Source organism: Myotis myotis, unplaced genomic scaffold (genome assembly GCF_014108235.1).
Source record: "Myotis myotis isolate mMyoMyo1 unplaced genomic scaffold, mMyoMyo1.p scaffold_m19_p_4, whole genome shotgun sequence".
In the NCBI taxonomy this organism is placed as follows: Eukaryota; Metazoa; Chordata; class Mammalia; order Chiroptera; family Vespertilionidae; genus Myotis; species Myotis myotis.
Window position 1 is genome coordinate 2,043,247 of NW_023416346.1, and position 143,356 is coordinate 2,186,602.

The window sequence follows — 143,356 nt, forward strand, 5'->3', positions numbered from 1 at the left end:
CGCCGAGACCTAGCCCGTGGGTCAGAAGCATGGGGGTTCGGGACTGGGGCGGTCTAGTGGGATTGAACCAGAATCTGTGGGGTCTCCTGCGACATCCAGGTGGACAGTGTGAGTATTGAGCTGGGTCCCTCGACATCCTGCTGGTGTCTGCGTGTTCTTGGGGGTGGGGGTGGCCTGCGTGTACTTAGGAGCTGGGGCCTGGAATCCCAGAGTTTGTGTCGGTGAGATGGAGTTGCTACATGCCCCCGATTCATCGAAACATACAGTTTGGGAAGAGAAAGTGTGAAAAGATGGCAGGGTTTAGCAAGAGTTGTTCATCTTGTAGACCAGTGGTTCTCAACCTGTGGGTTGCGCCCCCTTTGGGGTTCGATCGACCCTTTCACAGGGGTCGCCTAAGACCATGGGAAAATACATATATCATTACATATTGTCTTTGTGATGAATCACTAGGCTTTCATTATGTCCAATGTGTAACAATGAAATTGGGGGTCACCACGCCATGAGGACCTGTGTTAAAGGGGCGCGGCATGAGGAAGGCTGAGAACCGCCGCTGTAGACAGTGTCACCCAATGGGCTGGAGGGTGATGATCCGGCTGTGTCTTCGGTGTTGAGTGCCACCGAGCGTGTCGGGTGGATCCAGGGCCCACAGCTCACTCCCTCGCAGTGACAGGGGCTTTGTTCTATGGCGTCCGGACAGCGCGGAGGGCATTCCCTGGGCTACACAGCCGGGTGGTGAGCTGGGGGAAAGCCTCTGGGAGGAGTTTTTGCCCAGAGAAGGGGGACTGCCCGGCTCCCCCTCGAAACACCGAGTGGAACAGCCCAGATGGAGCAGCTGATAGTGCTGCGTCTGCGGCGGGCGGCACTGGCTGTACAGAACCGACATGGCCACCGGCCCAAAGTGCCTCTTGCTCTGGGGAAGGGGGCCTTGCCCGCGGGCACTCACGCACCTTCTGCTGCAAAACCCGCCAGCAGCTCTGGAAGCCTGGCGTTTCCTGTCTCAGTCCCTCTGGCCTGGCCTTACAGATGCTGATAGAAACATCAGGTTCATTAACAAGAGAATGGGAATAGGCAGGGGGGAGGGGAGGGGCTCTGCCCAATGAGGTGGAACCTTGTGAAAGGTTAGGAGGAAATAAAAGGGAATAGATCGAATGTTGGGAGAGGCGAAGAGGAGACAGAAAAGAGAGGGTGACAGGACGTGTCCCGACAGGGCGGCCATCTGTAGATGGTTGTTAAGAAATGGGCTAAATATGCCAAAACCGGTTTGGCTCAGTGGATGGAGCGTCGGCCTGCGGACTGAAGGGTCCCAGGTTCGATTCCGGTCGGGGGCATGTACCTGGGTTGCGGGCATATCCCCAGTAGGAGATGTGCAGGAGGCAGCTGATCGATGTTTCTCTCTCATCGATGTTTCTGACTATCTCTCTCCCTTCCTCTCTGTAAAAAATCAATAAAATATATTTAAAAAAAAAAAAAAAAAAAAGAAATGGGCTAAATAAAATGGACGCTAATGTTAAAACAAAGGTTTCAGCACGACCTGAGGCCGGGCGGGCCCAAGGGATTCCCTGTTGTTCCCCCAATATTAAAGGGCCCCAATTATGTCTGCTCTGCTTATCCCAATGTGGACAGATTTTAAAAGTTGGAAGGAAAAAAATTGCAGCGATCCCTTGGGCCAGCAGCAGGTGTATTAGTCAAGCAAAAGATTGACAGGAGGGCCAGGGTCCTTCGGCTCCACCCCTCACTGGGGACCTGACGCAATTGCACACGCGTGGGTCAAGTGATCAGGGCTCCCTGACATGACACCCCACTGAGCTGTGGCACCAAAACCCATCGGTGAAGCCTTTGCTTGGGCTACAACTGGATTGAGAGAAAGTAAAACAATGAAACGGCCGATAGGCTTATGAAAGTCTAGGCCAGCATGGTGTAAAGTTTCTGAATTTAAAAAACATATTTATGTTTTTATTGATTTCCGAGAGGGAGAGAGAGAATCACTGATCGGCTGCCTCCTGCACACACCACACACGATGGAGCCCGCAACCTGGGCATGTGCCCTGACCAGGAATTGAACCGTGACCTCCTGGTTCCTAGGTCAATGCTCAACCACTGAGCCATGCCAGCCGGGTAACTTTCTGCATTTTTTATGGGAATGGATATTACATCTGGTTTAGGAGCCTCGGCCTGTGAAATCACAGCTTACTGTGCCGGGGTCCAGCCCCGGGGGCCCAGGGGTTCCCAAAGGTGTGGACGGAGTGGGCGAAGAAGGTTTTACACGGAGACAGCGCTCATAGCTCTCTAGCTCTCTTTAGTCTCCGTGGATCTTCCTGTGCCTGGCTGGGGCCACAGAGAGAGATCCAGAGGCAAGCTGAGCCTTTATTTTATAGTCAGAGGTAAACAAGGTAGTGGTTTCCATAGTTACACGGTTCTTGTGAGTTTCACTTGTTTTTGTTCTTGCTGCACTTCCCTCAGCCCATTAGCTTCCCAGGTAAGATCTAGGGAGCGTCATAAGGTCAAGCCTAAATATGCTAAGAGGACTGTGCCCTCTAAGCTGGGACTTGTTTGTGACTTTGCCAACAGGTCAGTCTGAGGCTTAACCCTATAGCGGCTCCCCACATTACTGATGAAGCCCGAGGAGGCTACACTTAGGAAGGTGGGTTGGTGGAAATCGGGTAAAAAGTGTGCGGGAGAATCGGGATGCTTGAACAGCGTTATGTGAAGTGGTTGCATCTTTTTTTTTTTTTAAATTGAGGAATGATTGACATACAACATTATATTAATGCCGGGTGTGCAGCATAAGGATCCAGCATTTGCATGTGTTGGGAAACGCATCTTTATCTGACTGAGGAATGTTCCCTTACCTTCTATCGTAACACAGGCATGCAAACCTGCCCTGCAAGCCGGCTTAATGGGGGTGCTGATGGGAACCAGGAGGATTGCTGGGCCCACACAGTGTGGGTAGAAGCGGCGGGAAGGGGGGAACAGGTGCCCTGCGCAGTGGCCCTTTGTGGAGCTTGCACTGGGGTTTATGCCAAGAGCCCATGAGCCTCCCAGTCATGACCGCTGGTCTTCGGACGAGAGAAGTTCCATGGGAGGGATATTTACTACCTTGTTATTGGACATTATTAATGGGAGGACACGAAGTGCTCTCAAAACCTGAAATAGCCACAATGTCTGGGCTGAGGTTGGAGAAGTGCCCTGGTGGGGATTCCGGGGCCCAGAAGATGCCACGATCACGTGGAAATGGTTTTATAGGGGACCGTGCTGCCCGGGAACGTGAGGCACGCGAGGCAGGGATGCCCACGAGCAGGGATGCTCGTGCCACGTGGACAGTGCCGTGTAAATGGCTTTCTACTGGTTTATGGACAGGGTGCCAAGGTGAATGGACAGCGTCCTGTTTGGATCGCCACCACGCCGAGGAAGATAAAACAGGTCGGCCTGGTCCTAGCCGGTGTGGGTCAGTGGCTAGAGCATCAGCCCGCAGACTGAAGGGTCCTGGGTTTAATTCCAGTCCAGGGCATGTACCTGAGTTGCAGGCTCGATCCCTGGCCCTGGCCAGGGCATATGCAAGGGGCAACCAATTGATGTGTCTCTCTCACATCCATGTGTCTCTCCCCCTCCCTTCCACTCTCTCTCAAAATCAATGGAAAAATATCCTCGGGTGAGGATTCACAACAACAAAACAACAACAAAACTGGTGGGCTGAGTGGCATGCCTTTTCCCTGCCGTCCGGGCGGGGGGGGGGGGGGGGGGGGGGGCGGGCCTGAGCCGCAGTCAGCCCGTGTTTGGCTTGTCACTCACTCTCGGGCAGGAGGGCCATGGAGACCTGGCCTGTTGCAGGGGCGCCCGTGCGGGGCACAGCCCTATGGGAATGTGAGGGGTGCCTTGCAGTAGGACATGTCGATGCCCATCAGAACTTCCCAGGTTCGCCCTGGCCGGTGTGGCTCAGTGGATAGAGTGTCAGCCTATGGACTGAAGGGTCCCGGGTTCGGTTCTGGTCAAGGGCACATGCCCAGGTTGTGGCCTCGATCCCCGGTGTGGGGTGTGCAGGAGGCAGCTAGTCAGTGGTTCTCTCTCATCATTGATGTTTCTATCTCTCTCCCTTTCTGAAATCAATAAAAATATATTTAAAAAAAAAAAAAAAACTTCCCAGGTGTGGGAGGTGACTGGGATTGACAAGCAGGTACCCATGTACTCGCTTAGGGTGGCCCCTGAGTCCATGAGCTGTGTTGGCCCGGGGTCTGCAGCAACGCAGAGAGGGGCTGATTCCAGGCGTCTTCCCCTTGCGCCTTCTGAGGCACAAAATGTTTAGTGAGAACTGTTCTGTCCGCGAGAGAGAGTGCGAATGGCTATGTGGGGCGGGGGAGAGGGGGCTGAACATAGCTGGCAAGTGACACTGGTTGATGCTGGTGGCTACTCATGGGTCCTGACAGGAAGGGACAGGACTCTAGACCAGGCTCTGAGAGGCCATAAAAGACGGAACGGGAGCCACTGCACCCAGCGTGGGCAGAGGTGCCCTCCTCCGAGGGAGCCTGCTGGGCACTGCGTGGGCACGTAGGGCAATGCTGGCCCACAGCTGCTCCCACGCTTGCTGAGTGCGCTCACACCACGGGAACAGGACTGGGGCTAAAGAAGTGTTCCTACTGCATAGACTTTTATTTTTTTTAATTTAAATGTTGTTGGTTTTTTAATTGATTTTTTTAGAGAGAGAGGAATGGTGCACTGAGGCACACTGGCCGGGCTCTTTCTAATTTAATCCTCACCCAAGGAATTCTGTTTTGTTTTTCTGAGAGAGAGAGAGAGAGAGAGAGAGAGAGAGAGAGAGAGAGAGAGAGAGAAACATCATTGGTTGCCTCCCGTCCTCACCCCGACTGGGGATCGAACCTACTACCTTTTGCTGCACAAGATGACATTCCAACCAACCGGGCCACTGGCCAGGCCAGATTTTTCTTTCTTTCTTTTTTTTTTTTTTTTTGTGGATCTGGGGAAGAGAGGGGGTGGAGAAGGTGATGGTGTTCTTCCTTCCCCACATCACATCCACCTTTTCCTTCTGTGAGACGCAATCGGAGGAGGACCAGGTGTCTAAGAATGTGGAAGTGCGGGTCCCATTTGGCACTGCTAGTAGGGCTGGCAACAGGAATGCTTTCTAAGCAAGACCGTGTAACTGAGTTCTTCACCTTTATGTCAGAATTCCTGAGGGCCTGACACAGGGATGTGCCCTCACCCCATTGGCTGAGTCGGGCCGCAGAGACAGCCCACTCACTGCATCCGCACCTGGGTCACCCTCACCCTCCTCCCGGGAATGGGAATGTGTGCGAGGAGGAGGGCGGCACTTGCCAGACTAGTATTGCCGCCTGCAATCTAGGCCAGCAGAGTGGCCAAACCTAGGTGCCTTCCAGAGGTGGGAAAGCTCGGGTATAAATGCAGAGAAGGAAAAGTGGTAGCCGAGGGTAAGACAGGGATCGATGGGGTATGTAATGGGAGAAATCCAATCTGAACGCCTCAAAAGGGGTCAGAGCTGGAGACGATACTATCTCTTACCTCCATTGTCTGATTATACCAGATGCCTGAGAAGGTTCAAGGTTGTATCGTACTGAGACCTTGCGCTTTTGGAACTTGGCAAGGTCAGACGGAAACCCACAGACCTGAGTGGCCTGGCCCTGGGGGACATTTTCAGATGAGCTGAGGTGGGACTGGGTAATTAGTAATGACTGAGCGAGATTCTAGCAACGCACCAGCGCCTTGACTTCTGTGATGGCTTTGCTATTGGGGGTCGGTGCTGCGAGCCCAGGGGGTGGAGTGTGATGCTGTGATTTATAGGAAATATGTATTTGGTCTTCATCCCTCTTTTTGGCTGAGCTCCTAAACCCTTGGCATGTCCTAAAGGAAGCAAGGGTGTCTTTTGTCATGTTAATGAGGTGACTGGGGGGGCGGGGCTTACCAGGGGTTGGAACTTTTAGTCCCATCCCACCCACCACACCACCACCACCACCCAGGGCAGGGGGCTAGAGGGTGACTCGGTCACTAATGGCCAATGACTTATTCACTCACGACTGTCCTGAGGCCTCCATGAAGCCCCCACAGGCAGGGCTCCCGGAGAGCTTCTGGGTTGGTGACCGTGAGCCGTGCGGGCAGTGGCCCTCCTGGGTGGCATGGAAGTCTGTGCCCCTTCCCACACCTCGCCCTGGGCCTCTCTTCATCTGGCTGTTCCCGAGGCATGGCCTTGTCGAGTAAACCGGTGAGCTCGTGAGTAAATGCTGAGTTCCCTGAGCTGCTCTAGAAAATGAATGGACCCCCAGGGAGGGGGCCCAGGAACCTAGCCGGGCGGGGAGAAGTATAGGTGACCGCCTGGACTTGTGCCTGGAGTTGGAATCTGGAGCCTGGTCAGAAGCACAGGTCACAGCCTGGAATGGGGAGAGGGCAGTCATAGGGCTACACCCTGAACCCGTGGACTCTGATGCCACCTGGGGAGGTAGTGTCCTAACCGAGTGGGCTGGAGTTGAATTCTTAGACACCTGGTGCTGAGGATACCTGTTGGCGTGGGGAAGCCTCCCCTGCACGCCTGGGCAGCTGGGTCTCAGGACACCCAGAGGGCACGCCTCGCTGGCGCCGCCTTGGCCTGCGGGTCCCATTTGGCACTGCTCACCCCATAGCGCAGGGGAGGGAGCTGTTCACCCCGACCCCCACACGATCCCCTGGGGACTATTGGAGTGGACTTGTGGCTGAACATAGGTGACAACCCCCTAGCAAGCCCTGGAAACAGTTCGGCGCGTTTCCTGGGGCTTTGAGCCCTCGCCAGCTGGGCAGGTGGGCAGTTAGGCTACACCGGCTGGGGTTTGATGTCGCCAGCAGGCGACCTGGTGTCTAGGTGCGGCGGGGACACTGCCTTCCAGTTACCCCTGAGTACCCTTGGGGCAGGGATCCAGCATGTTCTTTGCCGTGGAAATAGCTGAAAAACACTTTTTTTTTCAGGCGCGGAAACAGCAAGGGCCAAGGGGCTGGGTGACAGTGTATTCACTGCGAGGAAGGCCTGGGTAGGAAGGAGGTTGGGACAGAGTGAGGGGCAGTAGGCAGACAAGGTCAGAAAGATAAGGATGGGGACTGGCAGCGAAGTCAGCTGTCTCAGATCACCTCCTGCCCAGGGGTGGCTGTTTTCAATTCTCACCCAAGGATGTGTTTGTTTTTTAAATTAATTTTTAGAAAGAGAGAGAGAGAAACATCTATCAGTTGCCTCTCATATGCACCCCGACCCGGGATTGAACCCGAACCCTTTTGGTGTACAGCATGATGTTCCCACCCACCGAACCACCCGGCCAGGGCACCCCCAAAGGTTGTTTTAAACCTGGCAGCTTTTCCTGATCAGACTCTTGGTTTCTTTGGCAACTCGGTTCCCTCTAAACCAGTGGTTCTCAACCTTCCTGATGCCGCGACCCTTTAATACAGTTCCTCATGGTGTGGTGACCCCCAATTTCATTGTTACAAATGGAACATAATTAAAGCCTAGTGATTAATCACAAAAACAATATGTAATGATATATGTGTTTTCCGATGGTCTTAGGCGACCCCTGTGAAAGGGTCGTTCGACCCCCAAAGGGGTCGCTACCCACAGGTTGAGAACCGCTGAAAACCTTCGTGGGACTCTGATCTGTTTGCTTCCAGGCAGTTCCGTGCACTGGAATCACATCCGAAGTGCTTTCCTAGACACAGCTGTGAAGTCTGCTTGATGTGTTGGCCTACTTGTTCCTGTGCCGCTCCCTTTTCTAATTGATGGTGGCTGACAGGAGGACACCACCCTCAATCTGAATTTTGCTTCAGGGAGGAGCCCCTCTGTAACTGAGTAGTTTTTTAAAAACATACAGGTTAGGCGTAGCCGGTTTGGCTCAGTGGATAGAGCATCGGCCTGCAGACGGAAGGGTCCCAGGTTCGATTCTGGTCAAGGGCACGTACCTGGGTTGCAGGCTCGGTCCCCAGCCCTGGTCAGGGTGTGTGCTGGAGGCAACCAATTGATGGGTCTCTCTCACATGGATGTTTCTCTCTCTCTGTTTTTCCCTCCCTTCTACTCTCTCTAAAAACCAATGGAAAAATATCCTTGGGTGAGGATTAACAAAAAAGAAAAATATATATACAGGTTATATTCAGAATTATCTTGTATTAATTTCAGGTCAATTTGTACTTCTTAATCCCTTCATCTTTTTCATCCACTCCCACCCCTCCTCCCATCTGAAAACCATCAGCTTGTTCTGTGTAATCATGAGTTTGTTTCTGTTCTATTTGTTTATTTTGGCGTGTTTTTTTTAGATTCCACATATAAGTGAAATCATATGGTATTTGCCTTTCTCTCTCTGACTTAATTCACTTAGTGTCATACCCTCTAGGTCCATCCATGTTGTTGTTGCAAATGGCAAGATTTCACTCTTTTTTATGGCTGAGTAATATTTCATTGTGTATATGTACCACAGTTTATATACATAATTAATTTCAGAGAGGAAGGGAGAGGTGGAGAGAGAGAGAGAGACATCAATGATGAGAGAGAATCATTGATCGGCTGCCTCCTGCACGCCCCCTACTGGGGATCAAGCCTGCAACCCCAGCATCTGCCCTTGACTGGAATCAAACCCAGGACCCTTCAGTCTGCAGGCTGGCGCTCTATCCACTGAGCCACACCAGTTAGGGCATGTATCACATTTTTATCCATTCATAGAACCATAGGTTGCTTCCATATCTTGGCTATTGTAAATAATGCTGCTAATGAACATAGGGGTATGTGTATCTTTTTGAATTAGTGTTGGATTTCTTTGGATAAATACCCAGAAGTAGAATTGCTAAGTCACATGGTCATTCTGTTGTTAATTTTTTGAGGAACCTCCATACTGTCTTCCACAGTGGCTGCCCCAGTCTGCATTCCCACCAGCAGTGCACGAGGGTTCCTTTTTCTCCACATCCTCAGCAGCACTTGTCGTTTGTTGATTCATTACTGATAGCCATTCTGACAGGTGTGCGATGCTATCTCACTGTGGCTTGAATTGGTATTTCTCTGATGATTAGTGAGGTTGGACATATTTTCATGTCTGTTGGCCATCTGGAGGTCCTCTTTGGAGAAATGTCTGTGCGGTCCTCAAACCCATTTTTTCATCAGGTTGTTTGTTTGTTTGGTGTTTTTTTTTACAGTTATAAATGTTCCATATTTTTATTTTTAAGGGGAATCAAGTGAAATAGACATCCCAATCCTACAGCTATTACAATAAATCATGAACATGGTTCTATCAGCTCATATATGAAAAACTTAATTTTCTCAAATTTGAAGATTCTAAAATGTTCTAATACAAATGATAAATAACAACTTGTGAAGCCAAAAGAAACTTTTTAACACTCTTGATAAAAAAAAAATTTGATCAACCATACCATAAGAAAAATTGAAATATGCTTCTATTCTCTCTTTAGAAAATATTACAAAAATTTGGTCTTTGTAATAGGTCATTAATGAGTCTACAGCCAAAAAAGGTGGGCCCTAACCAGTTTGGCTCAGTGGATAGAGCATCAGCCTGTGGATTGAAAGGTCCCAGGTTCGATTCCGGTCAAGGTCATGCACCCTGGTTGCGGGAACATCCCCAGTAGGAAGCGTGCAGGAGGCAGCTGATCGAATGTTTCTCTCTCATCGATGTTTCCAACTCTCTAACCCTCTCCCTTTCTCTCTCTGTAGACTTTTGAAGGTTATCGTGGCACGGAGCAAGAAGGGACATCTCCCATTTCTGTGCAACTTGATTGGCTTCTTCTATCTTCTGCTCATAACTTTTTTGAGAATTCAGCAAGGTCACCTCATAAAATTCTTGAATATTTGTCTGAAGCCCCATCTTTTGCAACTGGCACAGAGGGTACACCCCTTGATCACTTGGCTCTGGTGCCCAGTGGATCTTGCACTTGCACGGTTGTTTGTTTTTATTGGTGTTAAATTATGTGAGTTTTTGATACAGTTTGGCTAGTAACCCCTTACTGGGTGTCTTCTCCCATTCTGTAGTTACCTCTTCATTTTGTTGATGGTTTAACACAAGCAAGAGCAGCACGGTGTCAGTTCCCAGAGCCCTAGGCCCGTGGTCGGCAAACTGCGGCTCGCGAGCCACATGCGGCTCTTTGACCCCTCGAGTGTGGCTCTTCCTAAGCCTTAGGAGTACCCTAATGAAGTTAATAACAATGTACCTACCTATATAGTTTAAGTTTAAAAAATGTGGCTCTCCAAAGAAATTTCAATCGTACTGTTGGTATTTGGCTCTGTTGACTGATGAGTTCGCCGACCACAGCCCTAGGCCAACAGGGTGACACCGCACGGGAGGCAAATGACGGACCACCAGGGTGAGTCCCTCTGCCACAGAGAAGCCATAGCCAAGCAGTGGCATGGACAGCCCCAGAAGCCAGCAGCCAACCCCAGCCGTGAAGCAGAGGCAGTGGAAAGGGTCGCCCTCCCCCAACCGGGGAGGGGAGTGAGAAAGGGCCTTGCGGAGTTTCCCACAAGATAGGAGGGGAATGTCCTTGCAGCACTCCCTGTCCTGACTCCCTTTGTCCTGGGAGGAATCCCAGAGCCTCCTTCCTGCCAAGAGCCGGGGCAGACTACAGACGAGCCTTTCTTATGTGGCCTCCGCGGAGAGGGCCAAGGTCACCCGCATATCATAATGGAGTCTTTCCCCTCCGCATTGTTACCCGAAGCCTTTTTCGGCCTTCTATTATTTGGGGTAGAGAAGCAATCTGCTTTTCTAACCCCGTATTCCCAAATTTCCTTTCTGCCTTTCAACCAGCCAGTGATTACCTGAGCCTTTTCCTTTATTTGCAATACCTGCTAGTGTCCCTCTCCACCCTTTTCCGAAACCTAGAGGCTCGGGCGGCACTTGGCTTTGACTTCTTTTTATTACAGGGAATATCTTCATCCAGCATTTTGCTGCTGTTTAACAAGATTGTCCATCTCCAATATGTTTCCTCATTGCCCACTGGCTGAAACGCAACAATTTTTAAAAAATATATGTAAATGTATTTTTATTGATTTCAGAGAGGGAGAGGGAGAGATAGAAACATCAATGATGAAAGAGAATCATGGACCAGCTGCCTCCTGCACACCCCCAACTGGGGATCGAGCCTGCAACCCGGGCATGCGCCCTTCCTCTCTGAAATCAATAAAAATATATTTTAAAAAAGAGTTCAGCTTTAGGCATGTGTTTTTGAGACATTCCATAAGCAATAGGATATGCATGTTTCCAGGTCCAAGACTGGTCAGGACTGAAAATACAAGTGCTGGGGTCTTCATTGCAGAACTCCACACACAACAGTGCTGGATTCAACCTGTCACATCCTCATGTCCTGGAAATGGAGAGGAATCTTAGAGCCCTCAACACAGTCTTCATTACTATGATGGACAGCGTTTTCTTGCAGCATTTAAAATAATGGTGTATCTTACAATGGATGGCACCTCCAATTCAATTGAACAGTAATAATCGTAGTAATAACGATGATGATAATACGGAGCACTGAATACTGTGTTTCGGATGCTGTGCTATCCCTTTCCATGGTGATCTTCATATGTGGGTATCGCATAGGGATGTTAAGATCACAGACCCTGGCGTCTGAATTCTGGCTCTGAACTTACTCAACACATGATCCGTCTGTGCCACGGTTTCCTCAGCTCTAAAATGGAATGCTAATAGTACCTAACGGAAGGGTTTATTATTAGGATGAGAGGGACTTGTCCATGTAAAGTCTTAGAGCAGCGCTGAGGCACCTCACTGCCAGATCACTTGATAACGCTACTGTTAGAGCTATGTGGGGAATGTCTGTGTGTAAGACCCATCCCGCTATGCTGGTTAGTGCATTCTATTCACATTATTCATTTTCAACCTCAATAAAAAAGGAAAATAAAGCAAAACAGAGAAGTTTAGAGAAAAAGAGGTCATCTGTCTTCTAAATAAGAAAACAACGAAGTGTACAATGGAAATCACGGAAGCAGTTCTGTCCAGCTTGCTTTTGAGTAGTTAGCGTGGCAAATCTTCCTCCATCCCTTTCTTTTTAATTTATCTGTGTGTTTATACGTAAAGTGGGTTTCTTATAGACAAAATAATAGTTGGGCCTTTTGTTGTTGTTGTTAATCCTCACCCGAGGATATTTTTCCATTGATTTTCAGAGAGAGTGGAAGGGAGAGGGTGAAGGAGAGAGAAACATCGATGTGAGAGAGACATATCAATGGGTTGCCTCCTGCACGCGCCCCAACCACGGCCAGGGAATCTGCAACCGAGGTACGTGTCCTTGACTGGAATCGAACCCAGGGCCCTTCAGTCTGCAGGGCCAACGCTCTATCCACTGAGCCCCACCGGCTAGGGCTGGGTCTTTTTTTTAATCCACTTTGACAGTTTTTGTCTTTTATTTGTTGTTCTTTAGGTCATTGAGGTTGAGAGTGATTATTGATATAGTTGTATTCATATTTTCCGTATGTGTTAGTGTTTTGTCTTGTTCTTTGGTTAATTTGTTTGTTTTTGTCTCCTGCAGTTTTTCTGCCTTCTCTGGTTTTAACTGAGTATTTTATATGATCTTGTTTTCTCTCCTCTCTTAGCTTATCACTTATACTTTTTTTAGTGGTTGCCCTAGAGTTTGCAATATATAGTCACAAATAGTCCAAGTCCACTTTCAAATAGCACTAGACAACTTCATGGGGCTGCAAGTACTTATGACAGAGTGTTCCCAATTCCTCCTCCCTTCTGTTTCTTATACCATTGTTGTTATTCATGTCGCTTATCCATAAACTATCACACTTAGTAAGTGTTGTTATAATTAAAAAAAAAAAAACCAACACATTTTTATTGATTTTACAGAGAGAGGAAAGGAGAGGGAGAGGGAGAGAGAAACATCAGTGTGAGAGAAAGAAACATTGATTGGTTGTAGCCAGGGCAAGTATTGCTATGATTTTTTACTTTTTTGAACAAACTTATCTGTTAGATTAATGAAGAAAGAGAAAATATTTTATTTTGCCTTCATGTATTCCTTCTGGTGCTCTTCCTTTCTTTATGTAGGTAAGTTTCTGGCCTGTGTCATTTTCTTCTCTTTCTGCAGCACTTTAAACTTCTTGCAAGGCATGTCTTCTGGCAACAAGTCCCCTCGATTTCTGTTTGCTTGAGAAAGTGTTTATGTCCCCTTCACTTTATGAAAATAATTTGTCTGGAGATAGAATCCCAGGTGGTATCAACACTTTAAATATTGACTCCGCTCATCTCTCTCTTGCTTGGTTTCTGAAGAGAAATCAATGTCACTCTTATTTTTGCTCCTCTTTAGTCAGCTGTTTCTTCCCCCTGGCTTCTTTCAAGATTTTCCTCTTTGTTCTGATTTTCTACCGTTTGAATGATAGGCCTGGGTGTCGCTTTTTTGGCATTTATGCCCCTTGCAATTCCCTGAGCTTCCTGGTATCTGTCATTAATATTGGAAAATCCTCAGCCATTATTACTTCAAATATTTCTTCTCTTTTTTCTCTTTCTTCTCCTAGTATTCCCGTTATGTGTGCGTTAATACCTTTTGTAATTGCCCCACACTTCTTAGATACTCCGTTCTGTGGTTTTCATTCTTTTTTGTTCCTCTGCATTTCGGTTCTGGAAGTGACTGTTAACATCTGTTCACATATATTCACGCTCACTTACCCTCTGGGCCTGTCCAACCTGCTAATGCGCCCAGCAGCGTGGTCCTCCGGTTCCCTTACAGTGTTTTGAGTCTGGCCTTTCCCTTTCACTCATATTGTTTCCAACTCTTTGCTTACATTAGTCATCTGTTCCTACCTGTTGTCCACTTTTCCCACTAGTCTCATTGGCATATTCCTCCTGGATTTTGGAAATGCCCAGTTGCTCATTCTAACACCTCTGCTGAATTTGCGCTTGGTTCTGAATGCTGGTGCTGTCTCTTCGAAATCTGCGTTTTGTCGTTTAGTGTGCCTGGCAATTTGGGCTTGAAGGGCAGCCCTGATGTACTGGGGAAAAGGTACTGGGGTAAATGGCCCTGGGGGGAGGTGGTACTGGGGGGGAAGGGGTTTCTAGTCTTGTGAGTTAGGTCTCAGTGTTTTACTGAGCCTGGGCCCCTCAGAGGTGACCTTCCCAAGCGCTTCTTTCTAGTCCCTTCTCCATCCTCCCTGTAGGGCAGACAGGATGGCCAGAGGGGGCTGGAATCCAGCATTTCCCTTCCCCCCTTGTAGGTTAGAGGGATCACCTCCCTCCCCCCCTCTCTTGTAACATACAAGGTGCTGAGGCCCTGGAAGGAGAAAAAAAAGTCTCCCTAGAGGGCAACTATTTGTTAAGGAGAACAGAATGTTCTGGTCAATTTCAAAAAGTTACTTTCCCTCTCCCGCTGAGATAAAACTTACAATATTAGGGAGGCCCCGCTCAGGCGGCCTCCCACCCACCTCTGGGAGGCTCACTCCGCGGGCTTGTCTGCACTGAGCCTCGAGCCATTCATCAGCTCGGGTTTGTTTTTCCACCCGGGTCTTGGCTCCGGCCACCGGCTCCTGTTCCCAGGCTTCTGGTAAGCTGTGATTCTTTCTCTTTGCCCGTCTTTCCAGTTTGGGGGGCAGCCCTTAGCCCCGTGACCTCCATTTTCGGAGGGACCTCAGCGGAGTTGTTGCTATTCCGTCTGTGGGACTTTTTTCTGGTGAGGATGGGAGTGATGGCTTCCAAGTTCCTATAACATGTGGGCCCGGAAACTGGAAGTCAGCATTTTCTTATAATAGCAGAATTTTGTCAGACTTGCCAAATGCGCATCAGGCAGGGCCTGGCTCTCCGAGTTCAGCTGCTCGCACTCAGGCCCCCACAGGGAAAGAGCTGCAAAGTATTTGAAGTGAGAAATGCAAGGTGGAGAAAGGGAACCGCATGCTCACCTTTGCTGGCTGTTCTTTGAAGCGAGTGAATGTTGTCAAAAAGAATAGGTACCCATCCCTCCTATTGTTCAGCGTACAGAAAAGCCATTTGCAAAGATGAGAACGCAGTCCAAAATTACGATTGCATTTTAGCATGCTGGGGATCGTTTCCCCCTTTTCTCGATTGTTGCAAACTTCCTTCATTTGGTTAAAGGACTATTCGTACCCCCCAAAAAATCTGGAAGGAAATACACAAAAGTGATAGCGGTCATTGGTTTTGGGTGATGGGAGAAAGGAAGCTGCCTCTCGTTTGCCAGACGTTTTGTCACTTTACATTTACAGTCGTGTTTCTTGTTGGTGACAAAAATGCAGGTTTTAAGCTTCTGGGGCCCATGTGAGGCGCACTACGCCGAAAGCCCTTTTACAAAAGGGTGCAGACCTGCTTCTGCTGTTCTACCGCCTGTGCTAGGAACATTCCAGCACATTCGAAGGCCATTGTAAATCGCCATTTTGGTCTGCAACCCCATGTTAAAGCTTGACCAAGCGAACAAGACGCTGGTTTGGAAACTGTGTATTTTTCTCCAGCCCTGGCCAGACAGGTTGCCAGGCAGCTGTACGCAGTTGCAATTTTTGCAAACAGCCACCTGGGTCTGCAAACCCAGGAGGCGAGCTGAGGGCCTCTGCAACTCCCCCACCCCCACCCCGCAACCCCCCAAAGTCCCGAAATGAGTCAAAACTCTAAAGAAGGGAGACAACTGGCGCGGTGTAGTTGACAAATCATTTGCATTTTTTTCTAAAAAGAATAAATCTTACCCCAAAAGAACCAGACCAAAAATATGCCTCAGAGCCAGGAAAGAAGGAAAAAAATGCAATGTTTGGAATAAGAAAATAAACCCCAAACCTCACCGATTTGGGCTGAAAGAAAGCCTCGTTGTACTAGTGAAAAGTTTGAACTGCAGAATATACTTAGAGACGTAGCACTGTGTTACATACGTTAATATAGAATTATTTGGTATTCATATATGATGTATATTACCTGTAATGTAAGTCACTATATATTATGTATTTCTAGCACATGAGTCCTGAAGAAAGTGAATTTCAAACTTGAGTAGCTTGCAGTGGAGGCGCAGGGAAGGGGGGGGGCGCCTCTTCCACTGGGACCCGCAGCCCTTCCACTCTTGCTTCTAAAAAGCTCTGTGTGGCAGACAGCCCTCGGGTCATTCCTTGCTGGTTTTTGATGCTGTAGAGATGCTACTTTCATTACTGAGAATGATTACGAGATTCTGGGAGCCTTGGATTTATAGCTATTTGCTCAGAAGCACAGGTGACATCCTGGATTTTTAATTGGTGTGTGTTGGGGGGGCGGGGGAGGCAGTATTGTAGGCCTGAGCCCTTAACCCAGGGGTCCTCAAACTTTTTAAACAGGGGGCCAGTTCACTGTCCCTCAGACCGTTGGAGGGCCGGACTATAGTTTAAAAAAAACTATGAACAAATTCCTATGCACACTGCACATATCTTATTTTGAAGTAAAACAACAAAACGGGAACAAATACAATATTTGTATTTGCATGTGGCCCGCGGGCTGTAGTTTGAGGACCCCTGCCTTAACCTATAACCCAAGGAGATGGGGTCGTTGAAACCTCCAATCTATAGAAATTTTACCCAATTATTTTGGGTAAAATTTGTTCTTGCAATTGGCATCTCAGGTGGAGGGCTGGGGGGACAGTGTCAACATGGAGTTGAATGGTGGGAGGACACCCGGCTGCTGTTGGAGATGCTGAGAGAGACCCCCCCCACAAGTTGAAATTGGCGATCAGAATCTTAGAGCTTCGTTGTTTACTTTTTTGTGGGATAAGCAATAATGTCTTCAAATTAGAGTTAGACTTTGAAGAAATTCTGGCAGAAGAAGACTTGGTGGAAATGTTGCCTTTTCCACAATTCCCAGGCTGCCCGGGAGGAATGGGCGGGTGTGCTAAGGCAGAAAGCAAGATGGAGCTGAAGCGGCACCGGCTGCGCTCACGCTCACGGAGAGAGGATGCAGCGGGGACTTCACTGTCTCAATGGACTGACCGAGTGGTCGCTCCGGGTGAGCGCAGCGCGGCCTTGCTTCTGAAATGGTTATGGAAAGCAGGTCCACATTGAAATCACGAGGCTTCCGTTGTAGCTGGGGAAGACCTGGAAAATGTGGAATCTTTTGGACCGACACGGAGAGCTGGGCTGCGCTGCTATTCAGGAGCTCTGAGTTGATTAGAACCAGCCTGGGGTCGGGCTGAGGCATAATGAGTAGCCCCCAGTCCTACTGAGGCAATGCACCTGGGCCCCACGCTGGGGAGGGGAAGGTGCTGGGGGGGGGGGAAGGTGCTGGGGGAGGGAGGGAAGGTGCTGGGGAGGGGAAGGTGCTGGGGGAGAGAGGGAAGGCGCTGGGGAGGGAAGGTGCTGAGGGGGGGGAGGGAAGGTGCTGGGGGAGAGAGGGGAAGGTGCTGGGGGAGGGAGGGAAGGTGCTGGGGAGGAAAAGGTGCGGGCTTCTCTGGAAGCGGTTGTTACTCTCCAACTAGGAAAACGTGTATTTCTTGGATCAGACGGAACAAGCAAGGCTGTGCTAGTAGTAAAAACAAGTGAAAGGGCTCAGCTTACTTCGCACTGTGGCGGTTTATATAAAACAGATAAAGTAGAACCCTTCAAATTTTACATAAAAGGCTAGGGATCCAAAAAAGTCTGGAGTGAAAGGAGGGAACTAGCGCCAGGGACTCTGCGCCCAAGTCCTTGCCTGGGAGCAGGTCAGGTTCAGGGGCTTTCACAGGCCGGTGGGCTGTTGTCCGAAGCCTCTCTGTTCCAGGCCCTGGTGGCCAATATTCTATTGAACATCCGTGAGCGATCGCATAGTATCAGCTGTGAGCTTTCTTATTGCCCTTCGTCCTCCCTGTGTTTCCTCTCTAGCCATGTCCTCTGCCCGCTGCCACGAAGGAAGATGAAATGGGGCCATTTACTTAGATTCTTAGTTAACATATATTTATAGGCAAAATACCAAGTCCTTGCGGACTCTCCTCATTCCATTCAAATCACATAGTCTTCTCCAGGAGACGTATTATTAAAGCTCCCTCCTCTTTTACATGAGCTTAGCCTTGAACCCAGAACACACTTCCACAGGTATGAAGCCTTGCCCCTCCTTGCCGCATTTACTGTCTTGTTTAAAGTACATTGCCATTCAGAGCCCTGATCGTTTTCAATGATGTCAACCTCCCCAGGAAATTCTGTGTATTCTTTAAGATAAGTGTCCCAGTAAACAATGAACATACTTAGCAAGTATTTCGGGGGCGAGGAATGAGTGCAAAGGGAAATTTTATGAGGAAATGTAATATAATAAGGCTTTCCCCTACCAAGGCAGGACCAGGAAGTGAAAAAAAAAATTTTGTTTTAAAGCTAAAGCACAGGTGTTACGAAAGAGAAACCAAAACAGGCAATAAAAAGGCAGGCTTGGACTCCAGGGACTTGAACCGAAGGAGCTGCACTGTGGCATTGAACCTATTCTTTGAACTCAGCTGTTCACTTCCCATCCCATTAACTGGGAGAAAGGTGTCGAAAGTGGGCAGTCCTGGAGGGCACCCAGTGGTCAGCTCGAACACATAGAGAGGACGCTTGCTGGTGAGCTTGACCTGATAAACTAAGGTCCCTCCAGAACTGCCGGTGGGAGTGTAATTTATGGACTAAACCATATGAAATTGAATTTTCCCCACTTTTGAAAAATCGTGGTAAAATATATATAACAAAATTGACCATTTTAACCTTTTTTTAAGTCCTCACCTGAGGCTGTTTCTTTTAAGATTTGATTTTAGAGAGAAAGGAAGAGAGAAACACTGATATGGGAAACATCAATTGGTTGCCCCACATATGTGTCCGGACCAGGGATCGAACCTGAAACCTAGGAACGTGCTCTGACTGTTGAACCTGCAACCCTTTGGTGTGCGGAACAACGCTCCGACCAACTGAGCCGTCCAGCCAGGACCCACTTGTCATTCATTAGCTTTAAGTACATTCACAATGTCAGGCAACCATCCCCACTTTCCATTTCCGGAACTTTTTCATTGTCCCAAACAGAAACAATGGAATTGAGAGCAGACATCCTTTGTTAAACGTGCATTTTCGTGTGGGGTGAAAAGGCTTGTGTTCAACACTTGCCAATCCTGCCTGGTGGCTATGGGCAAATCACTTACCCTTAATGCTTCCTTACTTAAAACCAATAATAGCAGTGTATGTACTGGCCACCTCACAGGGTTCTGAGGGTTAAATAGAATAACCATGGGTTTAGCAAACCTGCAGTGTACATGGATGGGAGTGTCTGCTTTTTAGGAACTCATAAGCTAGTGGACAAGCCATTCATGGAAAGAAGTTTAAAGACAAGATAAAATATGCTATGAAGTCTGTGTCTTGGACACCTTATTAAATTTTGTGGTGAAAACTATAGTCTAATACTGTATAAACAAATGTGCATGTGTGTTTTTAGCATGTTTTTAAAATATATTTGTATTGATTTCAGAGAAGAACGGAGGAGAGAGAGAGATAAACATTCATGATGAGAGAGAATCGTGGATCAGCCGCCTCCTGCATGCCCCACACGGGGGATGGAGCCTGCAACCCAGGCACATTCCCTGACGGGAAATGAACCCGGTTCATAGGTGGATGCTCAACCACCGAGCCACACTGGCTGGGCTAAACAGATGGTTTTAAAATTTAGGATGCTAGTATTGTTGTATTGGGAAGTGTTGAACACAAAACTAATTCAAATTAGTTTGGATTTTGACCCTTTATTACAAATTAACATAAGGTATAACATAAGTAAGTCCAACTCAGTCCCATACAAATATAATGATTTGTTTTATGGGGTTTTGCGACGATTTTTGCATACAATTTGGTGTGTACAGCATTCTTAAGTCAAAAAGGCAAGCTGTGGTAAACTAGGAACTGCATTCGGGCATCAGGGGTACTCTGTGTAGACTTGTTCCAAGCAGTCCATGCATCTGAAATTAAGCTGATAACCTCCACTTTGGAATGTCAACATAGCAGTCTTTTTTTTTTTAATTGATTTTTTTTAGAGAGAGAGGGTGAGGAAGAGAGATGGACTTGTTGTTCCATGTATTTATGTATTCATTGGTTGATTCTTGTATGTGCCCTGACGGGGGTCAAACCACAACCTGGGCTGTGGGGCCCAGGCTCCCATCAACCGAGCTACCCTCTCAGGGCCTGGAATATCAACATAGACGGTAGTCGATGTGACATCGTGTATATCGTGGGCTCAGAAGCCCCTGCCGGGTTCCAACAGGGAACGGTGCGGAGGATTTGGCCAGAGGCTCATCGCGCTCCTTAGTGGTTCCTAGCGCTTTGTTTGTCGTCCGCCGCACTTCACCGTGTTTCCCTTGGCTGTTCTGAGGGCGTCTGTGGTCACCGGGCGGTGGGTCAGCGAGGCTGGAGGAAGCCTCAGTGCTTTCAGGTACTGAGGTTGCAAGAGCGAGCGATCGAGCCCCTCGGGGCACCTGCCTCATGGGGGGTGGGAGGGCGCCCCCTGGCACGTCGCCCCCCGCAGCCCTGGGAGATGGCCACACCTTCCTCCTATCGGTGTGGAGCAGGTGGCCGGGGACTTCGCACCCGTGCCGCCTGGCAGCGTCCCCGCCTCGGGGGCCTGGCCGCCTCCCGGACCCCGTGACGCGGGTCAGCTGCGCCTCTGGGACAACCCCCCCCAACCCCCCAGGCCCCGCGGCTGCGAGCGCCCGGCGCGTGGTCTCCGGCCCGAGCCTTTCCGCCACCCCTCCCCCCACCATCCCGGAACTGGGGGGCGGTGACGTCATCATCCGGGCACTCGGCGGCGGAGCCACGGTTCACAATGGAACAAAAACAAGCGGCCCCACTCAAACTCTGAGGGACGCGGCTGCGGCTCGCGCGGTTAACTCTGTCCTGTCCGGCCCCGCGCCGCCAGCTCCTGCCGCGTGGTACGCCGGGTCCCCGCGGGCCTCCCCGCCCCCACCCCGCCTCAGGCCACCTCAGCCCCCGCTCGGCGGGGAGCCCGGGGCTGGGGAACCGTGTCCCGGGGGGGCGGGGCGGCCGAGGCGCCTCTGAGCGAACAATCTTCCCCGCCTCGGCGCCCCTCCCCCCGCTTTCCGGGTTCTCCGCGTCTGGCGGCCGGGCTCCCGGGGCGGCGCGCCAGTCTCCCAGGCTGCGGGGCGGCGGGTGGAGGAGGAGCGGAGGGAGGGGCTCGAGGCCAGGGAGTGGGAGGAACAGCTGATCGCCGGGGTAGGTGGGGGCGGCGGGGCGGGGCCTCGAGGGGCGGGGCCTGCGGGGGGCGGGCTCGCGGGGGGCGGGGCCGGGGGCTTTGGGCGGCTCTGGAGCGGGTGGGAGTCTGCGCCGCCGCCGCCTGCGCTGCCGCCGCTGCTCCTGCCGCCGCCGCCGCTGGCCGAGCGGTTTTTTTTTGTGTGGCTTTTTTTTTTTTTTTTTGCTTTGGTGGAGCCGCCATATTGACGAGGACGGGCAGCCGCGGCTGCGGAAGGTAGTGGCCGCCGCCAGAGCCGCAGCCCCCGTGCAGCCGGCGCGCCGGGGCCTCCCCGCTCAGCCCCTCCCGCTCTCAGTTCGCAGGCCTCGCGGGAGCCCGTGCGCCGCCCCTCGCGGGAGGCGGCGGCTCAGCGCCCGGCTCGGTCGGCGCCGGGAGCGAGCGGCGAGCCGCAGCGCAGCGAGCAGGCCCGGAGCGCGGACGCGGACGGCGAGCGGGGCCCAGCGAAGCGGCCGCTGAGGGAGGAGGAGCGGGAGGAGGTGACGCAGGACAGACGCACCGCCCGGAGCCCGTCGGGGCGCAGAGCCCGGCCTGAGAGGAAGGGAAGAGGGTCGGCGGCGGCGGAGGAGGAGCGGCCGCCGCTGCGGGGCGGGCGCTGCGAGCGCGGAGTCCCGGCTCCCGAGCTGTCGCCTCAGCCTCTCCTCGGACTTCGACGCCCGTCCCCTCACCGGGCGCCCGGGACGCCCCGGGGCCGTCTTGCCCCGGGACCGAGTGGTGCTGCCGGTTCCGCGTGTCCTGCTGCCGGAGACCAGACGCCCGTGTTGTGCGGTGAGTGGCCGCCTCGCCCGGGGCGGGGAGCGGGGGGTGGCGCGCTTTCCCGGGGCAACAGCTGGACTTGGCGGCGGGGAGGAGGGCGAGGGGTGTGTGTGCGCGCCGGGCACCCCGCCGCCCCGGGGGCTTCCCCGCCGCCCCCACCCCGGGCCCCGGCGGGGCGGGCGCGCGCGGCGGGGGCGCGGGGCCGGGCTCCCCGCGGACCGGCGTCCCGGGAGCGTGTGTGTGAGTGTGTGTGTGTGTGTTTGGGGCTGGAAGGGAAAATGGCTGACGGCTCCGTCCCTCCCCCTCCTCCCCCTTCCCGTCCTGTCTGGGGCCGAGTGGGAGGATGGAGTCTCCGGGCCCTGCGGGCAGCCTCCGCATCCGCACCCCGGGGGCCGGCGCGGCGTCGGGGGGCTCCCGGCTCCCGGGCCCGGGGCTGCCGCTCGGGCGCACGGGCGGCCGCCCTCCTCCCCATTCTCGTTCCACTTGACACCGAACGCCATTACTGAGGTGGAGTGATTTGGAGCCGGAGCGCTAGGCCTCGGCTCCGTCTGGCGATCGAACCCCGCGGCTCGGCCGCCTGCCCCCGCCCGAGCCCGCAGCTTCCCCGCGACCCCGGCCGCCGCCGGGTCATCGCCGCCCCGGCCCCGGGGCCCCAGCGGACGGTGTCGGGATGCAGACATCGCTCCCAGGCTCCCTCGGACCCACCGCCTTGGCTATTTTTAACCGTTTCTGCCCAAAAGAGTAGCTGGTGCGAGTTCGGGAACGAGGAAACCTCCCGGTTGTGGGGACGCGAGGCTTCGGCGTCGGGCAACGGTTCCCTTTTCATTCATTGTGGGAGCAGGTGCCGACGGGTTTGGGGGGGATTTGTGTGCCTTTATGCAGCGGCTGGGACCCGCCCGGGGGTTTCCTCGCTTTTCCCAGGCAAGTTGGTTAAGATTGCGCAGGTTCTTTTTGAAAAGCTCCGCAGTGGCAACGTGAAAGTGGATTTTCCGCTGTTCCGTTGGCACAGGTGTGTGGCCTGTCTTCACACGGGCTTTGAATGTAAACCCCCCGAGCGAGGTCCATGTTCGTTAAAGGTTCTTGCTTTATTTCGGGGGCGGGGGGGCGGGGAGGGAATATTCGATGGCCTTCCTTCACCTGAAAACCCTTGAGTCCCTGAAGTCGACATAACGCTGGTATATCTTCACTTCGGAGGAAAAATTTGGAGTGCCTCCATTAGGCAACTTTTCTGCAGGCACGTCACCCTCTCTCGGAGCTCATTATCTGTTCGGTGATGATATGGTAAGGACTGGTTAACCATGACTAGCTGGGTTTTGTTAACCTGTACACTTGAACTTTGTAAAAATAGAGCCTGCAAACTCTCCTTCAGCTCTGCCTGCTCGGCTGATTTCAGTGGGCTGCCATTTTGCTTTCAGCAAATGCCTTCCAAGAGCTACAAGATTCGTGTATTAAATATACAAAATGTATTGATATTTGGCCTCTCGGTTTTAAAGCTGGGACGTTGTCTTAGAACTTGAACTCTTTAAGCTTTATTGTCCCAGTGTTTAGATAACAGTGAAAACCAGAAGTATTTCAAATTGGTGTACCAAGGGGGAACTCAAAATGTTCCTCATATATTTTGCTTTCTCTAATTAAAAAAATAACACATTTGAACTTACACAAATTTTTGCTCCCTGTTCCTTTTAAAATGTATTTTTTGCGTGAACCTTTAACTTGTAATTCTCCACATATTATCTTGACGTTCTTTTGTTTGCTGACCTTGGTAGTTTCTGAGGGAAAATTTCTGGAGGGATTAGATAACAGCAAGAACATTCAGATGTGGAAATCTAAATTCTTCAGAAAGTAACTTGGAAGGCACATTTTACCTTTCATCAAATTATTGGAATCTCTTGGTGTTCCGTAGTTCTCCTGTTTTATCACTGGAATGCTCGAGTGGGATTTACTTTGGATCTTTTTTCTTTCAGGATTTTGAAATACATTTTCTAACATCTCAAGAAGATAAGAGGTTGCATGGCTACCTCCAGAGATCATTTTTCTTTGATGTGGTATTAATAATGCTCTTGCAGTTTTTGAAGGTGGATGTTTTCCATGAATTTACTTATCCTGGATTTGTTAGTTCTTGAGTAGTTGGACACAAGGAAGCATTCTTTCAGGCCATTTATTATTTCGGAAGGACAATTTAAAAAATAATAAAGTTTTCACACTTCAGATTCAGAATTTTAATATTGAAACCAGTCTTTGTTTAAATCAGGTTGACGAGTTGTGGTAAAAGGGTTAGTTTTTTGGACAGTTACCTGGTGGGGGCGAGGGGTGTCTAATGCTGTGGTTATTGAGCTAGTTGTTGATTTTTAATTCTAAAAGAATGTAATGCTTTATAATAGCCTGCATTATATTCCCTCTTTTACTGTTATGTTTTTTGAATCTTTATTTTGTTTTTTCTCAAAAATTGAAAACCACTTGGTTCTTTTAGGAGCTATAAAAGCTATTGTATTTATGGCTAAGTTGTCTTATTTTATTGTTGTTAATGTTCACGCAAGGATATTTTCCCCGTTGATTTTGTTTTGGAAGGGATAGAGAGAGACAGAAACATCAATGTGAGATGATTGGTTGCCTCCAGCATGAGCCTGCAATCAAGACCGGACTCGAACCCGGGACCCTTATATCTGAGGGTGGACCCTCCATCCACTGAGCCAAACTGGCTAGGGCTAAGTTGTCTTGTTGTAACATTCAGAGTCTAATGTTAGTAATTGGGAAAGGTTTCATGCATCAGACCCCACCCCTGGCTGCACATTAGAGTCACTTGGGGGAGTTAAAAAATAAATAAATACAGATGCTTGGGTCCCACTCCCAGAGACTGATGAATTGTTCTGATATGGGGTCGGGGCAAAAGCTCTTTTTTGAAAGCACTGGAGGGTGACTTCTCAGATGCAGCTGGGCTTGCAGACCACCGCGTTACTGCTGTGAGTATGTTCTTACTGAACTTTCAAGTGGATAAATCAGATTGATTTGGTTTTTTCTCAACTGTTCTCAGTTATCAGCATAATTGTCATTTATTAAGCATTGAAAAGTGCCAGCACTACGTAAACCATTTCCCACTTCCTACCTTCCAGAGAGAGTATTCTCTCCATTATACAGATGAGGGACTGAGGCGCAACCGGTGGTGCTTCCACTACTGCGTCACATTAGTGAAACAACGCTGATTACTGTGGGGTTTTTAAAAGAAAAAAAAACCACTTAGAACTTTTGGGTTGTTTTCTATACTGGAGTAACTTTAGATTAAAAATTTTAAATATGACAGTAATCTGCAATTTGGGAAATACCTTGGTTGGTCCAGGGATATGCTAAAGCTCTGAGGCAAGTATGTTCTTTCCCTTCCACGTGTCTCCCAACACAACACGTTCAGGTTGATAGTTTAGTTGATGGGTGTGTTTACTATTAAAATGATGTTAGGCAACTTTTAACTTTTTTATTTAATTCTTCATTGTTTAAAGCATTATATATAGTAGTACATATGTCTCCTTTTCCCCCATTGACCTCTCCCCGGCCACCCCCACCCCCCAGCACAGGCCCTCGCCCCCCCCAGTGTCTGTGTCCATACAAGTCCTTTGCTTGATCTCTTACCCCACCCCCTTTCTTAAAAGATGCAAAATGGAGGCATTGTCTCCCAGTAATTTATTTAAATCATCTCACAAGTGAACATTTAGTATCATGTGAGCATCTGTGTTCAATTTGAGAATTCTAAGTTTTATTTAGCCTTGTTTACTCTCTACATTTTACAAAAGCTTTTTTAAACTAAGGGCTTTATTTTGTATTTTTATAGTTTTGGCTGATAATTTTATGGAATGAATGAAATAGTGATAGCACTTTATTGTTTCTTTTAATTCCTTTGGTCTCGCCATTGTGCTAAATTCTGTATGGAGAGAAGAGAGGAAAGCCTGCTAACATAGAATCTCTGAGCATTCTTAATGTGGCACGTGATTCGTCCGATCTTTCTGTTAAAGTAACGATTACTATAGTCTTATTTTCTATGCTATAAAGTCTATCATAAGGAGAATAGACTTAATGAGTCTTCTGTTCTGTATATATTGGAGTTTGGATTATCACTCAGTTATTGCTATTCAGTAACAGTGGCCGATGTAATATACTTTTAAGGAATAAGGTGTGAAAAGATATACCGTTAAGATGAGCTATCTTATGTTTATTCTTTAAATGTGCTGTGCTTGTCTCGTGAGCTTCAGTGAACACCCATCTACTGTACACGTATTCCACAGCAAATGAGTTTCTAATCTTTTCTCACAATCTTATTTTCACAACGATTTTCCCACCTCACTGTGTATCAGAATCACCTGTGGAGTTTAAAAAAATGTATTGGCCCAGCCGGTGTGGCTCGGCTCAGTTGGCTGGAATGGCATCCCTTGCACCAGAAGGTCAGGGCACCTACCCAGGTTTCCGGTTCCATCCTGGGTTGGGCACGTGCGGGAGGCAACCAATAGATGTTACTCCCCTCTCCCTCCCTCCCCCTCTTAAGAAAAACCCAATAAAAATGTATTACAAATACAAAACCTCAAAAGATGACTCTGATACGCGGTTAGGGGTTTCTGGTTCTTTTTGCAATTCATTTTGGGGAAAGGGGAGATCTGAGGCTGAGATTGTGCCCTACCATTAGACAGTAATATTCTTGCTTGAGTTAGTTTTGTCAGTCACACTGCTAACAGTTCCAGGCGCAGACACTGTGAGAGCTTCAGACCCGGGTGAGTCATGGGAAGAGACCCGGATAGCACTTAGGATTTTATGCACATACACACACAAAATGTATTTGTTAATCACCTCTTACTGAGCACCTTCTTAGAGTTATGGTTCCAGCTCTGATACTGACATATCTGTTAAGGCATTAGTTTCCTTTTTATCTATTCAACACATTAATTGGGCTAGAAATTACTATTGTCTAGAATCTTATTTTGTATGAAATTGGGAGGGGGGGACATTGGACTAGCTGATCTCAAAAGTTGTCCTAACTAATTTTGTCATTCATTATTGTGCCTCCTAGGAGACTGAATTAAGTTACTGTATTCGACGTCTATCTAGTTGGGATATAAGCCAATGGAATTTTCCTTTTACCTTTCAGTTTCTTTAAATAAGTTAAATAGAATTTCATTCTGAGCCCCAGTCTTCTCCACTGAGCCCAGATGCCATGCACAGCAGAAGTGGATTCTCTCCAAATGCTTGCATGCTGGCTTTAGGAGTCTGGAATGACATGCTCTGGTGTCACCCCTTCCTCCTGCCATTTCTTTCCCGTATTGATGCTCTGTAAGTTACCTTCATACTGTGTCTTTCTTTTTGTTTGATTTTTCTTAGATGATTAATTTTGCCCTCCAAATTCTTTTAGGTTGGTGGCACCCAGTTGGTCAGACTCAAGATCCTAAGTCTGCCAATACATCCCTAGCACCTAGAAAGTTCCTGGCACATAAGGCAGTCGATAATATTTTGTTAGATAAATAGTCCACCATATTCTTGGTCTGATTTCTCTCCTCACCCCCCCCCCCTCCCCAATTCTCTTTATTGCTTGGAGTTAAACTTGACCTAATAATCCTTTTATGATGAGCAGCTCTGAAAGGAGTCTTAGCTCTAGTCAAACTCTGGTTTTCAGATAAGGAACGTGGCTCAAAGAGGTAAAGGAACTCGACTGAGGTACATGGAGCTGTTTCCAGATGTAACGAGTCACATTAATTAGTGGATTCTTTAAATCCCATTACCTTTGTAGTCACTCTCATAAAATTTACACTGAAGTCTCTCCCTAGTTGATAATGAATCATAAAGTCAGGGAGTCTGTCCTTTATCTTTGTGTGTTATAGAGAGCACGTAGTATTACATTGTTTACAATAACTGTTTGCCCGAATGGCAAAATCTGGAGGAATATTTGACCTCCAGTAACTTGAACTGCTCCTACGAAATGGATGTGTCGTCACATCATGGCCCCCTTTCAGTTCTCCTTCCTGTAACTGATCAATCATGTAAGCATGGGTCGCTTTAGACTCATATGGACCAACCATCATCAAAGGAATTTTTTTTCCTGGGATGATTTTGAGTTGGTAGTTTTGTGTCCCATCCTCAGCCACGAAGCCTGTGGAGTGGGAAGAGAGAAAAAATTAGGAAGAATTAAGGAGTCTTTGACTTCTTTCCCGTTTTTCCCATTTCCCTCCTATTGACTGTGGTGGTTATTGGGGGGTGTGAGTTTAGGTTGCTGGTTACTTAGAATTTCTTGTAAGTGCTCTCAATCCACTTGGACCCTAGAGAGCATGGAAATGACTGTGTGGCGTTAGACCCATGTTCTTTTACCTGATGGTGTTCTTTTTTCTGATTAAGGTAGTGGAGAAAGGGTTGGTTGCTCTCCTTGATAACACCTCAGCAAACTTCCTCTAAAGGGCCGGATTATAAATATTTAGGGCTTTGCACTTAGAGTCTAAGAGAGCATCGTGGTGTTTGATACTCATGTTAAAGGAAGGCTCAATTGGAACGATGCGTTATCAGAATAGCTTATTATTTTCATGTCTTCAGGGATAGTGTTCTGTATAAATAAAGTTTTCAGAGCACACTAAAGCTTACTTTTAAGTACTTAAACCAGTTTATTTGCTGGAAAGCTGCCTAAAGTTCTATACTTTATAACTTTTATCTGATTATGAAGTCAGTATATTCTGTTAAAAAGCTGAGCCGGTTTCGAGCTCTCTGCACCTTGTAGCCTCACAAAATTGAGGAAATCAAGGGCCCTGCACACGGCCAGGTGAAACGATGCCACATCTGTCAAGATGGAGAAAAATATGGACAATGTGAAGTTTACCGTCCAGTGCAGCAGATGCCTGAATACCTTGGTCATCACAGACACTGGCAGTGAAGGAGCTGAAATGAACCAGACACTGATCTGTAATGTTAACACACACACACACACACACACACACACACACACCCCGCCCCAAGAAAAAGTTTGGGGAACGTAAGGGGGGGGAGCAAAAACACAAACCCTACCTCTGATAATTCCATTGTGTTGAAACAACCATATTACAGATATGTGTTGAATAAAAGGTTCTCAGCAGTTACATGATGAATTTACTAAGTCATGTCCTGCCTCCACTTCCACCTCGGGACCTGAGTGTGTGCATTTGTTCACCTGCCTGGGGAGCGGTTTTCATGTCCCTCCTTCCCAGCTCCTTTTTTAAAAAAACATACATATTGTTGTTGATTTCAGAGAGGAAGGGAGCGGGAGAGAGACATCAATGAGGAGAGAGAATCATGGATCAGCTGCCTCCTGCACGCCCCACACTGCGGATTGAGCCCACAATCCGGGCCTGTGCCCTTGACCGGAATCGAACCCAGGACCCTTCAGTCCGCAGGCTGACACTCTATCCACTGAGCCACACCGGCTAGGACCCCAGCTCCTTTTTAAGATAGTGCTTTTGTAAATACTGCTCAAAACTGTCGTCATGAGGTTGACTTTAATATAATTTTCCAACGAAATTTCCTATTTTGGTCCCGTCTCCCTATCCTCCATTTACTTGCCTCCCAATTCTCCATGCACTCCCCATGCTTTCCCATTTCTGCGACTCTCCTAATAGTCCTTTTAGAGTGGCCTGGTTGTTTGCCTGTGCCAGTAACATCTTGAACATAATTTAATTGCTCTTCGGCCTGGTCCATTTTATGTATCTGTTGCTTTTCCTCTTCAGTGGCTACTGAGCTTTACAGGATTATGCACATAAACTAACGGCCCCAGGCTTCTTTGAATAAATGTGGGGTTTTGGGGGGGGGCGGTTGTGTGTTTTTAAGCTATCTCTGTTTTCTAATAATGCTTATTTTCGTGGTTCAGGTCTTGGTCACCTCCCTTTGTGTGTGCTGGCCTGGGACATGAGATTACAGTGCATGCTACAGTCATGCATGTGGAGAGTGAGGGCCTCTTACAAGAACTGGGTAATGGGCTCTGCTTCCTGTTTCTCTGCCTTTTCCCATTTTAAAACGTTACCTAGTTGTCACCTTAAGTAAGGTCCCAGCTTCTGCCTATTGGCTGATAGAGATGTTTCTTTGTCTTGCAAGCGGTACTGCCTGCTTGAGAACAGCTCTGTGCCAGCAGCTTTGTGGTGTCTTGTGTGTGCATTTGCAGGTTAGATGCATTTTGCTCTTTTATAAAAATAATTGGAAAACAAAAGGGCCTGTCTGGAGGTCTCAGCAGTGTCCTTGTGACAGGGAATGATCAGGATATGAACCTGTAACCTTGCGGGGTTAGGTTGTGCTCACTGCTCGTGTTGGTTGACTTTGTTCAGTGCTCAATGAAATAATTAGAATGAAACGGAATTAAGTATGGCAAATGTGTAATAAACCTTATAGATATATATAAAAGGTGAGGTATAAGTAGAGGGTTTATAATACTTTCCTGTGCTCTGACTTGAGAATTGGGAAAAAACCTAAAAACTCATGTTTAATTAGTATGTATATAGCTGTTTACTGTGTCCTTTAGAGATATTAATCAATTATTCAAAATTCTTGAGTTCTTCTTGACTCGGAGCTGGAGGGGGGTTGTGGGTCCAGACTGAGGGTTGGGGGAGGAACCTAGTGTAGCACCTGCAGGTGTGTTCCTTGCCTGATGGTGGAGGTCATTGTCTGACCAATATAAACGTTCGCCTCTGCTTGAGGATTGTCTCGGTGCATCATGAGAAGGAGAATCATGGAAAAATGCTCTGCCTTCCGTTTTTGGTGTGTTTTTTTTTTAAAAACAACATTCATCTTTTAAGTGGAAGAGCTTTTGTTTGTGTGGGGTTCTAGCCCATGATATTTACTACATTAGAACTTAAAGCAGACATTTAAAACATTTATGTATGCACTCAAAACAAAGATCATTGCATGTTAATGTAAATAATGCTTTTATGGAAAAGAACTTTCCCCAAACAGGAATTAGTGAGAAGAGCGTTGCTGTTTTACATGTTTGCAAATTTGCATATCTGGCTTAATCGAAGACAGCTGGATTCTCTCTCTGCTTCTGCCTTCAATCTGTTGTCACATAATTACATGCTGCCTCGGGAAGAACTCCGCTGTACACCTGAGGGAGAATGGCCGGGAAATTGGCAAATCTCGCCTTATTATCATGAAAACCGTTTTCATCTCTACTATGAATTTTTACTTTTTAATTGAGATATAACTTGCATACAGCAAGTCTGCAAATTTTAAATGTGTAGTTTGATAACTTTTTACAAATATCTGCAGAACTACCATTCAGATCAACATAGACAATCTCTAGCACCCCGGAAGGCTCCCTCATACCTCCTCCCCCCACCCCCAAAAAGAAAACCACCCCCCAGTATTCTGACCTCCATCTTTCAGTGAGTTAGTTATGCCCATTTAAGAACTTTATATAAAAGGAATAACAGTATGCACCTTTGAGTCTCACTTCTTTTACCTGACATATGCTTGATTATTTTTTTTCTTTTGCATTACTGTGTAGTCATTGAATGAAATATGCCATGGCTTACGTCTCCATTTTATTGTTACAGACATTTGGATTGTTGGTGTTTTTACCAATTTTAAAAAGTGTGACCATGATTATTTTAGTCCATGTCTGTCGATGGTGGTCTTTGCTATACACACAGAAGTGGAATTGCTGGGTTATAGGGTATATGAGTATTTAGCTTTAATAGATACCAGATTTCCCAAGTCACTGGTTGTACCAATTTAGAATCCCACCAGCAGTGTCACTCAGGTTACTCTTCCTCATCATCACTTCCCATTGTTAGTCCTTTTAACTTTAGCCATTTTGATGGAGATTTAAGAATTTCTAATTGTGGCTTAAATATTCATTTGCCTGTAGAAGTTTATAATCTTTTAATATGTTTATTGGTCTTACTGATACTTAACTCTTGCTTACCTATAAAATTTTAAGTTTGACCAGCAGACAGCTTTAAGCCTTGTAGCACAAAATCACTAGTTGAGTGAATTTTTTGAAAGAAGGTATTTTTAAAAATGAACTTAATCACCCAGCCGGTATGGCTCAGTGGATTGTCATCCCATGTTCGATTCCCAGTCAGGGCACACGCCAGGGTTGTGGGCTCCATCCCCAGTAGGGGCAGTGCAGGAGGCAGCCAATCGATGTTTCCATCTTTCTCCCTCTCCCTTCCTCTCTCAAAATCAGTAAAAAATAGTTGTCTTCCTTATGATGATCAATTTCTTCCCACATCAGGTTTTTTTTTTAAAAAAAACATTAATCTATTTAGTAACAAGGGAGATTAAACATCCTGTTAATTAAAAAACTTTGGCTTTAGAATATGTCTGGAAAGATCTTTTCTCTTGAGAGATTCAATACTTAAGACTGAAAAACAGCCTTCAGATGTAAACCAGGAAGACAACAAGGATTTGGAGAAAAAGGATCCCTTGTTGGCGGAAATGTAAATTGGTGCAGCCACTATGGAAAACACTATGGAGGTTTCTCAACAAATTAAAAGTAGAGCTACCATATGATTCAGTAATTCCACTTCTGGGTATTTATTTGAAGAAAACGAAAACACTAACTCACAAAGATCTATGCAAATGTCCAACTAATGAATGCATAAAAATGTGTACCATACAACGGAATACTTTATGACAATAAAAAGAAATGCTGCAACTTGCATGGACCTCACAAATAATGATGCTAGGTGAAAGAAACCAGTCACAAAAGATTCCATATTATATGACGCCATTTATAGGAAATGTCCAGAATAGACAAGTCTCTAAAGAGAAAAACGAGGTTAAATTAGGACTGGAGTGAGGGAGGAGGGACTGGGGCGTGATTGATGCTAATGGATATGGGGTTGCTTTTTGGGCTGATGAAAATGTTCTAAAATGGATTGTGCTAATTGTACAACTCTGAATAAAGTACAATCAAGTGAATTGTACACATTATGGGTGATTCATATGGTAAGTGAATTGTATCTCAAGGCTGTTATTTTTAAATTATTATATGTAACATTTAATATCCTGAAGATAATCTCATTGACTAAAAGGAATTTCCAATTCTTTGGGTTCAAACCTCTTCAAAGTCTTTACATTTGTGACTTAATCTAACTGGAGAATTGGGTAAAAAGAGGACCCCCTTGGAAGCACATTGGAAATGGTGATTATTGATCATCTGTCTTGCATAAATGTTGACTCTAAATGAAATGAGGTCTTTGTTTTCAGTGTATTGGATCAGCATTTCATGATTGGATTGGTGACGTCTATAAGTGAACTAATTGTGATAAAGATTGGTAAGAACTATTAATGGATAACTTCGTTGTTCTGTCATTTTACAAGGAGGAAACTGATGAGTAAGCGTATCTTCTGTGGCATTTGGTATGTGATTGTGTCAAATGTTTTAAGTCACCATTGCTCACTTATTAGGTTGATTTGTTTTAGGGACTGAAACTTGCTGGGACCTCACCGTTCAGAAGGATTTGATGAATGAATGTTTAAGTAAAAGGTATAGCTTCCTCTTGAAAAGCAATCCAGGTGTATATACACTAGGTGCTTTAAAGGATTATAGTGTAGAAAGTTGTGAATATTAACTTTCTGTTCAGGGGCAGAACTATAACAATAATAGGTGGGTATTAGTGACAAGGGAAGTAAACTTTGATTCCCAGGAGGGAAGATCTCCCTGCTGACTTCGTGGGCTTCACAATGCTGTGGCCGAAAATGTTCAGGGGGAGATGGCATGTCGAAATTCCTACATTTGGAGCATTTAATTTCCAAATTTTAATAGTCTCTGTGCACCCGTCTCCTTTTCCTTGCAAGGTTTTATCTTTCACAGTATCTCTTCGTTGTTGTTTTTGTGCTCAAGTGTTTTCTTTTAAAAACTAGTGTTTTGTTTTCATTTTTATATTAAACATTAGTACACGTGATTTGTCCTTGTGCACTCGGAATGTATATGTTCTCTTTAGTAGAGTGTTCTAAGTGTTAAAATCTCTTGTTTTTAGTTTGTAATTGAGGTGTAATTGACATAGCATTATTAGTTTCAGGTGTACAATGTAATCATTTGATATTCATATATATTGCAGAATGATCAGCACCATGAGTACAGTTAAAATCCATTATTATATACTGTTAAAAATTATTTTTCTTGTAATGAGAACTTTCAAGGTCCATTTTCCTAACTACTTTCTTCCCCCATGTTTTTATTGATTTGAGAGAGAGAGAGAGAAACATTGATGGGTTGCCTCCTGTGTGCACTGCGACCAGGGATCGAACCCACAACCTGGGTATGTGCCCTGACCTGGAATTGAACCAGTGACCTTTTGGTGCACGGGACGACGCTCAACCAACTGAGCCACATGGGCCAGGGCTTCCTAGCTACTTTGAAATATGTCAGACAATACTATTAACTACTAGAGGCTCGGTGCACGAAATTGATGCTGGGTAAGGTCCCTAGGCCTGGCCGGTGATCAGGGCTGATGGGGGCCTTCCACCAGCCAGCCAGGGCCTTCCTTCATTCCCTGCCGCCCCCTGGTGGTCAGCACATGTCATAGTGAGTGATCGAACTCCTGCGGGGACACTTTGCATATTAGCCATATATATATAGTAACCAGGCTGTACATTACATCCTATGACTGACTTATTTTATAACTGGAAATTTGTACCTTTTGACCACCTTTGCCCATTTTGTCCATGAGGCAATCACCAATCTTTTCTCTCTATACCATGAGCTTGGGGTTTTATGTTTTCATTTTAGATTCCATATATAAGTGAGATCTTACAGTATTTCTTTTTCTGGTGGACTTATTTCACTTAATGCCTTCATGGTCCATCCATGTTGTTGCAAATTTAAGATTTCTCTTTTATTTTTAACTGTTAAGTTGTATGAGTTCATTAACCCCTTATCAGATATATGATCTGTAAATATTTTCTCCAGTTAAGTTGCCTTTTCATTTTGTTGCCGTTGCTGTGCAGAAACATTTTAGTTTGATGTAGTCCCATTTCTTGTTAATCTTTTGCTTAGTTCTATCCATTAGAAAAGTGGGACATTGTAGTCTTTAGTTATTGTTGAATTGTCTATTTCTTTTCATATATTTTAAGGCTCTGTTATGTTGCGCCTATATACTTATAATTGTTCTATCTCCTGATAAATGGGCCCTTTTATCGTAGACTGTTCCTCTTTATCTTGAGCAGTCCTTTTGTCTACAGTCAGTTTTACTTTTCTAAATGAGTAGCCACTCTGGCTTTCTTATGGTTGCTGTTTTGCATGATGCTTATTTTTCAACCAATTTGTATCCTTGGCTCCAAAATCTGTCTCCTGTTGACATTATGTGATTGGATCTTCCTTCTTCAATTCCAGCCTGTCTCTTCATTGTGATTGGACCCACTCACATTTCATGTCATTACTGACATACAGTATCCCCCCCTTATCCACAGGGGATACACCCAGACACCTGAAACCACCAATTATATCCCAAACCCTCTATGCACTACGGATCTCATTGTAGCTGTTGGATTTGCGTTTCCCGAAGGCTAATTAATGATTGTGAGCATCTTTTCGTGTGCTTTTGGCCCATTTCTGTATCTTTGGAGAAATGCCTCTTCGGATTCTTTGCCTATTTTTAAATTGGATTGTCTTTTTATTAGAGTTGTAAGAATTCTTTTATGTTATGTTTCAGATACAAGTCCCTTATTAGATTCATGACTTAGAATTTGTTTCTCCCATTCTGTGGGTTGTTTTTTCATTGCCTTGACTTGCATTTGTGTATAGTTTATCATAATAATGTGGTAAGAATGATGAGTCCTGTGCTGATGATAATGTTATTGGGGTGGGAAAACGTGCTGGTGGAGATGGAAAATCAGGCCTTTTCTCCAGCAAAGGCTACGTTTGAACATTGCTGTGGACTCCGCTGTTGGAAGTAATTTGCTGCAGTTCAAAGTCCGGTGTGTGAAAGCTGCCCTCTCTGTTGAACAGTAGTTCTTGAGCATTTTCTGTATATGCCCCATCTCTTAGGAATACAGCTGTTGTGTTCTAGAAGAAAAGTCTGTGGCTACATAGCCATTAACAATGACTTAGAATACTTACAATGCGAAAATCATAAGTGAAAAGTCCAGTTTTAGAAAAAGTGCTTCTGCATTAAAAGCATTTTGCTAGAGTTCCTCTTCAAGGTGGGGGTGTGAGGAGAGAAATGGAAGCTTCTTCCTGATTTTTCAGCATCATCAGTGCATGGCCTGGGAGTTCACGGTGGACACCCTGGAGCTTGTGCTGTCGGGTTGGAGCCCTAGCTCTTCCCCTGTGACCGCCTAGTTATCTGCCCAGTTTCTTTACTCCTGAAATGGGGCTCATTATAGGCTATTCTGAGGGTTAAATAAACTTGTGCATGTAACTCGCTTGGAATAGAGCCTCACACGAAGTAAGCACTCACGTTAGCGGTTATAATTGCCCTTAATAAGAAAAACTGTATTGAAAAGTATTGGAATTGGGGACTGAGTGAGTGTTGGGAAAAGAAGTTATGGCTGAGTGTGAATGCCCTTGAATCCTAGTGCTTACATAACAGGTGGAGAGGAGGGAGCGGGCGGGCGCTGTTTCAGAGGTTGACAGTGTTGGGAGTGGAGACCAGCTGGGCTGCTGTTCACATTGGAGTCCGTCCTGGAGGGGTGGGCATGGGAGTGGAAAAGATAACACTGATGCCCACTGGAGCCAATGGGAAGGGGTTTGACCCACGCCAGCCCCCCATTTTAGTGTGAGCACCTGCTTGTGTGCCAGTGAGGCCTGGCATTCAGTGAGGAGCAGAGTTCAGGGAGAGATTCTAGCCTATAAGGACCATTTGAGCAGAGAGAGAATAATAACCGGGGAGGGGAAGAGTCTTCCTTGTCCTGGGGGCGGGGGGGGTGGGTCTCTGGTATTAAGGACTTGCCATTGAAAGCTGCTGGAGAAAGCCAGTTCAGCAAAGTGTAAAATAACTAGTAAGTGTCTCGCTTATTTCAAAGAAAGAATGCCAGCCTGGTGGCTCAGTCAGTTGGAACATCGTCCCCTACACCAGAAGGTTGTGAGTTCGAGTCCTGATCAGGAGGCAGATGGTTGATGTTTCTCAGACCTCTCCCTCCCTTCCCCCCTCTCTCCCCCTCCTCCCTTAAGAAAACAAACATAATGGCAATCTTGATCCAGGTAGAAGGTGATGTTTTTCCCATCTTGGAGATGTTGAGATGCTAAGTTTGAATATGAAAAGATGCTGTGTTCTCCAGGCAGCCTGATCTTGCCGTTTGGATTAAATGGCATTTATTAAGATATGTAGCAGTAGTAGTCTTGCATAACTTAGTTATATTATATCTTTGATAATTTTTTTCAGATACTCAAAATCGTACACAGTACTTATAAAAAGGGAAAAGAAAATTACATTTTAAAAATTTATTGTGTGCTTGGTGTTTGCAAAATGCCTTTATTAAAATAATTCTCCCGGCATTTTTGCGGATAACGTTATCTCAGTTGGAAAGACCTGGAAAAATTGTGAGAGTTTCTTACTGGCCTTTAAAATAGGCAGCTTGTGAGGGGCAGAGGTAGGGTTTTGAACAAGAGTTGTGTTTGCGTCCAGAAATTAGTTTTAATGGATTCAGTGTTTTTAAAGCTCCTCAGATGATTTTACAGAATTGACAAATTTCTTATTCTTTTTTTTTTTTTTTAATATATTTTATTGACTTTTTACAGAGAGGAAGGGAGAGGGATAGAGAGCTAGAAACATCGATGAGAGAGAAACATTGATCAGCTGCCTCCTGCACACTTCCTACTTACTGGGGATGTGCCCGCAACCAAGGCACATGCCCTGGCCGGAATAGAACCCGGGACCCTTCAGTCCGCAGGCCGACGCTCTATCCACTGAGCCAAACCGGTCAGGGCCAAATTTCTTATTCTTAAGTCCCCCTCCAAGCTAGCCTAGGGAGGGAAAAGACCGGGTGGGGCTGGTGGCAGTCAGTGTGATCGGTCAGAGCATTGATGATCCGGGGGTCAGACCTTACTCTCCCTCCACCAGATGTTCATGTCCACGAAGCTTTGCATGGGATCTTATGGGAGTGAATCTTCAAACCATCCACAGCCTTCAGTTAAGACCAACGGGCAGAACACAGTGTTGGTAGCTTAGACACAGCAGTTGATGAGAGGGATGGCGGAAGTGAAAGGGGAGACAGTCTTTTTAAGGTTTTTGGAGAGAGGGGAGGGCAGAGCTTGATTTTTTTCAGGAAGGACTCCAGCATATGTGTGGGCTAAGGACAAGGCCTGCGGGAGAAGATGAGGGGGTGCTGGGCACTGCCCACTGGGGGGAGTGTACAGGGCCATTTTGAGGCCAGGTTGGGGAACAAAAGGAAGAGATGGGAGCAGATTGCAGTAGAGAAGGATGGAGTTCCGCTGGTTAGCTGATGTTTGGAGTGGCAAGAAAAATGTTCAAATAAATTGACCGCGGACCAGAATAGCTAAAGATAGGCGAGTTTCTTCAGGCTTTTCAGATCGTCTATGTCACATAACTTCTTGTAATGCAGGGTGTATCAAAATGGGAAACAAAAGCGAGAGGTTGCTCAATCATGTCATCTTTTGTTTTTCCACTTCACATATGACAGCTTTTTCTGTCTGCCCTTAACCTCATCAGCACTTAAAATTTTTTTCTTTTGACAAGTGAAACAAAATCTTGTTAGAACCCCATCTCTGGGTTGAGTAATTACATTTAATTTTGAGGCGTAAATGTTAGGCTGTTCTGGGGTAAGTGGGGAGTGTTGGCCGCTTTACTTATAGCAATATATACCTATAACCAATCAGCTGCAGTTCTCAATCTATTGGCACATTAGAATCAATTACTGGGGTCGGTTTTTTGTTAGTTAACCCTCGCCTGAGGATATCTCTCCTATGGATTTCTAGAGGGGGGCGGGGGGGAGAAGAAAGAGCAAGAGAAACATCTATGTGCTATTATAATCCATTCCATCTGGAGAGGGGCTTGAACGTCAGTGCTTCTTAAAGCCCCGCAGATGATTTTCCTGTGCAGCCAAGGATGAGACCTTTGGCCTAGAATTGCGGAGCTGGTGGGGGTCCATGGCCCTATAGTTTGGTCATGCTGCGGGAGTTCCTGAGGGCAGGACCTGGCCCACCGTGGAGTGTCGTGGCCACTTGGCAGTCGGCCACTTCACAGATGCAGTTGCATTGGAGTAATAGTATAGAGCAGTGATGGCGAACCTATGACACGCATGTCAGAGGTGACACGCGAACTCATTTTTTTGGTTGATTTTTCTTTGTGAAATGGCATTTAAATATATAAAATAAATATAAGTCTTTGTTTTACTATGGTTGCAAATATCAAAAAATTTCTATATGTGACACGGCACCAGAGTTAAGTGAGGGTTTTTCAAAATGCTGACACGCCGAGCTCAAAAGGTTCGCCATCACTGGTCTAGAGGTTGAACCTTGAAAGAAAAGGTCCCCAAAAGTTTTGAAGTTTGTGTTAAAACCATGGGTAAGCTTGTTTAAAAACCACTTGGTGCCATTGATGATGCTAGCTGTGCAGTGCTTCCTGAAAAGTTTTTAAAAATGAGGTTTTATCACCCTTGTTTGTCTTGAGTGTACACATTTTTGCAGGCATTTAAGGCATTAGTAAATGGAGGACATTTACGTTTCCTTGATATGACAGCTGATGTCCTGTCACCGGTTTGTTAAGTTGGATATAGTATTCATGAAACTGGAGCTTTTCACTTTGCCCTCTCATTTCTGTAACTACCTTCTCCTGGCTGATGTCACTGGTCATATTAAGTGTGAACAGTTCCTTAGTGCATGTATTTTCTATCTAAAACAAATGTTCCTTTTTTCTCTTCTGCTTGTAGGTTATGCAATGGTCTGTGCAGGATGGTTTATTCTTGAATTGGAGCTTCCGAAGACTGACAGATGCTGGTACTTCTTCTATAAGTGGACTCTAATTTCTTTTCTCAAGACAACTACATAAGCAGACAAAATTGCAAAGATCTGCCCTGTGTCGAGTATGACAGCCACGACTCGTGGCTCTCCGGTAGGAGGGAATGACAACCAGGGCCAGGCTCCTGATGGCCAGTCTCAGCCGCCCCTCCAGCAGAATCAGGTAGGACTTTGAGGAGGCTCATCAAAGTTACATTGGTATGCCTACTGGTACCGTGGGATACTTAACGAATGGACCATGTTCTGAAGAATTTGTAAAACAACCATAAACCATTTTTAGAAAAGTCAATGTTTGCTGTCTCTCACAGGAACAAGAAAGCTCGGGTGTTGTAGATGGTGACACTTGAGTATGTAGTCCTTTTTCTGTGAGTCGTTAAAATTAAGTATTTAAAGCCATGTGTCAATTCTGGAGGAAAGCAAGAAGTCATCCAGCCCTATGACCCTGGGTAACTGATATAATAGATTAGGCATTCTCTAGTCAAGTGTAATCAAACAGAGCTGCGCAAGCCCTAGCCGGTATGGCTCAGTGGATAGAGCGTCAGCCTGCGGACTGAAGAGTCCCAGGTTCAATTCCGGTCAAGGGCACATACCTCGGTTGTGGGCTCCATCCCCAGTAGGGGGCATGTGGGAGGCAGCTGATTGATGATTCCCTCTCATCATTGATGTTTCTCTCTCTGAAATCAATAAAAATATATTTTAAAAAGAAGGAAGGAAAAGAGCTGTACCTCCACCTTCCTCTCTCCCTGCCATTTTAAAGAAGTGAGCAGGTCATGTTTTAATATTTTTCCAAATAAATGTATCAACTTTATTTCTCTTTCTCTCCAGTCCCCACTTTTAAGACATAAAAGCACTGAAGGCCGTGGTCACAGGTCTTGGACAGAGTTAAGTCTTTCCTGTGTCATGAATTTGTTAGCCAGTATTCAGGTTTCTTTAAACATAGTCTAAGGTTGGGTGCCAAAGATTGCTATTTTTAAACCAGGAGCTAGTAGTGAAGTTTGAGTATCTTTTGCTCCCTTTTGTTCCAAGCTTCATACCTGTGTTGTGCATGGATTCCTAATGTCTTTTGCAATGTTTATGGCTTTCGTGGCTTTAAACAAAATTAAATCTCTATTCTAGCTTTATTTTTATTTAAGGTGTTATTTTTAAAAAATTTTTTTTTATTGATTTCAGAGAGAAAGGGAGAGGGAGAGAGAGATAGAAACATCAATGATGAGAGAGAATCATGGATTGGCTGCCTCCTGCACGCCCCCTACTGGGAATCGAGCCCACAACCTAGGTATGTGCCCTTGAACGGAGTTGAACCCGGGACTCTTCAGTCTGCAGACCGACGCTCTATCCACTGAGCCAAACCAGCTAGGGCTAAGGTGTTCTTGATAATTCTTAGAGCTCTTGGGTTTCAATTTATTATTATGTGGTATTCTATTTAATATTATGCATCTACATTATGTTCTCTTCTAATCTTTGCATTTCGGAAAGTGATGATTTAAACAACAAAGGAACAAAATAAATTACATTCTTATCTATCGAGTCCCTCTTTCATTTTCTTATTCTCTACTTTTTAATGTTAGAATTTTAGTTTCGGTATTTCACAAGATTTGACACTGTTGGACCCAGAAGAAGGAACTATAGCATTAATCACTTCCCAGCTTAAAGCTTTCTTTTGGGATATGCTTTTACATATTGGCGTTGAAGGACTTGCTAAAATCCATCAGGTTCTTTTCACTTCACATGTAATATTTTTTTAAAGGGTGTTCCCTCCGGGGGAATTTTAGGCCCCGGTGTGTAGGAACGCTTGGTGGCACATGAAATAGCCCTGGCAAAGGCACTGGCTGAGCAAGCTTGGGTGCTGCTGGTGGTGGGCTTTTCCAGGATGGAATCGGGCAATGCACATGCATATCAGTAGCACTAGGAGATCGTTTCTACTGTTGTAGTAGTTCTATGTCCAGGATCCTATCCTAAGGAATGATTGAAGTTCAACACAAAGATGGATGTATAAGAAGATTCATTGCAGCTCTGTTTATCTTAGCAAATAAAAGTTGCAAAATACTAACTATCCTTTCATTTGTTTAATTCATTTAATATGATATGGCATTAAACTTTTTATAAAAGATTCTTAATGATGTGTAGGAAAATGCCCAAATGTCAAATGGAAAGACACAGGCTTAATTAAGCAGGTATCATCCTAATTTTATTCAAACTATATACATATGTAGGCGGGGGTGTTTTTTGCTCATAGAACAAAGATTGGAAGGAAATAATTTTAAATGTTATTGGTGCTTATCTGTTGTTCCATTACAGGTATTTTGTTATTTTTGTCTTTATAATTTCTGTGAGCATGTATATAGGGATGTGTAAAAGTAGGTTTACAGTTGTGAGTACCTGAAAGTTTATTATTTATAATATATATACCAGGGGGAAGGGGCTTTTAAAAAATAATAAGCCAGCGTTCCTAAGAATGAAGGTCCTAAAACTTTATTAGGTTGTGAAAGTATGCACAGCTGAAATAGGGTGAAGAGAAAGATGAAATAGAAAGGAAGAATGAAAGAATAAAATTAGCCACATCAGGTGAAAATGATGTGATTTATTTAGAAACCACAATCATGAAGTTTTCATAGTTTCTGGAGAATGATCTGAGACTAGGGAAAGTATAGAATAAAGTTGTTTTTTTCCTCCAAATTAAAAAATAAGTTATAAGTCAAAACTTTTAAATCTGTAAAATGGGACGTTTTCTGTGTATGTAATAAAGTCTGTCGTGGTGGGAAGTGTAAGCAGAACAGCAGTCTACATTGTGATTAAGAACACAAACTGCAGAATGAGATCTGGGTTCAAATCCTGACCACAGAGTTGGAGCTTTGTAACCTTGGGCTAATTCATGATGGTCTGAGTGTGTCTTTCCATCTGTTAAATGGCAGACTACTTCCTTAGGCTGTTGAGAATTAAATGAAATTCTTTTAAAGCATAGCCTGAAACCTAATATGTATGTCATTTCCCCCTAATCAGTATTGGTGTTTGAATTCTTAGATGTACATATGTTATAGAAAGCTAAATCTGGAATTGTTGATTTTTAAGACGCCATCGCCTGATTCCTCCAATGAAAATTCCCCGGCAACTCCCCCAGATGAGCAAGGTCAGGGTGATGCTCCCCCACAGCTGGAAGAGGAGGAGCCTGCGTTCCCGCATACGGACCTCGCCAAGTTGGATGACATGATCAATAGGTGAGTTGCTTTGGTTTGGCTTTGAGTGTGTGATACTCTCAGCATAGTGAGGGGTAGTGGATAGAAAAAGAGAAAGCGTGGACAGGCTACCATAGTCACCACACTGCCTCCTTAATAGCCTGGCATTGTCAAGTCATTGTCAAGTACTTAGAACCTGTGGTTCTTAATGGATTTTAAAAATGAAAGGGCGCTGTGCCAATAGTTTTCAGATTGCTCGCAACCAGAGCTGGTATGCTTCTGCAGGAGAGCTGTGTGTGTGATTCCCTTTGAGATTTTATGAAGTTTTTTTCCTTACTGGCATGGTGGTTGCACGGCTGCTGGATGACTTAAATGATTTTTGCATGGCTTTGAGGTAAACCAGGTGATAGAGAGATCCTAGCTGGTCGGGCCTCCGCTGGCACCAGAGACAGCGCCGCCAGGATGCTGCCTACATCCTTTGCTGCGCCTACATCCTTTGCTGCGTCCTGGTTTGAGGGAGGCAGCGGGTTGGGTACCTGTGGAAGCGGATGAGTGAATTTGGAGTTGGAGATTCCCCTCCCACTTAGCCTTCAGGAAAAGTTGACAAAGTGATGAATTAAAGCAGAAATCAATCATTGCCTCCGAATTTTGTTCTTCTTTGTGAGGAAATTGAAAACAACTAAGCAGTGACTCATCATAATGTCTTCTAATCTGAATCCTGAAAGAGGACTTTCCCACGAACTCTAACAATAGCTTATCCACTTAATTGACATTTGATTATGACAGTAGGTTTATATTCTATTAAAATAATTTTATTTCTCCCTCTCATAGCTGTATCTTCTGTTTGACAGTTCCTTAAAAGCGTTCAAAAACAAGTCTCACAGCGCAGATACCCTGCCAACCTTGTTTCAGTATTTTACTGTTATTTGAATATTAGTATTTTCATGATGACGTATTATAACTAGTAGCTCATTTATAGTGCACTAATCAACATCTTTTTATATTTTTCAAACTCGTAGGCCTCGGTGGGTGGTCCCAGTGTTGCCGAAAGGGGAATTAGAAATGCTTTTGGAAGCTGCTATTGATCTTAGTAAAAAAGGTGAGTTCCGGTATTGGTACGCTCTGCATAGTGTGCGCTGCTACATAGCCTTTCACTCCATCGCGGAGCACTTGACTTTTCCTCTTTCACATCTAACAGTGTTTTCTTGACATGGCTTGTGATATATGCCTAGAGCAGCGGTTCTCAACCTGTGGGTCGCGACCCCTTTGGCGGTTGAACGACCCTTTCACCGGGGTCCCCTAAGACCATCCTGTATATCAGATATTTACATGACGATTCATAACAGTAACAACATTACAGTTATGAAGTAGCAACGAAAATAATTTTATGGTTGGGTCACAACATGAGGAACTGTATTTAAAGGGCCAGAAGGTTGAGAACCACTGGCCTAGAGCAAGGGTTCATGTCCTTTGGACAGCCTTAAGGGTGTTTGTAAACTTTCTGAAGTTATACATAAAATCTGTGTACATGCATATTTAAAGCAAACTGCCTAGCTTACATGGTTTTTTATTTAATACATAGGAAAAGTTTGATTTTTCTCTAAAAAACTTGAAAGATGGGGTCAGTTTTTTTATTTTTTTCAATAAGCCAAGAAAAAGGCATCTGGTCTCTTTATTCTATCATCTAGAAGTAAATACTTAATGTTGGAATTAATCTTTATCCCCAATGACTTTGGTCTACTTCAGGTGCAGTTGAATTCTCCTTAGCAAAGGACTACTATTGTAGCATTCTCTATTCACTTTTTTAGGGATTGGAAATTAAAGGGCAGTTAGAGTTTTTGAAATAAATATGTTTTTATTGATTTCAGAGAGAAGGAAGAGGGAGAGAGAAAAGCATCAATAATGAGAGAGAATCATGGATCAGCTGCCTCCTGCACGCCCCACACTGGGGCTCTCGCCTGCCACTTGGGCATGTGCCCTGACTGGGCATCAAACTGTGACCTCCTGGTTCATAGGTTGATGATCAACCACTGAGCCACACTGTCCAGTCGGACAGTTACATTTCAGTTCCTGAAATAGGGTAGCCATGGATATGTTCTAGTTGTGAGTAGGTATAAATAATGTAAAAAGCAATGAAAACGCATGATCAGATTTCAATTATTTTCCACTGCCTCAAGTATTTTATGTTCATTTGCACATTTATGTATCAATTCAAATTTTTAGAGACTTCTGTCCTTGACATGATCTAGGCACTGGACATGTATCTTCCCCACCTCTATATTTCTTTTCTGGGACTATCTTTTGTCATTTCTTTTATATAATTAAAATCCTAAAGCTGTAATTGGCCTTTGCTAGCTGTCAGTGAATAGTTTATAATTACTTACTACCTTTTATTGTATAATTAGACATCATAAAACAACCAGAGAAATATTTTGTTTACATTAATTGTTTTCCCCTTTTCCTTAGGCCTTGATGTTAAAAGTGAAGCATGTCAGCGATTCTTTCGAGATGGGCTCACAATATCCTTCACTAAAATCCTTACAGATGAGGCAGTGAGTGGCTGGAAGTTTGAAATTCACGTGAGTCTTGCATTTTGACTTTAAAAAATTCAGATTTATGAAGTGATACTTCTATTTTTCATTCATACACACACACACGTATTTGGATATATATATATATTTGATCCTTTGGTTGAATTAAAAAGGTTTGAAAATGCAGAAGTTTGAGAATGCTTTTTATAAATTACAATTTCTATTGACGGAAGCGTGGTCATTTAGAATGAGTATGAGCTTTAGATTTAGGAAACTTGGGTTTAATCTGCGACCTTAGGCAAATCACCGCATTTCATTGACATGATGATGCTCTTAGTTGTGAGGTGCACTGCTCATTTCTTATGTGCCACTAAGGGAGAAACATACCCAAGATAGGGATCTAATACCTGGGACACTAGGTTAGTGCAGAGAAATCAACCCATCATACAGAGACAGCAAAGAAACCTACATGCCTCAACCTTGGCATGTGACAGAGGTGAAAACGGAAAATTTAAACCACAAGCCGCTATTCAAACATATTTGTAGTCTTGAATTCAAATCGTAGTTGTGGCACAAAAAACCTCTCCAGTGGAGAATTGAAAGCATTCTCAGGTGTCACCAAGTGACTGGCGAAAGCACACAAGCCCTCTATGGACACCTTCAGTCTAGCAAAATGCACTGTAACTATAGACCTGGAAACTTGGCAAGTGCTGGCACATTTTCGCCTTGAGGCTTAGCAAATCTCCACCTTGGATAATTGCTGTATTGTTTCCATTTTAGAATTGCTGCCTCTAGTATATAAATTCCAAAGAGAAAAACAGTGGTAATTTGCATCTTGTCTGTGGACATACAGCATTGCCTTCTTCGTTTTCTAAGCCGTTCCAAATGGCTTTTGAAACTAGGTACTATGTAAATTATAAAGTAGATGCAAATTTGTCTTTTGATATGTCTGTTTGATCCCAATATTAGTGAAATGTCCAAATGATCAATATAGAAGAATGGAAAGAGCATTACAACATAATTAATGAAGATCAGAAAGTATTTGTTTGGAATTGCAATGTTTTGATGTTGTGAATCACCTTTCCCCCATATCTATAACAGAGGTGTATTATCAATAACACTCATCGCCTGGTGGAACTATGTGTGGCCAAGTTGTCCCAAGACTGGTTTCCACTTCTAGAACTTCTCTCCATGGCCTTAAATCCTCATTGCAAGTTCCATATCTACAATGGTACCCGTCCGTGTGAATCCATGTCCTCAAGTGTTCAGTTGGCTGAAGATGAACTCTTCGCTCGTTCCCCAGACCCTCGCTCACCAAAAGTGTGTGGTTTGTTATTTTCACAATTCCCTGTTACAGTTGCTTTGCTGTGCCACAGAACTTTAAGCGATTGAACCTCCTAGCAGCATAGGGAAGAAGAATGTAATATTGCTCTTAAAGAGGTCTGCATTATTTTGTGTTTGGGGATTTCTTTTTCTGCTTTATTGAGGTATAGTTGACAAAATAGCTTTGGACTGGATTTTTTTAAGCTTTCACTATGTAGTTAGTCCCCATTGTTCTGCCCAGCCTCTTGGGAAATCGTGCTGATTTGGGTTAGTATAAAGCAAACCGTATTTTTCCTTTTAAATATACTCTGACCAAGGCTACAATTATGTCCAAGATTTCGACTCCAAGATCAAGTATATCCTATAAGTGTCTAATGTGTCATAAAAGTAAAGTTACAGAAATGATAAATGAAAGCAAAAAGAGTAAAACATCAATATCAATGAAATAGTATACATAAATGCAATTACGTAAAAGTTCTGATGTAAATTTTTTATATCGGCATAAACGGTGTATACTTTAAAATATATCCCCTAACTGTATAATTCTTATGTAAATATTATATAATTAACAATATATTTTTAATTTTTAGACATTAGGGAGACATTTTTAATATTGTGGGCCCTATAAATAGAAAAAAACAGCCAGGAAAATTTCAATTTATGCATGTGATGGTGGGTTTATTCTGTTAGAAGTGAAAGTGGTCACAAGGTGTTGAATTTAGAGCTGAGGTTTTCTGATACTTCCCAAGGCTCATATTATTGCCACTTCCGGCTTATTTGTGCTTGAGCAAATCAAATTAATTTTGAAATGGTGGCAATCTCCAAAATATACCTGTATTCCTGTCTTTATTTTAGTTTGTTTTCCTGTGTAGGCCAGCAATAATCTGTAAGAGACTCACAGGGAACAGCTTAATTTAAGATGGATTCTAGTTGAAGATATTTTCTTTCTTTCAAGCCTAGCTCTTGAGTATTAATAATTACTGAGTATTCCTAATTGTTTAAACATACACTGCAGCTGAAAGCTTGGGGAGCTTATGTCAGCCTAATGGTTTCATCCCGATTACTGAGGTAAAAGTACATCACATCGGTGTGTGTGCTTAGGGTTGCTGGATGCCAAGAGGCACCTGGTGAATTGTTTTGAATTAGCTTGTAAGACCAAATAAAAAGGTAGGAAATAATGAATTTATAGAAATACGACAGTTGATTTATTAGAGATTTTCGTTAATTTAGATTCTCATAAAACCACATCAGAACTACCCTGAACTCCAGCCTATTGTCTCTTTAAATTAGTTCCTTTTACTTAGCATTTTTCATTTTTGCTAGACATGGCTTTTGGTTTTTCGATTGTGGCAGAAATTATTTTGCTTAAGGCTTAGTGGAGAAACTGGCTCTTATCCTCCCCTCAACGGCTTCTAAAATGTGGCCTCTTTTAGAAGAAGGCACGGTATCAGGTCATCATGTGTACATAAATGTTTAAACACATTTGATTCTTAGATCTCTAACATTTTAATTCACTTAAGTTTCCACATGTAAGCATGCCTTTAGCTACTTAGTACATCCCCGTTGGCATTTTGAGTCGCTGTTATTTCTTTGGGAAGCAGTTGAAAGACAACCTATACTATTACATCGTGGTGCCTCTAAGATGAGAACTGAGTGCATTCCCATGAGTCAGCAAAAGCATTAACCTGCATGTTCTAGTTAGAATCAGATCATACCAGGGATTGGTTACCTGTAACAAAAAATGAATTCAAACATCTTAGTTACTGAATATATCCTTCGAGTGTGTGTGTGTGTGTTTAAAGAATCTTTTATCCTCTTAGATTTTTAAAAATATGTTTTTAGATGATAAAAAGGTATTTTCATATGATGGGATTTATGAAATCAAAGTCTGGCTTCTAATTCCTGTGCACCAGCTATATTGGTCTGAGCAGACAGCTGTGCCTTAGTCATGAACTCTGTCCGGCTACTTAGGCTTCTGTGTCTCAGCGTTACTGTGAGCATGTGCAGTATTTTGTGCTGTTGGGTTTTTTAAAGATGGTTTTACATAATAATTTTCTTTTATTGAATTTCTTGCTTCTAGTATGTTTCAGTCAAGAAATGACTTCAGATAGTACTTTTGCCCCTAAAGGCAGAAAGTTAACTTTCTTCATTAACTGTATTGCAGGGTTGGCTAGTGGATCTCCTCAACAAATTCGGCACTTTAAATGGGTTCCAGATTTTGCATGATCGTTTTATTAGTGGATCAGCATTAAATGTTCAAATAATTGCAGCTCTTATTAAGTAAGTTGTGTTTTAAAATAAATCTTCAGTGCATTCTAGAAATTGCTCGATAAATTGAGTTTCTCTTTTCAAGTATGGTTTCTTCTTTAACTGATAACTTGGATTTTTTAAGTTAATATAAATAGTCGAGTTCAGTCCTAGTTGCTTGTAAGAAATCATGTATTACAAGAGTAATCCTTATTGCCTTTCTTATTTCAGACCATTTGGACAAAGCTACGAATTTCTCACTCTTCACACGGTGAAAAAGTACTTTCTTCCAATCATAGAAATGGTTCCACAGTTTTTAGAAAACTTAACTGATGAAGAGCTGAAAAAAGAAGCAAAGAATGAAGCCAAAAATGATGCCCTCTCAATGATTATTAAATCTTTGAAGAATTTAGCGTCAAGGGTTCCAGGACAAGAAGAAACTGTAAAAAACCTAGAAATATTTAGGTTAAAAATGATACTTAGGTAAGATATTTACCTCTTGAAACAATTATTTATTGGACACTTAGAATCATACTTACTGAGTTTCTTTTACAGATTATTGCAAATTTCTTCCTTCAATGGAAAGATGAATGCACTGAATGAGGTTAATAAGGTGATTTCTAGTGTCTCGTACTACACTCACCGGCATGGGAACCCCGAGGAGGAAGAGTGGCTCACAGCTGAACGAATGGCAGTAAGTCCTTGATTTTCCTCATGAATATACCCAAGGCAAAAGATAGAATAGCTCTACTCAAAGTCAGTGTTTGCATTTCAGAGAAAACTGTGAAATTGACAGGTGTTTGGACTGATTTATGACTCTGCTAATCCTGATAATTTTTTGCAATAGCATAGTTTATTATTTGGTAACTAGAGGCCGGTGCACGAAATTTGTGCAAGGGGCTCCACCCTCGCAGCCCAGGCTTCATCTGGAAGGTCGCCTGGACAGTCGTTCTGCTGTCCGGGCTAATTAGCGTGTTAGCTCTTTATTATATAGGATGATATGAGCATCTTAGCACACCTGTGGTCAACTTACTGCTGAAATAATTATTAGCTTGTTGGGTGGGGTTGGTTGAAAAGGAGCATATAAAGATCATCTTGGAAATAGATTGGTCAGTATTTGGTACTTAAAGATTTTCAAATAGGAAATACAGTTGCTAGAATAAGATCTACATGATTTACTGTTTGTTCTTTTTAAGAACTTAAGCACTTAACATTTATATCATTTTGACATTGAAAGTTTAGGAAACCTTATTTACCATGCATGTTTGTATATATGGCATTTTTCTTAACTATTGCTAAATAATACTGCTTGTAATTTTTTAAAAATTTTATTCAGTTTATTTAAACTTAAAGTGGGTGGGGGAGTCAAAACAGTTCACCCATTTCTCTTATCCCCTGCCTCTTGCAACCACCCATCTGTTCTCTATGCGCTTTCTTTGGTGTGTTTATTTGTCTGGCTTATTGTACTTAACGTAAGCCCCCGGTTGTCACAAACGGCAAGGTTTCATTCTTTTTGTGTGTGTGTGTGTGGCTGAATAATATTCCAGTGTGTGCACCAGTTTCTTTACCCACTCCTCTATCAATGGGCACTTGGGTTGCTCCCTTATCTTGGCTATTGTACAGAATGTTGCAATGAGAGTGCAGATATCTCTATGAGAGAAGCTCATTTCTTTGGGAAATGTGCCCTCTAGTGGGATTCCTGGATCATACGCCAGTTCTGTTTTTAACAAACCTCTGTCCTTTTTCCAAGCTGGTTGCACAAATTTACATTCCCAACCACAGTGTACAAGGGTTCCTTTTTTTTCATCTCTTCACCAACACTTACTTGTTGTCTTTTCGATGATGCCACTTTTTTAAAAAATATATTTCATTGATTTTTTACAAAGAGGAAGGGAGAGGGATAGAGAGTTAGAAACATTGATCAGCTGCCTCCTGCACGCCTCCCACAGGGGCTGTGCCCGCAACCAAGGTACATGCCCTTGACCAGAATCGAACCCGGGACCCTTCAGTCCGCAGGCCGACGCTCTGTCCACTGAGCCAAACCTGCCAGGGCTCGATGATGCCACTTTCACAGGTGTGAGGTACTAGCTCATTGTGGTTTTGAGTCGCATTTTCCCTGGTGACTGATGTTGAGCATCTTTTCATGGACCTGTTGGCCATCTCGATGTCATCTTTGGGAAAACGTCTATTCAGATCTTCTGCCCATTTTTAAATTGGATTGCTTTTTTGCTATTGAGTTGTATAAGTTCTATACATATTTTGGATATTAGCTCCTTAATAGATACACGATTTGCAGTTATTTTCTCCCATCCAGTAGGTTGCCTTTTAGTTTTGTTGATGGTTTCCTTTTCTGTGTAGAAGCTTTTGTTTGATGGAGGCTTGCCTGTTTATCTTTGCTTTGGTTATAATGTAGTTTTTAAAGGAAGTATGCTGCTTTAAAAAGATGGGTCAGATCACCTTAGTGCATACTCTCTGACAGTACTGGCGAGACCTCTGTGTAAGAACTGCCCTTGTTCTCAAGGTCCCTTCTGTTTAACTGGGGAGAATGATTCGAATGTGATACAAGGTATGGAGAGGTGCCTAGTCATCGGCCCTGAGCTAGGCGTTTAGGTGGGAGACGAGAGGTTTTGTGTGTGTTGTCTGTCCATTCAGGCAGATCCCTTTAAAAGCTTCTGTGTTTAGTTCCTGCTTTAAGACGATTTCCGAATTGTATTTAGGAATGGATACAGCAGAACAACATCTTATCCATCGTCTTGCGAGACAGCCTGCACCAGCCACAGTACGTGGAGAAGCTGGAGAAGATTCTTCGTTTCGTCATCAAAGAAAAGGCTCTGACCTTACAAGACCTTGATAATATCTGGGCAGCACAGGTATGGAATGTAGAATAGTGGCTATTTGAATTTTAAAAGAAAGAAAGACGTTAATACTAAGGAAATAGAGTAGTTGGTAATATTAATATATTTAAATGCTTGTTTACAGCGATCCTGTCAGGAATCTTTTTGAAATAGCCAATAATATTTTTTAATAAAAATATATAACATTATCACGGGATGTATTTGGTCATTGTGGGTGGTTTTAAATAAGAGGCAAACTGTGAAATAATAAGGAATGTCTATTAAAAGAGTGAAGGACATCTCTAATTGGTTTCTTCAAAAACAATACAAAGAAAAAGGTCACTGTGAGGAGTGAGATCACTAGATTGTTTATAAAAATCTATAATTAAAGGATTTCTAGTTTCTCAGAAAGAAGAGAAAACGCTTTTATTTCAGGGCTGGAAACTGATTGTTTTTCTCCTACGTGCAGTGTTAAAATTGGCACATTAAATTCAATAACGAAGGTTCACGTGAATTCCCATGCATATCAAAAAATTAAATTGTCAGGTTTTAGATGGCAGTTTTAAAGCATTTAAAATGTCACACATTTTTTATGTTCGTGTTTACACAGATGGAGCTGGGAATACTTTATTAATTAACTAGAGGGCGGGGAGGGGAGCACAGGAGGGCTCCAGGGCGTGTGGGCGTGTCAGGCCCATCTCGCCCAGTGCCAATCAGCTGGACCCCAGCAGCAAGCTAACCTACCAGTCGGAGCGTCTGCCCCCTGGTGGTCCGTGCGTGTAATAGCGACTGGTGGAATGAACGTTCAGACACTTGGCATATTAGGCTTGTATTATACAGGATGGTTGTCAGCAGGCCCTATACACTCCTTCCCTGCTGTTCAAAGTCTCTGGTTTTCTTTGGGTTTTCACTAGGCGGGGAAGCACGAGGCCATTGTGAAGAATGTACATGATTTACTGGCAAAGTTGGCCTGGGATTTTTCTCCTGAACAACTCGATCATCTCTTTGATTGCTTTAAGGTAAGAGTTAACATAAAGGAGCACCATTTTATTTTTAATAAATTTCATTCGTTAGATCTGTGAGTTCTTCTAGATCAGTGGTTTTCTACCTTCTGGCCCTTTAAATACAGTTCCTCATGTTGTGACCCAACCATAAAATTATTTTCGTTGCTACTTCATAACTGTCATGTTGCTACTGTTATGAATCATCATGTAAATACCTGATATGCAGGATGGTCTTAGGTGACCCCCGTGAAAGGGTCGTTCGACCGCCAAAGGGGTCGTGACCCATGGGTTGAGAACTGCTGTTCTAGATAATCACTATGAAGAATTCTGTGCTCAGCCATGTTTCTGTGATGAATATATAGCTAATCTGGGGACTGTAAGCAGTGAGAAAAAAATACGTTGTTTCATGTCATTTAAATGTCTTTTCTAGGCGAGTTGGACAAATGCAAGTAAAAAGCAGCGGGAGAAGCTGCTGGAGCTGATTCGTCGTCTTGCGGAGGATGACAAGGACGGTGTGATGGCGCACAAGGTGCTGAACCTCCTGTGGAACCTGGCCCACAGCGACGACGTGCCCGTGGACATCATGGACCTGGCCCTCAGTGCCCACATCAAAATACTCGATTACAGCTGCTCCCAGGTGAGCGGGTGCCGCTCGGCGCCTTTCTCTCTCTCTCTCTCTCTCTCTCTCTCTCTCTCTCTCTCTCTCTCTCTCTCTCTCTGGCTCTTCTTCACAATTAGGGTGGCTTAGCTAAAGAATAGTCTCAGGTTATTCCAATATTATTTTTGAAGCAATTTTCAAGGATTGATTTACTTTGTTCGTATAAGTTTACGTCCTCTTCTTAGGTGTTTGGGGTATCATCTGAAAAGCGTTTTAGTCTCCTTGGGAGAAAGGCAGTACAGCCCACACAGGCCGTATGGTGGTGGTGGTTTGTTACATGTATGGTGCTGAAATGCCACTTTCAACCACATCATGAGATAGAAGATATTAAAGCTGGGTAGAGACTTCAGATGGTGAGGGAAGTTACGTTTTCTTTGCTTATAGAGAAGTTAGAAAAAATAAATAAAATTTCCTAAACAGCAAAGCATTCAGTGCCTTTTCCTGCAAACAAATGACACAACAGCTTCCCTGCATTCTAACTTGTGGTATATGTATCCTTTTAATTCATGCATGGACATTGCTGAACAACCAGTTTCTCACTTAATTAGAGCTATTTGCTACACCGATGAACTGAAATTTCAGTAAGAGCTGAAATAAGCTCAAGTAGGTGTGTGTGACAGATGCTACTGTTTTTGACTCTGCTTGTTTGTGACCGTTCGTTAAGTATTTATTTAATATAGCAACCAGTAACTGGAGACACACAAAACAATTCGAACTTAAAATTAAGTGCGCAGACCTGCATTTCTGATTATTATTGACTGGGGAAGGAGTAAAGTACATGAGGTATGAGAAGTAAACATGGTACATGAAATAACGTTGGCTCTAACTGTGCTTATACTTGTTTCTGGCCCTTTCTCTCCTTGTGTGTATGTGGACATGTCCTTGTTTTTATTTGTGGTGAAACTTAGTTGCCATACCATCATTGGCAAAAATATCCTCAATGTTCCTCGGTGTACTAAAAGCAAAGCTGTGTAGTGTAACCATCAGGGTTCTCTGTTATTGCTAAATTTTATTATTTGGTAGAATCTCTAAAACCATTGATATAGTTCAATGCCCACTTCCTGGCAAATGTTTCAAATCCCAGTTTCTGTCAGTGTGCCTAATGCTTCGTCTCTAGACCTTTGTGTAGCTAGCTATAGCTGTATCCGAGTCTCTGTCATAGCGAACTTTTCTAATGTCTTACTTCTTAGAGTTTTGATAGTAAATGTGAAATAAACATGTACTTAAAGCAACTTTTCAAATTATCATTGACCTCTTTACTGCAGTTACGGCATAATGTTTGTGTTGCTAATCGTACAAGAGAAGCTCTGTTTTATAATTGTGAAAGCTATATTGACCTGTATAAAACATTGAAATCGTTTAAGGACCGTGACACACAGAAGATCCAGTGGATAGATCGCTTTATAGAAGAACTTCGTACAAATGACAAATGGGTCATCCCCGCTCTGAAACAAATTAGAGAAATTTGTAGTTTGTTTGGGGAGGCACCTCAGAATTTGAGGTAAGGCTTTTAACAGAACATTTCAGCATTTTCATTGATGGCTTTTGAAAAGAAACAGCAGCATTATCAGCTGGTAGAAGCAAACAAGAAAATTAGACTGGGCCAATCGGCTGAGAGAAGAGTTTATTTGGAAGAAAAGATTATCATAACCACCTGATAGGTGATTATGATGAGGAAGTAAGCTACAGTTAAGTGATACGTATCACAAGCAAGACAGTAATACTGCCTTCAGGTTCTGGGTTCAGAATTCCCTCTTCCTTCCAGCAAGTGAGCCGGGCAGTTTCATGGCTTGTGCTGCGTCAGTTTCATCTCTCATTTCCGTTTTTCCTTCCTGCCCGTGTCCCTTTCTGCCCAGTGTCTGCCCCTTATAAATATATTATCTCACTTGCTAAATTGTGGTTCCTGGAATAATTTGTCCTTGTATTGTTTGGTTATAGAGTTGGAACTGATAACATGAAAAAGAAAAGGGTGGGAAAAAGAGAGCTGGGTGTAATGCAGAGCGTATTCACAGTGGAATCAGGATTCCTAGGTTATGACCCTTGTAGCCAAACAGTCATATCATTTTGTCAAGATTCTCTAAACGAAAGAAATGTATTTTCTTATACGTATAAAATTAAATGATTGCCAAGATCTTTTACAACTCTCGATTATTACGATTATGCCTAATACAGAAAAGGCCACGTGTTTTGGTTTTAACACTTGAACTTTGTCTTCTGCTGTGTGTGTGTGTGTTTTTTAAGGCTAGAAAAATACTATGAAATTACAAAAACTGTAGGAGTAAACAGTGGAGAAAATTTAAATTCTTTACTGTAATTACAGCATAATTTTTGTGGTGCTAATCTGGCAAGGAGTGTTTCTATTTTATAATTCTACAAATAGTTATGCAAACTTAAGTCCTTTGGCACTAGTATAACATGGAAATAGAAATCGGTTATTAAATTAAACGCCCATTGGTGTGGTAGTGGAGAATATTAATGTATTTTGTGTGTGTGTAAAATAATAATGGTATGTTTTATTTTTGGAGGCATTGGTTTTCTTTTAAATTGCTTGCCACTGAAGTTAAATGGCCAAAAGTACGCTTCTGTTATGAAAGAACCCATTTGAAGTTTTTCAATTAGTAGCTAAGAATTTAGAGTATATAAGCTCTTTTGATTCCAACAGAATTAATTGCCTAATTATATTGTTAAGTTCTTCTCGTTTCAGTCAAACTCAGCGAAGTCCCCATGTATTTTATCGCCATGACTTAATCAATCAACTTCAGCACAATCATGCCCTAGTTACTTTGGTAGCAGAAAATCTTGCAACTTACATGGAAAGCATGAGACTGTATGCTAGAGGTATGTACTACAAGCTAACGGGAATTATGGGAAATGACAGCAACTTCCCTTCCCAGCTGGGGGCGGGGTCAGCATTAATTACCTTCAAAATGACAACAGATATATATATATATTTTTTATTGCTTAAAGTATTACAAAGGGTATTACATATGTATCCTTCCCCCCACGCCCCCCCCCCCCCCCCGCCCTTGACAGTCCCCTAGCCTCCCCTATCCCCCAGTGTCTTATGTCCATTGGTTATGCTTATATGCATGCATACAAGTCCTTTGGTTGATCTCTTACCCCCCTCCCTCCTGACCCCCAACCCTCCCCGGCCTTCCCACTGCAGTTTGACAATCTGTTTGAGGCAGCTCTGCCTCTGTATCTATTATTGTTCAAAAGTTTATAATGGTCTCTATTACCCATGAATGAGTGAGATCATGTGATATTTTTCCTTCATTGACTGGCTTATTTCACTTAGCATAATGCTCTCCAGTTCCATCCATGCCGTTTCAAATGGTAAGAGTTCCTTCCTTTTTAGAGCAGCATAGTATTCCATCGTGTAGATGTACCACAGTTTTCTAATCCATTCATCTACTGATGGGCACTTAGGCTGTTTCCAGATCTTAGCTATGGTGAATTGTGCTGCTATGAACATAGGGGTGCATATATCCTTTCTGATTGGTGTTTCTGGTTTCTTGGGATATATTCCTAGAAGTGGAATCACAGGGTCAAATGGGAGTTCCATTTTCAATTTTTTGAGGAAACTCCATACTGTCTTCCATAGTGGCTGCACCAGTCTGCATTCCCACCAGCAGTGCACAAGTGTTCCTTTTTCTCCACATCCTCTCCAGCACTTGTCGTTTGTTGATTTGTTGATGATAGCCATTCTGACAGGTCTGAGATGGTACCTCATTGTTGTTTTGATTTGCATCTCTCGGATGATTAGTGACTTTGAGCATGTTTTCATATGTCTCTTGGCTTTCTGAATGTCCTCTTTTGACAGGTGTCTATTTAGGTCCTTTGCCCATTTTTTGATTGGATTGTTTATCTTCCTTTTGTTAAGTTGTATGAGTTCCCTATAAATTTTGGAGATTAGGCCCTTATCAGATATGACATTGGCAAATATGTTTTCCCACACAGTGGGTTTTCTCGTTGTTTTGTTGATGGTTTCTTTTGCTGTGCAGAAGCTTTTTATTTTGATGTAGTCCCATTTGTTCATTTTCTCTTTAGTTTCAAGTGCCCTAGGAGCTGTATCAGTGAAGAAATTGCTTCGGCATATGTCTGAGATTTTGTTGCCTTTGGATTCTTCTAGAATTTTTATGGTTTCCTGTCGTACATTTAAGTCCTTTATCCATTTTGAGTTTATTTTTGTGTATGGTGTAAGTTGGTGGTCTAGTTTCATTTTCTTGCGTATATCTGTCCAATTTTCCCAACACCATTTATTGAAGAGACTATCTTGGCTCCATTGTATGTTCTTGCCTCCTTTGTCAAATATTAATTGAGCATATTGGTTCGGGCCAATTTCTGGGCTCTCTATTCTATTCCATTGATCTATATGCCTGTTCTTGTGCCAGTACCAGGCAGTTTTGAGAACAGTGGCTTTGTAATACATCTTGATATCTGGTATTGAGATCCCACCTACTTTGTTCTTTTTCAGGATTGCTACTATTTGGGGTCTTTTTTTATTCCAGATGAATTTTTGGAGAGTTCGTTCTAGATCTGTGAAGTATGCCATTGGTATTTTAATGGGAAGTGCATTGAATTTATAGATTGCTTTGGGTAGTATGGACATTTTACTGATGTTGATTCTACCAATCCATGAACACGGTATGTTCTTCCATCTGTTTATGTCTTCCTCTATATCTTTTTTCAACGTCCTGTAGTTTTCTGAGTAGAGGTCTTTTACCTCTTTAGTTAAGTTTATTTCTAGGTAGCTTAATTTAAGTCTAGTAGCTTTTTGATGGAGTCTCTAGGGTTTTATATGTATAATACCATGTCGTCTGCAAATAAGGACAGTTTTACTTCCTCTTTTCCAATTTGGATGCCTTTTATATCTTCTTCTTGCCTAATTGCAATGGCTAACACTTCCAGTACTATGCTGAACAGGAGTGGTGAGAGTGGGCATCCCTGTCTTGTTCCTGTTCTTAGGACAAATGGTGTTAGTTTTTGTCCATTGAGTATGATGTTGGCTGTGGGTTTGTCATATATGGCTTTTATTATGTTGAGGTATGATCCTTCAATTCCCACCTTGCTGAGAGTTTTTATCAAAAATGGGTGTTGGATTTTGTCAAATGCTTTTTCTGCATCAATTGATATGACTATGTGGTTTTTTTCTTTCAATTTGTTTATGTGATGTATCACTTTTATTGATTTGCGGATATTGTACCATTCTTGCATCCCTGGGATAAATCCTACTTGGTCGTGGTGTATGATCTTTCTGATGTACTGCTGGATCCGATTTGCTAAGATTTTGTTGAGGATTTTGGCATCTATGTTCATGAGGGATATTGGCCTGTAATTCTCTTTCATTGTGTTGTCTTTACCTGGTTTTGGTATTAGGGTGATGCTGGCTTCATAGAATGAGCTTGGAAGTGTTCCTTCCTCTTGAATTTTTTGTAGTAGTCTGAGGAGGATAGGTTTTAGTTCTTCCTTGAATGTTTGGTAACACTCCCCGACAACAGATATATTTTGTGTTCCTTTCTTAGCTTATGACCCACTTTCACTTTCCTCTTAACTCTTACACACTCTTAACCTCCAGCCAGCATTTCAAGACTCTTTAGTCTTTGCCTGCCCCACTCTCCTTGTTAAACTTTTTTCCTTCCCTGTCTGGAGGCTGTGACCGCCTGTCCTACAATTGTTTATTGCCTTCTTAGGTACGTACTTGACTCATTTTCATCCTTTGTGTCCTTAATACCACCACCATTATCTTTCCAGGAAAACTTTTTTGTCTAAGTCTGTTCCATTAAGTGCCTCGATTTATGAATTAAAAATTCTCAAGTAGGGAGATGCAAGGCTACAAGAATCCACATGTTTACATGGGTTTCAAAGTGTGAAGTTGTTTAAACATGTCACTGTCGAGTTTCCTGTTTTTGTAACAGCCAGTCTGTAAGTGCCGTCATTGGTGGAGATCCGTTTCAGTGCCCGTTTGCCCTCTGACAGTTGTAGTGGAGTCTGTGTGCTGGAGTTCAGAGGCATTCTTAGTACATACTCCTCTCTCTCATGCCAAATTCATAGCGCACACCCCAAAAACCCCCACAAAAACTGTCCTATAGGCTCAAGTTTATTCCCATAGCCATGGAAAGGAAACCGTGTATAACCAATGTTAGAGGTAGAATTGAACATAATGATTACTGAACATACCATTTCTTGACATTTTATAGTAGACTTTGCAGAAGCCAATAATACATATTTTTAAAATATATTTTACTGATTTTTACAGAGAGGAAGGGAGAGGGATAGAGAGTTAGAAACATCAATGAGAGAGAAACATTGATCATCTGCCTCCTGCACGCCCCATACTGGGGATGTGCCCGCAACCAAGGTACATGCCCTTGACCAGATTCAAACCTGGGACTCTTCAGTCCGCAGGCCGACGCCCTATCCACTGAGCCAAACCGGTTAGGGCCGATAATATATTTTTAACCATTTGTACACTTAGTCTATAGACGCAAGCGGCGGGCCTTTTTTAATTAAATTCAAAATATCGTGGCAGTTAACTGGTTAAAATTAGGATGTTTCTAATGCTGATTATTTGAAAAGTATATTGGATAGACTCTTTGTATTGTGTAAAATCCCAATATGCCTATGAAACATGAGAGCTTTGCTTAACATCTGTATACATTCCTATATAAAATTCAGATAAACATAAGTGAAATTGAGGGCTAACATCAGCTTCCACGGTTCGCTGATATTCTCAGTTTCTTATAACTATCTCACCAATATTACTATCCTGCCCATATTTCACCACTAGCATCTTCATCTTTGGAAGAAAACATTTCTCAGTGGTATAGTCAGCTGATTCTACTTCCTCTTTTAACATTATTTAGCTAAAGTAATAAACTTACTAAAATCCTTAACATTTATTCACGTGTTCTTAGTACTAGTGCCTTCAGGCACTGGTGCTTACCAAGTTGTTCTTTTAAAGTCTTTTTATGTGAATACAACACAAGATAAAACCACCTGTTTTCACTCAAATTTTAACTCATTGGTAGGATTGCCATAGACCTTAAAACTTTAAAACTCTTAGGAAAAAACATAGGAATAAATCTTTGTGGCCTTGGGTTAGGCAAAGCAACATTTTTAGGGGAGAAAACGTGATATATTGAACTACATCGAAATTTAAAACTTCTGCAAATGATACAATCAAAGTAAAATGATAACCCAAGAATGGGAGAAAATATCTATAGATTATGTATCTGGTAAGGGACTTGTATCCAGAATATATAAGAACTCTTACAGTTCAACAGTTAAAAAACAACCCAATTAAGAAACAGCAGAGGATCTGTGTAGACATTTCTCCAAAGATAAGCACATGGCCATTTGGTGCATAAAAAGATGCTGGATTTCATTAGTTATTGGGGAAATGCAAATTACAACCACAGTGAGAAACTGTACACCTACGAGGATGACAAATGAAACAACAGCAGGCGTTGGCAAGAATGAGGAGAAGTTGGAGCTTTTGTATGTTGTTTGCGGGATTGTAAAGTGGTGCAGCCACCTTGGTATACAGGTTGGCAATTCCTCCAAGTGGTAAACAGAATTGATCATACAGTGTACTCCCAGGTAATTTATATACCCAGGTGAAATGAAAACATAGTTCCATGCAAAACCTTGAACGTGAATGTTAGCCAGAAAAGTGGAAATAACCTAAGTGTCCATCATTTGATGGATGAACAATATGTTGTAGATGCATACAGTGGAAGGCTATTTAGCAGTAGTAAAAGAATGTCACAACATGGATGAACCCTGAAAAACGTTAGCCTAAGTAGAAGAAAGCCAGTCACATCTTTGTTTTCACAGCCGGGAAGCTTTTTTATAACGAAGTATAGGGCCTCTCCATTCCCGTTTAGCATAGAGGGATCTTTCTTCTTGACTTTTCTTGATCATTTGGGTCCCAGGTCTTGAAAAGTGCTGCCACCTGAATAAAAGGGGGATGGGGGGGTGATGCTAAAACTAGTGGGCAGAGAAACAAGACAAATTACATAGTCGCAAAGTAGCTCCCCACAGATTACAGTGGAGAAACCTGGTCAGTAATTTCTTTTATAGCACATTTACCGGATCCTTTCTTTTGGTTATGTATAAGGAAAATTTATTTTTGTGGGGGAAATAGGAGCTGACTCGAAATCACCAATAATTAGTAAACTTCACGATGCCTTTTTATGTCAAGTTAATGACTTTGTAAGTGACGTCATTTTCTTTGATTAAAGTCTCAGTGATGTGGGTGCCCGAATACGTCATACATGATTTTCTTTTAATTTGCAGACCATGAGGACTACGATCCACAAACTGTAAGGCTGGGAAGTAGATACAGCCACGTTCAAGAAGTCCAAGAGCGACTGAACTTCCTGAGGTTTGTGTCAATCAATCACTGCGGCTCTATGTAAGACACAGATGAGAAAGCCAGCTTCGTACGAGGTGTTGCTGGGGTCTTTTTTAGGTTGCCTTTTCCCACGCGGAAATCATTGCCTGAAAGTCACAGGACATCTCCCCATTGTTCATTCATTAAACATTTAGAATTGTTGTCTGAGTTTTAACTCTTCTTCTTTGCAGTGCTTGAAGAGAACACATTTTAAACTTTTATACAGAATTCTGTTCTTAAGCGCAAGTTGCCATCTTTTGAGACAAACCGCTAGAGACCCAAACTGACCGTAATGGCGTCAGAGACACTCAGGAAGTGGGGGCAAAGGGCTGCTGGACCAGCACCCGAAAGAATGCTGGGGTCCTCCGGTGCCTTGTGCACCCCAGCAGTGCTAATGTTACTCAGATTGGGTTCATTAAGCCAAAGCTAAACTTAGTAGCAGGCTGAGTTTGCTCAGTGGTGTTTGGTTTTCAATGACTTTATGTATAGATTGCCTATATGTATAGATATCTATAGATTGCATCTTGGGGTAAATACGATGTAGCTCTGATGGCTTGTTTTTTCCCGTTTTTCCAAGATTCTTGCTGAAGGACGGCCAGCTGTGGCTGTGTGCCCCGCAGGCGAAGCAGATCTGGAAGTGCCTGGCCGAGAACGCTGTGTACCTGTGCGACCGCGAGGCCTGCTTCAAGTGGTACTCCAAGCTGATGGGGGATGAGCCAGACTTGGACCCTGACATCAACAAGGACTTCTTCGAAAGCAACGTGCTCCAGCTCGACCCTTCCCTCCTAACGGAAAACGGCATGAAATGTTTTGAGCGATTCTTCAAAGCTGTGAATTGTCGAGAAGGAAAACTGGTAGCAAAGAGGAGAGCGTACATGATGGATGACCTGGAGTTAATAGGGTTAGACTACCTTTGGCGGGTAAGTGAAGCATTGTATGTGATGGAGCTTTCCCAATTCTGCATATAGGTGACATGTCTGCGTCTTCCCTGGCGCTTGTCCCAGGAGGTAGTGATAGCTCATCTTAATCATAAAAGAAAAAAAAAGATTTACTCTCTTAGCAACTTTCAAATATGCACTCGGTATTACTAACTTGTCAGCATGCCGTACATTACATCCCGAGACTTGGCTAATTTATAGCTGGGAGTTTGTACCTTTTGACCAACTTCACCCATTTTACCCACCTGGCACCTCTGGCAGCCACCAATCTGATCTCTGGATCTATGAGTTCAGGTTCTTAATTTGTTGTTTGTTTTAGATTCCCCATGCAAGTGAGATCACGTGGTATCCGTCTTTGTCCAGCTGACTTACTGCACTGAGCGTGATACCCCCCAGGTTCCTGCATGTTGTCACAGTGTGCTGTTAAGTTATCATTCCTGCCTTTAAAACCTGACCTGGTCACAGCAGTGTGTATATATAATTTTTACATCGAATCTTTTTCTGCAAACTAGCTAGCCTAAGCTCTTCATTGTGGTATTTGATTATTAAGATTTTTGGATTAAGTAAGGGGTTTGCAACATTTTTAAATAGTTGTTAAATTTTTCAGTTATGGTTGACATGTTTTCAGCATTTTTTTAAACAGCAGAAACCCTTTTTTTAAATAAAAATGTACACACTACTCCACAACGTAAAACTAGTTGAAGCACAGAAGGAAAGCCTGTGTACTTTTTCTCCTCGGTCTCCTTGTGCTCCTCCACTTCCCTTCCCCAAGCCTGTTACATGGCTCAGCCCTAAGTCACCTCCTCAGAGTCCCAGACTTCTGCATGTAATTTCAATGCCACTGGCATAATGAGGGGAATGATAAAGATCTGAAGAAGTTACTTGGGGCAGGTGAAATAGGTAAAGGGGACTAAGAGGTACAACCTTCCAGGTAGAAGTCCTGGGGGTTTCATGTACAGCACAGGGAATACAGTCAGTGTTGTAATAACTTTGTTTGGGGACAAATGGTAACTAGACTTAACCGTGGCGGTCATTTCGTAATCTATACAAATAGTCACTAATGTACACCTGAAACTAATATATATTGTATGTCAATAAAAACAGTGGTCTTTATTAAAACGTATGATGTCCTTAGGAAAATGAGTCTTCCCTTCAACAAATTTCTTTATTCGAAGACTTGCCTTTATCATCTTTATTTTGGTCTGTTTTCTCACTTAATTGTACTTGGTTTTCTTGATTATCGAAGTCGGTGTATCCTGAAATTATTGAATACTATATGAAAAATAGCTGAGGGGATGGTTTGAATTGAAATGGCCAACTAAGATATCTTTTTGATCCTAGGTTGTGATTCAGAGCAATGACGATATTGCCAGCAGAGCTATAGATCTCCTTAAAGAGATATACACAAACCTGGGGCCAAGGCTACAGGTCAATCAGGTGAGGACTGACATGCATTCAAACATACACAAATTGAAACTGGTTGAAGAACTCTTTTTCCTTTAAAGAACTTTTCTTTAATTTAGAATTAACTAGGAATTCTTTTGTTTCAGCTCTTATAAATATACCTAAAATATTTGGTCCCTATTTCTCTTGTATAAAATGCTGTCTAAATGAACCTTGTCCTAATAATTATCTTGAAGTGATCATTTTGAGTATGATTATGGCAAGAGATTGTGACTGAATTTCTTTTGATTCTAACACCTAATCCTGAAGTTTTCTTTTTGAGTATCTTAATTTATGCTTATATGACTCTTGCTTCCTTTGACAATGCATAGCATATTTTATTATCAGTATAGACTCCCTGGCTAAAGATGATCATGGTTAATTGACGGCTACCCTTAAATGAGTTGTTGCCATCTTTGATTGGAATAAAGTTTTATGTGTGCCTTTAATTTTTACATTCCAAAGCAACTTGAACTGTCATATTTGACCCGTTATTTGTAGGTGGTGATCCATGAAGACTTCATTCAGTCTTGCTTTGATCGTTTGAAAGCCTCCTATGACACGCTGTGTGTGTTGGATGGTGACAAGGACAGTATTAATTGTGCAAGACAGGAAGCTGTTCGGATGGTTCGAGTGCTAACCGTGCTGAGGGAGTACATAAATGAGTGCGACAGCGATTACCACGAGGAAAGAACAATTCTGCCCATGTCAAGGTTAGTGACAAAGTGATCCACCAGTGCTGTTGCCTAATGCCTTGGTATTTCCTAGCCAGTGTGGCTCAGCTGTTGAGGGTAGCACCGTGCACCAAAAGGTTGTTGTTCGACTCCCGGTCAGGGTGCTTCTCAGGGTTGGGTCAGTCCCCTGATGGGGTCCACGCAGGAGGCAACGGATCAATATTTCTTCTCGCATTGATGTGTGTCTCTTTCTCTCAATGTACCAGAAGAAAGCGTTGGGATCTTGACGATGAAGAACATTATTTGCATCTTTTAAAACCTTTGGTTAATCCTAGACCTCTTTTTGTTTTTCGGGATCTGTTTTCTGTTTTAGTATTTTGTTCGTGTTCTCACTCGTCAAGTTTGCTCTCTTGTTTGTTTATTTTTGCCAATGACTTATTTTCTGGTAAGTGTTGCAGGACTATTTCACAGTTAAAGTGTTTTGATGCCATTCATTTACTCCGTTAAAAATAATGGCATAGTAAGATGAGAGAGTAATTGGAAAGGACTTTTAAAAGGTGCTTTGACAGAGAGCCAGAATAGCAAGAACATTTCCAAGCAGTCTCCCACCAGTTCTTTTATGGTCTCACCATTTAGTAAATCAAATAGTATTTATTATTTAGAGATGTTTATAGAATGAGTGTCATCAGTGTTTATTTTAAAAGATTTCTCTTTATGAAACGGTTCTCTTTGTTAATCATGAAATTATTTACAACGGCTCCTTATTTTTACTTTCTGTATCTTATCTGCAATAATATTTATACTAGTATAAACATCATTTTGAGGGGGTGAATTCTGATATTAAGAGTTTTTCAGAAAAAATGAGCACCTTAGCATTTTTGTTGGTGCTCTCAAGATAAAGTTACCTTCCACATTTGCAAAGTCCCGGTGAGTTGGGCTTTATAGCATTAAAATAAGTTACATGTTTACTCATGTCTCTGTGTTAATTTCTTATAAACTAGATGCTTCATTTTCTGCAACCATAGGCACAAGAGTAGCAACAATGGAATGTTGTGTTTTTAAGATCACTTACCGTATTTGTAGTTCAAAGGAGCAGTAAGTTTTTATGTTCAAGACCCTAAAAATAACTAGCCTTACCTCACTTTCTCTGGTTTAATAAAAAAAATAGTCAATATTAGATTTGTAGCTTTATCTTTGCAAGAAGATTTGCAAGTTGCTGAATGTGACGATGTTTTCTCTCTTGTTCCCCCAGAGCTTTCCGTGGTAAACACCTCTCTTTTATAGTCCGGTTTCCGAACCAGGGCAGACAGGTTGATGACCTGGATGTGTGGTCCCACACAAATGACACGATCGGTTCCGTGCGGCGGTGCATTCTCAATCGCATTAAAGCCAACGTAGCCCATACAAAAATAGAGCTCTTTGTGGGCGGGGAACTGATAGATCCTGCAGATGATAGAAAGTTGATTGGACAATTGAACTTAAAGGATAAATCGGTAAGTATCTGTGAATACCAAACTTTTCAAGAAAATCAAAGCCGAGGCTATCTTTATTTCCGCAGTCAACATTTCATTCAGTAAATGTGAGTTGAGCATCTGTTATGTGTGAGGCTCTGTATTAGGTGTTGGAATTATAACATTAAATAAAACAGGCATCGATACTACAAAGTAGGTAGAGGAAAGGCTTTCTAAAAACTAATCATATGGTTATATTACACAACACTTTGAAAAAACATAGTGTGTAGGTTTTTGTTGGTGTGTTACTGACTTAAGTCTCGTGTGTTTTCTTTGTCTTTGATACTAAATACTATGTCATTTGCAGCTAATTACAGCCAAGCTTACACAAATAAGTTCCAATATGCCTTCGAGCCCTGATAGCTCTTCTGATTCCTCAACTGGATCTCCTGGAAACCATGGTAACCATTACAGCGATGGGCCCAACCCAGAAGTGGAAAGCTGTTTGCCCGGGGTGGTGAGTAGCTTTGAGTTACTGTATGCCAGGCACTGTGCTAGCCTCTTGGAGAATAAAGACCTCTATTGAATGGGGTGGTTTTTTCCTGGAGGAGCTTGTAATTTACTGTGCCTGAATATCAAACAGCTTTATAGTTCACAGTGAACTTTAGAGGGGTCCCTCTGATATATGAGAGAAATCTTTTAACAAAATAGTAAAAAAGAACTCACATAGCAATTATTGGAGGCGGCTTGGACAGTGTATTTCTTGAAGGATTTGTAAAGGTGGGAAGAGGGGAAGGCAGACTGTTTTAAAGACTAGAAATGGCATAAACAGAAGTGCGGCAGTTAAACAAATGTATTGGACCTTCCTGGGGAGGTGTAATTTACAGGTGGACGTTTTGTGTGTTTTGTATTCTAGATAATGTCACTGCATCCCAGATACATCTCTTTCCTTTGGCAAGTTGCAGACTTAGGTAGCAGCCTAAATATGCCATCTCTTAGAGATGGTGCAAGAGTGCTTATGAAACTTATGCCACCAGGTAAGATTAACAAAAAACAAAACTAAAAATACTGCTGATAAAGTACATGCTGGCCAATAACAGGATGTATTAGCAACTTCTCTTTGTAGATGGAACACGCCTTATGGCATAGGCCAGAGCAGGAGTTGGCGATCTTCAGTCAACTGCCTGATTTCGCAAAGCCTGGGAGTGATGAGTGGTTCTCCCACCACCACCCCCCACCACCCCCCAAAAAAAACAACAAAACAAAAAAACCTCTTTCAGATAGAATTCATGGACAGGGCCAGTGCTCTGCTCGCTTTTGGGCAACACCCTGTCATTGTACAGGTTCTCCAGAAGCCTAGAGCTTCTTTTACATCGCCATCCACAGGGATTGTATGGTCTCCCATTAGCCCATTTATTGAATCCCGCCTCATTGCAATGCCATTTTCCAATACCCTCCAGCCACCAGCTTGATGCTTGCCCCAGGACTACAGAATCCCTGGTCTTATTTTTAAGAGCATAATGCCACCAGGTGGCGACAGTGAGCTCTGGCCAGGCAGCTCCAAGCAGGGAAACTTGAGAGCACTTCTTTTATTTTTCTTTCCATATTTTATATAATCAAAGTATAGGCCTAGACTTGAAATAGCCAGCTTCGAAAAGGCCAGTAACGACTGTACTATAGTATTTAGATCAGAAACTTTGGACTCAACCAGACTTTAGTTCAAAGCCTGGTATGCAAAACGGAGCTAACAATAATAACTATTTGATATGTGGTCTGGTGACTGGGACGTAATCAGTATTCAACAAATGTTAGCTTCTTTTCTGTTGCTTGGTTGCTACACACATACACTCAACACTCAAAGGAAGCAGGGGTCCTGGCCGGTGTGCTCAGTGGTTGAACATCAACCTATGCACCAGGAAGTCACTGTTGGATTCCCAGTCAGGGCACATGCCTGGGTTGTGGGCTCAACTGGAGGGAAGAGCTTGCCATTTTTTCCTTTTTGTTATTTTCATTAAGAACTTCCTTTTGAAGTGTCTTGTGTTGTTTTTTTTTTTTTTTTTTTTCAGTCTCCAGTGGCTGGAGGGGGGGCTGGAGGCAATGTTGATTTGAAGTCTGAGTAGGAGGAGCTTGCTTCCTTACTGGGGTTTGGTTGGCTGATGAAAGAGCCCTGGTTTGTTTATTTACTTACTTAGCCATTCTTTAATCCAGATCTGGTTATGTCTTATGAAGTTGGAGCCTATAACTGAACTGATTGTTACTTCATACTAAAGTCTTCAAAATATCAAAAGTGAACTGCTTATGCGTGCATGACGGATGTTTTGTCTTAGCCTGTGTCTCTCTCCTTTTCGCAGATAGCACAACAATAGAAAAACTGAGAGCGATTTGCTTAGACCACGCGAAGCTTGGAGACAGCAGCCTTAGCCCATCTCTTGACTCGCTTTTCTTTGGTCCTTCCGCTTCCCAAGTGCTATACCTGACAGAGGTTCGCTTTTTCCTTTTGAATTTTCCCCACGTTCTTCACATTTGACCTTTCTATGCTAACTCAAAAAAGTTTCTTAGCCGTGGCAATAGGGGAAATCGGCGTTATCTTTCTAAGACCTTGAACACAGGCCTTTTCCCTTTCTTTCCCAGGTGGTCTATGCCTTGCTCATGCCTGCTGGTGCGCCTCTGGCTGAAGACTCCTCTGATTTCCAGTTTCACTTCTTGAAAAGCGGTGGCCTGCCCCTAGTCCTGAGTATGCTGACCAGAAACAACTTCCTGCCCAATGCAGACATGGAAACTCGCAGGGGTGCCTACCTCAATGCTCTGAAAATAGCCAAGCTGTTGCTGACTGCCATTGGCTACGGCCACGTTCGCGCTGTGGCAGAAGCGTTTCAGCCAGGTGTAGAAGGCGTGAATCCTTTGACATCGGTAATACGGGCTTTTTAAAAATCTATACTAATAAAAGGGTAATATGCTAATTAGACCGGGTGACTGGACATCTTCCGGACAGTTAGGGGGCAACCAGGCCGGCAGGCAGGCAAGCAGTTAGGAGCCAGCAGTCCCACCCACCGTGCATGAATTGTGTGCACCGGGCCTCTAGTCTTCTAATAATAATAGATGGTCATTTTTAAAGTTCAACCTCTCAGCAACACTTAAGTATAAAGTTCAAAGGTAAACTCTCAGGTTCCTTTCCAGTGATGCATTATTTTAGGGGCTTTTTCTGTTAAAGTTTATTTGTATTAAAAGTGCAGATGCTTTTCACTCACTATACTTGGAGAGACTAGTTCTTCAGTGCCCCCTTAAATCCTGTTTGACTTTCAGTTCTTTTAAACCTAATAAAGTCTCCATTTGATTTTCTTTTGGACTTGTATTTGCCCTGCATTAAAGACACCAGTGGGAATAAAAAAGTTGTAATTGATTTAGCCTGTTGCCACCAAAAGTTCTCAGATTTGCCAGAATTTAATGCCTGTTTATTAGAGGTGTAACGATGCATTTAATACTGACTAAAATTGGGAGTTATATGCATCATACGTGATAATTTGCTAAGTTACTGATAGTAGGTAAAGACATCAGGAATATATTCTTTTTTTTAAGTGGCTTAGGTTTTAATCAGGGAGGTTGGAATGTTGATTAGATATGTGATATTATAATGTCACATATAATTGAGATAATAGCACTTATAATTGTTTTGGGTGTGATAATGGTACCGTGGTTATGTTTAAAAGGACTATTTCCCACCACCACCACCCCCCCCTTTTTTTTTTAAGTAGTTGCTGAAATAGAAATGAAATTATATATCCAGGATTTATTTTCAAAATATATCCTGGGCTGGTCTGGGCTGGGGAGGGGATAGAAAGCAAGGAAGGGGCATAGTTAAACAATTTTGGTCCTTTGTTAATAATTTTTGGTGCTTCCCAATAGGCACATGGGTGTTCTTAATACTATTCTCTCCACTTTTGTATATTTTAGAAATTTTTCATTAGTCTCACATGGCCTAAGTCTTACATTTTTTGATCCCATGTTTGTGAGGATAGAAAGTGTGGTTCTGGATTAGCTAAAACGTTCTCATCACAGTCCCTGGCGCGGGTGCTTAATGGCATGCACAGGAGTCAGTTCCATGCTTCCCCCTCACTTGTCCCCTTTACAGCATTTATTCCGAAAATGGGCCATGTGCATACAAAGGTACATAATGGTTCTACTTAAACTGTGGAGAAGGGACAGTACAGCTTGAACAGCAGTCAGAATTGCCTGAAAAGAACTCCTTCAAAGTCATCTTTTTCTTGTGGGTTTAAAAACGTGGTTATTCTATTAAGTAAAACGCTGATACCTTTCATATTTTTGCACTTCTATTCTGTTACTGATTTTTCTTAATTTTTTTCCTTTTCAAAGAAGAATTTGGTCATCAGGGCCCAGGAGCAGGTCTGCCCAGGAGCGTGCATGGGAAAGATGTGGAGCAGTTTACAGGGTCTCTAGCTAGGGCTGCCGCCTGTCGGTTCAGTTCACTGCCTCACCCTCACCCTTACAGTGATGCTGAGCCCAGAGCTGGGGCAGGAGCTGGATGGGGTTGGAGGGGGGGTTGGAGGGGGAGGGTGGCACTCTCACGCATAAGAAAGAAGCAGTCTCCCTGGTTGGCACCGTGGGGTGCTGTCTGTGGAAGGGGGTCATCCCGAGGGAGTGTGATGGGCGAGGAACAAGCGAGTCTGGTTAACGGTTGCCTTTTGCAGGTCAACCAAGTCACGCACGACCAGGCCGTGGTGCTGCAGAGCGCGCTGCAGAGCATCCCGAACCCATCGTCTGAGTGCATGCTCAGGAATGTGGCCATCCGCCTGGCCCAGCAGGTCTCTGACGAGGTGGGTGCTTGGCCGCTCACACTCTGGCCTCTGGGGGCGTTTTGGGAGGGGGTTGTACCTTTGACCCTGTGTTCATTCAGGATGAACCCTTGTCACCAGTTAGGGCTTGCATTGCCTGGGCCTGCTCACTGCTCGCTTTAGTCGCTGTGTTAGACTAGATGAAGCTCCCTTAACATCAGCTTTGTCTACTAGTAATGTCGGTGCTTTATGTACAGTAAATAGCACGCTTTTACAGTTTCTGATTCAGTGAAGGGAGAGAGAAACATCCATGGTGAGAGGGAATCATGGATCGGCTGCCTCCTGCACGCCCCACACTGGGGATAGAGCCCACAATCCGGGCATGTGCCCTGACCTGAATCAAACTGTGACCTCCTGGTTCATAGGTCAACACTGAGCCACGCCGGCCGGGCTGTAATTCACTGAATTTTGACAAACACTTCTGTGTGTGAAACCACGGGCACGTGATCCCATCCCTCTCTCTGGGTGCTCCTGTGCAGTCCATTCTCCCTCCACCCCTGCCCCACGTGACTGCTGAGCTTCTGTCACCATATACTAGTTTTCTGTTTCTAGAATTTCATACAGGTGGGAGCAAACTGGGGGTTCCTTTATGTCTGGCTTCTTTCACGCCGAATAATGGCTGGAAGCTGTCTGCACTGTGAGAGCCATTAGTCCATCCCTTTTTATTGTGGAGTGGCGTCCCCTGGTGAATACTCCACATGGCGTTTGTCCATCTACTTGGCGAAGGCCATCTGGATTGTTCTCCCTTTTGGTCCTGCGTGAAGCTGCTGTGAACATTCTGAACAAGTGTCCGTGTGGCTACGAGGCGAGGGATGGTGGAAGCACCCCTGTAGTCTTTTTGCGGTTCTTCTGGGAGTTGTATGAGGCCAGGCGGTAACTTGGAGGTGTACTGCGTGGTGTCGCAAGGCCACGTGGGAACCTGAACACAATGGGTTCCTCCTCCTTCCCGAGAAGAAACATGTCTGCTTTTTCAGTGCTTGTTCCGCTCACATGCTTCCTACTGTTGTCATTCCTCCCTGTCTCACAGGCTTCAAGATCCATGCCTGACGTCTGCGTGATCAGAGCCATTCAGAAAATCATCTGGGCCTCCGGGTGTGGGGCCCTACAGCTGGCATTTAGCCCGAATGAAGAAATCACTAAAATTTATGAGAAGGTAAGAGCTATCACAGACATCGATCTCTTTTAAATAAATGTTAATACTGAATTTGATGGCTTCCATCCTCACTATTCTTCCCTCACCACCTTCCTGTCCTGTGGAGATTTGGGTTTAGCCGGCCGTCAGTTGTGTTATAGCATTTAAGTATTTTCCATTCTCTGAGAGTGGTCAGAAGTAGCAAGAGTGTCAGCCGGTCAGGCATCACCTCCAACCTCCCTTAGGTTGAGCAAATTATTGACATAAGAAAGGTGGTGTTTGACTCTGATTTTTCTGTCATATGTCCCTGTCCCTGATAGCCACTTCTTCATATTTATTTTTTATAATTATTTGTTTGTTAGAGAGGGGTGGAGGGAGAGAGAAACATTGATAGGTTGCCTCCTGTACACGCCCCAACCCAGGATCGCACCTGCCACCTTTCGGTGTGTGGGTTGACGCCCCAACCCACTGAGCACCACCAGCCAGAGCCGCGTGTTTAGAAGGGACATTAAGCTGTAGGATTGCCGTCACTGTAGATCTTCCCTTTTGTGGCCAACGTAACCCTGATTTGCCCAGGATGCATGTTGGTGTCCTGTAGTACATATATGGTACCATAGGGTACATGGCTGATTCATTCAGCTAATGTTTGAGTGCTTTTTCTTTTCCAGGCATGTGCTGCAATTGTGAATTTCTTATACAGTCAGATTAGAATTTTATTAACTACCTACCCAGACGTATTGTAGGTTGGAAAACCTTCCTTAACATTAATTTAACTAAGAGTTGCTTTCGAGTAAAATGGCACTACAGGTGCGCTGCGGGGTGGGTCTGGTCAGGGGTCCCTAACTGCGGGGCAGAGTGGTTCTCTAGAAAGGAATGGCTGTTGGTGCCCAAGAACACGACTCAGAAGGTCTCTAGGAGTCCAGCGGGCAGAAGCAGGTGGTGTGGCCCGTGCTCCCGCAGCTCCCTGGGAAGGGGAAACACTGGAATTATACTCTGTTGTCTGCTGTAGTCATTTCCCTACTATTCCAAGAGCTGCAGATGGCAGCTGAGGCCAGATGGTGTGAGCGAGTAGGGACGGGCTGCACACTGGCTTGAAGCTGTGTATGAACTTTTCCTTAAATGCATTTCTAGATGACTTACCCTATCGTTTTACAGTCCAACGTGGGCAACGAGCTGGACTTGGAAGATGAGCAGGTTTGCTGCGAAGCGTTGGAAGTGATGACGTTGTGTTTTGCCTTGATTCCAACGGCCTTAGATGCTCTTAGCAAAGAAAAGGCTTGGCAGACGTTCATTATTGACTTACTGTTGCACTGTCACAGCAAGTAAGTTCCTTTTTGCTGTAAGACACTTGATGTGAGTTTGTGTGCAGAGGTCATTTATGCTGACAAAATGGATCCCAGAAACCAAAACTGTATTGTCTCTGTAGCTTTTATTAATGTTTAGGAAAATGTTATTTAAGCGTGTTTTGCTTAGACCCATATCTATTTGGTTCTAGTCTTTGCAAAACGCCAACATTCCCAAGTGACATTAATTTTTCTCTGATTTCAGAATTTCGTTTTACCTAATAGGTATATATTTTAACCCGTTTTAAAAATCTAGTTTACAAGATTTTAAATTGAGTAGAGCATTAGCCTCCCATCTTGAATACCTAGCTACAAGGTGTTTGTTTTTTATTTAAGTTGTTAATTCAGTATGACATTCAGAAGGCAGAGTTATGGGAAGAACTTCTGTATTTTACACTGAGAATAAAAACCAACTATTGGCCCTCGTTTGCATTTGAAAAGTATTTAATCAGACATTGTTTTGTTTTTTTATATTTATTATTGAGTGCATTACAGATGTTCCCCACTGCCCCACTCCTATTGTCCCCCTCCACCCAGATCTCCTCCTACCCCAGGCCTTCACCTTATTTCTCCCCAGAAAATTGGTCCTCCTGACTTCAATGAGCATGAGTTCCACCGGAATCAACCCACAGTGTCTAAAATCCCTCTGCCTTATGGGACCATGTGGGGTTTCAGAAACCTCAAAACCCCCAGGAGGGGGTGAGTGCACACAGCGTGTGCTGTCAGATTCTTTACAGTGAGCTACGCTTTCTGTTCTAAGCTCACCTCACACCACAGCTGCGTGAGGCTCACTGTGGCCTATTTCTTGTCTAGAGGAGTATATCTTGTCTTTTCCAAGGGACGGGTGTTAAAAGGCACCTTCAAACTCTGCAGTGGCAATTTGAGGGTACAGTTCTTGACACACAACCTAAATTCCTGTATGTATGTTGCTGGCTTTAGGGGGTATTACCTTGTATGCTTGTACTTTTACTCTTTTTCTATCTCTTATTCCCCACCCACCACAGGGAGACCAGGATTATGTTTTTTCCTTCATGAAAATGAAACACTAAACATGAAACCTTTTTCTTGCAGAACTGTCCGCCAGGTGGCGCAGGAGCAGTTCTTCCTGATGTGCACCAGGTGTTGCATGGGCCACAGGCCTCTGCTTTTCTTCATCACGCTGCTCTTCACTGTTTTGGGGGTGAGACATTTTTTATGCTTGTCGGTGTGGAATGTTCTTTAAACAAGGGGCACTCAGGAAGCCATGCTGTTCGATTGCATTGAAGTTAGAGAGGTCTGTTCATGTCATTAAGATGAGTAATTTCCCATATGATATCTCTAGTTAAGTGAGTTTTTAAGAAGTGGATTCTGAGCAGGGGCACGTGAATTTATATTATTCTGCTTTATTGTTTCAGAGCACAGCCAGGGAGAGAGCTAAACACTCGGGTGACTACTTCACTCTACTGAGGCACCTTCTGAATTATGCTTACAACAGTAACATTAATATACCCAATGCCGAAGTTCTTCTCAACAATGAAATCGATTGGCTGAAGAGAATTAGGGTAAGTTGCATTGACCATATCAGTAAGTTGAGTAGTTGATTAACAGTTTATAGTTTTGAGCATTTGGGTTAAATGAAAAATACCAAAGAGTAATAAAAAGGACTGACGAATGTACTCTGCGTTGGTGGACATTAGTAACCCGGTAATCACAGGATGGATACGTAGCTAGTTCTGTGAAATGTTTCGTTTCACTTGAGACTTGGTAAGCAGATATTCACCTTTCATTTTAGAATCGTGGACCTTTTTACAAATCTTCAACTTTTAAAAAGCATTCTTGATAAATCTGATAGGATAAGCGCTTAATTTAATTCTTCCTCTTAAGACCTGATACTTTTTACTTAGAATTGTATGGGAATTTCTTTCTGAAGTGATTTGTAGCTTTTAGCCTTTGGTAGCGTCTAAAGCTACTTCTAGAAAGTTCTGAAGAGAAATGGCTTAGAATGGACAGGTGTGAAGGGGTTTCTTGTTCTGGCTTCTCCCTCCCTCGCTACCTCGCTCTCATAAGTTGGATGTTTGATTTTTTTCATTGATTTTTTTGGCAGGATGAAGTTAAGAGAACAGGTGACACAGGTGTTGAGGAGACGATCTTGGAAGGCCACCTGGGGGTAACAAAAGAGCTGCTGGCCTTTCAAACCCCGGAGAAAAAGTACCATATTGGTTGTGAAAAGGGAGGTGCTAGCCTCATTAAAGTAAGTCTGTTGTGTTGGTCCTATTGTAGCCTTCTAAATTTAAGTAAAATTTCAGTGCTACTATGTCTTTTATAAACTTAAATAAGCAGTATTTGATTTTTCTATTTGGAAAATCAGAATTTTTCACTTGGTCAGACTAAGATGAGACAAACTTGTGTATGGTTGTTCATTGTAGTGTTACAAAGTGGGGTCTTTTTATTAGAAAATCCAAATAAGTTCTCTTGAGATGTAATGAGGTCTTGAGTTCTGACAAGTAAGTAATTCCATCTACAACATAAATATATAATGACACGTAGATACTATGTCATTGTAATACACAATCTTCCTTTCGACCCTCCTAGGAATTAATTGATGACTTCATCTTCCCTGCATCCAATGTGTACCTGCAGTACATGAGGAACGGAGAGCTGCCCGCTGAGCAGGCCATCCCCGTTTGCAGCTCACCAGCTACCATCAACGCTGGTTTTGAGTTACTTGTAGCATTAGCTGTTGGCTGTGTGAGGAATCTCAAGCAGATAGTAGAGTCTTTGACTGAAATGTATTACATTGGCACAGCAATAACTAGTAAGTATTCCATAATGTTGTGATAACAAGAGAACGCAAATTCTGTTTTCCTGGTTTTTTAGTAACCATCTTCAACTCAGCCTTTTCTTTCAGCAGCTGGTTTAGTTTAACCTTTCTAGCAAATGGATGTATAATTTAAGACCATGATAAGTGAGGAGGGAGCCTTAATGTAAGTTTTCAAATGTTTGTTAACTGCCTTCCTCTGTGTAGTGTAAGCACTGAGCAAAATAAACTTCATCTCGATCAAATCTGGAATAAAAGCCAAACTGCAGAGTGATATGTAGCCAAAATAAAAGCCAGAGTTCAAACTTAAAATGCAAACTTCATGCAGTGGAAGCCTTCCAAGCCCTCACTCACTTAGCAGCTCTTTAATGTTATTTCCATATGAGAAATCTGGTTTGAAAGATTAGGAATGGAGAAGATAACATTTTCGTGTGCTGCATGTCCTCAGTTAATGCTCCTATGAAGCCCGTGAAATAAACTCCAGACTCCAGATCTTATGGACACGGAGCTGAAGCTCAAAACGAATGAGGGCAGCAGGAAGTGACCTAAAAAGCAGGAGTGAAAAAGTCAAACACAACAGAGGCCTTTTTTTTTTCTTAAGAGAAAACCGCTATTTACAAAGTTTAAGGATATAATTGATTACAGTAAATTTTTAAGAACATCATTATTTTTGATATGTTATACTTCAGAATAGGTCGTTTTAAATAACGTTTTAGGAAATTCTGATGAAACTGACTGCTTTAAAGGTTAGACCTGTAGCTACTCTACCCAAAACAGGTGTCCTTCTGTAATATATTGATGTATTTATATAGCCTTTAATGCCAGCATGCGTTTTGAAGGCATTTTAAAAAACATACAACAGTGGAAAATTCATAATGACTAAACTATAAAGCTAAAAGTACAGGTAGCATGTAGGAATTAGCATCGTACAATCTTGAGGCTGCCATTAGAAGAAGGAATGCCCGCTAAAATGTGGGTTCGCAGGTGAGGGGTAAGAACCCGGATAGTGCCAGCACGTTGCTGTGTGTCTTAGGTTTGTTGAGGGTAAGATGCAGGCTTGGAGCTCCACTTTGGGTGGCTGTGGGAGTGGAATTGTTGCTGATGTTCGTTTATCAGCTTAATGGAGCTGATAGTGGATAAAATGGTTGTGTCCATACTCTAAGAATCTCTCCTCTCCTTTCAGCGTGTGAAGCACTTACTGAGTGGGAATATCTGCCCCCTGTGGGACCCCGCCCTCCCAAAGGCTTCGTGGGGCTGAAAAATGCCGGTGCTACCTGCTACATGAATTCTGTGATCCAGCAGCTCTACATGATCCCCTCCATCCGGAACGGTATTCTTGCCATTGAAGGCACAGGTAGTGATGTAGATGATGATATGTCTGGGGATGAGAAGCAGGACAATGAGGTAAATGTTTTATTATATTAGCGTTTTTTGTTTTCTGTTAAGTTCTGATACCAAAAACTGTTCTCCCTCAGGGAGTGTTGTACTTTCATTGGGCCTGTTGACATATGTTGGGAAATAAAGCTAGAATCTTCTGGCATGGACTATCTATTAGACTTGAAACTAGTTAGTTTTTTTTTTTAATAAATTTTTAGAGAGCGAGGAAGGGAGGGTGGTAGAGAGAAACATTGATGAGGGGCGAACATCATCAATTGCTTGCCTCCAGCACGCCCCCATAAGCATCTTTGCCTTTTAGCAAAGCTTTTTGGGGGATGCTTAACCCATCCCTGGTGAAGAGTCACTGCTCTGAGGGCAAGTTGAAATTCAGATTCTAGTTCTATAGCCTCTCACATCTCTGAGATGCTCAGTTAAGCACAATGAGAGAGTTCTAATTGTACCAGCAACAAGTAAACAAGGCAGACAAATATACAATTTCAAATAAGATGTCCCACCTTTGTTCTCTGCCAAGAAGGTGTGCCCTCTGCTTTGTGTTGTCTTGGCACTCTGCTACGCTGTGTGAGTTTGGGGGTTTGTTTCGTGTTTTTATCTATGTGCTGATTTCCCTAGACTAAGGTCTCATGGGCAGGGACTAGAGATTGTCTATTCTAGATGAAGGTCTCAGACACGATTCTGCAGCCCCTAGTCTCTCTCCGTCTCTGAATTTGTTCCAGTTCCCTCACATAATTGGAATCATACTATACCTGTCTTTTTGTGACCGGCTTATTTTACGTAACATATTGTCCTCAAGGTTTGCCCATGTCAAAGCATGTGTCAGTTTCCTTCCCTTTTCAGGCGGAATGGTATCCCATGTATGGATAGGCCACATTCTCTCTCAGTGGACACTGGGGTTGCTTCGCCTTTTGGCTGTTGGGAATAACGCTGCCATGAACATGAGCATACATATATCTCTTTGAGACTTTTCTTTCCGTTCTTTTGGGTGTGTGCCCAGAAGTAGAATTGCTGGATCATGTGGTGATTATATTTTAATTTTTAATCCTCATCCGAGGATGTGTGTGTGTTTGTATCGGTTGCCTCCCGTAAGCGCCCCAACCAGGGATTGAACCCACAACCTTTTTAGGTTTACAGGACAGCATGCCAACCAAGGCGCCCGTCCAGGGCTCTGTTTTTCATTTTTACAGGAACTCTTTTTCCCAATGGCGATCCCATTTCACATTCCCACCAACCACGTATAAAGGTTCCAGTTTGTTTCACAAAAGTTATTTCATGCAATACAACAGCTACATGAAGAATGTGTTGCCCCCGTTTACATTTGAAGGCACTGAAGCTTGCAAAGGTTAAGTAACTGACTTGTACAAAGTTACCTAGTTACAGTGCCGAGCCTGCATTTAGGTCCCATTCGTCTAAGTTCATCGCTAGCTACACTGTTGTATCATCTGTATTACCCACCTCTGCGCTACATGGTCGGGGTTCTTCTTTTAGAACAACTCTGGTGAAATGTTGGAAATTACAGTTTACAAATTCAAAGTTATTTGGAAATAAAAAGTAGACATACAGGTCATTTGTTCACTAATTGGCATTTGTCTGAACATATTTTAGTATATTTTAAAGTTAGATTTGCTCATCCATGATACTTGTTGTTTCTAGAGCAATGTTGATCCCAGAGATGATGTATTTGGATACCCTCAGCAATTCGAAGACAAGCCAGCATTAAGTAAGACAGAGGACAGGAAGGAGTACAACATCGGTGTCCTCAGACACCTGCAGGTCATCTTTGGCCACTTGGCTGCCTCTCGGCTGCAGTACTATGTGCCCCGAGGATTCTGGAAGCAGTTCAGGTAAGCCGTGGGTGGGTGGGGATGGGGATACTGCTTACTCCTGTGAGCTGCTCAATACATTGAACTTCCAAAATAGATGTCGGAAGGCCTCCTTATGTTTATGCAATAGTAATATTCACACTTCCTGGTTAGGCTTTTTGCTCATTGTCCTCAAAGGAGGAGGAAGAAAGTGTCATAGGAAGGGGAGGCAGCATTCTTTAGTCTTTGAGGATGTTACAAGTTTTTCCTTTGTTTTGAGAAGTTCTCATATTTATAGAAGTAGGGAAGAGTATATATGTGCTGCCGAAGCGAGCACAGAAGTAGGGAAGAGTATAAACCCTTAGTGTGTATCACCCTACCTCAACAGTTTGCAACTCATGGCCAGTCTTGTTTAATCCACATTCCCATCTACGTCTTTCCAGATTGCTTTGAAGCAAATCTCATGCATAGTTTCATTCATAAATACTTCAGTCTGTATCTCAGATGTCTTTTGAAAAATACAACCATAATTCTATTGTCCTGTCTTCTAAGAAATCCTTAATATCCTCTTCTCAGAATTGTTTATTACTATATTTTAAAATCAGGATACTAATTAAGTCCATATACCAAAATTCTATGACTAGTCCAGGGGTGGGCAAACTTTTTGACTCGAGGGCCACAATGGGTTCTTAAACTGGACGGGAGGGCCGGAACAAAAGCATGGATGGAGTGTTTGTGTGAACTAATGTAAATTCAAAGTAAACATCATTACATAAAAGGGTACGGTCTTTTTTTTTTCAATAGTTTTATTCATTTCAAACGGGCCAGATCCGGCCTGCGGGCCATAGTTTGCCCACGGCTGCTCTAGTCTCTTTATTTTTTTCCTTCAACAAATAACTGCAGGGGCAAAAAAAAAAAAAGTCATTTACCCTGAAAATGTTTCCACCCTTGAAAAATATATTGTCCTGGGAGTGTCACATTACATCTTTTATTCCATTCATTTTCTAGGCTTTGGGGTGAGCCTGTTAATCTGCGTGAGCAACATGATGCTTTAGAATTTTTTAATTCTTTGGTGGATAGTTTAGATGAAGCTTTGAAAGCCTTAGGACATCCCGCTATGCTAAGTAAAGTTTTAGGAGGCTCCTTTGCAGATCAGAAGATTTGCCAAGGCTGCCCACATAGGTAAGTGCTAATTACATAGTTTAAGTTTATGTTGTGCTGTTGATTTACTAACGTATACAAGTGGAGTATGCCACTGATGACTAAATAACTCAGGCTGGATGAATTATATACTGTGTATACCTTACTACTTTGGGAGTTTGTTTTTATAAAATAACTAGAGGCCCGGTGCACAAAATTCATGCACAGGTAGGGTCCATAGGCCTGGCCAGGGTTCAGGGCCTTCCTTCCTTCTGCACTGCCCTTTGGTGGTCAGCACATGTCATAGCGAGGGAGAGAGAACTCCCTGTCTCCTGGTTGAACTCCCGTGGTGACACTTTGCTTATTAGCCTTTTAGATAGATGATAAATAGACGATAGATAGATAGATAGATAGATAGATAGATATAGATATTTGCTTCTTTTTACTGTATAATCTCTTACTATTTCATACTCTTGCATTTTATGTATGGTTATTTGTGAGGAAATAAAATGACATTCTCCATACCAATGCATATGTTACTTATAAATTTGTCCTTTGTTTTACAATTAAAATAATTATAATATTATAAATGCAGTGACTTTACAAGATGATAGAAACGGAGCACTATTTCCTATACAAATGAAATACTTACTTTTAAAATAACATTGATTATGGTCATTATCCTTAAGGTATGTTTTCCTCACAGAACATAGCAAGAGTTGACTAAACAAATTGGCTTTTTTACTTAAAAGGGAAATTGTTTGATCAGGACTTATTGAAAATAGTTCAATAACTATTGAAAATTCATTATTGATAATATTTATGCCTATTATGTGGAAATTTTGTTTTGGAATCTATCAATTAATGTTGGTTTGAAATTGTTTTTGCCAAAATATCCCAGTAAGAGTATTTTCCATAAGCCCAAGCAGCATTCCATGTGGCCCTCATGGGTTGTGTGTGTGTATGGTTGGTGGGCTGCTTCGCTTTGGAACGTGGGGAAATGATTGGGGTGAGTAATACTGTGTGAATGAGAGATTCTGTTAGGTTAAAGCATTCAGATCAGGGACATGTCATTGTTCGCGTACCCTGCACAGCTTGCGGTCCCTTTGAAAGACGTGTTAGAGCCCAGCCGGCGTGGCTCAGTGGTTGAACATCGACCTATGAACCTGGAGGTCATGGGTTTGATTCCTGGTCAGGGCACATGCCTGGGTTGAGGGCTCGATCCCCAGTATGGGGCGTGCAAGACGCAGCCAGTCAGTGATTCTCTCTCATCATTGATGTTTCTATCTCCCTCTCTCTGTCTGAAATAAACGCAATAAAAATATTTTTTAAAAAAGACGTTACATTAGGTGGACAATAAAATTCCCATTTTTACGTGTTGTTTTTTTTAGTTCTTTATTGTTGTTGAAAGTATTACGTATGTCTCCTTTTTCACCCATTGACCTCTCCCAGCCTGCTCCCACCCCCCCAGCACAGGCCCTCACCTTTACCTACACTTAACCTACCTCACCCCCTATTGTCTGTGTCCATTGGTTATGCTTATATGCATGCATACAGTCTTTTGGTTGATCTCTTCTCCCCCACCCCCAAGTTTTGACGGTCTGTTCAATGCATCTATGTCTCTGGATCTATTTTTGTTCATCAGTTTATGTTGTTCATACTTCTTGTTTTTAATTGCTGATAAAATAGCCAACTTTTTTTTGTATGTTTTTATAGATTTCAGAGAGGAAGGGAAAAGGAGAGAGAGAGATAGAAACATCAGTGATAAGAGAGAATTATTGATCGGCTGCCTCCTGCACACTCCCTACTGGGGATTGAGCCTGCAACCCGGGCATAGGCCCTTGAACCGGAATCGAACCTGGGACCCTTCAGTCTGCAGGCTGACGTTCTATCCACTGAGCCAAACTGGCTAGAGCAAAATAGCCAGCTCTTTAGTTATCTATTCCTGTTAGTCCTTGATTTGTTTTAGATAGTTTTCAAATTTATTTGGAAATTACTGATTTTCTGTAAAAGGCCAGGCAGTAAAATAAATATTACAGGCTCTTTTGGGCTGTGAGGTCTTGAGGCAACTACTCAACTCTGTTCTAGTGAAAGCAGGCAGACAGTAGGTAAAGGTAGGTATGTTTCAACAAAACTTTACAGAAACAGGAGCAGGGCTGGATTTGACCAATGGCCCGCAGCCTATCACCCCTGCTCTAGACTAGTAATGCCCTAAACCAGCATCTGGGCTGTGTGTGACTAGTCCGTTGTGGAGCAGGCATTTAACTTCAGGGTCTTACTAAGATCATGCTCTTTGGACATTTCCACGCAGCTACGGGTTTCATGTTGTATTGTAAATACTGCACATGCCCACAACTAAAGGTTTAGAAGACTGGGGAATAACTGCTTTTTGATCTTTTTTTTAAATAATATCTTAGATACGAGTGTGAAGAATCTTTTACAACTTTGAATGTAGACATTCGAAATCACCAAAATCTTCTTGATTCTTTGGAACAATACGTCAAAGGAGATTTATTAGAAGGTGCAAATGCATATCATTGTGAGAAATGCAATAAAAAGGTATGAGTTGTCCCGTCTCATTTATCTTAATTCTGATTACATTTAATGGATTTGGAAGAAGTTGACGGTGTTTGTTCTTAAAAGTCACCTTTATTTCCTACCCTGCTTTTGAGGGCAGTTGAGATGGTAAGTGATTGAAAGGTTGGTCAGGGAAAGAAGACTGAGAGAAAGTAGTCTGGGAGGTTAGGGAAAACAGGTGAGTAAGGTAAGAGTGAATCAGTTTAGCAGCCATAATACCTTAGTATCACATTCTCTTGACTGAAACACAGACCTTTTTCATTCATACTCAACCAACCTGCTACTAAAATCCTCGAAGCTAGAGTCGTAGAACCTATCATTTCTTCTCTCGTGTCCAGAGTTACTTGTCAAGACCAAGAAGTTTGCTTGAACCATTAATTACTTAATTTAGCCACATCAGATTTCTTCTACCACTTGGATCAGATTTTTAGACTCACCTGATTATTTTTATCTATGGGCACCTAACATCTTTTTGGGAGAGACAATTCAGACAGACAGACAGTAATGTGGGGGGGGGGGGGGGGGCTCCCAAACCCTCTCACGTAGAACTAACCTGTGTTGGATTTTCTGTTGTTTTTTGCCTTACACACCACTTAGGGAGGTGTCAAAGTCTAGAGGTTGAGATGGTGAGTTGTAAGGCCATACTGCCTGCCACCCACAGCGCTAAGTAACAGTAGACATCAAACAAGTAATAGTGGTTCAATGACAATGTAAAAGCCAGGCAGTGAGTAATTTCTCTATTACTAATTTTTGCAATTTATAATAAATGGCATTAGCTATTTCCATACTTGTTTTAGTTAATATTTTTTAAAATATCAGTTGTGACAGAATTAACTTGTGTTCCTTGTTTGTTGACACATAATTTCATATTAGTCTTAAGAGAACTTGCCAATGTCACCCCAATGAATTCAATTGAAAAAGAGAACTTACAATTTTAAAGTCTGTTTTTTGCAGTGGATTGACTATAAGAGAGCAGCATATAGTAACTTGGTCTGTTTATTTTAGGTTGATACTGTAAAACGCCTGCTAATTAAAAAATTACCTCCTGTTCTTGCTATTCAACTGAAACGATTCGACTATGACTGGGAAAGAGAATGTGCGATCAAGTTCAATGATTATTTTGAGTTTCCTCGAGAGCTGGACATGGAGCCTTACACGGTGGCAGGTGTCGCAAAGCTGGAGGGAGACAATGTGAACCCAGAGAGTCAGCTGATTCAGCAGAACGAGCAGTCCGAGGGCGAGGCGGCGGGCAGCACGAAGTACAGGCTCGTGGGTGTGCTTGTCCACAGCGGCCAGGCGAGTGGCGGCCACTATTACTCTTACATCATTCAGAGGAATGGTGTGGACGGTGAGAGAAATCGCTGGTATAAATTCGATGACGGCGATGTGACAGAGTGTAAAATGGATGACGACGAAGAAATGAAAAACCAGTGTTTCGGGGGAGAGTACATGGGAGAAGTGTTCGATCACATGATGAAGCGCATGTCATACAGGCGCCAGAAAAGGTGGTGGAACGCCTACATACTCTTTTATGAGCGATTGGACACGATAGACCAAGGCGATGAGTTGATACGATACATATCTGAGCTCGCTGTCACCAGCAGACCCCATCAAATCGTCATGCCATCGGCCATCGAGAGAAGTGTGCGCAAACAGAACGTGCAGTTCATGCATAACCGAATGCAGTACAGTTTGGAATATTTTCAGTTCATGAAAAAACTGCTTACATGTAATGGTGTTTACTTAAATCCTCCTCCCGGTGAGTGTCCAAAAAATGTAGCTGCTTAATGATAAAGCATGGCTCTTACTCTACTTGCGGGATTTCTTACTAGGCATCAACATGTTTGGTTTTCACATTTGGTTTGTAGTCTAATTTCAGAGACTTAGCTTTAAGAGAGTATATTGTCTTGCTGTTTGAAAACTGGAGCTTTTGTTTATTATAACAGTTTGTTTTTGATTCGAGCATTAGTTTGGAATGTGCTTGAGAGAACTAAGAATTATTTCATGCCCTAGCCAGTTTGGCTCCCAGGTTTGATTCCCGTCAAGGGCACGTGCCTTGGTTGCTGGCTCGATCCCCAGTAGGGGGCGTGCAGGAGGCAGCCGATCAATGATTCTCATTGATGTTTCTCTCTTTCTCCCTTCCTCTCTGAAATCAATAAAAAAAATATATTTTTTAAAAAAGAATTATTTCATGAGTAGACTTCTGAGGCTTGGTGGAAATGTACACGTGTTTGAAAATGGGTTTGGACATAGAAATTAGTCTAATTTTTATATCTGCATTTTATTTCTAGGGCAAGATCACCTGTTGCCTGAAGCAGAAGAAATCACCATGATTAGTATTCAACTTGCTGCTAGGTTCCTCTTCACCACAGGGTTTCATACCAAGAAAGTAGTCCGTGGCTCAGCCAGTGATTGGTACGTTGCGTAGCATTTTCATTCCTATTCTACTAGCATTTAGTTTGGTTCTTTAATATATATTTTTTCCAAACCATAATAATCTTGTTTCGGATTGGTATGCAGAATTAAAAATCTCTCGGTAGCAGTAGTGAGAGAAAGCACATAAAATAGTTATTTAGATTAATAAACATGGCCTTTTATTATTCAAAAGCAGGCTTCTGCTATTTTGTATCATCTTTGACAGCCCCTGTACAAAAGATTACAGGGTGATAGTTAAAAATCTGAACTATTTTATCAGGAAATAATGCATTTTAGCTTTCCTCTAGTACAGGGGTGGGCAAACTTTTTGACTCGAGGGCCACAATGGGTTCTTAAACTGGACCGGAGGGCCGGAACAAAAGCATGGATGGCGTGTTTGTGTGAACTAATATAAATTCAAAGTAAACATCATTACATAAAAGGGTACGGTCTTTTTTTTTTTCTTTTAGTTTTATTCATTTCAAGCGGGCCGTAGTTTGCCCACGGCTGCTCTAGTAAATACTGCTATAGATTAAAAGGGTAAAGAATGAGCTTCCTATGTTTCTAATTGTGAACGTGTAAAGGCCATTATAATACGTTGATTTAATGATTTTTACTTATCCAGTGGTAAGGTGTTTAAGGGAGGGGCGGGCGTTGTTTTGACAGCGTGAACCTAGTAAGAGTTTGGTAATAGGTTTATAGAGAAGTCAAACATACAAGATTTTGTCTGTTCTGTCTCTCCGTGAGAATAGACCAAGTCATAGTATTCATCTGTCATTTGAATACTAGAAGCACCCTCCAGTAGTAAAAGGTTTTTGGTTTTTATTTGGTTCATAGAGACCCACTCCTGTACTATATGAAACGTGTTCCTGAATTGCTATTCATAGACTTTCTTTTTTGTGTGTGTGTGTGTGCTTTATCTCAGGTATGATGCACTGTGTATTCTCCTTCGCCACAGCAAGAATGTGCGCTTTTGGTTTGCTCATAACGTCCTTTTTAATGTTTCCAATCGCTTCTCTGAATACCTCCTGGAGTGCCCTAGTGCGGAAGTGAGGGGTGCATTTGCAAAGCTGATCGTTTTCATTGCGCATTTTTCCTTGCAAGATGGGCCATGCCCTTCACCTTTTGCATCTCCTGGACCTTCTAGTCAGGTAATTGTTTGGGTTTTTTGTTTACAAGTAAATTCCTTTACCTCACAGCAATGAGTAGTGACTATCAGTTCTTTAAAATTTTAACTTTTCTCTGTTGAATCATTTATATGCGGTGACTTAATTTACACTTACTGTTATATAGACTTTTTTAAAAAAATTAGAATAGTATGAAGGCTCTTTTATGAAATGTACCTTGGATCTCCATTCCCTTTTCTAACAAGCAACCCTTTTTAATCACTGTGTCATCAGTCCTTCCAGAAACTCCTGCCTGTATTCAACATATACATGCGTGTGTCCCTTTGTTATGCGAATTGAGTTATGCCACGCCTGCACCTTGTTTCTGAAAAACAGCTGCTGTGTTCTCCTTCGCAGGCTTATGACAACCTGAGCCTCAGCGATCACCTGCTGAGAGCGGTGCTGAATCTCCTGAGAAGGGAAGTCTCGGAGCATGGGCGCCATTTGCAGCAGTATTTCAACCTCTTCGTGATGTATGCCAATTTAGGTAAGCATTGATGTTTTCAGAATGCTGCTTAGTGTATTCGATGGTGAAGCCATTTAAATCAACTGATAAGATATAAGCGGGTCTGAAATAGAAACAGTATTCCGTAAAACCTAGTATGAATTCTGTCTGAAACTTTTTTCACTGCCCTTTTCTCCTTGTACTTCAGTTATGCATGTGTCTTACGTCTGCAGTAGGCACAGGTCAGAATCTCTGTCTCAATTGTATTGTTCTCCTAAAGTGGTGGTACCAGATCGGTCTGGTTTTTTAAATACTGATTCCTAGTCCCGCCCCATCCCAACCAACTGAATCAGAATTCTCAAGGCCAGCCCAACGCATCCACATTCTCAAAAGGTCCCCAGGTGGTTGTATGTGCTCACCAAGTTGGGTGAAGGACTGGCTTGTACATAAGTTTTTGTTGAAGTGAAGTCACTTAAAATTAAGAATAATATGAATGTTCACTTAGATGACCTTGTTATTAATGCTATTACTTCTATATAACAACACTCCTGATAACCTGCTCCTCACCTCACCTGATCATTTCCTTTCAGTGGTCCCGTACTACTTACCCTGACAGGATGCTTATTGGGGGCAGGCTGGAGGGAGTCAATGGGGGGAAAAAGGGATATATGTAATACTTTCAACAATAAAGAATTATTTTAAATAAAGAAGTAATTTAAAAGAAAGTATACTTAACTGTTTTTGACAGTGTTCAAATTTTTGTGTTGCTCCCCGACTAGATTGCAAAGTTGAGAGCTTTGCAAAGTCGCACTTGGTAAATGTTTGTTAAATGAAGTAGATGGGTACTTGGTGTGATCGGCATGTTATGATCACTGTCACCATTTTAATGCTTCTGAAATTCAATAAAACTCAGTAGATTTTCTGTTCTGGTTAAATAATTCTCTGAACATAAAAGTTATAAATATTTGACATACCTACTCTATGATGGAAACCTGTGCCATCTTAATGACTTCCTCTCCTATAATCCTTCTCTCTCCCGTCCCTCTTCATTGTAGGCGTGGCCGAGAAGACACAGCTTCTGAAGCTGAGTGTGCCTGCCACCTTCATGCTTGTGTCTTTGGACGAGGGCCCAGGTCCTCCCATCAAGTACCAGTATGCTGAGTTGGGCAAGCTGTACTCAGTAGTGTCCCAGCTGATCCGCTGCTGCAATGTCTCGTCAAGAATGCAGTCCTCAATCAATGGTGAGTCAAATGCTCTGTTCCTCCAGTGGTTCTGAAATCCTGCTGGGCACTCACGGCACCCACTTAAAAGTAATTCTGCCCTAGCTGGTTCGCCTCAGAGGAGAGCGCAGCGGCCCGAAGACTGAAGGGTCCTGGGTTCGATGTCGATCAAGGCCATGTGCCTCAGTTGCAGGCTCCATCCCTAGCCCTGCTGCCAATGGATGACTCTCATCATTGATTCTCCCTCTCCCTCTCCCTTCCCTTCTGAAATCAATAAAAATGTTTCTTTAAAAAAGAATACTTCTATTAAAAAATTGAATAAATAAATATAAAACAAGACTGAAAGTTTATGCTGTTTTTTCTAAAATAGAGACTTAAAAGCCCGTAAGCTGTTTTGTATGCTGGAAGCTGTACTGTTGTGAATGAGCCTATTGGTGTTTCATTGATGGCAAATCTGTATTCTAGGTAATCCTCCTCTTCCCAACCCTTTTGGTGATCCTAATTTATCCCAGCCTATCATGCCAATTCAGCAGAATGTGGCAGACATTTTATTTGTGAGAACAAGTTATGTGAAGAAAATCATTGAGGATTGCAGTAATTCGGAGGAAACCGTCAAATTGCTTCGTTTTTGCTGCTGGGAGAATCCTCAGTTCTCATCTACTGTCCTCAGTGAACTTCTGTGGCAGGTTAAAGAAAAATAAACATTCCTATATCGATAATTCGATTTGTTGTTCCTTCAAATGAGGTACTCACTATGTCTGGCCTGTTTTCAGGTTGCGTATTCCTACACTTACGAGCTGCGGCCCTATTTGGATCTGCTTTTGCAAATCTTGCTGATCGAGGACTCCTGGCAGACTCACAGGTAGGTGCCCTTGTATCTCAAAAACTTAAGAATGAACAATAAGTTCTTCTCATAACTTTATTTCATTTTTACTCTTTTCTCTCATTGCCCAGATTGCATGCTTAATATAGTAATTTTTTTTTCTTTTATTAAGGAAAACTAGCATAGGCTTTGGTAAATATTTTCATTTTATTAATGCCCTAGGCCTTTTTTAGAATTAGATTACATTTCCGAATTGGTCACATGAGATAATATTTGGTTGTGTAAAAATAGTCGAGCCCTGGCCGGGTAGCTCACTTGGTTGGAGCATCGTCCTGTACACCAAAAGGTTGAGGGTTTGATCCCCAGCCGGGGTGTATATGGGAGCCAACCAATTGATCTTTCTCTCACTTTCAAGTAAAATTCACCGTAGTATACAGTTGAATGGCTTTTAGTACATTCACAGTGGTACAACCATTACCACTGTCTAATTCCAGAATATTTCCATCACCCTAAAAGGAAACCCCATACCCAGTTACGCAGTCGCTCCCCGTTCCCCCATCCTCTGGAAACCACCGACCTGCTGCCTGTATGGATTTACCTGTTCATAGACAGAATGGTCAGGATTTGCCAGCACACTTCATATAGTGGAATCATGCAACTGTCCGTCTGTGACTGCTTATCTCCTTAGCATAATGTTGGCAAGTTCATCTATGTTAGAGCACAAATCAGTACTTGGTTGCTTTTTTGTGGCTGAATAATAACCCACTATGTGGATATATTCCACATTTTGTTTGCTAGCGGGTGATGTTTTGAACACACAAGGAACAAGGCACATTCTTGCCCCACAATCTTTTTTTTTTTTTTTCTTAAGCTTATTTATTTTTACATATTTTGATTGATTTCAGGGAGAGAGAGAAACATGAATGATGGGAGAGAATCATTGATTGGCTGCCTCCTGCACGCCCCCTACTGGGGATTGAGCCGCAAGACGGGCATGTGCCCTTGACCTCAATCGAACCCGGGACCCTTCAGTCTGCAGGCCGATGCTCTATCCACTGAGCCAAACCGGCTCGGGCCACAACCATTTTTTAAATTGCTTATCGAGAGCCAGAACAATAAATCATTGACTGCATATTGTTCTGTTGTAGTTTGGCAGGAGCTGAAATGAAATCATCCATCCTTGGCCAAGCAGCCCAATTGTTGTATTGCTGGTAAAAATTGTTTTGCCTGCCACATATTCTCATTATTAGAATCCAAGTTAATTCTGGATTTCCAAAGTATGTCACTGTGTCAGAGTCCCTGGGTTGTGACTTACCTTTGGAAATGCAGTTTTAGAAAAGGAACTGATGAAGCAAATTCTTAAGTACAGTAGTCATAAACTTAGTTGTTATAAACGGTAATTTTAAAAGTTTGCACATATGTAATACCCTTTGTAATACTTTAAGCAATAAATAAAAAAATAAAAAAAAGTTTGTATTACTCACTCTGGTCGTGTATTTGAAGTACATACATAGCAATATCATTTTGGGATTGCTAATAAATTGGTAAGAGCCAGACTGCTAGGCGGCTACATGAGCTTGGGCAGGCTATTTAACCCCTCTACCCATTTTCTCATCTGTTCAAGGGATTGGTAACTGCCTACTGTCTAGCATTAGAGTACATAACTACGTCAAAGATACTGAGTGGCACATAGCAGGCACTCAATAAATGTTAGCTGCTCTCTGATTTTAGACGTTTTTATTTTATATCTGGTTCTCTTTTAGAATTCATAACGCACTTAAAGGAATCCCAGACGACCGAGATGGGCTGTTTGACACAATCCAGCGCTCTAAGAATCACTATCAAAAGCGAGCGTACCAGTGCATAAAGTGTATGGTGGCTCTCTTTAGCAATTGTCCTGTTGCTTACCAGATTTTGCAGGTAACGATTTTCTCTTTCAATTTTGTAGAAATCTGAGTCCGAATGAAGGAATCTGTTTTAAAAGAACAGAATCGTGGGAATTTGGAGTTACCGTTTTAAGTTCACTTTGGAAAGGATTCCGAGACCTTTTGCACAAATCGTTTTCTTTTCTTTCGAAGGGCAACGGAGACCTGAAAAGAAAGTGGACCTGGGCAGTGGAGTGGCTTGGAGATGAGCTCGAAAGACGGCCATACACTGGCAACCCTCAGTACACGTACAACAACTGGTCGCCTCCGGTGCAAAGCAATGAGACCTCAAATGGTTATTTCTTGGAGAGATCCCATAGTGCTAGGATGACCCTTGCAAAAGCGTGTGAACTCTGTCCAGAGGAGGTAAACAAAGCCACCAGTGTGCAGCAGATAGGAATGGAAGAAGCCAAAGTAATTCTTTACTTCGTAGGCTAGTGTTTGTGTGTTAACGATAATGTAAAAATATGATGTTGGGGTCTTGGTTTGCTTCAGTGCTTACTACATGTGGTCTTAAGTAATTGAGAGAGCTGCCTTCTGGAGAAATTTCTATAAAATTGCCTGAAACACAGTATTTCTAAGAGAATCCAAATTAGGAATTTTTTTCAATTGTTTTAATTTGTTTATCTGCAGTAAAACAAAAGTTGTTACTGGGTCAGTTGTATAGATCTTTTAATTTTTTATTTCAAATAGAAAGAACGTTAAAATAAACTTGAGTTTGCCTATATGACTCTCTCTCTCTTTAAATCTCTAACACTAGGAGCCAGATGACCAAGATGCGCCGGATGAGCATGAGTCGCCTCCCCCCGAAGATGCCCCGCTGTACCCCCACTCCCCCGGATCTCAGTATCAACAGGTAAGTGGGGGCCGGTGTGTGTGTTTTTTCCCCAGGAATCAAGTTTTATGCCATATTTAAAGGCTTCGTTTTTTGTTGTAATGAAAGTAATAGAGGGATTATCTAGAGGAGCCTTGGCGGCGTGAGCAGACGGGGCCTGTTGGAGGGAGGCGCGGTGGGGTGTGCTGGCACTTGCCTCTGTGGTGTTTTTCTGGTCAGATAGGTGCCCCTCTTTTAGTAGGAGGGGAAGTTGGCAAAATGGCGAGAACTCGTGTCAATGTAAAAGGATAGTGTTTAGTACAGAGGATTATGACAACATCTCCTGTTAGGCTTAGCCTGCAGATGGATTGTGAAGACATTAAGATATGGCAATAAAGTAAGGATTTCTTGGTTATTTGGCCTAAGTGAGACAGTAAAAATGGTTGGGGGAGAATCAAGGATTTGACAGGTCCATAAATTTGCTGTAAAATCAATAACTAAATAAAATTAGGATGAAGAAACTTTCTAAGTGAGAGTTCTTTCTAAAGCCCAATGTGATTAACTCAGAGCTTTACAGGCATGAAAGTCCCCTGGTGGGCTTGTTACAGCGCGGAGCACGGCCCCGCCCACCCCAGCTGCCGATGCGGCTTTTTTAACAAGTTCCCAGGAGATGCTGTTGCCAGTGCATGAGCCGTACTTTCAGATCAGATACTGTTTAAGGCATTCTTTCCCATATCTCGGGTGGGGGGGCTGGGGGGGATAGAAGCACGTTCAATGGTTAGAAATTGCATGTTCGACTTTGCATAATACAAATTATAGAAAGTTAATCAGAAAAACCAGCTCGGCCTGGCTGGTGGGAATGTACAGAGAAGTGGGCAGGTTAGGTGTAGCGTGTGCACATTTTAGGTGCTTGGAAGAGTCAGAACACATGTGCTCCGGCTCACAGGTAATTGTTTCTGAATGTTTTGACCACGAGCAATAATGAGCTGTGGTCCCTTATTTGTCAGACTTGGATCTGAAAATCCCTTTGGCCACAGGCTATGCAGACCCGCGCTGCCCTCATATGGGGCATTGGGGTTTGCATCTAGGCTAGCTTTTCTCTCTCAGACTTTTTTTTTTTTTTTTTTTTTTTTTTTGGTCCCCACCGTGAGGCCAAGCATTTTTATTCTTTGTAAGTCCCAGGGATAAAGGAAGTGTTTACATGTCCACTACCTTCAGCCGATGCTTATGAAGTTTCAGATTCATACATGACCATGTTAACATGCCTGTGTCCTCTCCCCTCGCAGAACAACCATGTGCACGGACAGCCGTACACTGGCCCCGCGGCGCATCACATGAACAACCCTCAGAGAGCTGGCCAACGAGCACAAGAAAACTACGAAGGCAGCGAAGAAGTGTCCCCGCCTCAGACGAAGGATCAGTGAAACGCACACGCCTAACTGGTTCCATCAAGACTGTGCACCCAGGCCTTACAGTCCAACCTTTTTCTGTGTCTGGCTAATATTTAAAACTAAAAAAAAACACAAAAAAAAACAAAAAAAAACCAACAAAAAAAAACTATTCCTAATCAACATGGAGTGGAAAGTTTATTCACTGTCTTATCTGCAGAAATTTGCTGTCCATATATAACCCGCCTGCAGTGGAAAGTGTATAGTGTTTTGTAATAAATGGCCTGATGCTAATGTGTAAATGGCAAAGGTGTATATAGTATATTAATGTTTGACTGTTAATTCTTAAGCAAGAACCTTTTTTCTTGATGAGACTCAGATCTACAAAAACGACAGAAGTTCATTTTCTCGTTCTCCCCAGTGCACCCGGCAGCCAGTGTTCTGCCTTGCCGCAGTCAGGTCAGCCCCTTCACAAAAACACAATAACCCAACCGCCACCAAACAGCCCATCCATGGCAACCGCACCGATAGCTTCATGTTCATTCTCTGCCACTGGAGTCAGTTTCATTCTGATCAGTGTAGGGCTGCTAGCCTTGCAGTGACTCGGTTGATGTGGAAAATCGGTGACGTGACCTTGTTTCTAGATCTTTTTCATTGCCTTTTTACTCTGATCTTGGGTTCATCCTTTCGAAGCTGTAGTTACGCTGTGACATTTAGCATGGCTTCCCACAGGTTAGTGTACCAGTGAGGACAAATCACCAGGACAGCGGCTGTCCCGGGCGACAGCTGTCGCGCTCAGCTTTTCCTTCTGCCTAGAACATAAACTAGGAAACAAGGGGAGAAACGTGGTGAACGGGCGGTTTTCAGTTCGTTTCACATCCATGGCTTACACCTGATGTTTGACAGTTCAATTTCTGGGTGGGATAGAGAGACACGAGTGTCAGTGATGGGAATTTCAAAACATTTAAGACAAATATGCAAAACTTTGCTATGTCAGGATGCTCGGAGCCTAATAGAAGACTGTATTTGGTGTGCTTGTTTTGTTTCTTTGGTAGAGCTTATTAGGTGAGTCTTCTCGAACTTTCCTTCTGGATCCCAGTGAAGCGGAAGTCCTCAGCCCCACAGAGCTTGGTGTCACTACACCAACGCGTCCGCGTCCGGTTGAGTTTGCTCAGCCAGTTTTACTTGAAAGCAAGAATCGTTCTAGCTCCTTTTCCCTGATCCCAGATAGGTTTAACATTTGAAGCAGGGTTTGATTAAAGAGGAAACTACTGGTTAGTTACCGTGATTGAGGTATTGTGATTTCAGAATAAACACTTACTTAAAGATAAACGCATCGGTTGATACTGTATTGACAAGAGAATTGGTAACTTGAATATGTGTAAGTTTTTGGAACCTGTCTAAACCAAATACCCCTGCACACAGATACAGTTCACCCTATTCTATTTAAATATTTTGCTGTTTTGTTTTATAGAAATTATTTTGCTCAATTCACAAATAGAATTTGATTTAAGAAGAACTTTATGTCTTGGTGTGTGGTTGTTTTTTTGTCCTTGTTTTCTGAAGGACTACATATTCAAGTTAGTGCTGTGCGGAGCGTGCCTCGGCGCACGCTGAATCCAGGTCAGGCCCCTGGAGTTTTGGTGCACAGAGAGGTCTGACCTTCGGCCCTTCACTAAGGATTTAGAGAAAACAGGAAGCTGACCCTGTAGACGCTCCCTAACAGACTCAATCTTGTACTTTTTGTATGTTTTTTATATACATGTGTATTTAATGAGCACAAGCTTAGTTGTACTTTTTAAAGTTCAGTTAACAGGAAAACGTTCTGTCAACAGGCTGTGGTTGGAACCGATCAAAGCAGAGACAAAATTGTGATCAAAGGGGGAGATATTTGAGATGAAGCTGTGGGTATCTTACTCGCAGTTCTCTGCCGTCAGTCTGCGCTTCTAGGTTTTCTGTGACACTAGGAAATTTTGACACCAGGTAGATCCTGTTTTTTACCTTAAATATATTACATCTGAGTGTGTTCAGTTTGACGGAAGCTGTTTCAATTCCAATTGGTCGTTTTTAATTTAAAAGTTGCTCAATTCCAAGCTTCCTTAGCAATAGGGTCACCTGATTGGGACAAGTTGCCATCGTTAAATACACCATCTCACCATCCGAGAGGTGACTGGCATTCCCCACTCCTTACCAAATGTACTTCATTTAGCAGCTTGAATGGCTTGACATTTTAGAAGGCTGCTTTCTGTGTACAAGTCCCCTTGTGCCAGATGAGGGCTGGCGACTCCTTTTCCCCTCCATTTGAGGAAGAGTGGTCTGTGTTGTGACCAGGATCAAGGGGAAACGAACAGTTATTTTTTGTTTGTTTGTGCAAATTATTTTCTATATTTAACTCTTAAACAAGCATTAATGTATAACCGGAAATTTTAAGATGCATGTTATTGTAAGAGCAACGTAGTGGTGATTTTGAGATCTTTTTCTGAACATAAATGGCACATTTTAAACTTCAAGTCTTCGAAGTGCCTAAAGATTATTTATCCCTCAACTGATTTCTTGAGCCATATATATATTTCCTACTTTCAATGTTTGTTGCGGAATCGCTAGTCTTCCTTTCGAAGAAGTATCCCCAGAATTCTAAATGGCATGATTACTTTCTAGAAGACGGTAGAAGCTGTTAACATAAAGACTGAAGATATTTTCACTGTTCATCTGTGAGCAAGGGCTTTGCCCTGTTGGATCGAAGTGTTTTAGTGCACAACTTGGTAAAAACCATATTGCTGCTGTTTCTAAGCCCTCCACCAACCAGATTCCAAGTTCAGCATTGTAGAGGCAGAAATAAGAACACAATCCTATTTGGGGGTTTTTGTCTTTCGTTGATTTTTCTCAGTAATAATTTCCCAGCCTTGTGTCTTTTAACTCTTATGTATACAAATTTAGAATTATTAAAATGTTTTATATTTTTTCATGATTAACTTTTATTAGTGAATAACAACTACTTAAGTATTTAATCCTTGTAGTGGTTAAAAAGATGAGGGTCCTTTTTTATTTGAATTACATTTCTAAACGAAAGCAGCAGTCTGAATATTCAGATAACTCCAAAATAGTTCCTTTCAGTGTTTTTTTGTTTTTGTTTTTTTAGTATTTTTCCAGCTTAGGTTCTCCCAAGAACTCTGCTGAATTTTGTGGTTCATTTGGTGGATATCCTGCCTTATTTAGAATTGTAACTGGATAAGAAAATTGCCTTTTCATTCATTATAAGTGCCCGATTTTGGTCTCTAGTTTGAAGGTACCTACATACTGCCGAGCGAGTAGAACACACCTTCCCCCCCAGTTTTGTGTTACGGGAAAAACCATTCAGTACTGGTTTCACAGTAGGGCTCAACCGGAATTGGTCCCGCACCAATGTGAGTGTTTAGTGTTTGGCAAGTTTTGGGGTGTGATAATTCACTACAGGAATGCTCAATGTATTACCTTGCTGCCGATTGTATTTCTGACAATTCGTTTGTTTGCAAAGAAAATGTAGCACTTCTCCAAACTTAGAGGTGTGAGAAAAAAGGGGGAAAGATACATCATGTTTTAAACTTGGAAATCAGTGAAATGTTTTTATTTTGAAACCCAGATTCCCAAAAGGAAATTTCACCACCAGATCACACACTTCTCAGCCTTTTTCAAGCCGAGACTGACTGAAGATTGTCCACAGGTCCTAAGATTTAGCACATATACAAAAATAAAACTTTATAAATTAAATGCCGGCTTTCCCTTTTATTTATTGAAATAAGAATTCTAAATGGAGGTGTGATTTGAACAGAATTTATAAAGGGAAGTATTGGTAATTCTGCCCTCACTGTATATTCAAAGCATATTCACATCCAAGTTCAAAAATTGAGTTATGATGTACTTGCTAACAATTGTTCATTCGAAAATGAAGATTCAGCAAACACTTTGGTGTTTAAAAGTTCATTTAAATAAATAATGAGCAATGAAGCAGGGCACATGTTTTCATGGGAGTTAAGTGAAAGTTGCACTGCCCGTGTGACACTGGTGGGTGTTGATCTATGAACCAGGAGGTCAGGGTTTGATTCCCTGTCAGGGCATATGCAGGGGTTCCAGGCTCAGTCTCCAGAAGGGGACATGCAGGAGGCAGCTCATTGGTAATTCTCATTGACCTATCTCCCTCTCCCTTTATGAACTCAAAAATATTTTTTAAAGAGAGATTCCTCCATCAAACATTTCAGACCCATGTAAAAACTGGGTTATTTTAAAGACATTCCACTTAAATGTACAAAACTTGAAAATGGGAGTGGTTTGAGCTGTCATCTATCTGAAAAAGATCTTAATGTTCCACCAGCATTAGAATGTACTGCACTTCCTCAAGTCACAGATGCTGTATAAGATGCAGGTAGGCCAAATCAGCCTGCTTGGGGGGATATTAAAACGTGGGGGATCCCATTTGGTAGCCATCCATGTCAGGACAGATGCTTGTGACTATATCTTGAAGTAGAAAGTGTTGTGGGCTCTTCTCGCGTTGCTTGTTTTTGCCATTAACCCAGTGGGATACAGAAACCCGATTTGTATGTGTGATGATCAACAAAGCTGGCCCTCAAACTATGGGGTTCTTGTCGCATACCTTGCAGTTAACACCTCAGCAGACTGGCTCCACCACAAAGGGGGGCGCCTGGCTCTTGCCCGTTATGCGTTAGGGACATGGCAACTGGCTCTCCCCAAAGGTAAAGGGCCACCTCGCAGGGTACGAATCGTATTTGTGGGCTATTTCTTTTCAGCCGCAGAGATACAACAACAGTCCAAATGGAGGCTGGGGGTGCTGGGGCGGATTTGCACGGTCACTCGCCTGAGGATTAGACGCACTGACAGCATTGCTGCCATCACCTGCCCCTCTGCCAAGCCCCGTGTGACTCCCCGCCCCGCCCACTAAAACACGGAGCCGCCTTTGGAATTCAGAACGAAAGATCATTTGGGGTCGCGGGGGGGGGGGGGGGGGGCTCCGTGATTGAGTGACCTATGAACCAGGAGGTCACAGTTCGATTCCTGGTCGGGGCACAGGCCGGAGCTCGATCCCCAGTGGGGGGAGGGAGGGTGCAGGAGGCAGCGATCCATGATTCCCTCTCATTATTGTTTCTATCTCTCCCTTCCTCTCTGAAATTCCAAAAAAAAAATTTTTTTAAAAAAGCCCTGACCAGTTTGGCTCAGTGGATAGAGCGTGGGCCTGGGGACTGAAGGGTCCCAGGTTCGATTCTGGTCAAGGGCAATGTACCTTGGCTGCGGGCACATCCCCAGTAGGGGGTGTGCAGGAGGCAGCTGATGGATGTTTCTCTCTCATCGATGTTTCTAACTCTCTATCCCTCTCTCTTCCTCTCTGTAAAATATCAATAAAATATATATTTAATAAATAAATAAAAATAAAAAATAAAAGAGAACTCTGAGAAAATAGACAAAGAATTGGTAAATTCGGGAACATCAATCATGTCCTGTCTGTGGGAACGAGACCTTCCAAAGGAATTGGTGGTGCTTGTCTGGGAGTGGCCACGGCTCCCGGTTTGAATGGCTGCTCCAGGGCGGGGGGTATAACGTGCCAGGCTCCCCGTTTGGGGGACAAGATTGCTAGGGTCTGATTTTCTCACCTGGGGTTCAGGAGCAAGAAGAGGACGGTGTCCGGGTCGGTCCAATGTTCCTTTTAGAAAAGGAACGCGCCCGAGACGATCCCCCAGCTTTCCTCCCGCAATCCCCGCGGCCCAACGTCCCCGAACAAATGGCAAACGAAACGGCGCGCTGAGCCACCCGCCCGGCTCCGTGCGTGCGTCTGGCCTCGGGTGTTTACCACCCGCTTCCGTGAAAAGCGAACACAAAGCCCCGGGCTTAGCACGAAGCGCGCTGGCTGCGCCGCCCACAGCAATTTCTGTCTCGGAAACAACATGATCTATTTTCAGCCGAGATGTTGGGCGCCCTGTGAGTTGCTTTAGGCCAGTGGTTCTCAACCTTCCTCATGCCGCGACCCTTTCATACAGATCCTCATGTGGTGGTGACCCCCAACTTCATTGTTACACATGGAACATAATTAAAGCATCGTGATGAATCACAAAAACAATATGTGATTATATATGTGTTTTCCGATGGTCTTAGGCGACCCCCCAAAGGGTCGTTTGACCCCCAAAGGGGTCGCGACCCACAGGTTGAGAACCGCTGCTTTAGAGCAACAGAGGCGTGTGCTTGGGGGGGACCTCGGCGGCCCTCCTCCTCTCTGGAGAAAAACGAAGAAAATGGTGGGGGTTGCTTTCTGTTTACAGTGCGCTTTGCGGCTGAAATTAGCAAAACCATCTTCTGAGACGCTGGCTGGACGGGTTCCCCCCGAGGGGTTCTTGCTGATGCTTGGGGGGTGACTTTCATGGACGGGGTCAGCTCTCCTGTATCGTTTGCTTTGGAAAATTCCTATGGAATTTTTTCCCTGCGTATTCACTATGATGTCACCAGATAGCATTGTATGTGTGGTGTCTTTTCTATAAAACAAAGCTGCAGGAAAAGACTGGCTTATTCCGTTCTCAGAACCCCGAGGTAGATGAAACCCCCTCATCTTAGCCACGAAAGACTTGCAGCCTGGCCGGGGGGTTGGAGTGGGGGTGGGGGAGGCTCGGGTGGTTGCAGGGTCGCGTGGCAAGTTCCATCCCTAGGCAGGGCGGGAGGCAGCCGATCCGTGTTTCTCTTCTCTCTCTCCCTCTCCCTTCTCTGTAGATCAATGACAAAAGCGTGTCCTTGAGTGAGGATTAAAAAACAAAAAATCAAAAACAAAAAAAAAAATCAGCTCCAAGAGCTTCAATGGCTTTTCTGCGGTTGCTCGCGGGGAGAGAGGAGAAGGAGCAATTGTTTTCTTTGTCTTAAAGTCTTGGTCAAATGAATCCAAGGGGCGGAGGCGGCGCCTGGGATGCGCTCCCGGCAGCTGCGGGCGGCGCTGGGGGGGGGGGGGCGGGGGGGAGCGGGGGGGGGCAGACGCGCCTTCGGACTGTGGCTCCGTCTGCCTCGCACAGCGACGGATCTTGCCTGCAGCGTCGGGGACACGTCTTCTTTCTCCGAAAAGATCGCTGGCATTTCACAGCCGCGCGGATGCGATTTGGTCATCAATTCTACCCCCACGAGCAGCCGCTGCACCCCCAGAGGAGAGAACGTGGAGGAGGTGTGTGCCCCAAACAGGTTACACCGCCCTTCACAGAGAACAAAGGGAACACAGCCTGACGTTTACGCGATGGTAGATGTCAAATCTACTTCAATTCAAAAGGCTGAGCGGCAAGGATTAGTTCTCCTTATTAGATGATATTGGGGGGAAATCTAGCAAGTGTTGCATTTGAAAATATGGGGTCCTTTTTCTTGTGCGTTCCAAATTTACTACCGAAGCAGAAAATGTAATCAAATTGCCTGAAACTGGAAATGCGGAAATAAAGGCAACTTGCGTAGCTTCCATGGCCCCTCATAAATGCCCAGGATCTTGAAATCACTTTTTCTCTTGATTGTGGAAAGGATTCCCGATGCTCCCCTTTCCCCCTGTAATCCCCTGCAGCGCCCCCACCCCCTTTTCTGTATTTTTTTTTTAATGGATTTCTGAGAGGAAGGGAGAAGGAGAGAAAAAAACATTAAATCATTTCTAACAATGAAAAGCCATTTGAGAATGAAGGCCTGGCAGACAACCCTATTGTCTTGCTGCGGGAAGGGACAAGCTCGCCCGAAGCTGCAAGCGAAAGGAAATGAAGCCGGAAGCATCTCCTATCACGTGATTTCTCCGAGTTTTCTGAATCTTCTGTGGCTTCTTCCTCCGCATCACTAAGTCCCCGCATCTACCACTTGGGTCAGGCCTCGCCCCCACCGCCCTGGCTGTGGCCCCGCCGCCGGGGAGGGCGCACAGCGGAGCTCGATGAGCTCACGTGCTTTGCAGGGATCGGAACCCGGGCGGTTGGACGGGACCTCGCAGCCTCACAGACACATTATTTGAACCCTCGCTTTGCTCACGTAGGGGCCGGCGAGACAGGTCTGCTGAGTAGATGTGTCAAGCACGCACTAACCCCAGTTATGATCCGCATGCAAACGTCTGCCTAACACAGTAAGCGCCTTGTTGTTGTTGCCAAGCCTCACCCAGGATACTTTTCCATCGGTTTCTAGGGTTTGTGCAAGGGAGGGGGAGAGACACCGAGAGAAACATGGATGTGAGAGAGACATCCATTGGGCTGGGGATGGAGCCTGCAACCGAGGTATGTGCCCTTGACCAGAATCTGACTGGGACCCTTCAGTCTGAGGGCAGAAACTCTATCCACTGAGCGACACAGGCCAGGGCAAGCACTTCTTTTTTGTGATATATATATATATAATTTTTTAAAGCCTCCAATTCCAGTTGGTTCGCTTCGGACTCCCGTTAGGGCCTCTTAGGAGGGCCTTGCCAAGAGGCCCAGCAGCCGTTTGGAGCTGGCCTTTCTCGCTGTGCCTTAGGAACAAGCTGAGTGCAGGATTCGTGGCAAGTTGGTCTCCTGTATTGGATCAAAACAAGTCTAATGGATTAATCACAGGAGAATGAAGCTGCCACTGGTAGGAAGGGTTCCATGCCCTTCTACTCAGCTACACCTTCACCGGCTCAGCTAATTCAGGGGGACAATCCAAGAGCTGCCGCTTTTATGTGACTAATTCTGACTCTGCCAGTTAACCTTTTAGCAACTGGAAAGCGACCTGGTTTTCTCATTATAGACCCACCCGGTGGCACAGGCATTCCACCCTGGGGCGAGGTACACCTGCCCCCCATGGGAGGAAAAGCTATTTTCATTTGCAGTGCAAATGTATGTAGCTCATAAACACCATTTCCCCCTAAACTGACTCTTGTGAGGGAAAGTAAAGATTGCTCACCGCTAATGTAGAGATTTCTAGAAGCTACAAGAGGTTCTGATTTGAGCAATAATATTTCTGATTGCGCTCTAGCCCGTTTGGCTCAGTGGATAGTGTGTCAGCCTGCGGACTGAAGGGTCCTGGGTTCCATTCCTGGTCAGGGCACAGGCCAGGGTTGTGGGCTCAATCCCCAGTGGGGGGCGTGCAGGAGGCAGCCGATCCATGATTCTCTCTCATTATGGATGTTTCTCTCTCTCTCCCTCTCCCTTCCTCTCTGAAATCAATAAAAAACACTTAAAATATATATATTTCTGATTAGCCAAAGGAGGAAATGATGTAGGTAAAAGGGTGCAAATCCTGCTGTAAGAGGTTCTGAGGAGCTATGCGCACTGTGTGCTTGAAAGTAATTGAGAGTCAGCCTTAAACATCCTCCCCCCCACACACTCTCTGTTAACTATGTGAGTGACGGGTGTGTTAATTATCCTGACTGTAGTCATCATTCTACAATGTAGATGATATAAATCATTGCACTGTATACTTTATGTGGAATTATATTTCTCAGTTATTCCTCAGTAAAGTTTAAAAATGGGAAGAATAACCGAAGAAGAGACAAACAGCCAGATGAGGAGTTCCCGTGGCCCCTGGTGGATTTGTCTGGTCAAAATGAGCCAGAAGACAAAGTAAGATTCTCATAAAACTGAATTTGTCCCGATGACAGAACGTCCATGCTCATCCTGGGTGATTCCGTCCATAGACCCTGTGTAATCTGCAACACACCTGAAGTATGGCTAGTAATATCGCATGAAACTTCCGCACGGATTATGATATATGCTAATGACTATATGTAATCCTTATGTCATATATAATACTTATTTTATGAATCAAAATCATTTGGGGTTCTAGCTGGGGGAGTTGCTATTTAAATTTTTTAAATTGATTTGAGAGAGAGAGAGAGAGAGAGAGAGAGAGAGAGATTTTCTCACCTCAAGCCTTTGCTTGTTCCTCCTCACCCCAGCCTTCTCCCCAGAGACGGGAGGGGGGCTATGGACAGTCTCCTAGAGTCCCCTCCTGTCCCTAAGACCCAGGGGTCAAAGACAAAGTCTTGTTAAAAACTAGCTATTTAACAGTACAGCCCTGATTGGTTTGGCTCAGTGGATAGAGCGTCGGCCTGCGGACTGAAGGGTCCCAGGTTCGATTCCGGTCAAGGGCATGTACCTGGGTTGCGGGCACATCCCCAGTAGGATGTGTGCAGGAGGCAGCTGATCGATGTTTCTCTCTCATCGATGTTTCTAACTCTCTATCCCTCTCCCTTCCTCTCTGTAAAATATCAATAAAATATATATTTTTTTAATAAAATATATTTTTAAAAACAAGAGGAGAGAGAGAGAGAGAGAGAGAGAGAGAGAGAGAGAGAGAGAGAGAGAGAACACCTAGCTATTCCCAGTGCTCCCTGCTGAAGCAGCCACAACAGATGCTGCCGCTCAGGCCTGGCAGTGCCACCAACACAGGCCCGGCTCTTGTCACAGCATCCCAGCACCTCCTGAGCTCCCTCCCCACAGACACCCCAAATTCAGACCAGAGGGTCCTGTGGCTGCGGGAGCCTGAGGGGAGGCCTGGGGGCAGGAGGGCCCCTCGCAGACTCAGCAGAGTCACAGGCCCTGCCCCGGGCGGAGTCGTGGGTAAAGGAGAGTCCCCCCCCCCACCCCACCCCCGCCGCCAACTTCAAAGGGGAAGCCCCTCGCTCTCTGGGGCTCCCGCAGGGTCCCCAGCACCGGCTGCAAGCGAGGGGGGCTGCTGCTGTCTGTCCTCGCTGCCCCGGGCGGCGGGAGAGCGATCCGAAGAGCGCGGGGGGAGGGGGGGGGGCTGAGACACGAGGACGCGCAGCCCGGGCGGCTGGGGTGTGGCGCCCTCTAGAGGCTGCGGTTACACGGCCCACGCGGTCGGCGTTAGGGGGCCCTTTGTTTATTGTTGGTTGTTTTTTTTTTGGTTTTTTAAGAACTATGTAATAGTTTTTTATTTAAAAAAATACATCTTTATTGATTTCAGAGCGGAAGGGAGAAGGAGAGAGAGAATCATGGACCGGCTGCCTCCCGCACGCCCCACAGGGGGGATGGAGTCCGCAACCCGGCCTGGGCCCTGACCTGACCTCCTGGTTCATGGGTGGATGCTCAACCACTGAGCCGCACAAGCCAGGCTAGGGGGCCCCCTTGGGTAGGAGTGTGGGAGATTCGGGATGAAGGGGACAAGGCCACAGGGAGACACACATTCTTTGTTGTTGTTTCTCAATTGACTTTTAAATGTTCTTTCTTTTATGAAAAGGGACTTGGAGCGTCTTCCCAGATGGGTAACAAACGATGCTTTCTTTACTAGAGAATTTGGATGTTTAACACAGTAAAGCTCTACATACACACATACCATGATATACATATACATGTTTGCTTTGCTTTTTAGCATATTTTTATTGCTTTCAGAGAGGAAGGGACAGAGACACATCCATGATGAGAGAGAACCGTGGACCGGCTGCCTCCCGCACGCCCCGCACTGGGGATCGAGCCCACAACCCTGGCCTGTGCCCTGACCGGGAAACGAACCCTGACCTCCTGGTTCCTAGGTCGATGCTCACCCACTGAGCTACCCGTATTGTACACATGCTTAGCACAGGCCTGAAGGCACGCGCACAGCTGGGGGCGTGGGGCGGAGGAGGGGCGGCCTGGGAGCTGAAGCGGCCGCAGCTGCGGGCGGGCCGCCCTGGGGCAGCGGGAGCCTGGGCCGCGGTGCCTCTGGCTGTGCCCGCAGGTGGTGGCCCTTCCAGGACTCCGTGGCCGTGAGAGGTGGCCCTGGTGGCAGCCGAAGAGCTGGGATCCGGACGCGGGAAGAGCTCCCGGGAGGCCAGGACCGCGCCCACCGCCCCAGCGCGCCCCCAAGGCGGTGAGTCCTCCGGGCCGGGCCCTCAGGCTCCCAGGGCCGCGCATCCCGGTGGTTTCAAAGCAGATGTGTTGGGGGCTCGTTGCTGAGGTGCAGGCCTTCAAAGCTGGGGTGCCGCGTGGGTTCCACCCCTCTGGTGTTAGGGCCGCAGGAAAGGGGCCGGGCCAGGAGCCCTGGGAGAGTGTAAGAAGCGAAAGGTGGGGCCCTGGCCGGTGTGGCCCAGTGGATAGAGCGTCAGCCTGGGGACCGAAGGGTCCGGGCTCGATTCCGGGCAAGGGCTTGTACCTGGGTGGCAGGCTCCTCCCCCGCCCGGCCCTGGTCAGGGCTCGTGCAGGAGGCAACCATCCAGGTGTTTCTCTCACATCAATGTTTCTCTCTAGTTCCCTCTCTCTTCCACTCTCCCTAAAAATCAATGGAAAATATTGAAGGATTGAAAAAAATATATTGAGGATTGAAAAAAAATAAGCGAAAGGTGGGCATGGTGGATGGTGATTAAAGATAATGGAGCCCTGGCGTGGCTCAGTGGTTGAGCGGTGACCTATGAACTAGAGGTCAGGGTTCGATTCCCGGCTCTGGGCCTGGGTTGCAGGCTCCATCCCCAGTAGGGAGCCTGCAGGAGGAGCTGATCAGTGATTCTCTCTCATCATGGATGTTTCTCCCTCTCCCCTTCTCTCTGAAATCAATACAAATACATATTTTTAATTGAATTTGAAGAAAGGGAATGGGGGATGGGATATGCAAAGGGAGGGCTGCTGAGGGGACATGGGCAAGGTGGCAGCCCCAGGGGCTGGAGTGTCCTCCTCCCAGGGAGTCACTGGGGGACTCTGCCTCCCGGGGCCTGGGGCTGAGGGGGGAGAGGGGCTGGAGGGCTGGCTGGCAGGTGTGCGCTCAGGCTCAGGCGCCTTCAGGGCAGTTTCCATCCCTGTGGTCGCTCCTGGGGCCCAGCGAGTTTCCCTTTGCTTTGTCTCCTGTGGCTGGAGCTGACTCCTGGCCCTAAGCATCGCATTGCCCTACAGTCCTTACATGTCCCCCTCCTGAAGGGCCCTCCTACCTGCCCCCCCTGGCCTCCCCGCCCAGGCCCGAGCTCAGGCCCAGGCCTCCGGAGTCCCCGGGCCAGGTGAAGGCGCCTTTGAGGAGGTTGGTCCGTGGGTAGCTATGGATTCGGGGAGTCCTGGGAGGAGGCGAGCTTTTCCCTGTCTCCTCAGTTATGCTCCTGAAAACCCTTCCATGTGCGAGCCTCACACTTTCTGCTAGTTTTCAACTCAAAATTTTTATTTAAGCCGAAACCGGTGTGGCTCAGTGGATAGAGCGTCGGCCTACGGACTCAAGGGTCCCAGGTTCGATTCCGGTCAAGGGCATGTACCTTGGTTGCGGGCACATCCCCAGTAGGATGTGCAGGAGGCAGCTGATCGATGTTTCTCTCTCATCGATGTTTCTAACTCTCTATCTCTCTCCCTTCCTCTCTGTAGAAAATCAATAAAATATATTTTAAAAAAATTTATTTAAAATATGAAGTAAAGCCCTGGCTGGTGTGGCTCAGTGGATAGAGTGTCGGCCTGCAGACTGAAGGGTCCTGGGTTCAATACCCAGTCGGGGCACATGCCCAGGCTGCAGGCTCCATCCCCAGTGGGGGGCGTGCAGGAGGCAGCCGGTCCGTGATTCTCTCTCATCATGAATGTTTCTCTCTCCCCCTCTCCCTCTCTGAATTCAATAAAAAAATATTTTTTAAAGAAATATCAATGATGACACTCAACCACTGTGCCACACCGGCCCGGCTAGGGTAGCTCTTTTGATCAGTAAAAAGGGGCTAGTGAATGTGACTCCAACATCAGATTCTACTGCACAAAATTCAGACACAAAATTACCACAGATTTATGAAAAGCTAGACCCACTGAGAACTATTTTACCAATGAGCTAATTTTCCTGTTGGTTCCACCAATGCCTTCCCTTCCTTCAGTGTCACCCCCAGGAGAGCGCAGAGGACAGCTTTGGGCCACCATTTCACCAGTGCCTCAGGCAGATGAGTGCTTTAAAAATTAAATTTAAATTTTTTTAGAGAGCGTGGAAGATGCAGAGAGAGAAGAAACCAAAAAAATCAATGTGAGAGAGGCACATCGCTTGCTTGCCTCCTACACGTGCCCTGACTGGGGCCGGGGATGGAGCCTGCAACCCAGGCATTGAATCTGGGACCCTTCAGTCCATGGGCCCAAGCTCTATCCACTGAGCCACACCGCCCAGGGGGAGGAGTGCTTTTTCTTCCACTCAGTTTCTTGGATATTTTAAGATTGTCATCACCTGTTATACAAAAAAAGATTATTTTCAATCAAACTTTCACTCTGTTGACCTTTGCGGAAGGCGGTTTTGTAAAGCTTGCTGCTCAGAGTTGAGAGGCTGCAGCCTGTAGCGAGGCAGCTTGTCATGTGACCTGAAGGTCTCCCAGTTGGTGTCCGAGGGGAGCTGCTAGTCCCTGGATGGTTTTCCTGTCGGGCCTTCTTCCTGCCTGAAGAGGAACCGGGAAAGGCATGAGGGTGCGCCAGATGGTGAAAATAGGCTGAGGGCACCAAAATAGCGCTGTTGTTATTTAAAACTGGGCTGGTGTTGGATGCCAGAAGGTGTGAGCCCAGCTCTGAGCAAGTCCCCGCAGCTAGCATCCTGAGCCTGCTGGCTTCCCAGGGGCCGCCCGGGAGGCAGGGAGGCAGGGAGGGCAGGGCCCCAGCGCCCCTGAAGCGCCAGCTCCATGGGGGTCGGGTACCTGGATCCTTTTGTGGCTGATTCTCACTTTTCTGGTGCCCCAGCCAAGTGCTGTTAGTCCTCATGTTGATTCGCAAGCGCCTGATTAGAAGATACATTTGGATTCAGCGTCCATTTCCATCACGATCAGCAATTTCAATATGTCATCTGTCCACCAAAGGAAGAGCTGCCAGAGACTTTCAATGTCATGTCCACTGTTGCACAATTTTCAGCGGATGATGAGACATGTCAGTTGCTTACCTGTGCTTCCCAAGTTTCTCCACGGTGACTATCAAGCATTAGAAGTGTCCATCATTATCAAGTCTAGATGAGGAATTGTGTGTGGCCCGTGCAAGCATAAGACCTCCTATAAAAAGCTGGGGCCGGGGATGGAGCCTGCAACCCAGGCATGTGCCCTTGACTGGAATCGAACCCTGGGCCATTCAGTCTGCCGGCCGCCGCTCTATACACTGAGCCACACCGGCCAGGGCAAAGAAATGCATTTTTAGTCACCTTTTCATTTGAGTCATCTTATGTAAAAATGAATGAATAATTTAGATGTTCTGTCTCTAAAGGAGATTTTCCAACGCGCTCAGAGAAATGGTTAAACAGTAAGATCTCAGAAACGCCTCCGTGCCCACACCCCGCTGTGGTTTCTGGGCCCACACCCCGCTGTGGTTTCTGGGCCCACACCCCGCTGTGGTTTCTGGGCCGTTGCGTCCTGCAGCTGCACTCCTTTGCACACAAAAGGGGGCCCGGAGGAGACACATGTTTTGTTTCACTTCTTTGAAGTCCTGAACTTTCGGCGGCTCTTATTTTTCTCCAACCTGTTCGTTACACACGTAGCGTGGCGTTCGTTTCTGCTTCATCTCCTGACTCTCTTCCTTACATCCGTCAGCTTTCCCTGGTCTGTGCCAGGTTCCTTGCCAGGTTTTCCAAGTCAAGTGAACTATCCGCTATAAGCTCTTGGCCAGCTGCTCCCCAGGAAGCGCTAGTCCCCCTGCCCTTGTGAGGAGTGCGCTGCTTTTCAAAGTTCTGGTGACACTTGGGTTTCCGGCATCTGAACACCTTGCAATCACTGCAGACTAACATCCTGGGGAGGCCCGGGTGCGCCCCGAACAGGAATAACGCCTCCCCGTAAACATGTCCGGCCGCCTAGCGACCCACCGCCCATAGGAGTTTGAAAGGAACACAAGCTCAATTTATCATTAAAAAAAACCCCAAAAACAGCCCTGACTGGTTTGGCTCAGTGGATAGAGCATTGGCCTGCGGACTGAAAGGTCCCAGGTTCGATTCCAGCCAAGGGCATGTGCCTTGGTTGCGGGCACATCCCCAGTGGGGGGTGTGCAGGAGGCAGCTGATCGATGTTTCTCTCTCATCGATGTTTCTAACCCTCTATCCCTCTCCTTTCCTCTCTGTGAAAAATCAATAAAATATATTTTAAAAAACCCCCCAAAAACAAAAACATAGCCCTAGCCGGTGTGGCTCAGGGGATAGAGCATCAGTCTGTGGACTAAGGGGTCCCGGGTTCGATTCTGGTCAAGGGCACATGCCTGGGTTGTGGGCTTGATCCCCAGTAGGGGGCGTGCAGGAGGCAGCTGACCTATGATTCTCTCTCATCACTGATGTTTCTACCTCTCTCTGAAATCAATACAAATATATTTTTTAAAAAAGATTGCATAAAAAAAACAAAAACAGCCCTGGCTGGTTTGGCTCACTGGATAGAGCGTCAGCCTGTGGACTGAAGGGTCCCGGGTTCAATTCCAGTCAAGGGCATGTACCTTGGTTGTGGGTGCATCCCCAGTGGGGGGTGTGCAGGAGGCAGCTGATCGATGATTCTCTTATCATTGATGTTTCTCTTTCCCTCTCCTTTCCTCTCTGAAATCAATAAAATATATATATATATATTTTTAAATATATTTTATTGACTTTTTACAGAGAGGAAGGGAGAGGGATAGAGAGTTAGAAACATCGATGAGAGAGAAACATCGATCAGCTGCCTCCTGCACACCCCCCACTGGGGATGTGCCCGCAACCAAGGCACATGCCCTTGACCGGAATCGAACCTGGGACCCTTGAGTCCACAGGCCGACACTCTATCCACTGAGCCAAACCGGTTAGGGCTGTATATATTTTTTAAAGTATAAAATCAAAAGGGGGTTGGAAATGATGGCTTAGATTAGAACAATGCATATGCATCCAGCCTCGCGAGGCCTAAAGATGGGACTGTGGCCTGAGAAACGGAGACCGAGGCAATGTCACCGCGAACTCACACCCAGACGGACAGCCTGCCACTCACGGTGCGTGCCCTCCCCCCACCGTGGGCTGCCCCCCCCCCCCCCCCCCGCAAGTGCATGGCGTGCTGTCTCCCTCGGAGCAGCTAGGGGTCAGCAGGTGATAGGGATTTCTCAGCTCCACGCTGAGGAGACACGTGGTCCGCGGTTGACCGGGAGAGCGTTCATTTTAGGGTGCTGAACTGTCCTGGCAACTGAACCCCTTTTCTAATCATTTATATGTAAGTGTCTTCACTCGGTTGCCCCATGTGGATGCCCCAGTTCCTCTGCAGTCCCCCGCTGAGTGTCACACACATGTTCTAGGCATGTTCGGGGGGTGTCGTGAGACAATGAGGATGCAGAGCCGGCCTGACCACGCAGCCCCGAACCTCTCCGAGGGCGGCCTGCGCCCCGCACCAGGCGGGGCTCCAAAGGGCAGGCACCCCGTCCCCATCCCGGGGGGCGGGGGGGGGGTGCGGACACCCAGCCTTCCCGGCAGCTGCTGGGCCCTCATTTCCTCCCTCCAGCCCGGGCTCGGCTCGCCTGCCACGAGGGCGCGGGCTCGGCCTCCCGATGGGGGAGGGGTGGGAGGGGGAGGGGGAGGGCGGAGAGGGGCTGAAGCTGCTGGGACCTGGGCTTCTGGCCCTCGATCCGGTCCATCCTGGGAGGGGACTAGTGTGGGCGCCGCGCTGGGGCCCTGGTCGCTCTGGAGCTCCGGGGTTTGGGGGAGCGGGGCCCCTCTGAGTCACCATCCCCAGAACCTCGACACGCCAGGCTCCCTGCATTGTCGCAGACAAGCGGGGACGGGGGGGAGGGGAGCCCAGTCCCCAGAGGGGCCCCCCTCCGGCCGCGAGGTGGGAGGCGCGACTTGCCCCCCATCTGAACCCCAAGCGTCCATCTCCCTGTTGATGGCGTCCCCTCCTCCTCGAGATGGTGGGAAGGACGGATGCGGGCACTTCAGGTCTGAGGCCTCCCCCCTTCCAAGGACGCCCCAAGCCGGGAGGGAGCGGGAAGGAGGGAGGAGGGGGGAGCGGGGGACTGCGGAGGGAGGGAGGGGGGAGGGAAGGGGAGGGGGAGGGGAGAAGAGGGATGAATTACATTGGCCCGTGGCAGCCGCAGCGGAAGATGCTGACACGCCGGGTCCGGCCCCTTCCCGGCGCTGCGCACCGCGCGGGCTGGAACATGAGGTTATTTTATTACTTCCTTCTTATTTATTTATTAATAAGTAAACTGCTGCAACAGGAAAAAAAAAAAAGCCAGCCAGCCAAATCCCGAGATCCTCCCAGGGGCCCGCGCGTTACATAAGAAGGAAGCGAGGCAGTTCGCCACAGAACCCCTCCGGTCCTGCCCCACATCCCAGCCCCGGAGGCTTTCAATCCAACGCCAAGCCAGCTTCTGTCCCTGCTCCGCGGCAGGGCTGGCACGTAGCACCGAACTAGGCCCCCCCCACACCCCTTCTAGCCCCCCCCCACCCCTTCTAGCCCCCCCCTCCTCCTTGCAGGGGTGCGCTCCAGGCAGCTCCCTTTTACCGGCAGCCAGGGCCAGAGTTGCTGGGGCCGGGACCTGGCCTAGGTCCTGGGCCGCCAGTCACCTTGGCCAGGAATTTAGGATTGAAATGGAAAAAGGGGAAACGGTGTCTATTAAAGGGCCAGAGACCATCCTGTGTGGCTAGGGGAGCTGTGGGAGGCTGCTGGCCTGGGAGGCAGGGGGAGGGACAGAGGGAGGGAGGGAGGGAGGAAGAGAAAGAGAATAAAGTGATGGCATAGAGAGGCGGCCTCGGGAAATCCGCCTCTGCTGGTGCTCCCCGCCACCTTCCAGGCCTTTCTGAGGCCCCTGCTGCAGCCTCCCGTCTTCCATAAGGATCTGGTCTCCTGGTTCACACTCACCTATGACCTATGTTTCTCAGGCCATAGGTCCTATGACCTCCTTCTGAGGTTCAGTGCGCTTGAAATTTGTTACTTGTACCCAATGGAGTTCTAAATAATAAAGGGTGTCCCAAAATTCACGCAAGAAGTAATTTGGACAGAAAACACAGGCTTATAATTAAAAATTGTAAATTTTTTATTGATTCAAAGTATACAGTATAGGGTTATGTATACAGTATAGGGTTACATATCGGGTAAATGGCCTCCACGGCTTTGCTGGCACATACGCACTCTTTTGTTGAAATTTTCCATGACCGTTTTGCATAAATGTGGCTGAATTTCGATGAGGCTCATTTTCATCTTGATAGCTTGGTTAATCGACAAAATTGTCGCATTTGGGGCTCAGAAAATCCACCAGTGATTGTTGAGAAACAAATGCATCCACAACGTGTCACTGTTTGGTGCGGATTTGGGGCTGGAGGCATCATCGGACCATTCTTCTTCGAAAACGCGGCTGCTCAGGCAGTAACAAAAGAGTGCGTCTGTGCCAGCAAAGCCGTGGAGGCCATTTACCCGATATGCTATCCCGTACATAACCCTAGACTGTATACTTTATGAATCCATCAAAAATTACAATTTTTAATTATAAACCTGTGTTTTCTATCAAAATTACTTCTTCCGTGAATTTTGGGACACCCTTTTATAACCTCAAAGCAAAGCTTGCTTTCTCGTTTTACTTAAAATCTATTTTTATTTTAATTTTTTAAAATTTATTTTTATTGATTTCAGAGAGGAAGGGAGAGGGAGAGAGAGAGAAACATCAATGATGAGAGAGAATCATTGATTGGCTGCCACCTGCTCGCCCCACACCGGGGATCTGACCGGGAATCCAACCGTGACCTCCTGGTTCATAGGTCGATACTCATCCACTGAGCCACACGTTGGGGAGGGGGGCCGTGTACACTAGAGGAGAGAAGGATTGGAAAACCTAAGCAGGAAACTTACCGTAAAAGGAAAATGAATTACTAAGTGAAAACCAATCGGAAAGGGCGACATACTGTTTGATAGCAGCTGTGTGAGAGTCTGGAAAAGACAACATTAGGGAAACGGCAAAAGGATCAGCAGTTGACGGGAGGGGTGAGGGGAGAGGAGGGATGAAGAGTGGAGCACGGGGGACTTTTAAGGCAGTGAAACTCCTGTGTATCGTACATGTCATGAGGCATTTGTCCAAACCCATGGGATGTACAACACTGATGTCAGTGTGGGTTTATCGATTGTAGCAAATGCCCCACTCTAGGGCATGCGCAGGGGCAGGGCTGTGTGGGAAATCTTTGTATCTTCCTCTCCATCTTTTTTTTTTTAAAAAAAATATATGTTTTATTGATTTTTTACAGAGAGGAAGGGAGAGAGATAGAGAGTCAGAAACATCGATGAGAGAGAAACATCGATCAGCTGCCTCCTACACACCCCCCACTGGGGATGTGCCCGCAACCCAGGTACATGCCCTCGACCGGAATCAAACCCGGGACCTTTCAGTCCGCAGGCCAAACCGGTTTCGGCTTTCCTCTCCATCTTGCTGGGAATCTAAAACTGCTCTAAAAATTAAACAAAAAATTTTTTTTGCCCGGCTGGTGTTTGATCCCCAGTGTGAGGTGTGCAGGAGGCAGCCAATCCATTAATCTCATCATTGATGTCTCTCTCTCTCCCTCTCCTTCCTCTCTGAAATCAATAAAAATATTTTTTAAAAAGAAAAAACAGATAAAAACCCTTAAGACAAACGATGTCAGAGCTGCTCCCTCTTGAGCATTCCTGCACCACCCCCCTTTCCTCAGGCGTGTACTTTTGCTCTTTCTCCTAAGCTCTAAGGGTCCCCATGAGACTTGCAACCAGGGGAGCCTTGGGTAGCAGCAGCTTGTCTTAGGCCAACCCCCTGAACCTGTCCTCCAAGGGCCCTCCTTTTGCCTCCACAACTTGTTTCCAGAGTCCACGCAGCCCAGTGTGGCTCACTCCCGCTGCTGGGATCTTGCCTTTTCTATCTTGAGCCCTCTGTTTGTTTCTCTGTGCGTAGCTTTAATAAATGTCCTCTCCAAATCACCTGGATTTTTCCTGCACGAAGTGAAGAACCCACACATTCCAGACCTGCCTCGGTCCCGGTCCCTTTCTGGTGACACAGCGAGAGAATAGCATCCTAGGCAGAGTAAGGGCAGGGCCACTGGGACGCAAAGTAAATGCTAAATGATGTCCAGGGTCGGTGTATGAAGAGAGCAAAGAAAGTCAGAGGCGAGAGGCTGGCAAGACAAGGGAAGAAGGGGAGGGAGGGCCAGCAGGAGGGCGGCAGAGCAGGGCGAGGTGAGCTTTGTGCGTGAGTCTGTGTGACAGCAGATCTCTCCCGGCCTGGGATGTCAGGGTCTCCAAGACCACCCCCCAGTCCAGTTCCGTGACTCACCGGGAGGCTCACGGGACTCAGCAAATAGTTGTGCTTGTGGCTGTTTTTTACTGCGATCGAAGGACACAGAGCTCAGTCAGCAAAGGGGCAAAGTCCAGGGGAGGCTGGGCCCATGCCTCCGAGAGCCCCGTCCCTGTGGACACACGATACACGCAGTTCCCCCAACGCGTGGGGACAGCACCCATGAGATGTTGCCGCCAGGGAAGCTCCTTAGAGACCCAGCACCCAGGCTGTTAGTGTGGGCTGGTCACACGCCCTGCCTGACACGTACCCAAGTTCCAGACTCCCAGTAGGAAAGCAGGAGTTCAGCACAAACCACATTGTTTTGTTTGGAATATATTTTTTATTGGTTTTAGAGAGGAAGGGAGAGGGAGAGAGAGATAGAAGCATCGATGATGAGAGAGAATCATGGATCGGCTGCCTCCTACGCGACCCCTACAGGGGATCGAGCCCACAATCCGGACATGTGCCACCACATTCCAAGAGCCACGGGCCACTTCCCATGGGCAGGTTCCCTCCTGGTTCCCCCAGGTTCCAGAGCAAACCTCGGCCCCCACTGCTAACTCACCAAGCGGGGCAAGTGGAGCTAATCCACAGACAATGGAGGCACTTGGGCTGGAGGCTGGGACACTCAACCAGCCCCACCTCCATCCTGCGCAAGGGATGATGGTCTGAGTTTCACTGAAAGAACTTGGGCCCTCTCCAAGTTCACTGGGGTAGTTTCAGGAAAATGTGAGTGTGCATCCAAGGGAAGCTGGGCCTGGCCCATTGCCACCCCCAATAATATCGGGGGGCTGTTGCTCTGGGGAAAAGGAAGACAGGGATGGCTAGGCACCTCTGCTGAGCGCTTCCCCCAAATAATGGGGTCCCCCAGGCTCCTTCTCTCCAAGGAGGGGGGGCTCCTCCGGGGGAGATGGTCTGGATGGTCTGGGCTACGCAAACTTATCTTCAGTAATTTGTTTTGTGAATTCTCACCCGAGGATATTTTCCCATTGATTTTTAGGGAGAGTGGAAGGGAGAGGGAAAGACAGAGAAACATCCATGTGAGAGAAACACACGGATTGGCTGACTTCTGCACGCACCCCTTACCAGGGCCCAGGGAGAGGTACGTGCCCTTGACCGGAATCAAACCTGGGACCCTTTGGTCCGCAGACCGACGCTCTATCCACTGAGCAACACTGGCCAGGGCTGCTATGTTCTGTATTAAGGAAGATGTCCTTTTAGTAAATATAGTGATAGTACCGAACGGAACTAAATGAGGGTCCCCCGCATGGCACGCAGCAACGCAGCACAGCCAAGTGCCAAAAGGCCGTGGAAGTTTGCAGCGGAGAAATTAACGTGGTTTTATTTGCATGGCGCCAAGCAAGGAGAATGGAAAGCTATCACTTCAAAGCCGGGCTCCAGATGGCTTTTTTAGAAAATGTATCTTTATCGTTGGAATATTACAGATGTGCCCTAGCCGGTTTGGCTCAGTGGATAGAGCCTCCGCCTATGGACTGAAAGGTCCCGGGTTCGATTCTGGTCAAGGGCACATGCTTGGGTTGCGGGCTCGATCCCCAGTGTGGGGTGTGCAGGAGGCAGCCGAACCATGATTCTCTCTCATCATTGATGTTCCTATCTCCTTCTCCCCTCCTCTCTGAAATCAGTAAAAATCTATTAAAAAGAAAAAAGAAAAAAAAGAAAAGTCTTTAAAAAAAGAAAGAAATAATTACAGATGTGCCCGGCCGGTGTGGCGCAGTGGTTGTATCATTCGATTCCTGGTCAAGGGCGCATGCCTGGGTTGTGGGTTCGATCCTCAGTGGGGGTTGTGCAGGGGGCAGTTAATGGATGATTCTCTCTTATCGCTGATGTTCCAATCTCTCTCTCCCTCTCCCTTTTAATCTGAAATCAATGAAAATACATTTTAAAAAATAAAGTATTGCTCTAACCGGTTTGGCTCAGTGGATAAAGTGTCAGCCTGTGGACTCAAGGGTCCCAGGTTCGATTCCGGTCAAGGGCATGTACCTTGGTTGCGGGCACATCCCCAGTGGGGGGTGTACAGGAGGCAGCTGATCAATGTTTCTCTCTCATCGATGTTTCTAACTCTCTATCCCTCTCCTTTCCTCTCTGTAAGAAATCAATAAAATATATTTTTTAAAAAATTTAAAAAATAAAGAAAGTATTACAGATGGCCCCATCCCCCCGCACTGACCCCCGCCACCCCAATCCTGCCCCCTCCCCCGCCTGTGTCCTGGGCTGTGCATATGCATACAAGTGAGTGGCAGTTCCCTCCCAGCCCCTGGCCCCGCTGGCTCTCCCACAGCGGCCAGCACCGCCCACCCCCCACCCCCCCATCTCCAGATGGGCCTGTGCCCAATGGGTGAGGCTGGGATGCAGCTTCTGAGGCCAGGCCTGTGCCGCAGCCTCTGCTTGTGTGGCACCTGGGCCGCCTCAGGTGCCCGGCCAGGTCCTCGGTTGGGGGGAGCATTTGCTCTACTGCATCCCAGCCTCTGAGCCCCTCGGCTCCTGGAGGAGGGTCATCAGCAGTTCCCGGGGGTCAGCCTCCTCCAGGCCCCTCACCTGCCTGCTCCCCCCTCGGTCACTCCCCCTCCCTCCGCTACAGCAGGGACCCTGGTGATCAATCACGTTCCCGCCCCCGCTGCGGGAGCTTTTCATCTTTAATTATCTTGTGATTACCCATTACATGCTCCTCGGAAGACAGGCCACGGGGAAATGGATCCTGTGCAAGCATCTGCGTGCTGGCAGCTCCCACAAATAAGCCTCGGGATAGATACGTGTGTTCTTTACAAAAGTCACTGATCAGCCGCCTCCTGGGCAGTCCTGATGGCACCAGAGGCGGATTCCACGGGCCGGACACGTGGGAACCGGCCTATTGCGGGGGAGGGGCCAGAGGGACGGGCCTGGCGGGAGCGAGGGGGCAGCTTCAGGCAGTTTGCCGCCCCTCCCCCAGCTCGGGCCGCTGCGGGGTTGGAATCCCCCGGCAGTGATGGCTGGCTTCCGGCCTATGTCTCCACCTTTCACTTCCCCTTCCCCCCCTCCTCCAGCTACTGGGGTGAGGGAGGGTGCAGAGCTGGGAGGGTGGGCCTCGCCCTCTGCTCCTGAGGTTGGGGCCACAACGGCCTGGGCGTGGCCTCGCTCAGCGGGCAGGGCCCTCAGCCGCCCTGTGTCGCTCATCCCACCCCACCCCACTGTGCAAGTCCTCTGGGGAGGACTGTGTCCCTTGGGAAGCACCCACACAACCTTGCCCCCCACTCTCTGCAAGGGTAGGCTGACCCACTGACAGTGGACAGTGTTCCCTGTCCTGGCCACCATTTGCCCTTTATAGATAGATAGATAGATAGATAGCTATAGCTATAGTTATAGCTATAGTTATAGCTATAGATATAGAAAGATATAGAAAGATAGATATATAGGTATATCTATCTATCTATATCTATCTATCTATATAGATAAGATAGATAGATATAATTGATTTCAGAGAGGAAGGGAGAGTGAGAGAGATAGAAACATCAATGATAAGAGAGAATCATGGATCAGCTGCCTCCTGCACGCCCCCCACTGGGGAACGAGCCCACAACCCGGGCATATGCCCTTGACTGGAATTGAACCCAGGACCCTTTAGTCTGCAGGCCGGCACTCCATCCACTGAGCCACACCAGCCAGGGCTCTTTTATTTTTTAAAATATATATATTTTTTTACTTCAGAGAGGAAGGAAAGAGGGAGAGAGTGTGTAAACAGTCTTCTCTCATCCCTCAGGCAGACCATTCTGAGGCACCTTTTGTTGTTGTTAATCCTCACCTTAGGATATTTTCCCATTGCTTTTTAGAGAGAGTGGAAGGCGGGGGAGAAGCAGAGAGAAACATTGATGTGAGAGAGACACATGGATTGGTTGCCTCCTACATGCCCTCGACCAGAATCGAACCCGGGACCCTTCAAGGGCTGTCGCTCTACTCACTGAGCCCAGTCGGCTAGGGTCTGAGGCACCTTTTCTATGGCTCCTCTGAAGGTCCCCGGAGTGGCTGACCAGGCCAGGGAGCTATTGCGTTTGTAAATCTACATGGTGCCACGGGCACCTCACTCGGCAAGTTGACATTTACCGTCGCTGGTGTCTATGTAGAAGCGTCCATTTTCATATCCTGTTACACTAATCAGAAAAGGAACTCCAAGTTCCTTTTCGGGAAAACGGTGACATCTAGGTTTTCTAGCATCTGTAACATGATTTCCAGTTCCCCACCCTCCAGGCTGCCTCCTGCCCTGCCCCGCCCCAATCCTGTTATCAGCTGGGTTATACCAATGTCAGTGGGAAGCTGTGCCCATTCCGCACTGCTGGGGGCCTGAATGCGGTGCCCTCCAGCTAACAGTGACACTGGTCTCTGCCTGAACACTACACAGCTCTAACAGCGTGAGTGCAGCTGTAAATGCAGCGTGAATGCAGCTGTAAGTGCAGCGTGAGTGCAGCTGTAAGTGCAGCGTGAGTGCAGCTGTAAGTGCAGCGTGAATGCAGCTGTAAATGCAGCGTGAATGCAGCTGTAAGTGCAGCGTGAATGGAATGCAGCTGTAGTGCAGCGTGAATGCAGCTGTAAGTGCAGCGTGAATGCAGCTGTAAAGTGCAGTGTGAATGCAGCTGTAAGTGCAGCGTGAATGCAGCTGTAAATGCAGCGTGAATGCAGCTGTAAATGCAGCGTCAATGCAGCCCAGCGCTGTGTTTGCACAGGAGCTGCTCACCTGGCTTAGGCAGTGGCTCTGGGTCCCTATTCCCTAAGGCCTGCTGGCTCCTCAGCTGAGCATGTCCACAGCGGCTCATTAAGTCCTCCCACAGAGCCCTGCCTCATGCACAGTATTTGTTCCTGTAAATATATTTCTATTGATTTCAGAGATGAAGGGAGAGAGAGATAGAAGCATCAATGCTGAGAGAGAATCATGGATCGGCTGCCTCCTGCACGCCCCCCACTGGGGATGAAGCCTGCAGCCCAGGCCTATGCCCTGACTGGGAATGAACCGTGACCTCCTGGTTCATAGGTTGACGCTCAGCCACTGAGCCATGCCGGCCGGGCCATGTACAGTATTTGTGATCTCTGTCATCCAGTGTCCCGGGCCAGCTGCTTTCCTAAGGCCTCTGACCCCCCCTTCCCTCCCCATCTGGCCCCACCCATCCCCAGATCCTCTGCCCTCTGAGCCTCCAATATCTGTCTGTCCCACTGCCTCCTCCCATCTCTAGTTTTCTTTCTCCAAGTCAACTGAGAACTCCCCACGTGTCGAGTTAGGGACATTTGTGGCCTTTTCATTGGCCGTGAGATCAGCAAGCTTTGGATTCATGAATAAGAGATGCGCATCTGCACACCAGCCTTCCCGCCCACCTCAGCCTCAGCCTGCGCCCCTTACAAGGCCTTTCCCAAGGTCAGCGTCTTGGGTCCAGGGGGGCTGTGCTGGGAAGCTCCATGTCCCTCCTCACTTCCGCCGTCAAGTCCCTGCATCCCAGTCTCGGACAGTGACTGGGTGAGTCGCTGTCCAGTCCTGCCATGACTTTCTGCTCTCATCAGCTTCCGGATTGAGTCAGGTTCCTCAATGGCGACTGCCTGCGATTCACCTTCAAAGTCTCAGGATCGTGCTGGTTGCATCCAAATAATAATCTAAGTACATAATCTCCTGTCCCCTGGGAGCGAGCATCGAGTGGTCACGGCTCATTAAGAAGCCACACAAGCCTGGCCGGCGTGGCTCAGCGGTTGAGCAGCGACTTATGAACCAGGAGGTCCCAGTTCAATTCTCCAGTCAGGGCACAGGCCCGGGTTGGGGGCTCGATCCCCAGTGTGGGGTGTGCAGGAGGCAGCCGATCCATGATTCTCTCTCATCATGGATGTTTCTCTCTCTCTCCCTCTCCCTTCCTCTCTGAAATCAATAAAAATATATTTTATTTTATTTATTTATTTTTAAATATATTTTATTGATTTTTTTACAGAGAGGAAGGGAGAGGGAATAGAGAGTTAGAAACATCAATGATAGAGAAACATCAACCAACCGCCTCCTGCACACCTCCCGCTGGGGATGTGCCCGCAACCAAAGCACATGACCCTTGACCGGAATCGAACCTGGAACCCTTGAGTCCGCAGGCCGATGCTCTATCCACTGAGCCACACCGGTCTGGCAATAAAAATATATTTTAAAAAAACAAAACAAAACAAACAAAAGGAACGGAGCTCAGAGAGACCATGGGGCACACTGGCCTCCTCGCGCCGTGGAAATGACTAACAGAACAGAGTTGGGCTGGGTGGTGGTGTTGATGGCACAGCTGGCAGACTTGTCATGGGCTAATTACATACATGAAGGCAGTCAGGACAGCACAGTCATGGAGCTGAGAGCTGACCGGGATCACGGTTTCACCAGTTCCTTCCTCTCCAAAAACCAAAAGGCGAGCATGTTGAAGGAGCTGATGAGACCAAGGGCTTGTCCACTAACGTGCCTCCTGCAGAGGCTGTCCTGAGACACAGGTGGTCCCCAGAAACGTCTGCGTAATGAATGAGTCGGTGGCTTAGCAGCTGGGAGCCAGGGAGCCCCATTCATGCTGTGACTGAGTCACACCCCGGCTCACCATCCAGGGCAGCCATCCAGGCTGGGCACAGGCAGCAGACAGACCGTGAGCTGGGACATCTTCCGAACAGAAGTGCCCACGGCTCCTGACCTTATGGGCACCATGCAGTCAGCAGTGAACATGTCTCATTTTGCACCAGTTTGATCTCAGCAGATACAACAAATCTGTTTTGTTCTGGATGGCTTTGTTCAAAATCCCGTGTGGGCCCCAGCCGGTGTGGCTCAGTGGATAGAGCATCAGCCTGCAGACGGAAGGGTCCCGGGTTCAATTCTGAGCAAGGGCAGGTACTGCGTTGCCAGGTTCCTCCCAGGCCCAGGCAGGAAGCAACCAATCAGTGTGTTTCTCTCACATTGATGTTTCTCTCTCTTTGTGTCTCCTTCTCCCTTCCACTCTCCCCAAAAATCAATGGAAAAATATCCTTGGGGATCATTAACCAAAACAACACAAAACAACAACAAAACAACCACAGCCCTGTGTGGCATAGACCCGCTGTCAGCACTGCCCAGGGGCCTGAGCTGGCTGGTCCCTCGGAAGCAATAATGGTGACAGTGGTGACAGGGGAGGCAGGAGCAGGACCGGGGGGGCCTGAGCCCACGCCCCTGGCTACCAACCCTCATGGCTTCCTCAAGAAACAGTTCCGCTTGGGCACCTTCTTTCTTTCTCCATGCTTCCCCCACCAGCCAGTGCTGGGTCCCCACACCTGGAGGGCCCAGGAGAAACGTCCTTGCTGTCCTCTGTGGGCCCCCCCCCGTTTCATATGTAGAAACCCTAACCCCAACGTGATGGTCTTAGGAGACGGGGCCTCTTTTAGGTCATGAGGGTGGACGCCTCACAATTGGGCTCAGCGCCTTTATTTGTTTGTTTATTTTTCCATTGATTTTTAGAGAGAGGGGAAGGGAGGGGGAGAGACAGAGTGAGGGAGACATTGATGTGAGAGAGACACATGAATTGGTTGCCTCCCACACACGCCCTGGCAGAGCCTGCCACCCAGGTACCCTGCCCTTGACCCGAATCCAACCTGCAACCTTTTAGTCCGAGGGCCGACGCTCTAACCACTGAGATGCCCGGCTAGGGCAGGTCGGTGCCTTTACAAAAGGGACCCCAGACAGCTTCCTTAGCCCCACCACCAGGTGAGGGCATAGCAAAAACACAACTGTCTGTGAATCAGGACCCGGGCTCACCAGGCACCCACTGTTGGTACCTTGATCTTGGACGTCGAGCCTCCAGAACTGCGAGGAATAAGTGTGTTGTTTCTAAGCTGCCAGCCTGTGGTGTTCTGTTCTGACAGCCCAGGGGGGCTAAGGCACTTCTCCAGTTGTCTTTGTGAAGATGAGGTCAAGACACAAAACACAGAGGTTGCGATGGTTAATTGCCGAGGCAGGAGCCCGGCCTGCTATTCCGGTGAGCTTAATTGTAGGGCATAATTGTCCAATGAGCCTCGCGGGCAATGACGACCGGAAAGTTCAGCGTGTACATTTCTGGACACGATTCCTCCCCAGGATCCTCAGAAAACCCTTCACTCGCCATTTGCCAGAAGCGTTTCCCAAGGAGGAAGCCACGAGGTTTTCAGTCACCAGAAAGGAAGGGGGAGGGATCAGCACTGGGCCTTTAAAAGAAACCATTGCTGTTACCACCACAAAACAATAACAAAAGGATCGCAGCTGTAAAGGCACATTGGAAGGCTCTAGATCTACTTTAATTGCCTCAAGGCTCTCGCATCTTGATGTAACAAACAGTATTTAAGAGAGAGGGCGTGCTTAAAGGAAAACAAAGTTGCGAGGCAGAAATGCTGTCTGGTTTCATTTAAAAACAACTTAATTTTAGAATAATCATAGATTCCCAGGGAGTTGCATAACTATAGTGTAAGATGAAAACCAGGAAATGTACAATCTCCAGACCTTATTCAGATTTAAAAAAAATATATATTTGTATTGATTTCAGAGAGGAAGGGAGAGAGAGAGAAACATCAATGATGAGAGAGAAGCATGGATGGGCTGCCTCCCACACGCCACACACTGGGGATGGAGCCCCGGGCCTGTGCCCTGACCGGGAATGGAACCCTGACCTCCTGGTTCATAGGTCGAGGCTCATCCACTGTGCCACGCCGACTGGGCTACATTTTGCCAGTTTTACATGGGCTCCTTTACATGTGTGTGCACATAGTTCCATGCAGTGCTATCACATGTAGCTTTGTGCAACCACCATGACCAAGATAATGACCTGTACCGTGACCACAGGGCTCCCTCAGGCTACCCCTCTATGGTATGGCCACATCCCCTCCCCTCCCCTCCCCCATCCCTAACCCCTGGCAATATCACACTGTCTTCCACCTCTAGAATTATGTTGTGTAAATGTAAGCATACAGTGTGCATCCTTTTGAAATTGGCTCCCTCGCCCCTCAACAGAATCCCTTGAAGTTCTATGTTGTTATGTGTATCAATATGTCTTAGTCAGCTAGAGCTGCTATAACAAAATACTAAGGGCTGAGTGGCTTACACAACAGACATTTAGTTCTCAGAGTTCTGGAGCCTGGAAGTCCAAGATGAAGGTACCTGGCAGATTTGGTTCTGGGTGAGGGCCCTCTTACTGGCTGGGGCAGGCAGGGGGTGGAGAGAGGGAGTGCCGGTGTCTCTGCCTTTTCTTACCAGGGCACTAATGCCATCATGAGGGCCCCACCCTCATAACCACAGCGAAACCTAATCACCTCCCAAAGGCCCCATCTCCAAATACCTTCCCATTGGGGAGACACAAACATTGACTCCATAACATGCTAGTTCATTCCTTTGTATTTATTTATTTTTTAAAATATATTTTTATTGATTTCAGAGGGGAAGGGAGAGGGAGAGGGAAAGAGAAACATCCATGATGAGAGAGAATCATGGATCGGCTGCCTCCTGCACGTCCCACACCGGGGACTGAGCTCACAAACTGTACCCCAACCAGGAATCGAACCATGACCTCCTGGCTCATAGGTTGATGCTCAACCACTGAGCCCTGTTGGCTTGGGCCAGTTCATTCCTTTTTATTGTTCAGTATTCCATGGTATGGTTGCACCACAGTTTACCCATCACTCAGTGAAGGATATTCGGGTAGCTTCAAGTCTTTGGCTATTAAAGCTACTATGAACATTTGTGTACAGGCTTCTGTGTGAAATAAGTTTTCATTTCTCTGGATAAATGTCTGATGTAAGTCCTGGGTCGTATGGTAAATCCCTTTTTAGTTTTAAAAGAACCCGTCAAACTGTTTTCCCGAGTGGCTGCCTTGTTTCCTATTCCCACCCGTGCTGAGTGAATGAGCCAGTTTCTCTGTATATTGGCCAGCATTTGGTCTCATCACTATTTGTAATTGTAGCCATTTTGATGGGTGTGCTGATGTCTCATTGTGGTTTGAACCTGGGTTTCTCTAACGGCCAGTGATGTTGAATGTCTTTTCCTGGCCTCATTTGCCATCTGTGTGTCCTCTTCATTGAAATATCTGTTTCTGTCTTTTGCCCATTTTCTAATTAGATTGTTTATTACTGTTGAGTTTTGAGAGTTCTTTATACATATAATCTAGACACAAGTCCTGGTGTGATTTGCAAATATTATCTCCCCGTCTTTACTGGTAACTTGTCTTTTCATCTTTATTTAACTTTGCTTTTCGGTGATAGTTGACATCCAATATTATGTTAGTTTCAGGTGCACAACATAGCGATTAGGCACTTGCATACCTTACTAAGTGGTCACCACAGTAAGTCTAGTACCCGCTGGCGCCATATGTAGTCATTACCATCTTCCTGACTCCATTCCCTATGCTGCCCTTTACAGCCCTGTGGCTGCTTTTATAACTGGCAATTTGTACTCCTTAATCTCTCTTTTAATCTTCTTAACAGGGTCTTTGGCAGAGCAAAGTTTCACATTTTGATGTGGCTCTGGCTGGCCTGGCTCAGTGGATAGAGCGTCCGCCTGTGGATTGAAGGGTCCCAGGTACGTTTCTGGTCAAGGGCACATCTCCAGGCTGCGGGCTCGATCCCCAGTGGGGGGGCGTGCAGGAGGCAGCCGATCCATGATTCTCTCTCATCCTTGATATTTCTCTCTCTCCTACTCCCTCTCCCTTCCTCTCTGAAATCAGTAAAAATGTATTTAAAAATTAATAATAAAGAATAAAATAAAACGACACCTGTTCGTTCAACGGTGGTCTTCCCTCTGCAGTCCAGGCTCGAGGGAAGGTGCGGCTGGGCTTGTGTAACTGACCTTGGCCCTGATACAGCAGCGCTCATCTGAGAAGCTGTGGGCCTGGCCTCGCATGACAAGCCGCCTCGCGTTATGACTCTGCAGCAGGCGGGACAGATGTGTTATGCGTGGCCTATATTCCAAGCAGAGGACGCGCTTCCCTACCAGGCACCTAGGAAAGTGTGGCCAGCGCCACACTGGGAGGAGTGGGGACCCTCACATGAGAAGGGAGGGTGACCTTGCCTGTGTAGGACTGGTCAGAGGACCTTCACAGCAATGCCTTAAAACCAGAGCGTGCCTTTTGTCACCCTGTCCACCCCCCGGGTGACGTCCCTCCTTCCCCACCCCTGATAGTCTCCCTTCCTAGTTCTGCACACCAGGCATCCCTCCCTCATGCCCACAGCCAGAAGCAGCCCCTCCCTCCCCTCTGATGATCCGAATCCTATCGGTGGCTCCAGGTTTGATTCAAGCTCCAAACTTTGAAAGCTTCCAGAACTTTCTAGGCCACCAGAGTATCTTCCTCCTTAGAACAGTTACTTACTGCATGTTTGGTACCACTCATTCATTCACTCCATTTATTTTTTAAATTTATTTTTATTGATTTCAGGAGGAAGGGAGAGGGAAAGAGATAGAAACATCAATGATGAGAGAGAATCATGAATCAGCTGCCTCCTTCACCCCCGGCGCCCCCACTGAGGATGGAGCCTGCAACCCAGGCATGTGCCCTTGACCGGAATTGAACCCAAGACCCTTCAGTCTGCAGGCCAATGCTCTATTCACTGAGCCAAACCGGCCAGGGCTAATTAATGTTCTTAGAGTCAACATCAGGTTGTGTGAAGGTAACATGATAGATTCAGAAACCTTCCAGGAGAGAAGAGTGGGCGGCAGTCGGCAATCGGTGAGTTGCAACACCTTTCCTTTCCCAGAACAATTCTTGTGGAAGACACAGCACTGTGCCTTCTTCTATTTTCAGCACAAAGTCATGCCTAACTAATCCAATTATTATTCAAGTGGAGGTGGACAGCCACAAACCTTGTTATCTGCAAGTTTTGCAGAACTGCAAACTAATATCCAGAAGAGGATGCCAATGAGTGGTCTGCTGGCAAAACGAAACTCACTAAAGGGTTTAGAGATTTTGGCAGTGAACTTGGAATACATAGAAAAGAGATTTATAACCTTCCTAGGAGGCGAGAGGAATGAGGGAGAACAAGCCCATCATGTACCCATCAACCCGCTTAGCAACTAGAACGGTATCAATAGCCCCGAAGCCCGGGCCCACGCAGAACATGGGATAATCCGAGCAGCCAGCAGTCACAAATCAAGACACGGCACACAGACACGCCCTGCCTCTCTTAGGAAAGCTGGCACTGAGCGTCGGCCTAGGGATCAGGAGGTCATGGTTCGGTTCTGGTCAGGGCACACGCCTGGGTTGTGGGCTCCATCCCCAGTGGGGGGCGTGCAGGAGGCAGCCGATCCAGGATTCTCTCTCCTCATGGATGTCTCTCTCTCTCTCCCTCTCCCCCTTTCTTTCTGAAATCAATAAAAGTACATTAAAAAAAGACCAGAGGAGGAAGTTGTTGGGGAGATGGGGAGGCGTCTTGTTCAGACTTGCTGAGTTTGAGGGGTACAAGGGGCCCTGGTGAGTGCTGGCTTCACTTGGCCTGAGTTTGGCTCCTCGCTCTGCCACTCACTAGCCTCCTATCTGTGCCCTGGGGGCCGGGCCGCCCTCCTGGGACTGCTGAGGGCTAGTCTCTAACAGCTCTTCCCTGTCCCGAGGATGGCCCACATGAAGGGAGAATTAGCAGAAGGTCCAGGGTTCTACCTAAGGACACAGTTCTGTATGAATTTTTTTTTTTTTTTTTTTTTTTTTTTAGTGGAAGGAAGGGGGAGAGACAGAGAGAGAGGAACATCGATGTGAGAGAGACACATTGATCGGGAAGTGGGGGTGGGTGGGTAGAGGGGGGATTGAGCCTGCAACCCAGGTATGTGCCCTTGATCAGAATTGAACCTAGGACCTTTCAGTCCTCGGGCCGATGCCCTAAACATTGAGCAAAACCAGCTAGGGCCAATTCTGTATATCTTTTTTTAAATTTTTTTTAATTTTTTATTGATTTTCTTACAGAGAGGAAGGGAGAGAGATAGAGAGCCAGAAACATAGATGAGAGAGAAACATCGATCAGCCGCCTCCTGCACATCCCCCAGTGGGGATGTGCCCGCAACCCAGGTACATGCCCTTGACCGGAATCGAACCCGGGACCCCTCAGTCCGCAGGCCGACGCTCTATCCACTGAGCCAAACCAGTTTTGGCTATCTTTTTTTTTTGGTGTGTTTTGTTGTTGTTGTTGTTAATCCTCAGCCGAGGATATTTGTCCACTGATTTTTATTTTTTAAAATATTTTATTGATTTTTACAGAGAGGAAGGGAGAGGGATCGAGAGTTAGAAACATCGATGAGAGGGGATGTGCCTACAACCCAGGTACATGCCCTTGACCGGAATCGAACCTGGGAACCTTCAGTCTGCTGGCGGGAGCTCTATCCACTGAGCCACACCGGTTAGGGCTGTCCATTGATTTTTAGAGAGAGTGGAAGAGAGAGGGAAAGACAGAGAGCAACATTGATGTGAGAGAAACACATCCATTGGTTGCCTCTGCACAAGCCCTGATCAGGACCGGGCTGGAGAGGAGCCTGTAATCGAGGTACGGGCCCTCGACCAGAATCGATCCCGGGACCCTTTGGTCCGCAGGCCAACGCTCTATCCACTGAGCCACACGGGCCAGGGCCAATTCCGTCTCTCTTAATTGAGAACCCTGGGTGGCACAGGATTGATTCCAATTATAATGTGTACTTTCCCCACGTCCCCAAGCAGTTCTGGCAGCAGCTCCATGTCCTACAATTCAACTCAGTTCTCACTCGCTCCCTGGACAGAGTGGTGATCCCATAGGTTAAGGGTTCAGTCCCCCAAGACCCCTGCCCCGGCCTCAGATGCCGGCAGCAAATGCAGGCGGCCCCCTGAGCTATAGACCGGCGGTCCCAGCGTCCTCCCTCCCCCCATTGGGTCAGATGGGTTTGTTAGAGCGGCTCACGGTTCCTTAGAAAAGGACGTGCCCTGACCGGTGTGGCTCAGTGGCTAGAGCGTCGGCCTGCGGACTGAAGGGTCCCGGGTTGATTCCGGTCAAGGGCATGTACCTGGGTTGTGGGCACATCCCCAGTAGGGAGTGTGCAGGAGGCAGCCGATCGATGCTTCTCTCTCATCGGTGTTTCTGACTCTCTATCCCTCTCCCTTCCTCTCTGTAAAAAATCAATAAAATATATTAAAAAAAAGAAAGAAAAGGACGGGACTCAGGACGGGTCAGATGGAGGCGGGGCCCCGGCGAGGTGTGGGCAGGGGAGGGGTCCGCGCCCTCTCCAGGGGCAGCGCTTTTGGGTTTTATAGCGGGTTCGCTACATAAGCCTCATTGTCCTTGGACGACTGAAGTCACTCTCCATTCAGCCTCTCTCCCGGTCCCCAGAGGTGGGGGTGGGGTGGGAATGAAAATTCCAGCCCTGTCGTCACGTGATCGTCTCCACTGGCAACCAGCCCCCACCGGGGGTGCTTTTCCAAAGTCGCCGCATTAACATAACAAAAGGCCCTCGCCCTCCGCGCGGGAAATTCCCAGGCTCCAGGAGCCGTCAGGAGCGGGTGGCAGACCGATTGAGTATTTCTCATTATATATCATCACATCACATCAAGATGCCTGTATTTTATTATTTTTAATTCATTGATTTGAGGGGGGGAGAGGAAGGGGGAGGGAGGGAGAGAGGGAGGGAAGGAGAGAGAGATCCTTTTGTTGTGTTGTTCCACTGATTTGTGCATTCACTGGTTGTTTCTCCTTTGTGCCCAGCAAGGATCGAACCCGCAACCTTGGTGCATCCAGAGGAGGCGCCAACCAACTGAGCCTTTAAAGAAATAAAAATTAGAACATTGAAGAGGGCTGGCAGCACGCGCCCGGCAGACAAAGGAGTGTGGGGTTGGCACACACACACAAAAGGAAAAGAAACATTTAAAAGTTTTAGAAACAATGAAACCTAGTCGCCATCAAAGTCTGTAGGACAATGACACCGAGAGAGACTCTGTTAAAAGCGCCCCATTACCTGAGATGCGGCATGGGGGTCCCAAAGGGCACGTGCTCCCCGCCCCCCTGTATTTCCAAGACCCCTGTCTTCTCTCCCTCCGCCAGGCAGCCTCCTGCCCCCTCCCCCTCCCCCTAGGCTCCCCTATCCTTCCCTGTGCGGCGCAGTCGCTTTGCATGAATGAAGGCAGACATGCACTGAATTTTTCTGTTTGAAAAGATGCCATTTTTGTGGGGAACAAGTGGATTCGGAGCCAGATCTGCTATTTAGGAGTCTGATTGCGTAAGACATTCTGGGTTTTGTAAGTCGCAGCTCTGGCCGTTGGATAATATCCCAGAGCCACAGACGCCCCCCTCCCTTTAGAACTTTATCAGCCACAGCCGCCTGACGAGGGGATCTGCGGATCTGAAACCCCCAACAAACAAACAAAAAGCCCCCAAAGGCTGTTACATTTTCAGACATGAAAGGAGACACAGGAGGCAACTGCTCTTACCTGTAATTAACCTCTGATTACAGGGAGCTCTGCCCTGGTGAACTTTACCCCCAGCCACCCCAAAGGCAAGCAGGCTTGGCGCTCGGGAAGCTCCCCAAAGGCTGCGGCTCGGACTGCTGACACACAGTCACTTCTCTGGGAATGGAACTGCGAGATAAGCGAGGGGACATCGCACTGTTTTGTTTCAAACATTACCAAGAATTCAGCCCTTGGGCACATGAAGTCACCACGAAAGGCTCGAGGTTTCCAGGTCTTGGAATCCCTCCGCATCTCCCTCAGCCGCCTTATTTATTTGCGTCACAATAATGCGGTTTCTAGCTGAGCCTCCGACAGTGCTGGCTTCGGCAGCACAGACAATACACACCAGCCTGAGACCCAGGCGGGCGAAATCCGCCCGCGAGAGAGGCACACAGCCGCGACCTCACTCCCAGGCGAAATCCAAAGAACGAAATAAACGGCCGAAAAAACAGGCTCAGAGGTTTGGGTGCCGGGAACAGGACAGGAGGCCTCGGCGCGGGGGGGGGGAGGGGACAGGAAGAGAGCAACCGAAGAACTGGTGTGCATCGAGGCATCACCCAGGGACACGGACAATAGGGTGGCGAAGGCCCGGGGCGGGGTTAGGAGTGGGGTGGAGGGGTACAAAAAGGGAGGACGTGGGAGACAGGTAATGCCGTCAACAATAAAAGATGAAGTCAGTGTCAGAGTGGGGATGAAATTGGTTTGAAGTCATCCGCGGAAACAAACGGATGGGCAGAAGGTGGGCATTTGCACTAGTTATCCACCAGCAAACATCTGTTGGGCACCCTTGTGCTGCCCCTTGCACGGCCCTGGGGTGAGACAAGTCCCTTGTCCTCCGTGGGCTCAGACACAGCTGCAGTACAACAGGGCGTTCGATGCAGCCTTGGCCGGGGTGGGGGTGGGGGTGGGGGTGGGGGTGGGGGGTGGGGGGCGGGGAAGCCAGGGCAGCCTGCTGTGCTGGGCGGCTGAGACGGTGGGGAGGAGGGAAGTGTATATGTACGTGTATGCACCGTGCACTAAGCTCGTACGCTTTGCAAAGCATTTCATGCGCCAGCCCTTAAATCGCAACTACCTTTTGAGGCGAAAAGCCTATTCTATTTATTAAAAAAAATTTTTTTTTTATTGATTTCAGAAAGGAAGGCAGAGGGAGAGATGGAAACGTCCATGATGAGAGAGAATCATGGATCGGCCGCCTCCTGCACGTCCCCACACTGGGGATGGAGCCCGCAACCCAGGCATGTGCCCTGATTGGGAATCGAACCCTGACCTCCTGGTCCATGCTCAACCACTGAGCCACACAGGCCAGCTAAAACTGTTTTCTTTTTAACTTATCTTTATTGTTGAAAGTATTACATATGTCCCCTTTTTCTCCCCCTTTGACCTACCTCCACCCCCCGCCCCCAGCCTTCACCACACTACTGTCTGTGTGCATGGATTCTGCATATATGCACATAAGTTCTTTGGTTCATTCTAACTTTATAGATGGAAACTGAGGCATTGAGATGTTAAGTGAGTTGCTTCCAGTCTCACGGGGGATCTGAACGGCTGCAGTTTCCAAGCTTTTCCTCATCTGATTGGCTGCCTCCAGGGAGGGGGAGGGGGTGGCACAAAAGGTAGTTATTGGCTTCCATGTGGGGGCTCCATTGAACAATGCCTGGGGATGGAAGAAAGGGAGGCCGGAGAAAGTTTCCCACGCTCAGCTTTTCCTAACCCTTTGGAGGTCACTTTAAATAAAATTTGCAAATGACTGCCCGGGAAGATATGCAAATGACCTAGTGGAAAAGTCGCTGGGAGTGCGGTGCGAGTTGGCTGGTCAGCCGCCCCACGTGCGCGTTCTTCTTCAGAGTGAATGTGTTTGAAGACAAAGCCTTGAGTGTTTCCCGCTCCCTTTCCAACTTGATGTTCCAATTATAATATATTAACGAAACACCGTTGATTTGACTGAGTCTGCCTATGAGCGGGGGTTCATTGAAAATAGGAAACTGCTGTATAATTTATTATTTTTTAAAAATATATTTTTCTTGATTTCAAAGAAGAAGGGAAAGGGAAACAGAAACTTCCATGATGAGAGAGAATCATGGACCGGCTGCCTCCTGCACGCCCCACACTGGGGATGGAGCCCGAAACCCGGGCCTGTGCCCTGACCGGGAATCGAACCCTGACCTCCTGGTTCATAGGCCGATGCTCAACCCCTGAGCCACGCCAGCCGGGCTGTCTAATTTATTCTTCTAGGTATTCCCAGGCAGTACCTTGTACACCGGCTCTACTCAAAAGTAAAATAAAGCCCAGAACCAGAATAGTCAGGACATCCCATTGTTATGTGCAGTTTGAACGGTCAGAACTCACAGCCTTTACTCTCTTTACCCTGAAAAGGAAACTGAAGCAAAACCACGCAAAAATCCCTCCACAACGGTCTCTGAGAATCCACGAATCTCGGTGGGGGACCCGGATGGTCATGGGGAGGCCCTGTGGGAATCTGTGGGTTTTGGTTGTCACAGTGACTGGCAGGGGCTACTGGCACTTGGTGGGCAGGCGCCAGGCGTGCTCATCTACAGTGCAGGACGCTCACCTAAAAACGAGTTCCTCCGAATGAACTCTGTTTGACATATAAGCACAAAATAGCTCTGCCCAGGTTTTTTTTGTTTTGTTTTGAATCCTCACCCGATGATATTTTTTCCATTGTTTTTTCAGAGTGAGTGGAAGGGAGAGGGAGAGACAGAGAGAAATCCCAATTGGTTGCCTTCCGCATGCCCTGCCCAGGGCCGGCAGCCTGCAACCAGGTAGTGCCCTTGACCTGGATAGGACCCGGAACCCTTCAGTCCGCAGGCCGACGGTCTATCCACTGAGCCAACCGGCTAGAGCTCTTTGCCCAATTTTAAAAAATTGATTTTAGAGAAACGTCGATTTGTTGGTCCACTTATTTACACATTCATTGGTTGCTTCTCGTGTGTGCCCTGACCAGGGATGGAACCCGCACCCTTGGCTTCTGGCGGAGGATGCTCTAAGCCAGTGGTCGGGAAACTCATCAGTCAACAGAGCCAAATACCAACAGTACAATGATTGAAATTTCTTTTTTTTTTAAATATATTTTATTGATTTTCTACAGAGAGGAAGGAAGAGGGATAGTTAGAAACATCAGATGAGAGAGAAACATCGATCAGCTGCCTCCTGCACACTCCCCACTGGGGATGTGCCCGCAACCAAGGTACCTGCCCTTGACCGGAACCCGGGACCCTTGAGTCCGAAGGCTGAAGCTCTATCCACTGAGCCAAACCCGTTAGGGCTGAAATTTCTTTTGAGAGCCACATTTTTTAAACTTAAACTATATAGGTAGGGACATTGTTATTAACAATTAGGGTACTCCTAAGGCTTAGGAAGAGCCACACTCAAGGGGCCAAAGAGCTGCATGTGGCTCGCGAGCCGCAGTTTGCCGACCATGGCTCTAACCAGCTATCAGGGCAGGGCTTTTAGCTTCATATAGTGAACCGGCCAGGGCTGTTAGCGTTGCTACACAGAGACTTCTCCAGGAATGTAACTACTATAGCAAGTGAGGGAACATTGTACTATTTTATTTCAAACATTATCAGGAAGTAGCCATTTTGTAAAATAAAGTCACCAGTGGCAAAATTGCGCAGCATACTTGAGTTGTGAAAACATGCATTTCCAGTCGCATTTAAAAAAATTGATTTGAGAGAAAGAGAGAGAGAGAGAAACGCATTATTTTGTTTGGTCCACCCATGTGTCCGTTGGCCGACTCCTGCTTCATGAGCCCGACTGACCGGGGATCAAAGCGCAACCTCGGCGCTTGGTGCATAGACAGTGCTCCCGCCAACGGAGCTACCGGCCGGGGCTTCCGTTTGCATTTTTAACTGCACTGGGCAGGTATCTATCATCAGCTAGTGTTGCCTGGGAGCTTTCACATATTAAAATAATTTCATTATAACCATCGCACTTTTATTCTACAGTTAGATCATGTTTTTTGAAATTGTGCGTTGTTTTTATTATCTATGATTTGTTATTTCAGTATGGTTATTGGGGGCGTTACAAAATACTGTTATAAAAAGGAGTTGGATCTTTTACAGGGTTACGGAGTCCGGCAGACTCCTTTTGTAAATGAGGAGGTTGAGACCCAGAGCAGTTAAGCAACTTGCCCCAGGGCACCAGTGTTATCTCCCTAATCTCCTTAGAATTATTTCAGTTTTAAAAATTGGAAAGGGAGAGTGGTACCTGGGAAATGATGTGAGGAGAAGGAGCTATCTGAATTCGGGCAGCAGAAGCCCTTGGGGGGCGGAGGGGATGGAGAAAAACGCTGCGCAGTTTTTGTTAGGCTGCGGGTCAGAAAAGAGGGGCAAAGCGTTTGTAAGAACCCCGTCTGTGCGGCCGCTCCCGGAAAGCCAGGGACCCCAATGGTCAACGCATTTTCTTCGACATGGAGGCCTATGGCATGGAAGCTGGAACTAGGGGTGGCGGGCTAGGGGGGGGCCACATTTTCTCCCCTTCCCCCTTCCACCGCAGTGGCCCGAGGGTTCCCCGGACCCCAGGCCAATAATGCCACAGCACGTGGGCAGCCCAGATTCGCCCAGCGCAAACCCCCTATTCCCTAGGGGAGCCGTTCTCGGTACCCAGGGTCCCCTGGCTTTGGGGGAGGTAGTAAGAGTGTCATGTAGCACTTGTACCCGCGGAGGCCGGGGTCCCTTCTGGGTGCGCACCCACCCGCTCAAATTCGGCGCGTGATTGTTTTATTGTTTCCTCATCGCGGGGTTCGGGGGCGCGCGCAGGAGCGTGATGGAGTCTGGGGGGTGACACTGAGGGATTGCTGCGTTTCTAGGCGGCGTCCCCGCTGCCTAGGCAACCGCGCTGCAGAGCGACGGCCCCCGGCGCGCGCCGCCAGCTCCCCCAGCTCCTAACCCGGTCACCTTCCCGCTCTTCTTCCTCCCGTTTCTCCCTCCTCCTCTTCCCACTCCTCTTCCCATGTCGCCCTCGAGACCCCCGCATTCCGAGCGCTCTATTTAAGCCCCGGTTTCCTGCTCCACAAAATGGCCACCGCGGCCGGCACCTGCGGTCACGTGACCCCGGACTGCGGACAGGGTGCCCGCGGGCGAGCGAGGGCGGATTAGTTTGGGAAAATCTCCCGGCATCTGCTAGTCCGGACACTAGGGAAAGAAGAGAGCGAGGGCGAGCGCCAGGAAGGGAGGAACAGCAAACACCGGGAGTGGAGTGGGGGGGGGGGGGAGGTGATAGAGGCCTAGGGAAATGTTAAGGCCCCTAGCGGCGAAAAGCGGGAAGACGAGTTCTCGCGAGATCTCGAGAACCAGCCTTCCGTGGGCTGTCGAGGGGGAATAGCGAAGTAGGACAGCGTTTGCGTTTTGAGTTCCCAGGTAGGACGACGAGCCAGGGACGGGGAAAGCAGGAAATCCCGCGAGATTAGGGCTGACCAGGCGCTCAGTCGCTAGGCAGAAGTGGTGGGGCCGCGGGAGCGGGGGTGTGAAAGGGAGGGCACGCGCACGACGTGCTGACGTCACAGCCTGCGAGTGTGTATATTAGGTCCGTGGCAGCGCCGGGCGCTCCAGAGCCGCAGTTCTCCCGTGAGAGGACCTTCGCGGTGAACCTAACGCACTCGCTCAGCAGCGGAAGACTCCGAGTTCCCGGTACTCTTCAGGGATGAGTCATGTGGCGGTGGAAAATGCGCTCGGGCTGGACCAGCAGGTGAGCTGCCCGGCGCCCCGGACGGCGCAGATCCCTCCCGTCAGCCAACTTGGCTTATGGCGCAGCGCCCGCGGACGCCCTTCGTTCCCATTTCCCGGCCACCTCGGGCTGGCGCGTGGCCACGGGGCTGTGGAGGAGCGGGGAGGTGGCGGGAATGCGGCTGGCGACTGGCGCCCGGGCCGGGTCCCCGGCTCGACCCGCGGTATTGTCCCCGGGACGAGCACAATGGCGGCTTTTGTGTGTGCCGGCGCGGGCGGCTGAGGGCGAGAGTGCGCGCGCTCGCGGGGAGGCGCACGCGCGGCCCGGGTGGCGGCGGGGGTGCGCCCGGGGGACTCTTTGTGGCCCCGCGGCTCGGGTTCCTGTCAGGCGGCGGCGGGGAGCGCGCGCGCGCCCCCGACGTGGCCCGCGGCCCCTGGAATGTGCGAGGGGGCGGCGCGGGGGGCGGCCCGCGCGCCGGGTAATGGCGGCGGCCTCCTTTGTGTGGCGGCGGGGCGGCGCTGCGGCCGGCGAGCGGGGGAGGGAGGATCCGCGGGCCCCTGGGCGGCGGGGGCCCGGAAAGGCAGACGGCAGGGGCGCCCGGTGCCTGGCCGGCGTCCTTCCTTCCGCGGGCGGCCTGGCCGCGGCCCGGTTTCCGCAGGCCCGGCGCTGCGGCCCGGGAGGCCGCGTTTCCGGAGTGGAAAGTTTTGTGACGCAGAAGGTTCGGGGAGGAGGAGGGGGAGGGCGCCGGGCTCGGGGGACCGAGGCGGAGGCCCCGGAGCGGCCCCTTCCCCGGTGTTGCCGCCCGGTAGTCACTGTGCGGCGAGGTACCGATGGCCACGCGTTGTTGTGTGCGCGCGCTGCTTTTGTTTTTTTTTTGGTTTTCTCCCGGTTTTGTTTTTCTCGGAAGGGACCACGGGTGGTTAGTGGCGTTTGATCCAGGAATCAGCCAAAGCAAAAAGAAATAATAATAAAAAAATAGCCCCGCTTCTCGGATCGAGGGTGGGGGAAAATACCCCGAATGTGGCTCAAGGGAAAATAAAAAAAGTTTTGTTGACTTGTTGCTGCCCGTGGAGTAACATTTTGAAATAGGTCGCCTAAGGTGTGCTGTCGGACTGCAGTCCCCCTGCTGAGCGGGCGGGGGTGAGCCGAGGGACTGGGCTCGTGGGCTTGGTGGCAGGAAGTCTGCATTCCTCTGCGACAGTGGCCCAGCGCTCCAGGTCCGCTCCGCAGTAGGCTGCTCCTAGCCTCCAGCCAACTTCTGCCTTCCGTGAACTCGGGAGTAACCCTGAAACGGAACTTAGCGGCAGATTAGTTTCATAGATCTTCAAGTAGTCATGTAGAATACATTTTTAGGGATTTGTTTCTTTTGGAAACATGTTTTCCATTAATGAATCAGTTATATTAAATCCTCGAAATTGCTCAGACGTCCTATGTTGAATGGAAGAGAAAAAAGGCTGGTGTTCGGGCAGCTTTAACGTTTTCCATGTAAGTGGTGCTTTTTAAAAAAAATTCCTCACCCGAGGATATATGTTTTGATTTTAGAGAGACTGAAAGGGAGAAAGAGAGAGAAGCATCCATGGTAGAGAGATCGAAAGATCCATCGGTTGCCTCCCCTATTTGCCCTGATTGGGAATCCAACCTGCAGCCTTTTGGTGTACAGGGTGACACCCCAACCAACTGAACTACTCGGCCAGGACAGTGGCGCCGATTTTTTTTTTTAAGATTCTAGGCAGGAATATACTTGAAATTTGCAATTGATGTAATTCGAAAGAATATGCAATCCTTAGAATTCAGCAGCAAGCAAATTCCCAACTGAGAAAATTGCGACAGTGTAATCTTAGCGATCTTTAAACACTTAACTAGCGTTGAAAGTGCCAAGTGTAAAATTAATAACTGGTAACAAGTGCAAACAAAGTTTTTTTGTGCTTTCAAGTATCAGTCTGTTGAGATAACTACTACACAGAGAAAGCCTGACAGCGTTTTTGCTAATAGAAATTACAGAAATAAGGCACTTAAGTCTTACTCAGCTCATTTTCTTTAAGATATAGCATCTGTTTCCAATTTTCAATGACTCCATTAATGGTTGCAATGAGACACAATCGTTTTGACCTTTTAACGGAAGTTATGGTATAGCACATCACCTTTGCAGACAGTTGGCAACAGTAGTCTGGTCTTTTGTGGCCTTTAAAATACTTATTTTGGCATGTATGGCCCCCTCCCCCCCTTTGCTTGTAAGTAGTTCCTGGTTAGTCATAACAGGATGTGATGAACATAGCAGGTGTGTGTGTGTGTGTGTGTGTGTGTGTGTGTGTAAAGCAGGTCTTTTTGTAGAATGTTGAGGTTTTGAACTAGTATAAGGCAAGAATGGGGATTAAAGGCAGCCCTAGTCTCTTAGGGCATTGAATGCCACTTGTGCTTATGTCACTGGTGAAAATGGGAGAATCCGTAGGCACCCACTTCACAGGTTTTTTTTTTTTTTTTAATATATTTTATTGATTTTTTACAGAGAGGAAGGGAGAGAGATAGAGAGTTAGAAACATCGATGGGAGAGAAACATCGATCAGCCGCCTCCTGCACATCTCCCACTGGGGATGTGCCCGCAACCCAGGTACATGCCCTTGACCGGAATCGAACCTGGGACCCTCCAGTCCGCAGGCCGACACTCTATCCACTGAGCCAAACCGGTTTCGGCCACAGGGTTGTTTTTAATATAGTGCTTATTAGTAAGTGGTGGATATATTAAGAGTGCTACCCTAATTAAAAATACTTGTGCAGTATTTAGGGCATAAAGGAATTAAAAATTTTGTTCTGACATTTTCAGGTGTGCTTTTGTACATTTAAAATAATCCCGAGTAGAAAGTTGGCATTGGAAACATTTGTCAAATATAATTGGAGCTAAAATTCATCCTTTGTGTATTTGACATCTTTTTTTTTTTTTGGTGGAGATGCCGGGGAACGAACCTGGGGCCTCATACAGGCAAAGTGTATTTGACATTTTAAAATAATTTTAGTTTCTGGAGCTTTTATTGTGGAGAATGTTATGGGGGAGAATTCATTCTGAATGAATGACTCACAGGGACCCAGTTTCTACAGCACCAGCATCTTATTTTGGTGTGCTGCCTTCTGCAGTATGTACAGTAATACGGTTTTGTATTTAGAACTTCAGTCTTCAAAGCACATTCTCAGTCACCTTTGCATTAGTAGTTTCAAACCAGCCCCATGATTTGGGGCTGACTAGTTTTAGTAATATTTCACCATTCTGGCTACTAACCGTTTAACTCTCTTCCAGTTTGCTGGCCTAGACCTGAACTCTTCAGATAATCAGAGTGGAGGAAGTACAGCCAGCAGTAAGTAAAATGTTTTATGGATTTACTGAATACTAGAGTTTTAATGCTGTTTATTTTTGGAGTTTATTTAAAATTTAACAATTTCCCTTCTGATTTTTACTGTGTAAAGAATTATGTAGGCAGTGTTATGTAGAATTATGAATTAGTGATCAATCTTTAGATTGTAACCTTTTGGTAGTTAAAAAAAAAAAGGTACTGGTTTTCTTGAGTTAAAAACAATCATTTAAAGAAATACAACACACAAATTACCTCTAGAAGAGTTTGTCTGGTATGAGTCCTGAGCTCAGCTTAGAGGTGGTGGGGTTGTGTTAGAGCAAGTCTTACCAGAATTAAACTCAATAAAGGAAACATTCAATTGTTACAGCTAGCTACCCTTTTTCCATGAAGAACATGAAAGTAATAGAACAAAGCTATATTGACTCTTGTGCTTAGGATTTTAAACGCTGCATCACTGTAGTATTCTTTTGAAAAGTAGATACATAAGTGGGATCTAAACAAAATAATTGACACACAAAATAGGTCCAGAGGTATGGATGCATGAACTCAACAGATACCAGTGGGGGAGTTGGGTGGGGGGAGGGGACAGGAAGAGATTAACCAAAGAACCAAATGTGCATATATGCATAACCCCTGGGGGAAGCCTGGGGTGGGGCAGGGGTTGGGTGGAAGGGTCAAAAAGGGAGAAAATTGGGAGATACCTGTAATACTGTCAACAATAAAATAAAAGTTTTTTTTGTGTGTTTTTTTTTAAACTTGTTACATTAATATTAAGTAGGGGATCTTAATGGTTTATCATTTGGCAGTGGACTTGCTCTGGCTTAGGTCTCTCCCATTCTATTAAATAAAAGAGACAGTTATGGGCTGTAGAGTCTGAAATTAGTATTTCTTCAAGCACTGTGTTACACTGGGCACATAGTTACTTAGTACTTTATTTATTTGAGGGAGAGAAACAGAAACATCGATTTGTTGTCCCACTTAGGCATTCAGTTTGTGTCTTGTATGTGCCCTGATTAGGGATTGAACCCACAACCTTGGTGTATCAGGACGTTGCTCTAACCAACTGAGCTACCCAACGAGGGCCATTTAGTATTTGTTTTAAATTTCACTGTACTTGCCATTCATGCTAAAAATGTTAGGAATTGGTCCTCCTAATAGAGATCTTTAATATTTAATTCGACCCAGAAGGGAAAAAGGGATGTTGAGTTGCAGATTTATTAGTGATAAAGTGAGTTGACTTTTATTTATTTGTTTTTGCCTTCTTATCCATTTTCTAGGCCATACTGTCGCCTGCATACAGAGCAACAGTTAACTTTCCATAATCTCAGCAAGTCCCAAATTAAAACTCCCAATTCCTTAAAATCATTTCCCCATTTCAGTTTTTCTACATATATATTTATCCTGTTTTGGAAATTATCAGGATGGGTACAAAAAGGTCTCTTAGTGGCTAAGTATGATTTATTACAGAGTAGTCTTATAGGTTATAGTAATACTTCAGCTGCAACTGTTTTAATTTATAACAATTCTCAAATCATAGCAGAGCTAGTGGCAAGTTAAATTATATTAATTTGTGCAGTTTAACTGTTAGTTACCAAGTCAAATTTTTGTTTGCCAAACTTGTCCTCCCCCCTCTTTTAAAGTTATCCTTATAAAGCAATAACCCATTTAAAATAAGAGGTCCCCCCCACCTTCCCAAGTTAGACTATAGAAGGCTAGAGATTTAAATTATTTGTGTGTTTTTTTTTTTCAGAAGGGCGCTATATTCCTCCTCACTTAAGGAACAGAGAAGCTACTAAAGGTAAGTCCTTTGAGCAATTTGGGGACCTACCAGTAATTCTTGCTGCGTATAGAAGTTTGAGCCTAGGGAAAATGGGGCACCTTGGGAAGTCTGTAAATGCTGCTCTTCTGTCAGCCGGTTCAAATATTAGGGCATCATCACTTTGGAAAAATCTCATCTAATATCTCACAATAAACACTGTACAATTTCACTAGTCTGGTGCTTCTAGTCTGTGAGTATTCGCAGCATGATTTTAATTAGAAAAAGGTGAGTGGACAGCCTACTATGTAAACCAAACTGCAGGGTCATAACAACTCAGTTATTTCTGTCTTGCAGAGATGCCAAAACAAAGATGGGGTTATTGTGGAATAGTTAATAGGGCACATAGCACTGGGCATGCTCCTAATAAGTTGGGAGTGATTCTGATTTCATTCACTTGCCTGAACTGCTTCATTTGAAAGATTTTGTCCAAAAGGTGTCACAACATTTAGTCTTTTCCCGTGTAGTGTGTAATGTAGTGATAGAAAACTAGTAGATGTCTCAAATTATGGCACAGCTATTTGGGTGCTGTATGTTTCGTTAAATGGTTGACCTGAGATTTGGAAGAAAAAGGTCAGGAGAATGATTTAAAAGGTCAGGGGGGAATATGCTGGATATGTGAAAGGTGGAGAAAGAGTCCACGTACTACAGAGTTTGTCTTTATCATCCTGGGTGTTGTCATTATTCCTTGGAATGTACCCGCTGGGATTGCCCCCATGTACATTTAGTGCTTTCTTTCCCCCTTTGTTGGAGTGACAGAAAACAAAGGGAGAGGCTGTATAGGAGGTTTTAGAGCTGAAAGAGATCTTAGAACCCTAACTCAATTCTTTACTGATAGTGAAAACTGTTGGTCACCGGGTTGGCTAATGGTAGAGGCAGAGGCCAAATGAAAGTAACTTAATTAACTTGTAAACTGTTTGGCTAATAGTGTAACTGAAACCAGTTAAACTTTCTACTTGTCTTTAAATCCTCTACCTGTTTGTACCTTTGTCATTCCCTCTAACTGAATGTTTATAGCTGTATCCCAGGGCCTGTCCATACTGAGGAGGAGGATTTTCCTTTCTAGGTCTTCGTGGTTCTTGTCTGACAGGATGTATTTCACGTGAACAGAGCACTGTTCTTAAGCTTTTTACTGTTGAAACGGAAAAAGTATTAATGTGACACTTAAAAATGCTGTAAATGAATATTATCCCTAAGAAACATTGAAACCAGTGGTCACTGGTTCCTAGTAAACTCACTTATAACATGAATGGAAATTTTTTTTTCCAAATTATAAGAGAAAGCTTATTTAGAAAGTTACAGAAGTAGTGTAAGTGAGCCAGCTGGGCTGCATGGGCTCAGGAAACCAGTTACAGAAGCAAAGAAGGGCCACTGGAGCTTAGGAGAGAGAAAGGCTAAGGCACCTGGGAGAAGGGAGGGGATTGAGAAAGGCAGGGCACCCCCCTGAGAGGGAAAGCATGCTGAAAATCAAGTTTAGATAGGCAGAGTGCGTGGTTTAGTGTACAATATTTCCTAACGGAGAGAATTAAGGTAAAACATTTTGCGTACCAATGTAAACCAGCTCTAAACCTTGGTTTTCTTCTAGTGCTATAATAAGAATCATTCCCATTGTCCTCCAGTCTACAGTGAAAAAGATAAAGTGAATGGAGGGCTTCCAATTCAGAAACATAAGAATCATGTTGCCTAGCCGGTTTGGTTCAGTGGATGGAGCGTCAGCCTGCGGACTGAAAGGTCCCAGGTTCGATTCCAGTCAGGGGCATGTACCTGGGTTGTGGCACATCCCCAGTGGGGGGTGTGCTGGAGGCAGCTGATCGATGGTTCTCTCTCATCGATGTTTCTAACTCTATTCCTCTCCCTTCCTCTCTAAAAAATCAATAAAATATATATTTTTAAAAAAATCATGTTACGGTATTAGCAATTTCTAATAATACATTAAAATGGATTTGTGTTTTATTTGAATTGAAGGATTCTACGATAAAGACAGTTCAGGTTGGAGTTCCAGCAAAGATAAGGATGCGTACAGCAATTTTGGAGCTCGTGGTGATTCGAGAGGAAAGTCTAGTTTCTTCAGTGACCGTGGAAGTGGGTCAAGAGGAAGGTAAGTGGTGTGTTGCTTTACATGTGTGTGCATTATAGCCATTTAGGAATTGATCTTGAATTTGGTAAGTCTTCATCCTTTGTACTCCAGCCATTGGGCATCTTTTTTCTCCTTAATAGACCACCTATTTGGATGTTAAGTATTATGTCTGTTACA

The 143,356-nt window shown here is 45.6% G+C and overlaps 2 protein-coding genes across 13 annotated transcripts in view; both read left to right on the top strand.

Annotated features, from left to right (window-relative positions):
• Positions 1–21,333: 21,333 nt before the first annotated feature.
• Positions 21,334–95,247, top strand: USP9X (ubiquitin specific peptidase 9 X-linked). 10 transcript variants are annotated; one of them, XM_036305950.1, is made up of 45 exons: positions 21,335–21,935; positions 39,738–39,988; positions 42,895–43,040; positions 44,018–44,097; positions 45,465–45,577; positions 46,631–46,849; positions 49,017–49,132; positions 49,331–49,582; positions 49,655–49,793; positions 51,817–51,969; positions 52,848–52,952; positions 53,368–53,574; positions 54,861–55,096; positions 56,285–56,433; positions 61,897–61,984; positions 62,571–62,913; positions 64,273–64,368; positions 64,876–65,087; positions 66,301–66,541; positions 66,867–67,016; positions 67,416–67,536; positions 68,851–68,981; positions 69,131–69,409; positions 71,206–71,331; positions 72,377–72,502; positions 73,637–73,803; positions 74,896–75,004; positions 75,219–75,365; positions 75,908–76,054; positions 76,396–76,618; positions 77,805–78,025; positions 79,667–79,857; positions 80,824–80,997; positions 83,373–83,514; positions 84,538–85,291; positions 85,824–85,947; positions 86,873–87,098; positions 87,471–87,600; positions 88,614–88,799; positions 89,244–89,464; positions 89,552–89,640; positions 91,365–91,521; positions 91,680–91,940; positions 92,287–92,382; positions 93,627–95,247. In XM_036305950.1, exons 2-45 carry the CDS (start codon positions 39,893–39,895, stop codon positions 93,762–93,764), a joined length of 7,827 nt encoding a protein of 2,608 aa, XP_036161843.1. In that variant the 5' UTR covers positions 21,335–21,935; positions 39,738–39,892; the 3' UTR covers positions 93,765–95,247. The 10 variants fall into 10 exon arrangements, with proteins under 10 accessions (XP_036161853.1, XP_036161843.1, XP_036161845.1 ...); XM_036305952.1 differs by having other exon boundaries at positions 91,680–91,892; XM_036305951.1 differs by having other exon boundaries at positions 56,300–56,433.
• A 40,557-nt stretch (positions 95,248–135,804) lies between these two features.
• DDX3X (DEAD-box helicase 3 X-linked) overlaps positions 135,805–143,356 on the top strand; it is a 15,941-nt gene continuing 8,389 nt past the window's right edge. For 2 of the 3 annotated variants that reach the window (XM_036304053.1, XM_036304055.1), the window contains exons 1-4: positions 135,806–135,963; positions 139,232–139,289; positions 141,037–141,084; positions 143,068–143,200. In XM_036304053.1, the coding sequence (XP_036159946.1) occupies positions 135,919–135,963; positions 139,232–139,289; positions 141,037–141,084; positions 143,068–143,200 (284 nt within the window). In that variant the 5' untranslated portion in view covers positions 135,806–135,918. Of the gene's footprint in view, positions 135,964–139,231; positions 139,290–141,036; positions 141,085–143,067; positions 143,201–143,356 lie in introns of all 3 variants that reach the window. The other variant, XM_036304054.1, reaches the window with a different exon arrangement.

Excerpts from the sequence above, each read along its gene's own strand:
- USP9X (XM_036305950.1), top strand. The coding sequence starts at position 39,893 with ATGACAGCCACGACTCGTGGCTCTCCGGTAGGAGGGAATGACAACCAG. Across the intron at positions 49,794-51,816 it reads TCACAGCTGAACGAATGGCA|GAATGGATACAGCAGAACAA; the intron begins GTAAGTCCTTGA and ends AATTGTATTTAG. Across the intron at positions 65,088-66,300 it reads ACAATTCTGCCCATGTCAAG|AGCTTTCCGTGGTAAACACC; the intron begins GTTAGTGACAAA and ends TTGTTCCCCCAG.